This window comes from Haliotis asinina, chromosome 14 (genome assembly GCF_037392515.1).
Source record: "Haliotis asinina isolate JCU_RB_2024 chromosome 14, JCU_Hal_asi_v2, whole genome shotgun sequence".
NCBI lineage: Eukaryota > Metazoa > Mollusca > Gastropoda > Lepetellida > Haliotidae > Haliotis > Haliotis asinina.
The window spans coordinates 28028016-28172194 of NC_090293.1; the positions used below are offsets into that span (position 1 = coordinate 28028016).

The 144179-nt window shown below is 41.2% G+C and overlaps 3 protein-coding genes across 3 annotated transcripts; 1 reads left to right on the forward strand and 2 right to left on the reverse strand.

Moving 5' to 3' along the window:
- Window positions 1–17925: 17925 nt before the first annotated feature.
- On the reverse strand, window positions 17926–84417 carry LOC137261149 (uncharacterized). The gene is made up of 4 exons (XM_067798851.1): window positions 84215–84417; window positions 57366–57473; window positions 26911–27048; window positions 17926–19022 (listed from the first exon to the last, which is right to left on the reverse strand). The coding sequence occupies exons 2-4, from the start codon at window positions 57469–57471 to the stop codon at window positions 18928–18930; spliced, it is 339 nt and encodes a 112-aa protein (XP_067654952.1). The 5' UTR covers window positions 57472–57473; window positions 84215–84417; the 3' UTR covers window positions 17926–18927.
- A 20385-nt stretch (window positions 84418–104802) lies between these two features.
- On the reverse strand, window positions 104803–128957 carry LOC137261132 (uncharacterized bromodomain-containing protein 10-like). Its single transcript, XM_067798826.1, has 14 exons — window positions 128186–128957; window positions 124620–124788; window positions 123604–123674; window positions 123153–123367; window positions 122001–122161; window positions 120230–120338; window positions 119655–119700; window positions 118721–118812; window positions 117459–117659; window positions 116521–116622; window positions 115039–116181; window positions 114163–114285; window positions 113607–113777; window positions 104803–113194 (listed from the first exon to the last, which is right to left on the reverse strand). Exons 1-14 carry the CDS (start codon window positions 128586–128588, stop codon window positions 108575–108577), a joined length of 7626 nt encoding a protein of 2541 aa, XP_067654927.1. The 5' UTR covers window positions 128589–128957; the 3' UTR covers window positions 104803–108574.
- Window positions 128958–129340: 383 nt separating this feature from the next.
- Window positions 129341–141069, forward strand: LOC137261196 (transmembrane emp24 domain-containing protein 5-like). Its single transcript, XM_067798899.1, has 4 exons — window positions 129341–129517; window positions 132151–132248; window positions 132908–133082; window positions 139151–141069. Exons 1-4 carry the CDS (start codon window positions 129353–129355, stop codon window positions 139382–139384), a joined length of 672 nt encoding a protein of 223 aa, XP_067655000.1. The 5' UTR covers window positions 129341–129352; the 3' UTR covers window positions 139385–141069.
- The last annotated feature ends 3110 nt before the right edge of the window (window positions 141070–144179 follow it).

Below are 144179 nucleotides of genomic sequence, written 5' to 3' on the forward strand. Positions count from 1 at the left end.
GCAAAATTTATCAAAGGTCAAATGTCTCTAAACTTACCATCCCCCACCCCCTTCCAAAACAAAACCAAAAAAAACCCCCAAAAGACTATAAAATACAAAAACAAAATACGAGAGCACACCATTAGAGACCCATTAGAGTTTGTCTGAAGTGGATAGAGTACATCCCCTGTTTCGTACGTGCGGACGGACGTACGGGAAAGGAGGGTAACTCTATATGCCCCTAGACATATATGGCGGGGGCATAAATATGACGCATTAGTGGCAAATATGATCTCCAATGCAATGCCCTATTTTGACTTCTACTATACGTTCTCGAAGTATTTCGGGTGGGTGGGTATGAAACCGGTGGGGCACAACACTCTCAACGTTTTCGCAAACACGTGGTATCATCACTATTTCTTAGTGATTCATAAACACATGCTCTGCCATCGCATCGCCCAGTGACAATCAATGGATTGTCTGGCCCTGGTCATTTTGTTTTCAAACAAGATCGTGTACCAATAATACCGATGAAACAACTATATACATGTACTCATGATAAAGTCACAACTGTAAAATCGACTCTGCTTTCAGTAGAGATTTTTTTTATGTGGAAAGGGTTTTGTAGATTCTTTTTCATAAAATGAACAAGAAAGAGTTACATATTGATCTGTTCAATTCTCTTAATCCATTTATGTTTTGGACCGAACGTTTGTTACATTTCGGTGTGTTATATCAACCCAGTGACGGTTTTTGTAAGAATTTGCTTGAGTCCAAGTTTTAAACATATGCTTTCATTCCGCCCGGTAATTTACATACGTATTATGCGTGATGTACAACTACATACTTGGTACCTCTTGATCAGTATAGGGTGGTGGGGTAGCTGGGTGGTAAACGCCGAACGCCGAAGACCCGGATTCGATTTTCCACATGTGTATCTTTCGTTTATACGTACAATATGTAAAGTCCATTTTTAGTGTCCTCCGCCTTGATATTGCTGAAATGTTACTAAAGGCGGCGTAAAACCATACTCACTCACTCATTCACCCTCTCACTCACTCACTCACTCACTCACTCACTCAATCACTCAATCACTCACTCAATCACTCACTCACTCACTCACTCACTTGACAAATATCATGACACTGCACTAAGAGTCACAACCACATGTTTCTGAACCAGTGTTATATCAAAGCGCCAGACGCTTCTGCAGTTATACAGAGACATAGTGATACTAATTGAAATCCATCCTGAACCTAGTTTTCCTTGTCCCTACATCCGCTGTTTCCAACACACCATGTTTAAACTATTTGTATCAAATTAGGTGCAGTTGTCGGTCCTCACAGTCACGGACGAAGCCGTAGAATGCAGTGTCGACATTTTCCGTATCGCTCTGGAAATGTTGTGAGGACTATACTGAGGAGACAGCGTTTATTCCAGGATTAATTCCCTCTTGTTAGATTAGGACAGTAACGGCGGTCTGCTCTACTAACATTGATTCTAAACGTGAACACTTACTGCAGTCACAAATCATTGGGGAATCTTTCTTGGGGTAGTTTTATCATTTTCATGCTTGTACTTCAAACGATGAGTATGTCACCCAGCCGATCTATCACAGCAGTTCGATGGGGTAGATCACTGCGATCAATCGTTACCATTTAAAAGTGAGTGAGTTTAGAGTTATCCCGCTTTTGACTATATTCCAAGCGTGGGACTCCAGAAATGGGCTTCACACATTGCACCTTTAACCACAAGACTACCAAAGCGCCCCATAGTTTAAGACGCATTTTTGGCTGCTTAAAACAACATTCCTTCGGCCAGATCATCTGACAAAGTCTGGATCGAATGGAGTTATATACTAGAAACTGTATTGATCCTGCAATGAACAAATGTAAGCAGAATGTTATCACTTTGAAATCATCGGGGTGGTGGGGTGTCGCAGCGGTTAAAGCGTCCGCTCGTCGCGCTGAAGACCAAGGTTCGATTTCCCACATGGGTACAATGGGTGAATCCCATTTCTGGTGTCATCCGCAATGAATATTGCAGAAATGCGGCTTAAGACAATACTCACTCACTCACTCACTCACTGAAAAGACAAGTTGCAACACTGCAAACAGAAGATCGAAATGAACTGTGATTCACGTATCAAATATGACTGATGGAAGAACATTCATTCTTTTTTTTAAGTTTTTGCCACAATCAAACCCAGATGTATTATACCAACTATTACCTTTCAATTTATAAACACGTGATTGAATTAATTTGATTTACGTAAGTTAATTGGACTCTTTAATATCTGACAGAAATGTCACTAATGACACAACCCGTCGGTTTAATGGGGAGTAAGTGCGTGAGTGGGTGTTATTTTATTCCATTACATTCACGGGAAACGAGCCCGGGGCCTTCGGCATAATGAGCTATATGGCGGCGGTCTGTAAATAATCGAGTCTGGACCAGACAATCCAGTGCTCAGCAACATGAGCATCGATCTGCGCAATTGGGAACCGATGACATGTGTCAACCAAGTCAGTGAGCCTGACCACCCTTGCCTTTTATGGCAAGCATGGGTTGCTGAAGGCCTATTCTACCCCGGGACCTTCACGGGTCGCTTTGTTAGAGAGGAGGTGGGGCAGTCTAGTGGTTAAAGCGTTCGCTCATCAGGCTGATGACCAGGGTTCGATTTCCCACATGGGTACAATATGTGAAGCCCATTTCTGGTGTCCCACGCCATGATATTGCTGGAATATTGCAAAAATTCAACTCACTCACCCCTTGCTAGAGTTTCTTTAAGGTCAACGCAGCCTCCATAAACATTTTTCTCAAAGTTCCTTTGATGAGTCCCTTTTAAAGAAATTCTTTAAATCGACTTTTAAATTTTCAAACATTTCCATGCCTGTATTTGAGCGTATCGTCCTTCGGGGGAATCCTACCAGTGCTCGCCCCTATAATCAGCCCCCGATAGCCGCATTGCGTTTATTGTTGCAATGCGCGATCACAAACGCTCAAATCCCCAATCAATTTTTACCTAAGGCAGCTTCACCAGAGCTTAGTGATATTGCTCCGAGAATCTTGGGACGACGATAAATATCCCGTGATGGCTAGCAGCAGGTGTCACGTGACGTCAAACCGGCACGATCAAAGCGGGCTGTGATGTCGATGAGTTATGACACAGCGCGAGCTGACGTGACGTAATCAGGAGAGTTTCTTGGTTTGCAAACGGAACCGCTTATGGTCGACTGTTTACACTGGGTTGTTGGTTGAGGAATCGTTGGTCGCTCTGAGCCCGGCGCTGTTTGCAGACTTGAATATTTTATTCCCGTTCATAAAGATTTCTAAGAATAGATATTTACGCCACATTTAGTCTTTTGTCAATTCTGTGATGAAATCTGAGGCATAAGTTAAACAAACGCCATTTTCAGGTGTGTAGCAAGAGAGAGTGCGATAAGCGTTAAAGGGTGAATAAGTATCTCTTTACGCCGGTTTTAACAAAAAATACTCCCAATATCATGGCAGGGGAAACCTGAAAAACTTTACAAATTGTCTTCAGTTGGTTAACAGAACCCGGGTCTTCGGCTTGACGAGCGAGACACATGAAGGTCCCGGGGTAGAAAGGCCTTCAGCAACCCATGCTTGCCATAAAAGGCGACTATGCTTGTCGTAAGAGGCAACTAAACGGGAACGGGTGGTCACACTCGCTGACGTGGTTGCCACATGTCATCGGTTCCCAATTGCGCAGATCGATGATCATGTTGTTGATCACTGGATTGTCTGGTCCAGACTCGATTATTTACAGACCGCCGCCATATAGCTGTAATATTGCTGAGTGCGGCGTAAAACTAAACTCACTCACTCACTCACTCACTTGACGAGCGAACGCTTTAACCAGAACCCACATACCACCTCTTGCAACATATTAGGTAACACTTTACTTTACAAATATATTCCTCATTAAATATTTGGCAGCAGCAAATAGTTACGCTTAGTTTCCAGCTGTTACGTGGAACTAAGTAAGACCAAATTGAAAAGGGAGTTACAGAAAATTTCATTGTGGAGACGAGGGAAGCGCAAGGTTTCATTGACAACACTATCAATATTTTGATTTATGCAAGAATTGCATTGAAACTGTTGACTAATAGGCACAATCATCATAAAAGTGGTGAGTAAACATAAGATTGTATACAAATGATAAAAAAACCTTGAAGACCCGGGCTAGTCTTCAGTAGTGAGTGAGTGGTGTTAATAAATAGAGTGAGTGAGTTTAGTTCGATGGTCATGTTGATCACCGACTGTCTGTTCCAGACTCGATTATATACAAACCGCCGCCCTATAGCTGGAATATTGCTGAATGTGGCGTAAAGCTATAATCACTCAATCACTCACCATTGACAACTTTGCACCCAATTTGGTTATCAGTTTGGAACCGATGCGTCATCGGCTACAGCACAGCTGATTTCGTTACTGCGTGTGGCACAACGAAGCTTCAGCAGATGACAGCAGAAACATATTCCAGTAAATACGAAAAAGCCCTCATGGACTCGATGTAATATTTTTGCAACCAGGGAAAATACTCTTTGCAATTTTCTGTCATTCTAACTCAAGATCAGTTTGCATTAAGTATGCTCGGATATTTTAAATTTATGGAACTGCAACATTTTTTTCACTTTTCCCCAGGGACTCCACTTCAACAAGAGTGTTCATTTCTTGGAATGTGTGACAATACATGGAACTGTCAGTGGTGAAATCTATGCAACTCATGAATGCCAAGACGGACCAAACTGCAAATAACACATGTAGAGTGTATAACAATAACTGACTTCTGGGCTTAAGTTGAAACGCTCGTGGTCGGTTTTCTTTAAAGAAGGTAAAACCTTGAGATGAGAAATGTCATCTGCGGACGTTTTTTTTTTTAACCACATGAGACTTTTGCTTAATCTCACTAACAAGGACTGACATGGTATCACCACTAATTGATGTATAAACACATAATTGCAATATAGTACACCGTACTCTTTTCATTATCTTTTCGCATATAATTTCATTACGTTTATAGATTAGACCATAACACTCTTTCAACTCTTTCTTATGTCCCCTTCCTTAACAAAACGCACAAAGAAACCTGGAAACAAATTTAGTACCCCTTAGTGTAATATTTTTAAATGTTCATACAAAATTGGCATTTATATTAACCTCGCAATCTTAAATAATAAAAAATCTGAAAATAAATATGTATCTATGTACCAAATGACCCACTAACTTTGAAATACAGATACAAAACCCGGTATACATTGACATAAGGTCATTGACCTCAACTGGTGTGCAATATATTCTGTATACTCAGTATGATTCAATGCTAAACTAACTCTCTGAAATGAACATATTTTCCTGGATAATATAAACCTAACACAAAACAGTTAATAAATTTTAATAATAGGATATAATGAAAAGGAGCCCGGAGACATTCTTCATTTTAAGAAACTGTGGTAATCTAGACTTGCCACATTTTCTAGACTTGCATGGGCTTTCTTGGATATGTTTGTTTGACAGACTAGAATAAATGCATGTGATATACATGTATAGAGAAACAGGGACCGTAAGTAAGTCATGGCACTCCGCAAGACCCTAGTACTTTCTGTGACAAACAGCTTTACATCCTTTCCGAATGGTTGGCATTTGACAGCAAGAACCGATAATCTTTGCGGGAAAAACAAAATTCGCATCTAACCATCCTCAAATTAGCCGCTATTGCGACTGATTGTACACTTGGTCCGGTCTAATCAAGTCGTGTTTGGCGGTCGCGCAATTTGGAACCAGAACTAGTTCTTGAATATACGCTTGTCACCGGAAATCTGGTACCGGAAATAAGCTGGGCCCCGTCTCGCATATCGCACGTTGGCACGCACAAGCTGAGCTGGGAACGAGCTTGGTACCGGAAGTAGCGCCTCTCGAGACTTACATGCTCTTCAAGTGGCCTTGCGCCGACTGTGGAAAGTACGTAGTGGTACCCTGGACAGTTGTCCCAATGTGGTCAATGTCATGTGTCAAAAGTTCGGAATATACAAAATAAGGAATCCTCTTGGATTCACAGAAACGGAAACATCCATCGCAAAATGTTTCGTGTTGCGCCATGTTGGATAATGTATGATCATCACACAGTACACTGTTGTATTTTGTTTAGCGTCGTAATCAGCATTGTTCAGCCTATGTGACTTGGTCTGTAGGTAATCAAGACTGGAACAGACAAACCTGTGACTCACATCATAAGCGTTAATAAATGCAGCTCGAATATATAGCTACAATGATTACTAGACCGCTTCTTAAGACACAACTGGCTGCGGAAGGCCAGCTCCTACCCAGATCGGGTACCAACATACACAGTGGTTACCTATTGTGAAATCAGTGTTAATTGCCTGTGCTTAAGTTTCCCATATAAATACAATTCAGTTTATGTGTTGTTTAAATGATACGTAGATTATTTATTTCGGGATAACGGTCATTTTTTGAGGCGGTGAGATAGTTATGTGATATATTGCCAAAGCGACGCAAAACTAAACGCCCACACCCACAGACTGGTATTTTTTATGACGAATGTGCCAACGATTTGTTCATAATATCCCAGAAATACAGGTATCATAGCCAGAAATGTAGCCCTGATATAGCTGTGCAGAAGATAAATTCTTGTTGAATCATCAAATTCGTAAGTGTCTGTGACAGACAATTACACATCTACAGTTTCTACGCTATATCAAGGTGTTTGTGACATTTGAAGGAATTGAAGCATTAACGTAAATTGATTTCGGCTGGTTATTCTCTGGCGTTTCATATTTACTAAATTACAAAAAAATATTAGAAGCTGAAAGAACGCTGCACTTAGTAATATAATGGTAGAATGGTAGATTGTAAACAATCGAGTCTGAATCAGACAATCCAGTGATCAACAGTATGAGCACAACTCGAATACGATTACATGTGTCAACCAAAGTCACCCGATCCCTTTCGTCACCTCTTGCGTTTCATATTTACTGAATTCCAATAACACATTAGAAGCCGAAAGAACGCTGCACTTAGTAAATATAATGGTGGAATGCCCCTTCATTACAAGTAATTGGATGTTTAACGCAGCACTGTAAACAATCGAGTCTGGATCAGACAATCCAGAGATCAACAGCATGAGCATCGATTTGTTTCACTCGGATACGATAACATGTGTCAATCAGGTCGACGAACATGATCACCCGATGCCGTTTGTCACCTCTTACGACAAGCACTGGAGTTCCTGAAGACCAATCGTAACCGGGATCTTCACGGGATTCACAAGTATTTAGCCACATTGAAATAGACACAGAGATCAAATTGTCTGAGGATCAGTCTAAGTAAACTTAGTCTCAATGTATTTCGTTAGACTCCACCACTGGGTTTAACAAAACCTAGTATAGGGTCGCGTCAGGTAACCTTTGAGCAACCAATGACCGTCCAATCAAACGCGAGGCGGTTAAATATATAGATTTAACCAATCAAACAACGGCTACTATTTACGGATCGGAGGGACTTTCAAGATATTCAGGTCCCCGACACATTTCTCCACAAACAAAAGTCCGAATATGACACAGTTATTTGACCTGCAGTATATACGCTTTTAGGGTTCTGTTGACATGGTTACCATTAGCTAATATTTCCGCAAGATAACATCCTTGAATATTGCCAGTACACTATTTTCAGTGACTGTTTACTCACCGTTGTCATGGTTGTACGTACGCCGTGGGCATCACCTGGAAGCGATCGTACGCTGAATAGCATTCGGAATCGTTCGGGTACGAACATTTTCGAGATAAAAAGTTCTAAAGGTATGTGCACTTTCGCGATTTGGTAAGCTGTGTTCTTATTGGTCAATCTCAAAGGTTACCTGACGCGACCTCCCATAAGGTTTGTTAGACTCAGTAGTGGAGTGTAACGAAAAGTACTGAGGGTAAGTTTTCTTAAACTGTCTGAGGGTGTAAGTGTTACCATAATAATGCAGACTAACCGTGTGGGGTTAGGCCATCTTGCCATGTTTAGTACAAATGTTTCAATGTCTGTGTAACAGACATTGCCTGAATATGGATCCCAGTCAGAGGTATGACCACGAGAGACCCACGAGTCGCCGCGTGCTTTTGCCAGCATTACAAGAGTGGTCAAGGATGCTACAGACATAAACGTTTTACTAATTTTCATTTGCAAAAATTAATAATAATAGTAATAATAATCACTTCTCTTATATCTTGATATATATTCTTGTTGACACATCACATTCATGCTCTCCATCAAACATGAATATTTAATCATTTTGACATATAACTGTAATGGGAGAATGTCGGATAATTTTAGCAAATCACACCAACCATCGTTATTTCTCACGTTTCAACATGGTGTTTTATTTCGTCAAGCGAACAAAATCTTAATGGTGCATAATCTAAACTACTGTGTCTTTTCAAACTTTAGACTAATATGTGTTCGATGTTCTGTCAAGAGATTAAATGACATCTAACCAGTACATTGTTTTGCGACTTTATAATTTTTTTTCTTTCGTTATGAGCGAGAAGATAAGAAAAGACATAGAGATCACTTGTATCTTGGGGTTGTTTTTTTCTAGTGGTGAACAGTACATGAAACATACGTTGCAAAATGATGTCATACGAACGTCGTGTCATGACGTGTGTTACTTTGGACACACTGTTTCGCCATGTTTCTGCAGCGAACCACAAAGACTTCAATTAACCCTCAGTTTCCAATAACGTCTCCCGGTAAGCACACTGGCGGGGCCGGAACCGCCGTTGTTGAAGAGATTCACTCGCCTACGCTTCCTATCTCACACCCCAACGTGCACCTGTTGTGCGACGTTGACAACGCCCATGATTCCAACATCACTGTACCGGAAGCCATCGTGTAGGTTTTGTTGGTTCTTGTGTATCGTTTTCTCTCTTAACATTCAAGGCTGAGTTACGTACGATGATGGGTAAAAAAACACCAAGAAGTCACCTTTCTGTTTTTTTCGTAAATTGTGCGTAAAAGGTCAACGTCTTGTATGAGTGTTTTTTCGCATTTCCAGCTTGGAATACCAACTGCTGACGAGGTAAAGACTATGTACATTTCTCGCTGTTGCTATGGATGAACCTATCATGGGATCCTATTTCTACAGAACCGGGAAACACTTACATGTATGTCTTCGTTTTCTCAACCGTGATTTGCTTCTTTCTCATAAATATAAATAAGTGATATCGACTTTTTTCAGAGGTTATAACCGCAACGATAGACAAATGGCACATACATCGTACATGATCTCTTATGCTTGGAGTTCTGTTCGTCACGTCGCGTTCAGGGTTAGAACCCTCGTCGTCCTATGCTGGTTTTAATACACGACTCATTGGAGCATGTGCCTAAGATCGCTGACAGGTTGAATGTCATCGTAACCGAAATGCGTAGATTGATGTTCATGATGTCAATCACTGGTTCGTTTTGAACAGACCGCTGACATATTGCTGGGTGTGGAGTTACATAACCAAGAAAACCAGATAACGTCCATGTTAATTTCATAGGATGAGTTATATAGAGAGTGCCTTAATTGGCAGGACTTTCAGGAACTGTTTAGGGAACATAAAGTACTACTGTAGTCATTTGACCTTAAAAGAAAGCAATTTAACTTATACTTTGAAAAAAAATCTTCAAACTGACACCAAACTGACACATTTACCACCAAACTGCCAATTCCCCTCTTCAGACTTAACATTATCACTAAAAATATGACAGACATTAAAACCGCATCGTTGGTTTATACTTATACCTACCCATAAATACTAACAAAAGACATGACGGGTAATTAGTAGAATGGGTTTCAAGGAGTCATCTTTCCGTATTTGTTAGTCGATATTCCAGCAAACCCAGTCTTTGAAGTCTGCTCTTTGCCCTTTGTCAGGTGAATTCAAGCACTCTGTATCTACGAACATTGAAAAAAGCATTTTACGATTCCTGCTCATACTTTTTAATAATGTTGTTTAATTCAAGACCTTAAGCATTTTCTAAAATGTTTTATCGTAGACATGGAGGAGAATTCCCACATCAATGATCAAAATGATGCCCTATGTAGTTCGCTTTGTTTAACTTGTACCACAAGAAAATGCCTGACGAAGCTACGCCTTCGACAATTGCCACAGGTGGCGCTGCATATTATTTAACTAAATCGCAACTAAAACAACCTAATACTGTTGAGCTATAGCTAAAACTGACCCGCACCTGCGGCAAAAATTGTCAGTACATACAGATCAGCGATATACCATCCCGCGCGTGTCTAAATTAGATAAAGTCGTTTTAGAGCGTTTTAGAATTGGCCTTCAGTAATCCATGCTTGTCGTGAGAGGCGACTCACAGGATCGGGCAATCCGGCTTGCTGACTTCGTTATCACATGTCATCGAATGACAGTTGCATAGATCGATGTTCATGCTGTTGATCACTTGATTGCTTGTTCCAGACTCGATCGTTACATATCGTTCCTATACATCTAGAATATTTATGAGAGCTAAATTAAACAACAAACAAAGAACTGAAGACTTGTAATCAGTGAAAACAAGAAACAACTGAAGGTGTGTTAATCAGCACAAATTCTTCCATAAGCCATTACGTGTGATATCACAATCAGAATACTACATATACGTTGTCACGATTACGACAATCATACGATTACAAACCGTTATTTATTTTGTTGAGGTGTTTTTTTCTTTGTTCGTTTTTTTCGTTCAAACTACTTACTTTGTTATTTCTATTAAATGCGTTTGGGTTATTATGAACAAAATAGTGGTCCCTTGGACAGGGCTGTAACCGTGGGTGTATTAAAGTTACTCTATACTTTCCGACTCGAAGTTGCCACATTTAGAGTACTTGTAACCTCGAAGGTCGTGGAGGCACCACTACTAGAACCCCACGACCTTGTCTGGCAGTGTTAGAAACAGACAGTCCAGGTATCACTAAAAGTGGATCACAGAAGATAACGAGATAAAACGAAATATGATCTCACATAACGTAGGTGAAAAAGGAATTATATTTTTAACAGTCGGCCTGAGTATACATACTGAACAAAATAAGTTAGGGATATTGGTATTGTTATGACTGGTATTTCATCAGTATGTCAATGAATAAATACATCATTATTCATATTTTCAAAATGTACAAATATCAATAGCTATTTTTGTTCTGTATACAATGTAGTTAAATTACTGACCTGACGATTCCGTTGTTACAGTGTAAATTGTACTTATAACATGTAGTATAAGGTTTATAACACATAATAAAAAATGTTAAAGTGTCTTTAGTATAATGTCCTTTGAACAAAATAATGTATATATTTATCAGTTCGTATTTTTGAATCACAATGCAATAACAGGGGCGATTCTTCGGCGGAGAAAGGAACCTTTGTGAAGTGGTCAGTAAGATGTTTCTACCACTTTTAAAGAAAATTGAAAGACGTGTTCTCAATACAGAGACCCAGTAATGAACTTCCCACATCTATCCTGTTTGAAGTCGAACGAGGATCTGCAGTTCGAGAAGCGGGGATCTTCCCGTTAGGTTACATCAATATTGATAAAGAGATAGCCCGCATGGGACTCCTTTCACAAAGCACTAAGCTGATCATAAGTCACTAGGGTAACCTTAGTGCAGTGTTAAAGAATGAAAGTTAGGGTTAACCTTCGTAGAGGTTGCTTCGTGAAAGGAGTCCATGGCGTTGTAGGTAGAGTGTCTGCTCGAAGGAGGAAGGTGGGTGGTTCGGTCCCAAGTCGCGTCATACCACAAAACATTAAATGATGGTACTGATTGTCTTCTAGCCTAGCGCTAGGAAACACAGACCATCTTGATGCTGCCAGTTCACCAGCTGTGGAGATATTCTTGAAAATCTTGAAGAGAATGCGTATGAAAGGTAAATCTCTGAATCCAGCTAATGAAAACTGTTTTTTTTTCAAAACGTCATCAGTGGTAAGCACAATTGAACATGTATTTCGGAATCTCACTCGGAAATGATCGTAATCGTGTCAGTTTCACACAGTGTCGATTGCAGCGATTGAGAGTTCAACCTAGTGCTGTCAGGATCCAAATAGAGGATCCAAAAGTGTATTTCAGATATTAGTTTGCGTACTAATTGGAAACATCCGAGATATGCTGTTTTGTTTTGTCCCTTGTGTGTATAGCTCCGGAACTCTGTAATTATATTACAATATTCAATATTTTTATTTTATTTGTTTTAATTTGTTTATTGTGTATAAGGATTTGATAGTTTCTGCCCACCAGACTTTAGGCTGGGCTAAGGCTGCTGATACAGCTGAAATGAATTGGTAAACAATTCAGAACGCTAAAACGAAACTTTAGGCTGTCATTTTGTTATATCATTTTGTATTTTATCTACAGATGTATTTCTGTATGTGGGCCGGAGGCCTTAAGTACAATAAACTCTTTGACTTTTGACTTGACCTCATCCCTCAAAACCTTGCATAACTAAGAATGTAATCCTGATAAAACTTTCTGCGTTAGTTATGAATTACCGATTTGATTAATTTGTGATCGTATCGGTGTGCGTGCGTGCGTGCGTGCGTGTGCATGCGTGTGTTTTTCTGCTGGCCAGTCCGTAGCCAGGTCTATCAACACATAAAGTAGATAACTAGCTACACTTTCGGATGGTTGAGAATTTGAATTTGATAGAAAATTGTCATTTTGCAATACATATTTCTTTTTAACCTCTTTTTATGTAATGATTACATTTCCAATAAACATATAGGTCAGTGTTCGAATAACAGTCTTTCACAAAAAGGAATGGCGTCACTGGCATTATGTTTTCAGTGACACATACTGACGTCTTTCATTATGTGTAAATGTTAATATATCATGGAACTTACCAATTTTTAGGATTGACTAGTTCCGGCACAATTTCAAGAATAATTACGATCTAAGAAAATGCATATTAAGATGAGAAAATCATTGAAACTATAATTTTATTGTGCAAAACTGTAAAAAATTGTGAGATCAAACACAACGTAGGATGATGTTATTTTCCACTGACATTTAAAGGTTTTTTAATTTTCTAATGATCTGTATGTTTTTATAGTTTAATACATTTTAATCAACATATTTTTTTATTCAAATATACTATCCAAAAGTATACGAAATGCTGTATTTTCAAATATGTATAACTCGTCCACATAACAGACTTTAGTACGTGAAATGTTAGAAGAAGGTAATGTCTATACAACCAAGTGGATACTTTTAAACCCCGACTTCGGATTTCCTGGCTCTCAGACCAGTCTCTTTCAACCAGTTTGCCCGGATATTCTCTGAAGTCCAGGCACCCTGGCCACTGTGCTCCTACCCGTGGCAGTACGATCAAGCAACCGTAGTACCTGGATGTACCGATCTTTGGCTGCAGTAGTAACTCGAGGTTTGCCTGTAAGTTGACGGTCATTTGTTGTAATTGTTTGGTTGCAAGCCGTGGTATCTTGCACAGACTAACATTCAGACGCCTGGCAACCGAAGATTGGTAATCTCCAGTGTGCAGTTTTTCAATGGCGATGTTCAGGGTCGCAGAGTCAAGACGTGACGTAGTTATTTGACACTGAAACTCCTTCAAAATAATGCCAGTTTCTGAAAGTAATCTGGATTTTTATTGCTAGACACTGAATGCTCTTTGCTGCACAATTTCAACTGGAAGATGATTTATGTTGCATTGTGGCGATGCCTTCCTAATCCTTATAAGAAATCTCATAAAAATCAACATTTTCTGGTAAAATCGACTTTTTACTTTTGGAATTGTGTAAGGTCATGTTATTAACAGTTTTGTTACATATTTTGAAGTTTGTTTGAGCACAATAGGTAATTAATTCTGGATTATTTAAAATACAAATCGTCTATGCGTTTCTTTCTTGGGATAGTATAAAAAATATCCACATGTGGTCATATAGTAGAGACGTACGGTTAGCACACGTATATGCAATAGAGAAATAAGTAACAGCAATTCTACTTGAGCACATGCGTTAGGAGATTAAGATCCCCGTGTAAGTAGAATTAACTGAATTTCTTAAGCATTCCAGAAACCTGTGTTTGTTAGTTCGAATCCCGTTTTGTTCAGGGCAAGCCTCTAATACCTGCACTTCTGAGTCATTAATAGCGAGTGTGACCACCTTGGGCACCAATGCACGCAAGAACACGCCTCCGCATTGATGTCGTCAGGCGCCGGATGACGTCAGCAGGGATCCCGTTTCAAATGTTGATCAGAGCTTGTTCAAGTTCCTGTTGGTTACCTGGAGGTGGCACCAGCTGTCTCAAATGATGGTCAAGGTGATCCCAAAGGTGTTCAATAAGGTTCATGTCTGGAGAGTTGGCTGGCCATGGTAGGCTCTTGTAAGTCTGGCAACATGGGGTCTTGCATTGTCATGTTGCAATATCGATCCTCTTGGCTGTCGTTGGAGGAAAGGAACGACGACTGGTCTCAGTACCTCATCAATGTATCGCTGGGCAGTCAGATTACCTCGCAATACGATCAGCTGGGTCGTTGTTTGGCCACAGATCCCGCCCCAAACCATGATGCCTCCGCCTCCAAACGGATGAACCTCTCTAATGCAGTTTGACGCGAGACGTTCGCCTCTTCGTCGATAAACTCGAACTCGGCCATCATTCCTGAAGAGACAAAACCTGCTCTCGTCTGTGAACAGCACTCTCGACCAATCACGTCGCTGCTACTGACGTACTGTACGTGCCCATCGCACTCTGCGTTGACAGTGTAAAAGGGTCAGGGCCATTCCATGGAAGGGGCGGTAAGCTCGTAAACCGCTTCACGAAGTCGTCGAAGTGCACTTCGACTGATGACATGGCTGAGTGCCGTCGCCGCTGTTGACGTCGCCGTGACGAATCGGTTCCGGAGATGTATCTGCCGGATGTAGCGATCTTCAGCCGCAGTGGTAACCATCGGTCTTCCCGATCTTGGTCTGTCTTTTGTCTGGCCGGTCTGCTGGTACCGTAACAGCAACTTCCTGATGGTGGTTTAGCTGCAGTTGAAGGTTCTGGCAATTTGGCGTTGAGAAGCCCCCATAATGGACATACCGATGGCTTGGTCACGTTGCTCTTGTCTAAGTCTTGGCATACTGTTGGTGTTTTTTTGTCTACTGAATGTCTGCTCTTTCCAGCAGGAGTATTTATGGAACCTTACTGCACGTGCATCACGAGCAATGCCTCAAAAGGTCGTTTTGCACGTGCTTGCAAATGTATAATTCAGTTTGCTGCGTTTGAGGCAATGTTTTCTGTTTACGAAAGCTGTGCTATAGTCCAATAATTCCTGCTATGAATCAAACCCGGATCAGCCCTTATAACAATTTTTATGGAAAAATTAGGGTGAAAAATTTCTTTTGCCTGGCAGTTTATAAAATATGAAAATAATAACCGAACAATGCTGATGGGGTTTGGTTTGGTCCCCAGAATATAACTCGTTCTTTTGTCACTTAAAATGATTCGGAGGAGGAAGGCTCCCCCTACCCCTCTTGCCAGCTGCTGTGTCAAGAGTGATTGAGTATATTTTTAATGTGGGGAATCAAACCTGCATCTCCGGCGTGACGGGCGAACGCTTTAACCATATGGTAACCTACCATCCCTATGATACAGGCAAACTGTAAGGCAAAAGGAAAGTATCTATCCAAGTCTGATATTATAATAAAACAAAAAATTAAAATGAAACAAACAAGAAATGGCTACTCGATGAGGGCAAATTTTATACGAGTCCCTTAGATGTGCTTTACCTCCCGCTGTACGTCCTACATGTTTAGCATACTTTCTCCACGGTCATTATTTTGCGTATGATTTGATTTCAAAGTAAAACCTTCTTTACACCAATCTAGATCTTCTCCCATGGTTCTCCCGATGAAATTACCTACCCCTGAATTTTTATTAACCAATCAAAATTCATTTCCTACGGTACTCAAGCGGAACAATCAGGAGACAATCTACTATCCACCATCAGTGTTGGAAATTATCATAGTGACCAGGTACGCTCAATCCAAAATATTTACGACATTGAATACTTGGTTGAGTGCAAAGAATGCCTCTAAAAACCATGAAATGTGACTGAAATTCACGGCGGGTAATATGTACCACGGCTATAGCTGAAAGAGTAAATGTGGTTTATCCGAAATGCTACCTCTGGAGATGTCACTGTTATAAACATGTCACTGAAAGGAATACGTACAGGAATGTGTTCATCAGGAATGAAAACAGACACTATTTTGTGTACAGGTTAAGGTCCAATCACACGTTTGAAATAACCGAATATTTAACTCTTGGGTGATGCCAAGTGGTTAAAGCGTTCGCTTTACAATGAGTAATGCTTATTTCTGACGTCACCCTAAAAGCGGCGTAAAACTAAATTCGTTCGCACCTCTTATGCAAACCCCGAGGACGTGGGTAGGTTGCTCGTGCTGCAGTTGAAATCGTTATTATTTCTTTCTGCTATTGATGGATGTCATTGAGGAGTATACATCGTCAGTAAACACAAGGTATTCATCAAAGGGAATGTTAAACCAAACATATTCACTCCATCGAAACGCTGCCATATAGCTGGAATATTGCTGAGTGCGGCGTAAAACTAAGCTCACTCACTCCATCGACAAGCCCAAAACCTCATTGCATCATATTTCCGTTATACGTTTGTGCTACAGTTGTTACAAGTGTTACGCCACTTTGAAAAATTGCCAAATTATATCTTGTTTGAGAAAATAAAATAAATGCCATTTCATAAAGGGTATATATTTATACGATATATACACTGCTTTACCCTCGTGTATACTGAGAAGTCGACGAGTCACTTAAGGTTATTCAGCTAGTCACGACAAACCACTAAAAGGCCAGGAAAGTTATAATCGCGTAAAAATTGAACAACTAACTTGCAATTAATTCCTAGGCCTTTGCCTTGCCTATCAAGCAACGCTGTATGTTACCAACAACCGAAAAACAGTCACGTCATTAACGCATTGCTGGTTGATAGGACGGGATATCAAAACGAATCGAGCCTTACTTTATTCTCGATGTCCAATGTTTGTAAAGTTTACATTTTATTGTGAAGGGATCATTGGCAAAGTCATATCCAAAGTTTTAAACATGTGGGTAATGTGGTTCACGAGATATGAGTCATCAAACCACATTTGGGTGCAATATTTGTAAAATAATTGGAGAAAATGAAAACGATATGGCATTTGGAGCCTCTTGAATAAAGGTCAGATAATATCATATAAAATATGTTCAGAGTGGCATTGGATGAATTCCCGTCATAATCAACAGCCAAAGATTTGGATTTCTTGATTTAGACAGGAGCTGTTTTCCAAGGACACCCCCATTTTGATGGGATTTTTGGCATGGGGGATGGGTGAAGGAGGAGAGTCACTTTGACAAGCGGTTATAGCTTCAAATTGCTTTTTATGCACTTTAATATATAAGTGTGATTCAGAGTGTTTCTTGTACATTTTGTTTCCTGAAGTTTGTGATGCATTTATTGCAGATTTTGCGGTTTTAGAGGGTATCGAGACTGACAGTCAAACAAGATGGGGATCATTGCTGGGACATAGCAGACCAGTTTGCTTGATGTTGACAGTTATGTACAAATATATATCATAAAAACAGTTGCATTCATATCACCGGGCGTGTCTGTGACTATCGTTGTTGACGTCAATATGGTCTTGTATTTATGTTTATGGAGTTATGAAATTATAAACAAACGTGGAAACTGTGTAAACTGATTTGTTTACAGGTACGCACACCTTCATAATAGCAAAAATACACACTGAGACTAATTCTGATCCAACTGGCACTGAACTACACCAAATATCCTACATACGAAACAAAAGGACCGTGTGCAGCCCTTCTGGTTGGAGTCTTTCGAGACAAACATACATAGAAAACACATTTGATATCCTTTATTATCTTGACTCGCCGTTTAACACAAAGTCACATGACGAGTAACGGTCCAAGCAGGGGTGATTATAGCTGTATAATGTAAACTGGTTCCATGTCATTATCTCGACTAACACAGCAGATCATTCGCTTACTTGAAACAACCACTTGCAACCTCTTCCTTTCCCAGAACGAGTATCGGTTACCACGGCAACAGTGGTACCTCCTGATTTTTAACTCCAAACTTACTTGTGTCATCATTTGCATATTTAAACCCAACCTTCGTGCTTGTCGAGATAAAAACATTAAAAAATGGGTTTTTGAGTTCGATACGGATGTTTGTCCTCCGTTCGAGTAAAATACCAACCTTCGACTGGTTTAGTATTTCCCTCGCACTTAGGCTGCAATTACGTACCTAACTAACCCATGCAAGGTTACTTATATAATTAGCTACTCTTTTCCGACCTCTATCATATTTGGAGGCAGACGTCGTTGTCATGAGTTACCTCCCTTAACTATCTGCACGAAGGGAGACAACTCTCACACACACCAATATATTAGTCACTTGAATAGTTGTAACCCAACACGAAGTCCATGCCTCCAGCAACGGCGGGGCAATCCCGGGGAATGTTGCGTCGTAAACCACAAAGGGCCACGTGGAAATGATAAAGAAGCCGACGACTGCTCGGCGACGTCATGTGACGTCATGCACGTGCCGGCAGTCAACTGGACGGGAATGTGCACCAAGATGACGTCACACGGAGTCATGTGACAAGAGCCATTATACATGATAACGTTTGAGTTAACCATAGTGTCTAATTTCCGATCTTCACCAGCTGTATACTCCATTCGGGTACTCCTTAGTTTGTGAAATCTGATCACGCCAATTCTCACGAAGACTCGGCGAACGCGTGGAACACTGTAGTCGTCACTGCGCAAACTCCAACTGACCGGATGTCCTTTCTGGTAGAGCACACACAGGGGCAGGATAGGCCGGCAGTAGTCTGTAATCACCCGGAACCCCACGGGGTTTCGTACGTGTCTGGGAGGACTCCCATCATTAGCAAGACGTTCTTGAACTCCGCAAATTCGATCACATGGTTTTCTACAACAAAGATATCGCAATGTGAGTGAATGCAGAACACTTTATCTCAATGAAACGTTATCATCAGGATGAAACTGAGCAGGTACCTTGCGACTAATTCCTAGGCCTCTGGCTCGCTCATCAAGCCATGCATAATATTCCCATGAACCGAAAAATAGTCACGCTCACTGCCACAGTACTGTTTTTGATTGGTATAGAACTGAGGGGCTTGACTGTGACTTTGTTGTTCTTCTTCTTCTTGGTGTGTGTTTCAATGTGTGAAGTCCACTGGCGTCCTATGTCCTGCTGTCATTGCTTAACAGGCCTTAAGACTAAACTCACTCACTGACAAAACTCACTCACTGAGGCACTCATACACCGACGGACAAAAGTACACTCATTGTAAAACGGTAGTGTCTTGTAACTTCTTTTTGTACGGCTGTATACTTGGAATAATGGAGTAAAGTCAAGATTCAGTAACTAACGCTTGCAAATAGCATCATCTAATCACAGCCACCAAGTGCACTAATAAGTGGAAGTGCACTAATAGCACTGGGACTTGCAACCGGCCTAATGTGACCGGAAACGGAAGTTTTGATAATGTTATTGTTTTTCGAAACCTCTGATTGACCAATCAAATAGGAGCATTGACCAAAGCCACTGTTGAACGTTGCACTTGTTCTATATTGATAAGCATAATAATACTGAAAACGATATAATCACTGCATCACGCCATGAGTCGGGAGTCTATCCAGATAAACACCCCGATTATCCCATTTATCGTGTATATTTTGATTATAATAGACAAACTGGATTTATTCTTTATCACTGCTCCGTCTGAGACGAGCTGCCATATAAAACGCTTTTATCAATTACTCGCCACAGAATGTCTCTAGCGACGCAATATAATCAATATCATGGTCAGTAGCGCTGTAAGTGCTAAAGGTGATTTTGTTTTCAAAATGTAATCTACTTTTATCTTCGTGTCTGGAGCGCATGGAAGAAATGAAGGGTAGACGACCACAAATCGACAACTAAAGATCGAGCACACAGAGTTTATGTAGTTCCGAGCTGATGTTATACAATAAAGTAGAACATCAAAAAACCCATGGAATTAAAAGGAATAAACTTTACATCTCAGCGCCTAATCTCTCTTGGAACGTTGATAAACCAGGCCCTCATTGCCGGTACAACAAAGGCAATAAAAGGAACATTAAATATGTATCTAGATGATTCTATTCACACACAGATTTGCCCAAGGCTAAGGCTATCAGTTTCAATCATATGTTTTAGAGTATATAAAGAACATGAATAGGTTGTTGCTATAAAAGACTGGCGTTCCAAGACAGATCTCGTATCTAGTCAGGTCCGTTATGGGTAAACCAATGTAGTGCTAAGACTCAGGGTTATTAACTCAGTACAAACTTATAGAAAGGTTAAGTGATACACATAGTTTGCGGTAAATGAAATTTTATCAGTTGCATATACACTTGGCAATTGCAAGATGAGATGCATTTTGTCGCCGCACTCAGCAATATTCCGGCTTGAAGAGACTGCTCTTTCAAGAGGTTGGACATACGCGAAGATTTGGGCTAGAATTGGTCTTCAGCAATCTACATTTGTCGTAATAGGCGCCTAACGGTATCGGGTTGTCAGGTTTGCTGACTTTGTTGACACTTGTCATCGCATCCCTGTTACATAGATTTATGTTCATGCTGTTAATCACCGGATTATCTGGTCCAGACTAGATTATTTACAGACCGCCACCATATAGCTGGAATATTTCGGCGTGCGGCGTAAAACTAAACTCACTCACACTCAAGAGAACACAGAACACACGTACAGGACATGTAATATCACCTACGAATCCTGTCACCTCGTTCATTTAACAGTTCTCCAAGTTCAACATTGATGAAAAGATGATCAGGTATTAAAACAAACCTGGGTGAATGTTTCCTGAATATTACATTGATGCATTGGTGCCAAACTGCCTGCAAATGGCATGTAAACATAACCTCCTGATCGACGCGACATCGTGCGAGGTACTGCAAACGAGGACGCACCCTTATCGCAGTGAACCGGCTATTCCAGGAGAGTGTAATCTAATCTGATATCACTTAAAGTGCAGCCTCACAACTCATCCATAAGTTGTATTCTCTTACGACGGCCAGTTCCCTGCCACGTCTTACCGAGACACTGTTTCTTGCATGTTTGATAGGCTTGGTGTTGTGACTAGTGCTGAAACTGCACCCATCTATGAAGCGTTTCCACTGTTAAAGATCATATGACGTCACTGAGCAGTCCGACTTTTGTCCTTTTGGTATAATCAGTGTTATAATACGTTGCAGGAGGGCTAGGACTAGTCACGTGACCAATGGCGACAAGCGGTCACTTAATTATCAGAATATCTGAACAGACATCAAAGCAAGATTCAAGAAGAGTTCGTCGCTTTTAGCATTGTTCCAGCACCATCATGGCGGGAAACACCAGTAAAGGGTTTCATACATTGTTCACAGGTCGTGATTCGAAGCCGGAGCACTGGTGTGACGAGCGAACGTTTTCCTTTAGACCCCACTGCCCTTATTTACGAAAAGAAGACATATTTACAGATTGTGTCCATGAAACACCAGACACCCTCGGGAGAACGGGTGTTTACAACATGGAACACTTTAGTTTGGTGTTTTAAAACGGGGACGACCGGTAGGTTATCGGGTCTGAATCAGACAATCCAGTGAGTGATATCATGAGCCACGATCCATGTCGTTAAGACACGATGACATGACCGTGACGACGCATTCCATGTGATTATTCTTCACGATCAACACAGGCTGCTGGAAAACATCAAAAACAAAATGGACGACAATAAACCCCTCTAACACGGATTTACACGCGTACACGCGTACACGCGTACACGCGCACACGGGCACACACACACGCACACACACACACGCGCACACACACACACACACACACTCACAAACACATTGTATAAATAAGCTGTATAAAGCTGAGTATAAAAGTATATAAACGCTTAAACTTTTACAGTTCTCGGGGGCAATAGGGTAGCCTTGTGGTGAAAGAGTTCGTTCGTCACGTGAGACCCGGGTTCGACTGCCCACACGGGGTCAGTGTGTGAAGCCCATTTCTGGTGTGCCACGAGGTGATGTTGCTGGACTATAACTAAAAGCGGCGAAAAACCTAAAAGTCACTCACTCATGTTTGTGTATAAAACAGGCGATATTTTAGCAAGCATTATCAGTGACGCGAAAATACAAGATGTGAATCCAGTATCAACTGCAACACATTGATAAATATATTACAGGCACAGCCATTTCGAAGCCCTGGTTTGAACCTTACGTAAACAGAAGTAAGCCTATCGTAGTTGTCAAGGTTACCGGAAGTTATCGTATTTCCAAGGTTCGTCGGTGCAAGGTGATTTTTTTTCTTTTTCAGTTCAATACAAAACCTGACTTCCTGCAGATGTCAACATTTATATATTGTATGACAAAGATCAATGTTTCTTCCCAGTGGGTTATATTTTACGGTTAGTTCAGTACGTGACCGTCATGCACAGACGGGTGGGAAACTGTCGCTCTAATCTGTGTGTTAGCAAAGAAAACGTTTTTGAATTACGACTGTCAACTAGAATACAAATAATCACATTAAAAGTCCAAATTTTAAGGAGGTAACATCTTTTGTTACTTATGTAATATGCAGTTATACTGTGAGACAGGCTAAGTGAACCGCTGTTATTTAATCTGCCTCGCAATGTCAATCCAGTCGAAATGGTTGTGACTGAGTGACGACCTAACGTCGCACTGGAACGTCACCAAGGTTTGGTACGACATGACAGAATTTTAATTTACCCTGAATGTTTTGATTCTGAAGATTCATTGATTCAGTATTTCACACATTATTTTGAAATTTCAATACACTTTCGTTTACGGTGTAAAGAAGGGCGGTGGGGTAGCCAGGTGGTCTACGCGTTCGCTCGTAGGGCTGAAGACCCGGGTTCGTTTCCCCATATGGGTACAATGTGCGGAGTCCATTTCTGATGTCCTAATCCGTAATACTGATAAATTATTGTTAAGAGCGGTGTAAAACCAAACTCACTCATTCACTCACTACGGTATATAGAAAGAAAATATATTCATACTATCAACCACCAGTTTTCCTAGTCGTTATGATGTGCATCTATGGTAAAAGTTACCGTGAACTATTGATCCCTGGGGCGTTAAACAATGTTCATTTTGTCCCTCATTCAATGATTTCCGATAAGGGTTTACACTCTCGATGTGCTGTTAAATAATTTAAGCAAACGTTGACAAATCATGCAGCTTGTATCATCTGTAATTAGCCTTTTACAGGTTTGTCCTGTATTGCCGAGGACAGTGTGATTGATAATATGAACAACACCCAACTCGGAAGGTTGAGGGAGTGAGTGAGCTTGGTTTTACGCAGCTTTAAATACCCCAGCAATATCACGGCGTGGGACATCAGATATGGGCTTCACACATTGTACCCATGTTGGTAATCGAACCTATTTTTTCAGCGTGACGAGAGCACGCCTCAACCTCTAGGCTACCTCCGCAGCCCCGGCGCTCGGGCAGTGATTGCTTTGACGTATTCATGTGTTTTAGCAGCATTACATTTAAGATCTCTAGCTACACTATTCATTCAAGTAGGACGTCATGAAAATTGTCTAATGAATAAACTGTATGCTGATTCGTTTGAAAAATACACACACGCGTTTAAATGCACACAAGCATACAGTAGAAACACTTTTAAAAATGTCATTTTATAAAACACACAAAAGGTACGTTTCTGCACTGGAATATGACAAAATTGTGACACCATTCATGACTCTCATTAATAAATTCTGCATGCTAAATGTCACTATCGCATTATGTAAGGTTAATATCATTCATAAGGTACTCGCTGCTGTTTACGAAAGTATATTAGTTTTACGGCAAAATAATTGAATTTCTTGAGTATTTAATAGGGAAGACATGCCATAAATCCTATTTATTTAAGAGTGAGTGAGTTTACGCCGCACTCTGGACCAGATAATCCAGTGATCAACATCATGAGCATCGATCTGCGCAATTGGGAACCGATGACATGTATCAACCAAGTCAGCCAGTCTGACCATCCGATCCCATTAGTCGCCTCTTACGACAAGCATAGTGGCATTTTATGGCAAGCTTGGGTTGGTGAAGGCCTGTTCTACCCCGGACCCTCACGGGTCGACTTATGTATCAGTATGGTTTTACGAAGCCTTTAGCAATACCATGGCTGGGAACTCCAGAAATGGTCTTCACACACTGCGAACTCGGGTCTTCGAAGTGACACTAACCATTAGACTACCCAATCCCTCTGTTTAAAATAGCAACAATATTAGCAACCATAAGATTCTACTGACTTCATCGTCCATGGGTGCGAGGACAAAAGGGTAAGTGTGTACCAGTATCCCCTACAGAGATGAGCTCCTGGTGCAGTTGTGTTATCGGAGCCTGTTGACGTGGTAGATACTCCCGGGACTGGGCTCCAACTTTAAGTGTCGGCAACAGGTTATTCATATCAGTTGCGGGGGTTAATTAATGAAAGCGATGAAACGTTTTAACAGGCGCGACTCAGCTCGGTTCGTGAACCTGTGTGTATGAGTATGCTACAAACAACGTCACCATTCTTGAACGTCTACGTCTGGAACGACAAATCATCGTTCGCTACTAATTAACCTCACTATCATAAAAGCTATCAGTCGTCAAATAGGTTTAGTTTGATGAAAGAACACATGCCAGTATACCTTGTCAACGTAATTCATTGTTTGTTTAGGTTACGTACAATGCACGTATTGGCGTTACTGGGACATCCAGATCGCGTCTTGCAGCCATTTACAGACCCATGCAAAAAGTATTCAGAGACTTGACGTAATTCCCATAGACTTACACGTTAATTTAGTGTAGCATAACTGATTTTCATGAATTTAATTTTCGAAAGACCCAAGTCAAATTTTGCATTTTTGTGGGGAATCATCTTACCTACAAACTCCTAAAACATGGCGACCTATGGGATTGTGCATTGTGGAGTCATACGTAAGTTGATAACTGTGATGTCATTAGTTGAGTAGTGGTCAGAAAATTGAACTTACATTATGTGCGCAGAGCAGAGACGATTTCCAATTTACCAGTCACATTTTACAAAGATCCACCCTACACTCACATCATGAAACTTATTTATGCTGAATAACATCTAAGTTCATGGAAATTGTGCCATGTGTCTGAATGTTTTTTGCACGGGTCTGTATTCTGTAATATGGCTCGAAGGACTAACGAGTTATGACAAACATTAAAGTCATGGTGGCTTCGCTCCAACACTAATGATATAAACAATACTACGGCCAGTGTAATTGTTTCTACGCTCACTTCGGCTACTAGTAGTTCTATTGCTACGACAGCTACCATCAGTGGGGGCGGTGGGTTAGCCTTTTGATTAAAGCATTCGCTCGTCACGCCGAAGACCCGGGTTCATTGCCCACATGGGTACAGTGTGTGGAGCCCATTTTCTGGTTTCCCCCACTCTGATATTGCTGGAATATTGCTAAAAGCGACGTAAACCAACACTCACTCACCATCAGTGCTATCACTACCAGTATGATTACTAGTATTATCAGTGCTACTACTGCCAGGGCTACTATCTCTACTACTGTTGCTTTTGGACAGGATAGGATAGGATGTAGGATGTTTATATAGCGCACATATCCACGCACTAGTGCATGCTCAAGGCGCTGGTATTTTTCCCTCGATCACTGGATGTCAATCTCAACAGCACTTCGTATTTCAATCTCAACTCCCTGGGGAGTATACAGCTCTTGCTGCGCACCGAGTTTATTGAGGCTCTCTCATCCTAACGAGGGACCCATTCACAGCTGGGTGGACTGGGACACATAGTCACAGTACTTTGTCCAAGTTCACTGCACGTTGTTGTACCCGCAACTAGGTGTTAGCACGTATTCATGTGGCCACCATCTGGTCATATACCAACGGATTCGTGGGTTCTTTTAAGTGCACAGGGTTGTGTACTGTACACTAGGGGTTGTGACAACACTGAAACAGTCTGCACACAAAGTTGACTCCAAGGTTTTTACACCCGGTCACAGGTGGGCTCGATCCCGACACCTCAACCTCGCTGGATCACTAGCCTGGCGCCTTAGCCAGCTCGCCCACCATGCTACTACTACCCCTGCTATTAGTCCCACAACTACTCTTGCTTCTTCTGCTGCTGCTGCTACTACTACTACTACTACTACTACTACTACTGCCAGGGCTACTGCTGCTACTACTATTGCTGTTGCTACTATTACTCCTGCTATTAGTCCCAACTAGATTGGCTACTAATACTACCCTGCTACTACTGCTGCTATGACTACTCCTGCTACTACTCCCTTGGCTACTACTGTTGCTGCTAATACCCCTTGCAGCTACTTCTGCTACTTACTACTACCCATGTTACTACTACTACTACTACTACTACTGCTGCTGCTACTGCTGCTACTACTACTACTACTACTGCTGCTGCTGCTGCTGCTGCTACTGCTGCTGCTACTACTACTACTACTACTACAACACACCGAGTGATGTATGCGGCTTCTCCTAGCCAAGGCATATACACCATTTAAAAAACGTAGAGGATATTGATTTTACAAGACTGATAAAATGCAAATGATGAAGCTAAGGGAAAAACAGATAACGGGAAAATGTGACAATTTAATCAGTTCTTTTGCACGTTTTAACTGTATGAATAAATATTACATTTTTTCCATTGGTACTGGCTAGCGGTGTGCTCGCGAAATCGAACATCCCTACATTTTTTGAATGGCATATATTATCACTGACATACTGATACGTACCATTTACGTCAAGGCTTTGGAACATTCCTTTCACAAACGCTTGCCCGTCGTGGTGGGAATTTTTCTGCCGACACATCAGCAGTGTCAGAACGCAATATTCAGCTTCATGACGCTTGCATTTATGAAAGGAGCGATCCCCTGAAAAATAGAATACAGGTATAAGTTCATGCATTATTGCTGATCGAGAAACAGAGCGTTGATTATATATCATGCTATCTCATAACAAGGCTCTCATGTGCTGCCTCTTTGTAGCAGATAGAGAGAAGTGTAGTCAGGGTCACATTAGATTCTCCAGCCTTTGGAAGTCGCTCAGTTGCTTACATTGAATTGTTACGAAGAAGTGAGTGAGTGAGTTTGGGTTTGGTGTTTAGTAATATTCCATCAATATCGCAGCGGGACACCAGAAATTAGCTTCACACATTGTGCCCATGTGGGGAATCGACCAGACAACCCAGTGATTGATACTCTGAGCAGTCCACACAGTCGGGGTGATGAGTGACTGAGTCAGTTTCACTCCATTTTTGGCAATATTCCAAAAATATCAAGGTAGGGGACACCAAAAATGTTATTCATACTTTGAACCCACATGGGAAACCCGGCTCTACGGCGTGACGCTTTAACCATTAGGCTCCCCCAACCTGAAAGTATCGGATGATCAGGCTGGTTGACTTTATTGCATGAATGTCGCATTCCAGATGTTTCTGACGTCAGTCACTGGACTGACAGGTCCAAAACTGATTTTTCGCGATCGTCGCCAAAAGCTGAAATGTTACTATGCGCCACAACAAACAAACACAAACTAATAAAATAAACGTATAGCAGGCGTACAGGAGGCGTTCAGCATTTCTACTGAACAGGGGAACAAGTGAATGAGTTTAGCTTTACGTCGCACACAGCAATTTTCCAGATGTATATTAGCGGTCAGTAAATAATCGAGTCTGTAATAGTAATCTGTAGTCTAGTAATCAATAGCATCAGCATCGATCTACATAACTGCGATAAGATGACATGTGCCAACCAAGTCAACCAGCCTGACCACTAGAACCCGTTTCTGGGATACTTAAGACCATTTCTTCACGGTTTGAATAGAGGACAATGATATTGTCGGTGCACGTGGAATTCGTGCAAGGTCCACCAGTGACTGTTCCTGTCATGAATTGTATGCCTGAACATATATGCGGCTTCAAATGTCAAACCGGTCTTTTGTTTCTAAAATTCGCTTCAGTACGTATCTACAGAGCAAGTTGGTTCTGTTAGGAGGAAATCTTGCCACGCTGCACCAAAGGTGCCATTAGAAGTAAAGCTTGCTACTGATGCCATCGTTGGAAGATTTCGTAGACAAGGCAAGATGTCAGTTTCACAGGCCATATCTAGAAAAGTCAGTCCAGGACGTTGACGATAATAACGACGTTATCAAACTTTAGACGAATTCATCCGTCTTATCGGTAAGGTAGCCCCAACCGGCAGACAGGCGGGCAGTATTATACGCTGGAAAGTATTGGAGCTTTTCACAACCTAACTGCCAAGACAGAGATGGATAAAACGTATTCACAGACGCTGACTTCGTTTTCAGACATGTGTTCATAAACTGCATGTTTGGTGGTTGAAATAAACATTAAAGCACTATAAAACGTTCCAAACAAACTTTTTCAAGTCAGGCAATTGACAACTGAATGAAATGTATGTGTTGTCTGGTATTCAACTAAGGCACATGAGGGGTAAAGTCACAATAACATCTTCTTTATCTCCAAAGTATATACGATTATGTTAATGATGTTGACAATCATCATCATCATCATCATCATCAGAAAAAATTAGGACGGGGTTGATGGGGGTGGCTGTCAGACACGATCCTTCAAGTAAAGCAGAACCTGGATGCTTTGTCCAATCATAATTATTATTTTTGTTACTATTTCACCCCTTTAAATCAGGAGACGTGAAGATTTCATAACATCAGGAGGTAGATTTATACTTGCAAAGTATATTTTAGGACCTATATTTTATTCTACGGTGGAATCAGTGATCGTAAACGTGGCTACAACTAACGTCATCTGACAACGACGACGCAACATCATGTAAAATGCGTGATTGTCATTTGTAAATAGAGTGTCGAGCAGGAGGACCGATCGTTGATTGATAACTGATCGATTGATTGACTGAGTTGGGTTTTGCGTCGAAACAACAAAACGGCTGGTGACACCAGAAATGAGCTTCACACATTTGACCCATCTGGGGAATCGAACCCGGTGTTTTAAGCACAGGGCTAACCCAGTGCCTCTCAAGCGGACCAGTGATGGCTGAGTGGGTTTTCTATCTCAGGTATAATCAGCGCCCGGTCAACATTGCACTTGAAGAGCATTGTCAACAGTGTCTATATACTGAACATGGGAGTTAGGGTCGCTATGATGCCAACATCCCGTTGATAGATGGTTCTGGGTGCATTGTCATGCCTCGACGGCGGGGATCATGACTGATGATGACCTTCCCCAAAGCTGCAGCCACCCTTGATCCCTGGACCAGGCGTTAATGACGATTAATTGTTTTGTTGACCCGGGTTATATCCGGTAAGTCGCCTGCTAGGCTTCCTCCCACTCGACCATGTTGAGTCCTTCTCCGTAGTAGCGCCAGGCCGTGAACTATACCGCGTAGCTGTAGGACTTTACAGACCTTGAGAACAGATAACTCATCAACCCTTTCCGTATGATGATGCTTAGTAAGCCTTTGAACTGAACTGACAAGGCGTATGACAAAGATTCCTATGTCGTCACGTTTCCTCCCTCCCAGCTAGTCTTGATTGTCACGTTTACTGATTACGTGTGTGGTGCCTACGTTACGAGTCACGGGCTCTATGACATTCGTTTGTTTTCGCCGCTTAACCGAATTGTGTCATTACACAGTGACCTTGCAGGCACAGGAAATATGGGAAATCGATATGGAATCAAACTCTGATTTCTACGATGCACCGAGCTTACTATTCTATGTTTTGTTTTTCTTTACCGCACTTACAGTTCTCTAGCATTAAGGCGGTGGTCTGTAAATTGTCGCAAATACACAAGTAGTGACCAGACAACCCAGTGATTGACATAATGAGCATCGAATTAAGCATCTGGGATACGATGGTGTGTATATATCAAGTCAAACAAGCTTGACCACCTGATCCCTTAAACGACGCTCACGATAATAATGAGTTGCTGACGACCAATTCTAACCTGGATCTTCACGGGTCACTATCCTGTTCGCTACTATGAAGTTTCCACTCATTATATTGACATACGTTCGCCCCCGTGATTTATAGGTACGGCAATTATTGAGAATATACACCAGCTGATCACGACAGCGTTTTTTCTGGAAAACTCATATGACCACGACCAATAATTGACACAGGCGACGCAGACCGCCTGCAGCGGAAGATGCCTTCCTTAAATCTGACACCAAATGGTATAGATTACTGCTGCAGGTGTTTGAAGTCGCCTGTGTCAAGGACTCAGCTGAACTGGAGATGAAGGTCTTCTCTTATGTGTTATATATGCATTAGGTCACAATGACATTCATTTTTTGTAAAGATTGAAATAAACTGAAGTGAAGGGTACTTGGGTTTAATATAGCTTAAGTGTTTCGACACGTTCCGCGTTGATTTATAATGGTTGTCTTCACCTCTAAGTAAGGTGCGTTTGTACACCACTTTTAGCAATATCACGGTGGGGGACACCAGAAATGACGGCCTCGACACGAAAAGAATGAACCAAGTCTGATCAGCTAGACCCAAACGTGAAAATCTCAAACTATCAGAGATAAAGAGCTAGAGTTATGAACGAGAGATGGAACTGTCCACTAACGGAAAGATTTTAACCAAAATGCTTGACGCTAAGACCGGAAGTGTTGAGTGTGAATAATCTTATGAAACGTAGTTCTGATATCCCAAAATACCTAGCGTCAGTGAGGATGTGTAATTTGTGAAACAAAGACATGCACCTATGTATGAACTGGCATTTTGTGTGGGCCAAAACTGAAATGAAAACGTTACATGCCCTTCGCATCATTATTCTCCATAATAAGGATGTATGTCCAGAGTCCAGGTCACAAGTCCGATGAATTAAGCAACACTATGCGCGGAGAGTCACTGAATGGATGACTGTGTTTGGCAGTTTGACTCCTGAGACTTTCAAGAACTTTAGTTCTGCCACACAACGAAGCACATGTGATATATCGGGCCTCACCTTATGCAAGTGAGCTTGTTCAAAATTGCCCCTGTTCACCCAGTAGAAAATGGGTACCCGATGAAATAAATCGTGAGGCTATCATATTAAACTTCCAGCGTCTAACAGGTAGTTTGGGTTATCGGGGCTAAAAATGATCAGGTTGTGCACTTTGAGCAGGATATCTAGCCTGGTAAGGGTGTTATAAATATTCTCATTATTATTATTATTATTAATGACGGATGTGAGTGTGACAAGCGTAATGAACGTACGTATTGTATATACCGCTAACTGAAAATAAACATCTGCCAAAGCAATAAGGTATGTCCAAAGTGTGATCTGTCTGAACACATATGTATTGTAACACCCTTTTCGGAAACAGCTGATCCGGATGTTAGACAGGCGCATGACTCCTAGGCCAAATGTAGAGATATCATGAAAATCAGGTAATATGATACACCCAACCTTATCACCCATACTGGATATCTTAACCATGTTGAACGCCAGTGCTTGTCACCACACATTAGACAATGTGATCAATTCTCAAGCAGTTTTTTTTATGAACAGTATGTGGACACTGTTTCAACAATGGACTGAAGCCAGTTAGCTTTTAGTAACCTGGTACCTCCTGTAGCTAGTTCCACATCAACAAGAATTTTTGGCGGGTGGGAGGTGTCATACTAATTACTGAATAACACGTTTACTGCTGTTGAGAGATCCTAAAAGATAGGGACTTTTCTAGCATTTGGCCTAGGACTATGAACATTTTCAACTTTCAATGAATCGAGCCCGGGTCATATGTCACGTGATAGTATTACCCAACAACATTGAAGATGCCTTCAAGCTTCAGTCACTTGGATCGTCTTCTTGAACATATTATCTGATGTCTGGCTAGACATAAGAGAAGTGTGAAGATGTTTGTTCCCCATCTATTAATTTGCTCCAAATAAACAACCAGAACTCTGACATGAAATGCATTTTTTTACAGTGAATGCACTAATCTTTTTTTGTCTGAAATGTATGCAGCGAGAACGAGGCTACCATCAAAGTTCTGCCGGTGCCTCACTGCATGTACACAAAGCGATACCGCCTCGTCTGCTTCTATAGTTAAGCTGTCTTTGCAAAGAGCCGGGAAATGACGTTTGGTATAAAAACTTGGTAGCCGAGAATAATTGTTGATGTTTAAACAGCCACGGATTTCTTTTAAAGTTCCGGCTCATTATGAACAGGTGTATATGTGGCTGTGTGTATTCCTTTTCCATCACACTAAGACTCCTGTACCATATTCCCCACTTACTGTTCATCAGCCATATTTCCCACTTACTGTGGATCACACATCCAACATCCTCACCCGACATACCCAGAATCTAAGGACTATGGGCAACGCGGAGGTGAGACACATTCTCAAGGTCCCTGAATATAAAGCTTCTATCAAATACATGATAGGTGCCATCTCGTCCATCCACTATACCACTCGCTCCATTCCCCGGACACCAGAATTGAACACATTGTACCAATCTGGGGCATCGAACCCAGCCGCTCGGCGTGAGGGGCGAAACTTTAGCCACTAGACGACCCCATCGCCCCAGCGTAAGAGTCGTTTGCGAAGCTCGACACGTATAAACGCGTGGGACATCTGTGAGAGCTCTGAAACCTTAAGGGGCGGTGAGGTAGCCTAGTGGTTAAAGCGTTCGCCCGTCACGCCTAAGACTGGTTCCCTACCTGGGTATAATATGTGAAACCCATTTCAGCGCAGCGTAAACCTTCACTCACTCATTTTGAACCCTTAGGTCCCAACTCTACGCTAGCCCCCAGCCTGTTGATTTCCACCAATCATATATTCATTATAATAACTTTCCCGTATACCTACAGTACACATCTTTGGACCCAGTGACAAATGTCAGACACTGCAGACTCCTCACCCCCAGTTCCCCTTCACTGCGGGGGTGTGATTAAATTAGCAGTCTGTCAGTAGAGAGTATCTAGCTCCTTCCACTGGTACTATCTGCAGAACGTTTAAATCAATCTGATGACTGAGTAGGTTAGGTGGCTGTTGTGTGCACATCCATGCAATTTCGGCTCTTTTGGGCTTCCAATGCGCAGGTCCGAGACTCGTCCGACAGGGGGCGTCTCAGTTCAAAAGTGTTATCGACGGATAACGAGGCGTGGAGACAGGTGGGCCTACTTCGGAGGGCGTCGACGCCTCTCAATCAAATGTCTCACGTTGTAGGAAAATAATCTCATTTTCCTTCGACAGAATGACCTTAGGTTGATTATTATTTGCTTTTGTGGCATTTATGTAAAAAATGAAACCCATCACCAAAAAGGTTTTTTTTTCTCTTGATGAAAAAAAAAGCATGTGGACAAAAACGTCAGAAAATGATCTTCCCTAGAGAATAAACGTCGACATAATTGGTACAGTTTGACTATCAACATTTAACTTTATCACAGGCAATGCGTATTCAGGTCTTACGTTGCAGATATGGATTAATTTAGAAAACAAGAGGAGCTTGTTTTAAACTTTAGCAATTGCTTAGTAGAATGGGTTTTTATAACCTTTTGTACTCTGTTGCAGATAGTAAAGTAAGTGAATTGTAAGTGCAGAATGAACTTTTCACCAGAGTCTATTTTTGTACAAGGATCATTTATTTGTAATATGATCTCTTTCAAGTGAATTAGGTTGTGAAGTACATTTATTCCTAACTTCTTGATTCAGTCTGCTGGTCGTGGGTTGAATCCCAGATTCTTTCAAATCCTTATCTTTGCTTTGTCAGCGTCATCCCCTGCGAATCCGAGTGAGAGCTTTTCAGCGCCTGTGAATATTTGGGTTAGAATTGGTTTTCAGCAACCCATGCGCGTCATCCCCTTGAAGATCCGTTTTTTGAACTGTTCATATTAAGCAGCCACTGTGTGATTTTGCCTGTGGAGAGCATTCAGGTTTGAATTGGTTTTCATGCTTGTCCTCCAGTGTCAAGATTCGGGTTAGAACTGGCCTTACGCAGCCTATGCGCATCTAGTCCTGTAAAAGATTCTAGTCGTCAGAAAGGTTGTATTTATTTCTCATTTTCTCTGAAAATCCGGGTTAGAATTGCTTTACCAACCTATACTGGTCGCAAGAGGCGACAAACGAGGTTTATAATAAATGGCCTGATCACGTGAGATGACTGGTATCAAATCAAATTTAACGATGATCGATGTTCATGATATCAGTCACTGGAGTTTCTTTATTCAGACTCGACTATTTCCAGGTCGATGTCAAACAACGTTATCGTAATTCCGTCCATCAACATGTGACCAAGCTACTGTATAAATCTAAGGATCCCCCACATGGGTACTATGTGTGGAGCCTATTTCTGGTGTCCCCCGCCGTGATATTGCTGCAATATTTCTAAAAGCGGCATAAAACCAAACCCAAATCCACCACTTTTTAACGATCCTCACGCCGTGCGTGTATGTTCTGTGTACAGAAAGCAGTGTAACAATGTAGAGAAAAGTATTGCAATGAAATAATCGATAAATGCATAGATGAAGCTGCTTATTTAGCAAAAAAAGAAATTGCTACCCAAGCCCATATTCGTAACATCATGACAAATATTTCCATCAAAATGAACAGTAATGATTTTTGACACTAATTGTTGGTAGCTTCGATGCCAAAGCTTGGAGGACATCATGTGTTCAATTCCTAAGTGTATCCAACTCTATTCACTTCGCCTTCGTGGTCCTGTACACAGAGTGTGAGCCCGGAGGGTGGAAAGTCAGGGGTTCGATCCCCGGTCGCATCTCACCAAACTCTTCCAAAAACGCCTGACCCTCGTTAAGAAGGGTTTAATACAAGGGCTGGTCGGTTCAGAGTATACAGTGTCTGAGGTGAGTATCTATAATAGGCGGATCCCGGAATTTTCATACTGGGGGGGATGGGCCAGACCCACTGGGCGCCGCCACCCCCCACCCCCAACACAAACACCAAACACCCTATAAGTCAGGATTTCACTTCGCCACGTATATCTATGATCAATGTGCGAAAAAACCACTGGCCCACTAGTCCGTGGCTAATAAAAGTCCAGTCGGGCAGGTAAATCTGACCCGACTGCCTAGTGAATTTTCATGGGGTCATATTGTAAAAAATGTCACTCTCTCTGGCTTGTCATACGCTCAAATCATGCAAGATTATGGCCTGATAAAGTGTTCATGATATTAGCAGGTAAAGCCAGTATTGTGCCGACAATATCTTATTGTCATCTGTTTTCGGTAATCTTTTGTCTAGTTTCAACATTCGTAGTTCGGGTTATTGAATTACCTTCTGGGCTAGTAACATTAAGGCGTAGATAGCCCGACTGGCTAGCACAATTTGGAAACACACTATTTCGCACACTCCTATATTTAACTGGATTTTTAGAATCTCATATTCATCCAAGGAAAACAGAGTACATTTAGGGGTAACAGGCCATTTCTCCCGACTTAAAAAAGGGCAAAAAATCGGGGTTTATATTCTCTTGGTATCTGCATGATAATATGTTTCGACCAAATTACCCAGCTTATCGGGGAAGTTTATGTCCCGGGAAATAAAACTGTTGGCACTGCTAAATTCAGACGTCTCGATGCAGTAACACATGATTGGCACGTGCAGCACGTGGGGAACGTGCACTCGCAGCAGACGTTTTCCCAGCTCTCTTGTCAACAAATTTCAGTTTATCGACCGGTATGTCTATGCAACGACGTTATTATTACCAAAACCTCATTGAGATCATCATAGGGCATCAGCATGAATTCAAGGGTTATATTACCAGTTTTACAACAAGGATTGATGTTTGCAAAGCATTTATTCTTCTCCCCATAGTGAAATGATTTATTCCTGGATTGGCCATCTCACACCCTATATATTCGAAAGGTACATGGGTCTGGGGCTCGTTACACGAAGCAGCCCTTACAAAGGTTAAACTTAACTCCCATTCTTTAACATTGCTCTAAGGTTCCCTTAGTGACTTACAATCACCTTAGTGCTTTATAAAAGGAGGCCCTGAACAATAAAATGTGTGTAGGACATGCCGTTGCTTCCAGTGCGACTTTTGGCAGTTGAATGTTTTGAGACACCATGCTGGTATGTTTTGATTATCACCGTACTGGTTTGCGTGTAATTTCATCAGAATGCGGTCCAATAAAGTTCGTTGATATTTTGAAATGTCTGCCGCCCTGGAGATACGTGTTGTTCTATTATTTAAGTATTAAAAAATTAATAAGGTTTGTGGTGATACAGTGTAAATACATGTATAGGTCCCGGGCGCTAGCACTGGCGCGTGGTAGGGCAGGGAGATTCACTGCACTGCGTGTTTCTGTGTCCATACGGCGCGGTTGGATGTTCATGATGTCAAACACTGGGTCGTCTGGTGCAGGCTACGCTGTGTAAAGGCTGCCGTCATGTTCGGTTACAAGGATATTGTGCAGCGTTTATCAACAAATAATTAATGGTATGTCAAGACATAGACAGATTGATGTTTTACGCGCCCACTTTTTGTGGCTATCAGAACGAGTTGCTGGCATATATGCGCAGTGGCTGTGACGGTGGCTGTCTGTGTCTGTGGTTGTATCTGTGTCAGTTTATGTCTGTTGTGCCTGTGTCTGTGTTTATATCTGTGATGTTTGCGCCAGTGTCTTTATCTGGGACAGTGGAAATGAATTGCTGGTATAAACTGGCTGTGTTGGCGTTCGTATAAATGTAACCATGATTAAGACTAGGGGTTGGCGTTGTTCGTATAAATACCATGATTAAGACTGTGGGTTGGCATTGTTCGTATAAAAACCATGATTAAGACTGGGGGTTGGCGTTGTTCGTATAAATACCATGATTAAGACTGTGGGTGGGCGTTGTTCGTATAAATACCACGAGGCATACTGCTATGGTAGTAGTTATAAACTCATGGGGTTACATAACCTGAACGTCATTTCATGAAATGACACCAAACCGACAATTCAGACACTACTTTTTGATGACTTCAGTCACAGTAATACATTAAATGGGAACATAAAACTACGACGCATAATGAGAGCGACATTCTCCATCTGCTTTGTCGCTGTTAACGAAGTAATCTAGTTATGTCTCACGTTAATGCCTAGGGGCCGAACTTTTGAAATATACAATTGCAGAATTAGTCTGTTTCGATAAACAAGATCGAGCTGCCTCAGGCACGGGAGAGCACAAGATGGTGTTAAAGTCAGACACCGGTACTTTTTATTACTGTATGCCGTCTTTAGTCCGTCAGGTGATGCTTCTGTAGCTCAAAACTACATTCGTAATATGCGATATGAAATGCCACTACGTTGATTAATTATAAAACATGAATGCGAAAATATTAAAAGTCCACAGAGTTTGAGGTAATATATAAGTAGCAGTTGACATAACCTTAAAACATGAATATAAGTCTACCCATAAATGTGATAGGGAGATATTTAAACCATGGATAACATAGGACCAGACACAAAACGTCTTAATTAGAAATAATCCGATTTGATGAGGTAAAAATACTCCCCATAAATACCCGTGAAGGTCCCGGGGTAGAATAGGCCTTCAGCAACCCATGCTTGCCATAAAAGGTGACTGCTTGTCGTAAGAGGCGACTAACGGGATCGGGTGGTCAGACTAGCTGACTTGGTTGACACATGTCATCGGTTCCCCATTGCGCAGATCGATGCTCATGTTGTTGATCACTGGATTGTCTGGTCCAGACTCGATTATTTACAGACCGTCGCCATATAGCTGGAATATTGCTAAGTGCGACGTAAAACTAAACTCACTCACTCACTCCCCATAAATCTGTTTTGGGTTAATGAAAAAAGTGAATTCATCATGTGAAATTAAATTAATCGCGGCCATGACTGCTTTAGGGAGCTACTGCATCATAATGTAATCAACATAGCCGTGACGTCAGATCGTCTAGCGTCATTGTAACAAACAGACCGCACTTGACAGGACTTACATGGTTTTAAGAGCAGATTTGTTAACACTTCCGCTGACTGCATCGGGGTGGCCCTGTTTTCTGTACTCGAGACTCAAGCGACGTTCAAGTGCTGTGACGTGATTCGGTGATCATGAATTGCCAGCACACCGGCATCGGCGACGGTGACTACACTGACGGCAACACAAAACTAATGAATTTGAAGAATTTAAGGACGTTACCAGAAAGAGATGTGTGACCCAGCAACTTGGTAATGCCATAGATTCGCATTTCATTGCCAAATTTGTGTCGTACTTTAATGATAGTAGGGCTTAATGGAAGATAGGAACCGGATCCCCCATTAATGGAAGATGGAAACCGGATCCCCCATTAGAAGGAAACCGGATCATGATGGCAAAGTGACTTTTTGCAGCGAATTGTGGCCCTTTAGATGCCTGGACCTCCAGTTTACTATCCATGGACACGTGTGCGGTACCTTTACTCAGGTCGACCCGTGGAGATCCGGGTTAGACTTGATCTTACATAACCTATGTTTGTCGTAAGAGGTGACAAACGGTATCGGATGGTCAGACTCGCTGACTTTGTTGACATATGTCATCGTATCCCAGTTGCGTAGAATGATGCTCATGCTGTTGATCACTGGGTAGTTTGGTTTCGATTATTCCCAGACGGTCTCCATATAGCTGGAATACTACTGAATGCTGCGTAAAATTATACTCACTCTATGTATTCGGTCGAATTTTCAAACATGACCATAACAGCTGACATTTCTGCTCAGGATTCTGGCTTGAGACACAGCGATGCAAGTTTTTTAATGTAATTACGACCTGATAAACAAAGGATAACGTCCAGTACTGAGGGATAATCAGTACAATAAATACGACAAATCCAAACATTTGTTTATGGGTACAACGGGAATTATTTGACAGTTCACGACGAAGATGGGTCAGAAAGAGCCTGGTGGTGCTATAAGGAAGGTTAATATATTTCTGAACGCGCGTTTTGGTTATAAAAGCGGTGGATGAAGCTAAAAATGGACCAGGTGACGTGTAAACAGGTTTTTCATCTCGACTCATCAATGGAAGCAAGACGAAAGTAGAAACGACGGATGGATATAGAAGCCAAGGGTGAATGTTTGGCTTCGCGCACGCTTTGTCTTCCTCGAACTCCATGTGGTATCGTTAGTCGCCCTGGCGATCAAAAAGTCATATCATTTACGCTACACCAACGAGTCTATTCAAACATATAGAAATCGTGTTCCCTAACCATGATCGTTCGTTGGTGAAACTAGCGTTTCTGGAAAATCGATCAAGGATTGTTGAAAACCTTACTCCATCTGGAGCACAGCGAAACCTCATTCATGCAGACTGTAGGGCTATCAGTGTTCGTAACTCATGGCCGGATGAACGATCAGGGGCACCGTGTTCTTGCATAGATTTCCCAAACAGTGACCGAGAATGCGAGAGTTGGCTCTATTCACCCTGCAGAAAATGGATACCCGGTGGGATAGGTTGTGAGACATTTAACCTTCTTGAACCCGACAGGGATGATAATAAGCAGATTGTGCGCTTTGAGCATCCTTTGAGCACTTTGAGCAGGATATGAAGTCCGGAAATGCGGATTAATACATATTATTAATAACCATACCAAACCATGAGTCTCATTAACCTGTCCAGACAATGACCTACTTTTCAGCCGATTCGAATTTTCTCGTCTGAAAGTGAAAATAGACATTACAAACAACTCTGGTTATACTGAATTCCAATTCAATGTTTCACATGAAAAAGTATTTACCATTGAATTTTAATTTTAAACTTTAAAAATGTCGTATTTCTATATTTTATGGCGAAGTGTAATCAGCATGACCTGAACTAAGACGTCATAGATTGTCCCTTTTGGATGAGGTCGTAAAATGATTCACAATGCATCTGGCTCACTGGTTACACCTGTTATGTGTTGTGTGCGCTTATTAGGTATAGTTCTGTAACGCACAAAGATATTGATATATCACTTCCGTACCAGGCCGTTAAAGTTTATAGCGGCAGAGCCTCGTTTTGTGATTTCCACGATTTCCAGGTTTTCGTTTGTCAGAACTCGCTGCATGACAGAGCACCCTGTGCGACGTGTTTGCAAGGATTAAAAGGAAGGAGCGTAGTACTGCAATATACAAGTCTAGATGCATCAAATCGTACTGATTTATATTTATTTATCCAGTAACTGGAATTAGTCTAAACATTCTGGACTGAACCAAGTCAATAGAAAAGGAGACAGTTGTATAGTCAGTGTCTTCACTGCCATTCCGTTCGTCAACCACACGTTGAAGGATAAAAAGATTTAAATGTGACTGGCCTGTAAGCCATATATGCCGCCATACAGGTTGTTGCAATGAACTCATGAAGATCCAGGTTAGAACTGATCTTCAGCAACCCATGCTTGGAAGAGGTGACTAACGGGATCGGGTGATCAGACTTTGTTGACACATGTCATGATATATCCTAACTGTGTACACTGATGCTAATACTGTTGATCACTTGACTGTCTGGTCCAGAATCGATTATTTACAAACCGCCGCCATATAATCGTAGCTGGAATATTGCTGAGTGCGGCGTTAAACAAGAAAACAAGTGTTACATTGTATAACCTTGTTTATTGTAAGACGTCGCTCACTGAATGCGTTGGCTGGCACTATTACTATCAACCGCCAGTCCAGAACACACACTAACGGACCGTCGTGATATCGGTAGAATATTACCGACGGCATAAAACAGCGTTCAGTTACTCTTCGACTGTGTGGCATTCCCAATGCCTTGAGACATTACACCCATCCTAAGCATCATCATCACCCGTTATGACCCCACCCCCACGTAAGCACCCCATCCCCTTTCTATACTTAGTCCACGCACCCACATTACTTTATATCATTATCAACCCCACGAGGCTTTCATGTCTGGTTTTGGTAAGAAGTATTGGAAATGAACGCTGATTAGATAAACGGAGCGTTCTGTGGCTTTGCTTAGTTATCCAGATTATGACGATGCCGACGGTGACGTGAGGGGGTGAAGCGTCTTTTTGGGGATATGTGTCATATGCCTTCTTTGTAGAAAATACTGTTATGGATGGATCATGAAATTCATATTTCACCATACCGACTGTCTGTCCCAGACTCGCTGGCTAAGCACTAAGCACAGGGACTATTCTTGATCTGTGATTGTACATATATGTTCCTCATTGGTACCATGTCATAATGCCGCGATGGCTCACAGGAATCCCCAATAGATCCCCCACTAATGTTCCCACACAGACTCCCCAGCTCCATTATGGCTGGAAGTAAACTAATTCTTACTTCGGAGACATCATGAAACCCAGGCTTACAGTTACACATCTGTCTTCCAAACCCCTGAAATTTCGGTAAACCTCCGTAACAATGACCTGTTGTCATAAAGAAATGTGTCACAAATATGTTTCTTTATTCGAAATGACACTATGAAAGATGAAAAGGACAATCCCCCATTGTGAAATTTGTTCCATGAAAAGATATATAGGTATTGATATTATATAAAATAAACGAAGCTAATGTAGAGCATGAGCGTAGAGCTCTACTTCCTCGTCAACTGTGGGTTAATATTATCTTTGTAGGATATGATCCATCCGGTTTCTAATTGGGCAGAGTGATCCAATTTATGCCCAATATGAATTTGTGAAAACGTGTAGCTGTTATTCCACAACCGTGTTTTTCAACGTTCATTACGAAAATGAGTACTCATTATTTTATATTAACTATTAACAAACAGGTAGCTGTATCCAACTGGAAGAAAAATACTTTTTGTTAAAAAATAACGCTTGACTCTCCTATCCTCCACCTCTCCAGTACCAAACTGACGCTGGTTTACTACTTTAGAAACACTTTCGGTGCCGGTATGTCTCTATTGAAGGCACACATTAACTCTACCGTTAAGTAAGGCTAATGGTTTTCGGATGGGATGATCGGGAGATTAATCTTAAGAGAACATAATTGTTAAACGAAAAACGTCCTACCACGAGTGTGTGAACGTGAATTATTTTTATTTCTGTAATTGGTTATCTCGATAACATGGTTTTCATATCTCAGTTATTCACCCAACGTCTGGCACACGCTACTGCTGATGATGGGGGTCGGAACGTCTCTGCGCGCATGTTCACTGTAAACGCCCTTCTATGAAGTCCTTTGATTGTTCATCTTGTTCGTCTCAGTTCACGAATTCTCTTTGTGCTCATTCATCTGACAAAGTCCATCCATGACTGTTTATGATGTTTGTGCACGACAACTGTTTGTGTCCTCCTAGGCCTGTTCACTATATACACTATGTCCGTCCATGCATGTTTATGATTGTTTTTCCTGTTTACAATGTCCTTTATAATTTGCATAATGTCTTGTTTTTCCACTTCACAGTATCCGTCTATAACAGCATATGAGGTCTGAGTTTTCCTTGTTTACAACGCCCGTTTAAACCTGTTCACAATGTCCGTATATTCATTTTACGTCTTTTTCCCCTGTTTACAATGCTCGTCCCTAATTGCTTATGACGTCCGTATGTCAGTTCACAACATGTGCTTCTCTTCTTTGCAATGTCCGTAAACGCATCTCTATTATGTATGGCTTTGTCTGTCTCGTACGTCCGCATATGGATGCATATTATGTGAGTCTGTCCTGTTTACAATGTCTGTTTATGATGGCACCATCTGCCTGTTTACCAAGCCTGTCAATGAATGTTAATGTACATCACAGCTCGATGTCTTTTCGTTTCATAACAGTGCAGCTGACTGTCTGTCCTTTACCAGCCAGGGAGCCATGAAATTCAGAAATACATTGTTCCTCCACTGCACTTCAACCTGCCCCCTCTCGATACTCAAGGGGGTCTCAACAAACCCTGAAGCTGGGGATTGAAATCTGCTCCCCGGCAGCTAATTCCGGCGCAATTAATGGAAGTACGAGAGGAATGATCTGATTTGGTCTTATCACCGCTTAATTGGAATGCTTAATGAAAACATTTTAAAATAGCACCAATGTGCTTTTCATGACATTCCATCTCGCGCAAGACGTTTTTTCACACACCTCGTCTCGTATCCAACAGAAGAGAAGGCTCGTTTAACACGGAAGCTTCAAGTGGTTCTGTCAGACCCTTATATAACCAGAAGGACATATCTTGACTCCTACGTCACAAACAAAGCTCTTGTCAGCCTCATAAACAATTTATTTTCACAGTCACCATTATTCCGACCGCGCCACATGTGTCATGGGCCGATCTGTTGATTATAGACGAGGAGTTCAATGAATGAGGTTGTTGTGCTACAGACAGCGTGGGGCGGGGGTTGGGGGTTGCGAGTTGGGACCGATGCGGATTGGATGGTTAAGGAGAGACAACAAACCGGAAACTAGTATCAAATAGTCCATCCGCTCCATGACGGCTGACGTAAATCTGATCTGCGGTTGCCATATACAGGAAATTACAGATGCAGGTGATCTTAAGAATGTCTTGTGTGGTTAAGTAATACGTTCCTGATTACACTACGCCGCGTCATCAGAAAACGTTCCATGACGTACCAACGTTGTATTTCTTTGTACAATTGGTGGGGTGCACGGAAAAAAACAACCGTCATTGCTTTTGAAATATACTGGACAAAAATAGTTAGGTATGTATGTAACTTTTGCAATCATAAATAGTGACATATTTATTCATTGACACTCTGATAAGATATCAATCGTAAAATACCAATATCCCCAACTTATTTCGTCCAGTATATTACCTTGACGTTACAACGCACGTGCATATGGTAATAGTTCATAATATTCATCTTTGACAGAAAGGCATATAAAACACGCAAAATGTTTTTGTATTGAAATATCGCTACGACGTATCTGGTTTTCATACCATCACCTAAATGTCACAGTTAAAATAGTAATAATGACAGACAGCCATTCCATCGAATATTTTCTTCCGACAGCAATGATATATATATATATATATATATATATATATATATATATATATATATATATATATATATATATATATATATATATATATATATATATATATATATAATAGCACCAATGTATATATAGTCCGGGAACTTTCGTGGTAGAGTGGCTCACAGTCCCCGAACCACAATATTTCCCCTTCTGCCAAGCCTTTCTGCAATGCTAAAGCCCTAAGTTAAGCAAGTTAGATTTTCTCAGGTACTGAATCTCCCTTCTCACGGGGGCTCTTTTTCTTCTTAAAAGGAACTATTTGCTTCTATGAAAATTATATGTATTCAGGGCCTGCAGGTTGGGGGTGACGGGTGAAGCGTTCGCCCGTAACACCTATTCCCGAGTTCGAGTCATGATTCTGGTATTCCCCATGACATGATTTTTTGAGGGTGTAGTTGATATGAGTATCATTGGCGCTGTTACAGATACGGGTACGAAATGATCCTCAGTAGCCCATGCTTATGAGAGGTGACTAACGGGATCGGGTGGTCAGGCTCGCTGACTTGATTGCAGATGCCATCGGTTCCCGATTGCGTAGATCGATGCTCATGTCGTTGATCACTTTATTGTTTGGTCGAGAGTAGATTATTTACAGTAGCTGGCATATTTCTGAGTCGGGCGTAAAATGAAAGTCACTTATTCGCTCACGACAGATGACGTGTACATGACGCTTTACACAACAAAATACTGTATCGCGCGAACAGTTCATACTCCATGCGTTCCCTTTTCTGCACGGCAGTAGTTCTGACCAGTTTGTATGGTTACCGTCAAAACGCATATAACAAAAGAGCTAACGCCGTTTCAGTCTTTGTACACGAGAACAATAACTGCAGACAGTCGTATGAAAGTAGCATCAAGTCAAACTCGCATTTTGACCATTGTTCAAAGCTAGCGACATTACAAACGTTTTCATGGAATTGATGAAACTTGCACGAACACCCTGGAGGCAGTGGACAATCTGATTCCAACACTGAGTAAACTGGACAACAATGTCTCCATTAATGTCTGGCAGACTCCATAAATATTAGAACAGATAGGCTTAGCGAGAACACGCAACGCACTTTGGCGTAAAAAATATTGTAACCTTTTCCAGTCAACTTACAAAGAGTAAAGGGAATGGCCTTGGAGCGTCAAACGAAAGAAACGCCAGGTAAGATTACGTCTGAAGGACGTCTTTCTTGATAGGTAGTGTAAATGGCGAGTAAATATAGTCAATGTTGTTATGAACGGTTTCAAAACCTCTTATGATAAGTTCATCGTTGAACCAAATGTTGAATGAAAAAAGATGAAAACTGATTTAGTGAGTGAGTGGGATTGGGGTTTTGTTTCAGCACTATTACAGCAATGTCGCGGAGGGGTGCACCAAGCATTCGAAATAATCGCCTGCTCGGAGGCCAAGCGCCGTTCGTTATTGCATCGGAATCTTTCCCTCCTTAATTAACGTTCAATAACTTAGTTTCACTTACTGGTATTTCAGCGCTTTGCGCAAAAGAATGTCAACACCAGTCTTTAACAAACAAAAACGACTCTCTGCGCCATAGCCTTCGCCAACTGCTTTTGGTAAAACAGTGTGAAAGTGTACAGCATAGTCTATTTTGTATTTGTTGGTTTGACTTTTAAAAAATGGCCCTGCAGATTTCTTTCAGGGCCTTTAGTTTTTTTAAGCCTGCAAGCGTCAGCGGGCGGTGATGGCCAACTGGGCGCACCAGGAATATGCTTCACACATTATACCCATGTGAGCAATCGAACCCCATAGGGGTAGCTACCATTATGGAAAAAGCCCGGGCATACACATGATTTTGGCTGAAAAGCTTGAGCAAGGCCTCAGTAATTTCTAAATATAAGCTTTGCAACCTATCGGGCTTACACGAAAAAATATTGCTTGCTGCCCTTCTGAATACGAGTATGTGGCATGACGAATGAACGTTTAACCATTAAACCATGCTAGCCAAACGCCTTGACTAAGAGACTGAGTGTGCGTGCGTGTGCGTTTGTAAGCAATACGTCCGTTTCCAAACTCCATATTAGCGTTCGAGGCCTCAACAGAAGTGTTAAGCGTCTCATCACTGTATCATTTCGTGTTTTCATCGCACGTTAAGCTGATCCGTCCTGATATAACAGAATAGTGCTGTTCAAAATGAGGGTCTGGGGTAGAATAGGCCTTTAGCAACCCAAGCTTGCCATAAAATGCGACTATGCTTGTCGTAAGAGGCGACTAAGAGGATCGGATGGTCAGACTGGCTGACTTGGTTGATACATGTCATCGGTTCCCAATTGCGCAGATCGATGCTCATGATGTTGATCACTGGATTGTCTGGTCCAGACTCGATTATTTACAGACCGCCGCCATATAGCTGGAATAGTGCTGAGTGCGGCGTAAAACTAAACTCACTCAAAGTGGCGTTGAGCTGAATCCGTAGTGTAGTGGTTAGAGCGTCCAGAGAGGGGAAGGTCGCGGGTAAGATATCAATCGTAAAATACCAATATCCCCAACTTATTTCGTCCAGTATATTACCTTGACGTTACAACGCACGTGCATATGGTAATAGTTCATAATATTCATCTTTGACAGAAAGGCATATAAAACACGCAAAATGTTTTTGTATTGAAATATCGCTACGACGTATCTGGTTTTCATACCATCACCTAAATGTCACAGTTAAAATAGTAATAATGACAGACAGCCATTCCATCGAATATTTTCTTCCGACAGCAATGATATATATATATATATATATATATATATATATATATATATATATATATATATATATAATAGCACCAATGTATATATAGTCCGGGAACTTTCGTGGTAGAGTGGCTCACAGTCCCCGAACCACAATATTTCCCCTTCTGCCAAGCCTTTCTGCAATGCTAAAGCCCTAAGTTAAGCAAGTTAGATTTTCTCAGGTACTGAATCTCCCTTCTCACGGGGGCTCTTTTTCTTCTTAAAAGGAACTATTTGCTTCTATGAAAATTATATGTATTCAGGGCCTGCAGGTTGGGGGTGACGGGTGAAGCGTTCGCCCGTAACACCTATTCCCGAGTTCGAGTCATGATTCTGGTATTCCCCATGACATGATTTTTTGAGGGTGTAGTTGATATGAGTATCATTGGCGCTGTTACAGATACGGGTACGAAATGATCCTCAGTAGCCCATGCTTATGAGAGGTGACTAACGGGATCGGGTGGTCAGGCTCGCTGACTTGATTGCAGATGCCATCGGTTCCCGATTGCGTAGATCGATGCTCATGTCGTTGATCACTTTATTGTTTGGTCGAGAGTAGATTATTTACAGTAGCTGGCATATTTCTGAGTCGGGCGTAAAATGAAAGTCACTTATTCGCTCACGACAGATGACGTGTACATGACGCTTTACACAACAAAATACTGTATCGCGCGAACAGTTCATACTCCATGCGTTCCCTTTTCTGCACGGCAGTAGTTCTGACCAGTTTGTATGGTTACCGTCAAAACGCATATAACAAAAGAGCTAACGCCGTTTCAGTCTTTGTACACGAGAACAATAACTGCAGACAGTCGTATGAAAGTAGCATCAAGTCAAACTCGCATTTTGACCATTGTTCAAAGCTAGCGACATTACAAACGTTTTCATGGAATTGATGAAACTTGCACGAACACCCTGGAGGCAGTGGACAATCTGATTCCAACACTGAGTAAACTGGACAACAATGTCTCCATTAATGTCTGGCAGACTCCATAAATATTAGAACAGATAGGCTTAGCGAGAACACGCAACGCACTTTGGCGTAAAAAATATTGTAACCTTTTCCAGTCAACTTACAAAGAGTAAAGGGAATGGCCTTGGAGCGTCAAACGAAAGAAACGCCAGGTAAGATTACGTCTGAAGGACGTCTTTCTTGATAGGTAGTGTAAATGGCGAGTAAATATAGTCAATGTTGTTATGAACGGTTTCAAAACCTCTTATGATAAGTTCATCGTTGAACCAAATGTTGAATGAAAAAAGATGAAAACTGATTTAGTGAGTGAGTGGGATTGGGGTTTTGTTTCAGCACTATTACAGCAATGTCGCGGAGGGGTGCACCAAGCATTCGAAATAATCGCCTGCTCGGAGGCCAAGCGCCGTTCGTTATTGCATCGGAATCTTTCCCTCCTTAATTAACGTTCAATAACTTAGTTTCACTTACTGGTATTTCAGCGCTTTGCGCAAAAGAATGTCAACACCAGTCTTTAACAAACAAAAACGACTCTCTGCGCCATAGCCTTCGCCAACTGCTTTTGGTAAAACAGTGTGAAAGTGTACAGCATAGTCTATTTTGTATTTGTTGGTTTGACTTTTAAAAAATGGCCCTGCAGATTTCTTTCAGGGCCTTTAGTTTTTTTAAGCCTGCAAGCGTCAGCGGGCGGTGATGGCCAACTGGGCGCACCAGGAATATGCTTCACACATTATACCCATGTGAGCAATCGAACCCCATAGGGGTAGCTACCATTATGGAAAAAGCCCGGGCATACACATGATTTTGGCTGAAAAGCTTGAGCAAGGCCTCAGTAATTTCTAAATATAAGCTTTGCAACCTATCGGGCTTACACGAAAAAATATTGCTTGCTGCCCTTCTGAATACGAGTATGTGGCATGACGAATGAACGTTTAACCATTAAACCATGCTAGCCAAACGCCTTGACTAAGAGACTGAGTGTGCGTGCGTGTGCGTTTGTAAGCAATACGTCCGTTTCCAAACTCCATATTAGCGTTCGAGGCCTCAACAGAAGTGTTAAGCGTCTCATCACTGTATCATTTCGTGTTTTCATCGCACGTTAAGCTGATCCGTCCTGATATAACAGAATAGTGCTGTTCAAAATGAGGGTCTGGGGTAGAATAGGCCTTTAGCAACCCAAGCTTGCCATAAAATGCGACTATGCTTGTCGTAAGAGGCGACTAAGAGGATCGGATGGTCAGACTGGCTGACTTGGTTGATACATGTCATCGGTTCCCAATTGCGCAGATCGATGCTCATGATGTTGATCACTGGATTGTCTGGTCCAGACTCGATTATTTACAGACCGCCGCCATATAGCTGGAATAGTGCTGAGTGCGGCGTAAAACTAAACTCACTCAAAGTGGCGTTGAGCTGAATCCGTAGTGTAGTGGTTAGAGCGTCCAGAGAGGGGAAGGTCGCGGGTTCGATCCCCTGCCACGTCCTTTACCAAAAGACGCACAAATATGGGGCGTGCTGGTCCCTGTCTGGCGTTCCACATTAATGGATACAAGTACTTGGCGTCAGTACAATGTGTCCGTATGGGGTATTCGTGCTTAACTGTGCCATGGCATCTGGGTGAGCTAGCACTATAAAACCGGTCTGGGCTAGTACAAGCAGCCGTACGTCGTAAACGACGTTAAACCATGATTTCACATCACCATCTCAAAGTGGAGTCACTCACTCACTCAATGCAGATTTGCGGATGAAATGTATGCGATATCCATACACCAGATAACGGAGGGTGAGTGGGTTTAGTTTTACGCCACTTTTAGCAATATTTCAGTAATACTGGGGTACACTTCAAGTGGGCTTCACAGATTGCACCCATTTGGAGATCGAACCTGGGCACTCGGTGTGACGAGCGGTCACTTTAACCACTAGGCCACGCCAACACCCTCAAACGGAGGATGAACTAAGATGTGGTTACTGGGCTGTAGAGCAGAAGTCTACAAGAAAGACATTCCATTAAATACGAAGACGACAGAACTAACAGTTTATGCAGTATAAAATATGTCAGATTAAATGTTCTCCGTTTTCCTATAATAAGAATTATCCCACAGATAATATATATATATATATATATATATATATATATATATATATATATATATGTATATAGTTATTTATGTTTTGTGTAGAAATCCGTGTAAACGATCCAATTCCTTCTCCCGCTACTGCCTTGTACCATCGCTGTAAATTAGACGATCTAGACAAGAAGTAGACGCTGGGACTAGACGATCTAGACAAGAAGTAGACGCTGGGACTAAGACGAAGAAGTCACTGTCAAGTCATCAGTCATTTTAAAGCTCTCTGGCAGAAGCCATTCTAGTGAAATGAGTGGTAATAGCGGAAGCAATTAACACAGCCATATCTGTCGACCTAATACCGGTACGTCTGTTGACTTAAACCCCCGCAGCCTCGACAACGACCGCTGTTTTTCCTCTATAGGTCACAGTCCGTTCCGTTTGACCGCGTCACCCCCACCAGTGACATTGCTACGATGTACGTGACTAAGCAACGGCGTATTGGTGTACCCGACGATGCTGCCACAAATACCACCACCGGCATGACGTACGACCTCGCAGAGCTCTCCCTGTTTCTTATCACTTTTTAAGTGAGGTCTATCAAGTACTTGCATAATCACAATTTGTAATCTCTTTCAAACTGCGTTAATTTTGCCTTCAACCGGAAGTGTATCCCGGTCATCACGTCACTCCGCGTTATTGACGAGAACACGCGATATTTCGGGATGCTGACGTTGAATGAAAATGTAAAATAACTTTTAGCTCGAAAGAAGAGCCCTCGTTGCTATAATACAAGGCAATCCAAGCTTTGTGGTACCTTCTTGGGTAACAATATAACAATATTTCTCGGCATGTCGAACCGCGGGGGGTAGCTCTATAAACGGGCGGATTTGAACAAATCGGCAGGGGGTTGTCGGAGTATTCATAGAACGAAGCGTAGGAGGAAGCTGGTATGGGTGAAAAAGAACGTTTGTTGTAAGTTCTAGAGCGCCGAGTCCGGAAGAGGGCTAATGGTTGCTGGTGTTGAGATCGTATTGGTGATGTGTGAATAGGAGCTGATGTTGGTTTGGAGGAGAGAGATGTTCATGACAGAGAGGGTGGGTTAGGCAGTCAATACATGGGGTGCTGGTAAAAGTGTCATCAAGGGTGGGTCGTAAAACCAGGATTGTGGGGTACTGTTAGGTCTAATTCTGTTGGTCGTGTAATTCCATTGCGCAGTTGACAAACGAATGTCATCACGTTGCAAACGAAAGAAACAAGACAAACCGGTGACTGATATTAGGAGCGCCGCCCATAAATCATTTAGACAGTAGACTGAGTCACTGTCAGACCACCCAGACATAAACGGGAGGGGTAGAGGAACTGATAATACTAGAATGTTCGATATCCTTCTGGTCTGAAAGCCTGTTATATCGCCTGACTAAGTGATGAACGCCTGTTACTACATTCCAGCAATGTGACAGAGCCTGTGAACCCATGCTTGTAAGCGGCGACTAACGGGATCGGAGAGTCAGGCTCGCTAACTTGGCTGAAACATGTCATCGTATCCCAGTTGCGTAGGACGATGCTCATGCCGTTGATCACTATATTGTCTGGTCGAGATTCGATTAATTACTGACCGCCGCCATTCAGCTGGAATATTGCCGTGTGTGGCGTAAAACTGAACTCAATTGTATCTTTCACTGAGGCTCGCCAAATGTATGTGTGAAAAGACTAAAAACCAAACTGGTTGTACTTCGATTAAAGAAAACCGTGTATTTGTATATTTGTTTCATATTAGCACAGTATTAATCGTAATCGCTCATCATTCTTGATAGCATAGCCCTGTAAATGAATGGAACCACATTATCAATATGAACAGAGGAGACGCGCGAGTCGCCATTCCGGTTGTCCCGAAATAGACCGAGAAGTCGCCACTTAAATATGATTGGCAGTAAAAATTTCCCACAGTGTACAAAACAAGTGCACTGGCGACAGCGAATTTCCCCTAGAATTTGTCTGAACCCCAGAAACGTGTTGCCATTTCTGCAACTGGGTTCCGTCTAAACGCGCAAAACAGACAATGCTACAAGACCTGTCAAGTTATGGGATTATTTCCAGCATTTATTTCCCCAACTTTGTATAAAATTGCAGATACTATTTACAAACATCGCTGAAGTTAATATACAGTAAGACTGTACACTATTCATTTATCTTCCGTATAGTTTCATGAACAAGACGTTTGTAAAGTCTGAAAGACTTCCTGATGACGTGTATGGTCAAAGTGCTTGCAGGCATAAGCAAGCACATTCTGATTGGTTGGCCGCAATTTTTGGACACAAGGGCGAGTCACGGATAGGGCGAGTGGTAACGAATGCCCAATTTTCGACCATTGCCTGCCCAGCGTGTTGCAAGAACCAACTGCGAGAGCAGACGATACTATGTAGGATGTACTGGAAGGCGTTCCTGGCCTGTATTCACCTCTGGGCAACAAGTACAGACGGGTTTTTTTTTGTGTGTGTGTGTATAAGACTATGATTGACGAACACTTGGGTAAGGACATCCGCGTGTGTTTGTTTCTCGCTATCAGATAACAAAAAGTCGATTTCTAGATGGTAATTTGCCTTTAGCTTCGAGATCATCATCTCTATTAACGTGGCAATACATCATTTAACCGCCGACTGTCAAGATACATTGTTGAGACACGCTGTGAATGTACTCGCCCATTTACGCTGGGCTGTTTAATATTTTGGTGTGATTTTGAAAGACAGATAGATCCTTTTCTCACTGTGCCAATTCATCTAAAGGGTTGAAACGGGTAAAGAAAAAAATACTTGTCCAATATTTCTAGAACACATTATCTTGGTAGTGAAAAACAGAATGTAGCCTTAAACAACAGACAAACCAACCAACCAGTAAAGTATATTTCTACCCTAGAATACTAAATGGACGTCCCCTTAGCAACATTGACTCAAAACGCCTGTCAAACCAAACAGCTGGCTACGTGGTATAGCGTAATATGCCAAGTAAAGTAGATCCAGTTTTTGTATGGACAATGGTCAGAGGCACTAATTCAGTACCGGATATTGATTGACCCTGTAGTGCATTCACCGTCTTACGTTAGAAGATTCTTTCACACGAAAACTCCATTGTAGCGTCTTTTTCAACCAATGAGCTATGTAAAGATCTTCTCTTTATCTATACCCTATCGATACATCGAGTGACTATTTCCGGATGTTTATGAATGATATGTCGACGTCTTCTTTAGTCGACAGCAAATAGAGATGTAAAATAAGCGTTAACAAAGCATGAGATCAGCCACAGTTATACTGCCGACTTTCACAAGAGGATTCTATGGAGAATGTCAAACTGCCCCATTGGATTAGCTGCCAGAGTGTGGATCAGGAGGACACAATGGCTGCTGGGAATAGGTATTACGTGCTCATGATATTGTTCACTAGTCTTGTCCAGACACGATGCCGCCGTCAATGAACGGGCCATTCATGCAATAACCAAAATATGCGATACTAATCTGCTCGTGAATTGCTCATTTTTGTGGGAATCAAGCAGATATTTAATTACTTTAACCTACCGTTAAAATGACCTCAAACTTATCACTGTTTAGTTCGTGGCAAGTGGCAATGACCAATCAACATTTACATGTTTGTTCAGTTGGGTGAGTGAGTTTTTATGCCGCCTGTAGCAATATGCCAGTCTGGGGCGAACCCAGCAAAGAAATCAAGTGTAGGCACATCTGAGTGAGTGAGTGCGTGTTACGCACGAGACCTCTGGGTAGGGGTTGGGGTCATTTCTAGACAGCTATATTTTCCTGAAATTGATTATTTCAAACTTTTCATAAACACATATTTCAGCGATAAAGGGAAGTTACTGAAACTGAACTGACAAATGTAGTATTCTAACAAATATTATAGCACCTTTATGCAATGGCGGAATAGCCATTTACTATTTATTTGGCCATGACAAGTGATGCACCAACTGAAGAATAAGTGTAGGCATGTGCCTAATATGTCTAATGGCAGGTACGCTACTGCCAGCAATATCGCGGTGGGAACATAAAAAATAAGACTACGAATAATCGAACTCGGGTCATCGGCGTGTCGACAAACGCCTTAACCACTAGACTTCCCCACCTCTACTCACGTACGTTATAAACGTATTTCAATTCATATGAAAGGTTCTCTTTCCGACAATCCTCGGGATTCGAACCCGGTTAGAACCTTAATGTGGAGCACATTACATATCTACTTGGCGTCACTTTCCACATGACGCTGAAATGCCCTGATGTAAGTGTAATACTATCGAAACCCGCGTCAATACCAACTATTGAACAGCATTGTATTCCCACCAACCTAGCACTTTCTCCAATGCTAAAGACTTAAATAAAGCAAGATTAGATTTTCTCAGATTCCAAGTCTCCCATTTCATTGGTGCTCCTTTTCAAAATAAAAGGAATTATTTGTTTCGATCACAATTACAATATCTTTAGAGAATAAATCCAACTACCACTAGAATGTGTCGGTAAAAACGGATAAAATCGGGTGGTGAGGCAGTCTTGAGCTTCTAACGTTCGCTCTTCGTCACGGACCCGGGTTCTGTACACAATTGCGAGGTTAAAAGCGGAGCAAACCTCAAAACTAGCGAAAAAACCCAAACTCACTCACGCATAAAACGTATCCCGTGATGTATAGCAGTCTGTACCTTGCCTTGCCTCTGGCGGAAGTGAGCGGAAACATTTGCTTTACCTGCCACGTTCACTTCCGGTTTTCAAGGATGAGTGTCAGAGTGTGCCGGCATTGAAAGATGGCCTCAGATTGCTTTAGATACAGTTCACTTTCAGTGTTTTTATGTTTAGGCGGATGCCTTAAAGAGCTTCGTCAGGAAATTATGACCGAGAACTTTTTTTCTGGCTGTTGTAAAACTGATGTTTTAATGGGGCACCTAATGAAACCGTCTTCAGTCCGTGGTTACTGGGCGATTAAGTTTTGAGCGCGTGGTGGGTGTTCGCTCGTCGAACAAAGTGGAAAGGCAAGTCTAGCATGGTTTACTGGTGGGGATTGTGGAAGACGACTACCCAGGCAATTTTCCGAAAAAATATCGCCAACACGCTAAAGGTAAAAAACGGATTAGTGTGGGCGTGTTCCAAAAAAAAGTAGAAGCACGGGGCACTTATACGTGTTTGTTTAATTCGTTAATTCGTTGTTAGTCTCTTGAGGTACGTCCAGTCAAGAGTGAGTGAGTATGGTTTTACGCCGCTTTAGCAATATTCCAGCAATATTACGTGGGACACCAGAAATGGGCTTCACAGATTGGACCCATGTGGGGATTCGAACCCGGGTCTTTGGCGTGACGAGATAAGGCTTTAGCCACAAGGCTATCACAATCCCTTGTTCCATCAAGGTCCTCAGTTAATGACTTTTGACATTTTTAGGAAGGGTATGCTGTTGTGATTTATTTAAGTCACAGGTAAGTGTGCTAGCCTTTACTAGTCTGGCTCACAGTCCCTGAACCACATTATTTTCCCTATTTCCAAGCCCTCGCTGCATTGCTATTTCAATTTATATGGGTTAGTGGGTTAGTTTGTTACTATACATACATACATACATACATACATACATACATACATACATACATACATACATACATACATACATACATACATACATACATACATACACTTTTCAGTGTGTTACTTTGTTCAACAGAAGTGACAAAACTATTTCGAAAATTACAGCTCAAGAAAGCTCGCCTAAAAGCAGAATTCTTAGTTTGATTCGGAAAATACCACTATCATGTGTTTTTTATCATGGTATATTAGGGTTGATATAGACTGTCCGCGAAAAGCTGTCCCTCCCAAAGGAATGTCAAGCATTCACGTGAACGAACAATGGTAATGGTAAAGTCAAAACAGAGAATTGCATCGGACATAATGTTTGACACGGTTGTTGAAATGTTATGTTAAAAAGTCATCCATGTTTTGAATGTGTAGGACGTTTATTGCTTGAACCCCTTTATATGCTTGACTCTAATGACTTTCTTTGAAATCTCGATTCTAAGGTCAAGCATTATATACAGTTTGTTGTTTTCAGTTGCTTTCAATATTCCCAAATCGTCTTGAACCCCTGAAAATAGCAATCTTACACTATCTTTTTAGGACGGATGTAGTAACAAACGCCAGCAGATAAAGGAATAAAGTTTTTCAGTGAGTTTTGACAGCACTGAAGTTCGTGTTTTCCTGAAATTACCAAAATGCTTGTCAATCTTTTGAGGTTTCAGAGTGTTCGTGGAATTAATTCACTTGTCTCAAAATAATTCCTTCCTTTAGTCTTTCAAGGATTATGGTAAATCTTTGAGAAAGCGATTTGTTGGTCAAGTTGTTGATGCCAGCAATGTATCTCTCTTTAACTAGTATTTTATTGACCTTTGGAATTTAGTATAAATCGGGGAATGACAGTACGGGGGCGCTGACACATTTCTTTCTCGGCACAAATACTGGTCTTTTATGCAGTAGTCGTACGCATTATTTGATAAGTCGCTTACACCAAAGTTCTTTGATCAAAATGTATTTTGTTTGAAGGGGATACGTTAAGTTTATAGAAGACACAAATCTGAGTTGCTCCTCTAAATCCCTCGCAGAATCCATGACATTTAACGTAATTGAACCGGAAGTTGCATGTCTTGAAGTATTAGTATGTCCATTGAATATGCGCAACAATTCATTCTCGAAACGGATGTTTAAGTCGCTATGCTGTTATTAACCCAGTCTTAGAATCATTTTTCATTATCAGCTCCATGGGGATTGTGCAACCAACGGCCGTCTGTAAATAATCGAGTTTAGACCAGACAATCCAGTGATCAACAACGTGATCATCGATCTATCTTGGAGCAATATCACAGCAAGGAGGCCACAAGAAATGGACAGTACTGTTCTCTGTGAATCCGCCAGGATTTTATCTTTTTCAGAATCAATGGAAATAATGTCCTTCGTATGTATTGCGGACTCAGAAGCGGTCAGAAAGTATATTTTATATAATGACTCTACAGTTGACCGATGTCGTATGAACCCGGAAAATAGCTTTCAGCGGTAGGTGTCACGGTTTTTGTAAGATGAATATTTGACATGATAAGCACTCTATTTGGCAAAAATAAGTTAGCGTCACTATTTAAAAGTTATTTAAAAACATTCCTGTAATCGTAAAATGGGATGAGGGAGTAGTATATTTTTATCTTGCAGAATTTGTATAGAGGAATGAGAACGTATTTTTCCCATTTCAGAGATTCTACAGCGCTATCAGCAAATGATAGTAAACGAAGGCGTAATTGCAGATATATCATTGGCGTAATTGCAGATATATCATTGGCGTTGCTGGTCTTGTTAGCCTTGTCGGCGTTGTTGTCTTCTCCCAGGTGGTTTCAACATAATTACAGGTTATACCTCCAGGCTGTCCGGTCAGTCGCATAAAGATTTAGTGGACAAATATGAGAGCTAGATGCAGGGTTAATGAGTGGGCAATACGTGTCATCAAACAATGGCTTACCGTAAACTGGCCGCCTGGAATAGCGGGAAAAGGGAACGTAGAACCCGTATGTAGTGGTCAGCACGGCAAACAGGACACACAGACAACGCTGTATGCTCACCAGCATATCTGAAACAGACAAATGAAAACTGTGGAATGGACGCCCGTCTGAAGAAAGCGACAAAACAATAAAACCCACTGCAAACGTGACACAAGTGGGCGGGAATGAATTGTGTGCTCGTCTGATTTGTCTGTTGTTTAACGCAATATTCCAGCTGCATAGCGTCGGTCTGCATATACAGTGGAAGCTGTCAAAATCGGCAGCTGTCCCATCCGGCAAGCTGTCAACACCGGCATAAAATCACAGTCCCATCCGTGACATGTACGTTTATCATCAGCTCTACAATCCGACACACTTTCTATACTGGATTGTTTATTCAGTCCCAATGAGTGCCAGTTTAGACAGCTTCCACTGTGTGTGGACCAGTAATCAACCGCATGGACGTCGATATATATACAGCTATGATATGATGACGTATCAACCAAGCCAGCGATCCTGACGACCCGATCCTGTTTTCTCCTCAAACATGCATGGGTGCTCCTCACTGATGTATTTTTGCTTAAATAGGAAAGCTACAAAACTAAACAGGAAAGGCTAAAAAGACGATCGATTGAAACACAAAGCATGCACATCCGAGCAAAAGAAAGTACACCTTTGGAAATTTGATTTGACCAAAAATTATAAACGTTAACAAAACAATACTTCAGAAGCAAGAGTAACAACTGTCAACCTGCGGTTCCGGCTGAAGCTGAGGGTTCAGAGCCATGTCCTGTAACCTGTACCCAAATAAATCGTTGTGGGCCCACAGGCAAGTGTGTTTGAAGAGAGAGATCTATCTCAACCGTAAACAGCCCGCCCTGTTGCGTCACAGTTATATATACATTCAGTTAATTCACACATTCAATTTTCGTTTTGGGCTCTCATCATTCCATGATGGGGAAGCTACCCGTGGTCAGTTCAGTTGGTATCTTTGGCGAGGATTCATTCTCTGCATTGATCGTGTGAAATACCAGGGACAGTGTTGTAATGGGATAAATTGTTCCCTAAATCACAAACATAGATTTGAATGTATTGATCTTCAGAATATCGGAAACTACAGGCAAGAAAAATATACATACATTGCATATCCTTCCAAATAGTTATTTAATGATTGTGCAGAAAGAGTTGATGACCTTGCTTATGGACCTCTAAAACATCTTGGCACAACATGGCGGCAGCTTCACGTTGCAAAACCGCATCTACTCATTCCTAACCATGGTTCTGGATACATTTAAGGACAAGTTAAGGACCATGTTGTTTTCATACTGAACGTCCAGTATAACCACAAAATCAAATCCACAGTCGAAGGAGGTGCCTTGTATGCATCCCCAAGACGTATTGTTACTGAACAGCCAATATGACCGCCCAATCCACAATGAGGCTCCTAGTCGATGTGAAACATCGATTGGACAAAGATCACAAAGTTCTAGCCCTGCAGAACAGACCCCTAGTCGAGCGTGAAATATTGATTGGACAAAGATCACAAAGGTCTAGCCCTGCAGAACAGACGTTATAACAACCAGATCCCTAATCGAATATGAAACATTGACGGGACAAAGATCACAAAGTTCTAGCAGCTAGAACTGCCGTTACAGCCACACAATCCACAATCCGACCCCTAATCGAACATTAAACATTAAATGCACAAAAATCACAAAGTCCTAGCAGCTAGAACATCCAATGTGGCCACAGGATACACGATCATAACTGTGGTCCACGAAGTCACACAGCTACACACTACAGAGAAATATGGTTAATGGATCATTTCATTTCACTCATTTTCGCTGCCATGATGCTGGAATATTTCCAAGTGCGATTTTAAACAACAACAAAAACACGCTTATTTTCTTCCTAACAATGGTGCTTTTCATATGATCATTCTAATCACTATTATCTATATAGTTCTATGGCTCCATACTCCATTCCCTATCCGTTGTACCCCGTTCCTACCCCTATTCAACTCATCTCACATACCCGTTATTAGATCTTTCCCAATACGCTATTGCCTCGGGCAGACGAAGCTGTATTATTCTCACATAATTGACACAGCAAACTTGCTATTTTTTCCACTTCAAACAGAATTGAGTTTTGTTTTGAGTCCTAATTGAATAGAGGAAATTGTTTTATTGGTGAAGCGGCCCGCAATAGTCGCACGGAACTGGCCGGGAAGTTATTTTCAGAACGTCAATGAAGAGTATACAATCGTTTCGTCCGTTGCCGCTATATATAGATATAAATGCTGATGAATCTAAAATTTTCTTCATTCAGATAATATTTACCATCACTTGACCCATCTTTGCGGTTTATGTCGGTAATCAATGGTTTCTTATGCTTCTCTGACGTAAAAGTGCTTCGGGCAAGGAGTAATTGCCTTGACGTGTCGCTAGGTGTTGGTAAGAGACTGTGACGTCATAGCGCGAGGACGGACGGCGTCAGCACGCGCTCGTTCCGCCAGTAGTCGACAGCAAGCAGACGACAGGAAATGGTCGGTAATAGGCAATAAATGTATGGATTTCAAACATATACAAATTGAACTCAATAGAGTTTACCAATAGATAGGAATAGGGTGGGTCGATTGAGAGCTGAGAGATAGCCAATATTGACCATGAGAACGGAAATGTATGGAAGAGTGTACGGGTAAAACGGTTCTCTATTCTGAGAAGTCGATCGCTGAATAGCCGAACTTAACAACGATTGTGATTACTCGCAAAGACTTCCAAGTTCTCCAACGTCAATTCACCTTGTTATTGCAGTGTTTTCTTAAAGGAAGTTTGTTTTCTTTGAATATGCATTTTATTGGCATGAAAGTGGCAGTATTAAGTACGTTCAAGGATACAGTTAGACATGTACTCTAGTGTTTAGTTTTCAACTCAAGATACTTCAGTCTTGATTAACCTTGGAAGAAAATGGTTTCATTGATGGCGATATTAATAATGTTTGATGTAATTAATGGACCATATTTCAATGGTGATATTTCTCACCTACGTCTTCAAGTTGGCGTTGCCATTAACCAACGCTGCCGTTTCAAATGGCACATAAAAACGACTACATGAAGCTAGCGCAGGCATACTGTAATAAGTACATTAAAGCCTACGTGCATTAAACAGTAAAGCAAGTACTTTGACTTCCTAAAGAAATAATGATTAATGATGAATATACAAGGAAACATTGATTACAAAGGCACTTTAATGGCCTTTCACCTGAGAAACGTAATAACTCCTCAAAGAATTAAATAATCCCTTTCCACACAGTAAAAAAAAAAAATTCATTAATTGAAGAGGTGTATCAACTTCAAACTGGTTCATTAAGATCAATATTTTAACAGTTAAATGAACTGAAGGCGATGCACAAGTGTGTCCTTCATTGCGATCACGCTGACCATTCGGTTGGCGCGTCCTTGGACGACGAGGTGAAGGTCATCTGAATATCACACGTAAACGCGCCATAACGCCGTGCCATAGTTCCGTATTAAATATTGAATAAAGCTATTTTTTTCATTCAAATCACTGGGACGTTTCAGACAGACCTTGACCTGAAGCTTTTTTAACAGAAATAGCAATAATTAATTCATTGAAAGAGCGACTTACAAAGTTGACCTGATCCACGATAACTGTATTGTTATTCAGGGTGCTTGTCCAGAATATTCTAATAGACAAAGTTAAGGGTTTTTAACTTTTTCAAATGTACTCTTGTTTTTTTAAGTGAATGGCTTTAGTTTTACGCCGTTTTTATCAATATTCCAGGAATATCTAGGCGGGAAACACTAGAAATGGACTTCACACATTGTACCCATGTGGAGAATCGAACCCGTATCTTTGGCGCGACGAGCGAACACTTTAACCACTGGGCTACCCCACCGCCCTTGTTTTGGAGCTCTGTATACCCTGTTAAAACGTAAACTACCAAAAATGACCTCAAAGATGACTTGTTATATTTTACGAGAAATGTCTAAAAAGAACATCTTAAAATATAACAATCCATCACTCATGTCAACCAGGTCATTCAAATATTCCATGTTGTCTTTTTTTTCAAAACATCATGATCTGTGGCAATCTAACAGTTAATGGATATCCTAAGTTTATAGGGAGACAGCGTTACGTCGTCACGTGTTATTTTGCATTAATCTGTGTGGCTTGGAACACTTAACCTGTCTCACTTCCGGGGTCATCCTATATTTATCTGGCACGCGTGGCATATTGTTCAAATGGGTGTTAAACGTCCCTCACTCACACCCTCTTTATCCTGTCACACAAAACTGGCGAAGTCCCTTGTAACCGCTCTTGACGTCTTAAACCACGGGTTTGATTTCCCAGGTGGGCACGCCGTTTTTTTCTGGTGTGAACCTCCGTGTTATTGTTGAGAACGGGGTAAAACTGAACCTATTCATCCAATGACTCATTTCCTTTGAAGAAGCCAAAGTGTCCTCAACACGTTGTCAAGTACCGTATCTTAAGTACCGTATACCTTAATACCAAAATCTGCATCGCGTCACAATGGCGTGTATAGTTACAACGCTAGAAACTAGAACGATGCGCCGTCTGAAAAAGCCGAAAATACATGCACTTACCAAAAATATACAATAACCTATTTATTGCGATGTTTGATGTTCAGCAGGCAGGGGTAATTTCATACAGGTTGAGAATTATTCGAAAAAAAATTACCTCCATGTAGAAAAGAAAACAATGGGCATTTTTTTTAGCATTTTACATTGTAAACTAACGCTGAAAGTTCCAATGAATAAAGTCAAAGCCTATTAACGCTGGTAGACTAGACAGTGATGCTAGTTTCAGATGAACATTTTCTTCACAAGTCAAACAGTGTCATCTAAAAATCAAGCCACCCAAACATAAATGAGTTTCGTACTTCCGGGCCGATCGGCAGTATTTTCCGAAGTTGGACAACCTCGTTTTCTTCCGCCATACTTCCGCTCCTTGCCGGCGTTCAACGGAAACAGTCGATCGGAACACCGAGAAAACTTAATGGCTGAGCAAACGTGGCGTTGAGTGTTCTGTTTGCCAAAGGGAAGGGGTAATACGAAGGAGAACTAACACTGATAATAAAGAACTATCATCTGGCTATACATCACAAAAACATCCACGTTGTAAATATATACATTTCATTATTTTGCAAACACATACCCGACATACACACAAAAAGATACGCACTTTTTTATCATGTGGATTTTATGTAAAAGTATATGCGTAAGTGTCAGCGCTATTCAGTAATGCTAGCGCTGAAGCTGCTGTTTCAGAACCTCATGCAGGTAATAATAATTTGTCATAAGGATTTGTGACTAATTATATAATTAGCTGGTTCCTGAGAGCTGTGAGAACACACATGTCAAAAGCTGATTGATACATCGTTGTAGTGGTTATAACGCCAGATTTTCGCAAAATCAGATGTTGTTTTCATACACTGCTAACTTAACACTATAAAGTCATTTGCTAAACACAAGTCCTACGTGCACGTTCCTGTCTATTATGCCAATTTAATCTTAGGACAATTGTGGCGTTAATCCAATATTAAGCTGACATGTAAACTGGGTGAGTGAGTGAGTTTGGTTTTACGCCGCTTTTAGCAATATTCCAGCGATATCACGGCGTTGACACCAGAAAATGAGCCTTACTCATGGTACCCATGTGGGGAATCGAGCCCGGGTCTTCGGCGTGACGAGCGAACGCTTTAACCACTAGGCTACCCCACCGCCCACACGTAAACTGAATATAACTGTTGGAATGACTGTAATGCATATATAAGTAAGTTTAAACCCAACACATTCACTCACATGGGTTGTGAGTGAGTTTAGATTAACGCTGCTTTGAGCAATCTCCCAGCAATATCACGGCGGGGGACACCAGAAATGGGCTACTCACGTTGGGAAACGAACCGGGGCCTTCGGCTGCCACGCGTCTCCAAGAAATATTTAACTGTTTATAAATTTAGTTCCATTAAGTTATCTTTGTATATTCGGATAGGTATAAAACACGTAAATAGGACTGACAGGTATAAAATATATGGTAAAGAATGATTATTATAACTAATGTATAGTCGTTCATTAAAGCTGAGTGAAGCCCATTTTCTGGTGTCCCCCGCCGTGATTTGCTGGAATATTGCTAAAAAGCGGCGTAAAACTAAACTTACTCACTCATTAAAGATGACTGTGTCTGCGAGAGTACGCGTGTGCTAATAGAGGAGTAGATACACGCATGTTATGTATGTGTGTCCAACAATGCATCTTGAAGATCATAAGAAGGTTGAACGATGGTACAGCCTCTTTCACTCACGTAATCTTTTAACGAATCTAACATAGCAGTACTTTATTACCAGTGGCACTTTTGTACGGTTTAACGACACATATGCATGTCTAGTAATTCACAGCCAAACACCTTTAATGTTATTTACGTTGATTCTTTTTTTCAAATGGGGGAGGTGGGGGTAGTGGTTAAGGCATTTGCTCGACTCGGCTAAGACCCAGGTTCGGTTTCTCACATCGGTGCAATGTGTGAAACCCATTTCCGGTGTCCCCCACCGCGATATTGCTGGAATATTGTTAAAGCGGCGTAAAACTACACTCACTCACTCAAATAGCCCCTCAACCAAAGGTGTGTACTTTCTTTCATTCGTCAGTTTAGTTATTACTTTAACGTGAGTATGCGAGTGAGAAGAACATTATTCCAGTTTATCATGACATGGCAGTAAGAATCAGTAAAATATGGCCAACATTTACTCGGGTTGCAGATGAGTTTCCCTTGCGTGAAACTCGAGAGCCCAGCAATCGTGCTGAAAGTAAAAGGTTCATAATGAGGCCGAATGTGAGATTAAGACAATATCAGCGGATCTTGGCACTTAAAGGGAGGCAACTCAGGCAGCTGCTATTAATGGGTTTAATAAGCGCCGAGGTCCCTCAGTCCCACTCTATATCTTGTTTATATCACGTAAATCGGCACTGACCTCACGATACAGATATACAAACCATCACATATACCATTCAAAAGAAGTAGGGGATATTCAATTTTGCGAGGTTGCCACTAGCCAATATCAATGCATTTGAGAAACAGTGATATATATCCACAACATTTCCAAAGGCATGGAATAAATTGTTACATTTTCCCTTAATTTCCCTTCATCATCCGTATCCCTCTTGGATTAATCATTGCGTTTTATTAATTTTGTAAATCCAATATTAACTACATTTTTTCGAATGGTTGGTTGAGTGGTTCCTACAAAGTTGGAAAAGGTGGGTATATTGTCCTAAATGCTTTGTTCAATTATGGGTTTGGTTTTGTATGGGACGCCCAAGTAGTTGGCAGCGAGGAACAGTTTTAGAAAGATTTTCCCGTAAGAGCAGGTGATTGTCAACAGCAATTCATATTTTCAGAAATGCACTAATGTTCATCTCTTGTTGTTTACTCCAGTATCAAAACTTTATTTTGCAGTAAACCATATTTTATTATTGAAATCTAAAGGTGCGAGGCGAAGAATAACAATGTTACGAATCGGTTCACTAACAATATATAAAAAACATCCTGTAGATTTGATGACGTTCCAAGGTACCAAGACACTGTAATATTTGTAACGATAATTTTGTAGAAAATGAATTTCAGTTTTTATCTGAATGTAAAATTTATCATAATTTGCGCTGTAAGCATTTTATAGCATTACCAAATTACCCAGATCAGCAGTACCTTCTGATCTCATTATCACGTACCAATGTTTCAGTACCAATAAATTATTCTACATACATTAAGGGATCATTATCATTGCGTTATTTATAAATGTGACTGTCAGTTGCCATTATCTTTTAAGTATAAACTTGTTTCTTTTGCATTGTACGAGGGCATAAGGCCTTGTTACTAAATAAACGTGATTGATTGACTGAAGGAAGGTTTAGAAATCAGATCACGATTTATGAAACACACTCTTTGGTTATATGGATTCATCATTACCGCGACCAACCGCGAAGTTTCGGCAACCAATCCGGATCCGGATCAGATTCGAGGATGTTGTTGACTCAAGTCAGTTGAGGACAATCATTCCTGGTGATGTAAATCACTGGATTGTCTGTTTCTGACTTCATCATTTACGGACCGCCATCACAAAGCTAGGCACTTATTTACGAAACGGTCGTAGACCTACGAACTTCTTAAGTCCAGTCCTAACACATTGGCTACCATCAAAGTTAAGAATTCCTACGGCTACGAACGTTTCGAGAATGCGGGTCCTGGTATATTTCTATTCGGCATTAAACAACAACCAACCAAACGGGACATTGTCATTGTGCCTGGAAGTTTTATTTCGGAATTTCTCAATAACAAGCTTAAGTAATGAAAAGGTCTTCTTCCAAAACGACAGCTATGAATGGGAGACCAATCCGATACCTTCTCCTCTAAGTAACCCTAACTTAACACTATCTACAGCCGCAATCTCTGCCTTCAAGGTGTATTAGGGAAGTCCCAATCATTGGTAACAGCACTTGCATCGCACGAGAACAAAGGGTTTACTCATAAAGAATAATTATATACAAGGGTAGTCATAGAACTTGAACGTTGTCGGAGTTGTCCGCCCAAGATAATTTATGATTTTGGTGTTCTACGTCAGGTGTTGCAGCGGGTTTTAACGCCGACCACCAACAGGCAACGAGTCGCCAGGGAAATAGTATTTTGCTTCACGTGTAAAAAACATAGTATGGTTTTATTATTTATGACGACTGTGAATCCTTATCTTTCCGGGAGGTGGCTTTAAGGAAGGGATTTGTGTGAAATAGCCGCTGTTCTAAGCCAGGTGGTATTTCAATGAAGAAATTATTAAAAAGATGCTAGGAGGGGTGTCATAAGTGGTGTCTGTGCGACGGCACCGATGGCGCTTGGTTTGAGTATTCCGTTTCTGTACAAGTCAGACTGATGCAATTCATAGTGACGGAGTTCGATTTTGAGAGACTCTTGACAAAGCTCCTGCGATGCAGTAACGGGGAAAATACAAAAGTGACTTTATACACGATACACATGTGGAGAATCGAACCAGGATCGTCGGCGCGATGAGCGAACACTTTGACCACTAAGCCATTTCTGAAGTTGAACTATTGCCTCTCTGTGCCCTGTCATCATGTGGTTGTTGAAATTACATCTCCCGTGTTGTAACGTCAACGTGGGACCCACATACAAGTACCTAACCTGTCTCACAGTCCATGAAGCACATTGTCTCTCCTATTGTCTAGCCCTCCCTGCAATGCTAAAACACTCAATGAAGCGAGTCTAGATTTCACAAGGTTCTCTCAACTCACTCGGGCTCCTTTTCAGTTTATGGGTTTACCGATTCCTATCAAAATTATATACATTGAGGGACTAGTCTAACAATTATCCGACGCAGATCGTAAGTGGGCGACGAGCTTGTGAGTATGATGTTTACGCCGTTTTTCATGATATCACCGCGATATTACGTCTGGTAATGCCAGACATGAGCATACTGTATTCATTAAGGAATATATATATTATAGCGTTATATATAATTTAGCTTGTGTTAGGAAGTTATTCTTGTGTGTGTGTGTGTGTGGCGGGGAGTCTCTCTCTGGCATTAAACCTCTTCTTTGCTAATTCTATTCTGCACATACAAACCTAATATAGTTGAAATATAGTGAATGAGTATGTTTGTACGTCACTTTTTGAAATATTCCGGCAATATCACCAGAAATGGGCTTCACACTGTGTCTTGGCGTAACGACCGAACGCTTTACCGACTTGAATTACAGCCGGGTAATGCGTGAACAACACTCACTCATTCAACTGTCTCATGAACATCACTACCCTCCAACATCTCTCCCTCAGCATAACATCAGTATCAGTATTGATGTTAAATTCTTTTAACACGGTAAAATCTATGTTCGATCATCTCAGCATAACAAAGCCTACCTGCGTCTCGTCCTTGTGTAGACGCAATATCATTGGAAAATTGCTTACTTCGACTTAAAACAAAATTCATTTAAATCCTTTCTAAATACGTTTTGTCATCTCATCTTATCCATTTTATGTTCTCCGCGTATATCAAATTGTGAAGAAAAAAAATCACCTCTGCTAACGGGCTTATAAAACGCGAATGAGTGTTTTCTTAATGAACTCACAGGTGTAGGTTACTTGTTGAACAGAGTTTAGATCGAATGTTATAGTGAGCCCAAGTCTTTTTCTTTAAAGAGCCACTCTCCAAGCAACTACAGGATACTGGACCACCATTTAGAGCCTCATTTCGCAGAGCAATGATAATAACAGACCTTCACTTACAAATCGTCGGTCTTCCCTTGTCAGACTCTATCGTTTCTGATAGTGCACGAGATGCGACATTTCATTCACTTCCGGTTAGAAGAAAGCGCACGTGAATTACGAGTAGAAATATCCAAGTTGCCGGATCTATTTACACTACCTGTCACAAACGAACTTATCTGCTGATTTACATGAGAGAAGGGACTAAAGCACTGGCGCTGTTTCTAAGTAGTTAATTCTGCTGATTATGCGACTCGTAGAAATGACATTTTATATCTGTGAAATTAAAGACACGATAAGCTGGCCAAAGACGTTATTCACCTTGACTGTTTATGTTCACGTAAATCTAGGAAGAAAACTATCCATGCAAGGTTTAGACTCAACTAAAACATTCACTCTATGTCATGGACTCACTGTATATTATGTTAAGTTATATCGAAGATGACTTTCGCCGCAAACCTGAACCAACTGCAAGCCTTTTTCAGATAAACTGCATGAGGACCATGCATTAACGGAAATGTAGTGCATGTTGAAGTTGCTTTTTAATGTACAGCTGTGTTACGAATTCTCCAATTTTTCATCAGTTTATATGTTAAACCTATGACACTAACGTTTTCAACATTGCGAATTTGTTTGACAATAAGTCAGTTCATGTGAAACAGTACCTTTAAACAGAATGGAATATTTTGCAAAATCTAGTTCAGAACAGTTGAGGGAAGTAAGTGGCTACATTTACACTAGTCAGTCTAACTTTTGATGGGTAGCATATATTTGAATTCTAGCGTTCTAAATAACGAACACAACTGGCAACGCTCGCAAAGTTGCAGTAATGGATATCACGTCAAGATACTGAGCTGAAGATAAGTTATTACCAACAAGCGAGTGATCTTGTCAACAGCGTCATAAAGATGTGATACCCGACGTCGAGCGTCCGACAGCCATGATTCATCATTTAGCTTCCTCTGCCATATGCTTTCTCTAATAAGAGACTGAAGCAAAGAAGGTGTTTTAAAAAATCTAGGAATGAATATGCTCTTTGCCGAATTTGCACGCCACAAGAACAAATAAACTTTCGGGCAAAAGAAAGTAGACACGGTGTTTGTTTCACGGTGGTAACAGTGAAAGAAAAAAATGGTTATTCAATGATGATGCATTTTGATGCGTATCTTGACATATTACATGCATCGTCAATAAGAAGCTCAGGCAACTGGGTCCTGATTAGTAAATGTGTGGTATTCTCTGTGTGGTATTCTCTGTGTGGTATTGGAACTAACAGTGCAGTGGTAAGGCGTCAGCCTATGATGCTGAAGGTCCGGGTTGGATCTCCGGTGGAGGCACCTAGGTTCGCATCCCGTGACGCGTCGTATCTTTGGACAAGATACTTAAATCCATATTGTCTGAGTTCACCCAGCTGTAAAATGTGCACTAGTAACGGATTGCTGGCGATGTCTGCGTTCATTCCGCCTAACATGCAGCATTCCTGTATGACCCCCAAGGAGTTGAAAACGTATCGGAAAGGCGTTAATGCCCTATGAGCGGGCATAGTAATGTACGTAGCGCTTGAATATAAGCACCATGTACGCGGACTATTATTCTGGCTTATTACTACTGACGTGGTTCAGTCACTAACAAAGCACGCCAATACTAAAAGAAATGTGCCGTTACAGTAATAGTCAAGTCAAAACACTGATTACGGAACAGTCTCGTTTCCGGTTTACTGAGTTCCATCTTATTGCGCAGCTTTGTTCGATAACCAGTGTCAGAAAGTAATTGTGTGAATTTCGAATTTTATTTAGAAGCCTAATCCATTTCGTGTTAGACAATTCGATAATTCCATCCACCCGCCACAAGCACCCAATTTCGGTTTGTTTGTTTTTTTTTTCCTGCTCTTGCAATTTTTGTTTTGGGGATAACCACATTCTGTCCGTGTGTGAGGGAGCATGCCAGTTGCCTAAAGTCGCACATGCACATGCAAGTAATCTTTACATGAAGAACCAACTCTTCGTGTTCTTTTCAACTAGTCCAGAATTTGTAGACTAATGCATTTAACTGGATACATAAATATTAATTAGTATGATGTGACACGTCTAATACAAGCGTATTGCAACACTACGCTCCTTCTAATCCTTGCAAACACGTCGTAACGCGGGCTGTATCGTACAGCGAGCTCTGACAAACGGAAACCTGGACGTGATGAAGCTCTCAAAACGAGGCTCTGCCGCTAGAAAACTGTGGCGGTCTGGTACGGAATTGATATTATATCAGTTTCAGTGAGCTTTTCGGAACTGCACTGAAGAAGCGCAAAAAAACACATAACAGGTGTAACCAGTGAGCCAGATGCATTGTGAATCATTTTACGATCTCATCAAACAGGGATAGTCTGCGGTTTCTTACTTAAGGTATGCGGCCTAAACCTCAACATGCAATATAGAAATACGGGATTATTAAACTTTACAATTAAAAGTCTTTGTAAATACATTTTTCTTATGAAAGAAGGAATCGGGATTCAGTCTAACCGGAGTTGTGTGTGGTGTCTATTTCACTTTCACACGAGAAAATTCGGATCGTCTGGAAAGTAGACCATTGTCTGAATAGGTTCATGGGGTTCGTACTTCGGTATGTGAGTCACGACAATAATAGCTGAGTCACTACAACAATGGTTGTCACTAAATATAGATAGGTTACTACAAAAACAGACAGTCTACTACTGAAATGGTTAAGGAACTGCTATAACCGTCACGTCACCACAAGTGAGTATGTTTTTTTCTATAGCGTTCGTCAAATATATCACCAGAAATGGGCTTCGAACATTGTACACATGCTTGGAATCGTACCCGGGTCTCCGGCGCGGCAGGCGAACGCTCCAACCATTAGGCTACCCCTAATTGCCATCGGCCATTAATGCAATAGCCGAGCAACAATTTCAATAGTACACTTGGTGTAGCTTAGTGGTTAATGCGTTCGGCCAAAGGCGCGAGTTCGATTCCCCAAATGGGCACAATATGTGAAGCCCATTTCTGGTGTGTCCTGTCGTCATATTGCTGGAATATTGCTGAAATCTAAACTCGCTCATTATTTCACTAGTTAATTCACGATTGAAATGGTTGAGTCACAATGCAAACGGCAGATTACAGTAATAATAACATGCCCAAAGGCGTCAACGGTTATGGCCAGACAATTGGAATGTTTTCACTAAGTAGATCCACTCGTGTGTGCGTTCAGTGAGTGGGTCGATGTATTTATAACAAACTACATTTGTACCTGTATACAGTTAACGAAAACATTAAAATCCGCTTGTCATCTAACTTCTGCCTTGATGAGTCAGTTTAATGCCTCTATTTAGAGGCAATGTCTGAGGCAGTGTACCTAAACTGAAATAAATCAAATATCATAGATCATATACTTATTTTTTATAGATCATATACAACCAATTCTTTCAGGATGTTGTCTGGTATGAGAATAAATATGAGCATCAAAGTTGTTAACGTTCAGAACTTCTGTGTGTGAGTGATTGGCGTTTGTTTTACGCCGCTTTTAACATTCCATCACTCTCACAATATACCCACTTGTAGCACACATGTGACAGCCGGGATACCAGAAAAGGACTTCACACATTGTAACAATATGGGGAATCAAACCGTGATTAGCGAATGCGTTAACCACTGCATTTTTCCTACCGTGTCTCAGTACTTTAGAGTTAAATGTTAAACCGATGCATTAGTCTCTTGAATCAGTTCAGACAAAAAACTACTTTTCAGCCGATCCGATATTTCTGTTAAAAAAGGTTAACTATGGTTACTCGAAATTCCAGTTCCTTGTGTCATACGGAAAATAGTATTTACAAGTGAATATTAATTCTAAACAGCTAAAGTATATATGTATTACAACGGTGAGTGGGGCTTTAAGCCACGACGTAGCGCAAATACGCATGTGTAAGCGAGAATCAGTTTAAGCCGTTGTAACGGTATTCCGAGCAAGAATTCAATGTCTGATGAATAGAGGAAATGGACGAAATTCATAAATCCATCTGTAAAAGATCCTACAATACATGCAAATTGAAACAAACGACAAATTTCAGGTTGGCGGGTGAGAACATTTTCATATTATCAGGAGAAAATATATCCATATCAAAGGGCATGAAAAATAGATAATGTGCACAAAGAACATAGAACCAGAAGGTTTGGTAGTGCTATAAAACCGAATCGAACCTCTGGCCAACAAACGGCATGCTAGCATGAAGCGGGGTGGGGTTGTGGTGCACATCCCCCAATAATCATAAGCGGAAACACACAGATTATCCGATCAAATAAGACGGAACCTTCCGGAGGTAGATATTCTCAAAGGTGACCAAAGCTCCTCGACACTTTACATAATGTTTGCCAAGGTCAGTACATCCACGAGTCTCTTCATCACCAATAGAGCCTTATGAGACCTTACTAATGACCGCACTGCAATCGATACACGACGATGCCTGACTATCCCCACAGGCAAGATATGTTATACGAGAGGTCGCTTTCATTAATAGTCCCAACTGTTAGTACTGATCGGGCCGTACCTTGGCTGACAATATATAAATCAGAACTGTGGAAGGATATCGTTGCTCCGGGAGCCGTGACGTTGACGTTGACGTTGACGTTGACGTCGACGTATACCTTACCAATTACCGTCGTCTTTGCAGGTGACGTTTGCGGTCACTGGGCGGGTGACGTCGCCAGCAGACAGCTAATTGTTAAGACGTGCGCAGTATTAGAGACAGCGAATGCATCGGGAGAAATAATACCCTTGATCTTGTTATAGCAATAAATATTATCACTGCCAAGTCATTTTTATCGCGTTTTTCAGTAGGCACTGTGCGGACTTCCAATCCTGATTGAACTTGTATATTGTCAGATAAAATTAAACAGACACTTATTGATACTGACATAGGAAAAGATGTCAGAAACATTAAATCTAGATATGTACTGGCGGTGAAAAATAAGGAAACACGTATTCTTCTTGTTGCCTTTTGTATCGTACACGCAAAGGGGTTTTTGTTTCTGGCATATTTCTGTTTATAAACCTTCCGTGTACCTGCACTGGTGATGATTCAACGCAATGCGTCTTTCATGAAAGAATGAGTGAGTTTAATTTAGTCCCAGTCGTTTAGTTTCTTAATCAAAATACAAATTAATAGATGTGCCCGTGAAATTATCATGTTCAATTTCATCCTTTCGGAGGTGATGAAGACACAAAAGAAGTGGCTACATTTTATATCGTTGACTTGTATGTTTGTCTACGGAGACTTCAGTGGAGTCACTGACAAACAGACGATGAAGCACATCAAACTGCCTTGAAGATCCTGGTTAGAACTGATCTTCAGCAACCCATGCTTGTCGTAAAAGTCCACTTACGGGATCGGCTGTTCGGACTCGCTGACTTGGCTGACATAGGTCATCGTATCCAGTTGCGTAGACTGAGGCTCATGCTCTTGATCACTGGATTATCTGGTCCGATTATATACAGACTGTCGCCATATAGCTGGACTATTGCTGACAGCGGCATAAAACAACAAACACTTGCTCAAATTAACGAGAAAAACGGCGTAAAATCACACTCATTCAAACAGTCGGTGTTATAGCATATTCGTCACGAGACGCGTGTTTGTTTACCGTATAACCCCTGCGCAATAATATTCGAGTGAACAATGCGAAATCATTGACTGGCGGTATTAAATCTACATTCAACTGACTGACATTGTCATAAATCCGGATTCATATCAGACATATACCAATAATAATCCGCACTATAATCCCATATTTCCTGTTCTATTTCAAGCGGAATATCCGTTACCATTACACGGGAATTAATGGGCACTGTCTGCTGTACGTATTACCTGTAAACATGCCGGCGCTTTTTCAACACGCGCATAATCACTGTTTAAGCTCAGTGCAAATCAATTATCTAATATCTTCACAACCTGAGTTAATGAGTCGTTGCAACCGATAATTGGTAGCATCGTTTTCCGTTGGCCACGTCATGGCCGGTTATCACATCACAACTACAACGGCTCCCGTGAGGTTAGCCCTCTGACGTGTGCGTTCTATTTAACCAAGGGGACCGCGGGAGCTAAAGCAGTATTGAATTATACGGGATATGGGCACGCTTGTGCTAACCACAGCAGACTGCTGTGATCCGTACCAGTCAGATTGAAAATATACTTTAAGGTATCGTACACGATGGCAATACAAAAATCAACCCCTCCACCCCGCGCACCTTAATCCTTTGTGATTTGATTGTACATAGGTGAGGTGATGTATGAAAATGGTAGTATAAATCTGCTAAATGTCATAGGGACGCTGAGTTGATTGATTTGATAAATTTACGTTATCAGCAGATCAAGAGCAATTGAGGCAAGCTGATCAGTATCGGGAGTTGACAAATAGACAATGATTAGATGAGCTCAACAGCCCGGTCAAGATTACGCGAGAGCTGGCCATCACGCGAGATCGCCTTGTTAATCACGTACCGGTCCTATTGCTGAGTCACGGTAGGTGACTTCTGGTGCGAGAACCGTCTAGTCACCAGGCATATAACGAAAAAACATAAACATAAACAAAAACAGTCCGCAAATGATTGACATCACAAAGCTGTGGCATAGCAACGACCATCTTTGCGTCATTAGGTAGTCATAGAAACACAACATGCCCTACCCCTGGCACAAATGCTATTCATTCAACTTCAGCTTAGGTATACGACAAAAGTTATCGATATGCGTCAATGCACGATTGTTGCAACTTAGAGAGCTATGTCCAAGTGTAAAGCAAATCGTTGCGTAACAATTGTTAAGCATATCATCATGATTAATTGAAAATACCAACGGTTGCCACCAAACCGCGTTCAGGAATAGTTACAAATAATGCTATGAAAATAGTCACAAAACCAGTTGAAGCCAAACACTAATGCCGCCCAGATCGTTACTGCATTAAGTACTAACCACAGACATTGTCTGACTCCACAGAAATAGTACACGGTCCTTACAACCATACAATCAGAAACAACCCGAAACGTAGTGTATTCCTAACAACAATAAACATGTTCGTAAACGTCGCAAAATTACATAAAAATGTGAGCAATTTCACTGTGTTACGAGCTAACAATAGAACTACCATATTCCGTCGAGAATGATCTTTTATCCACCCGCGGGCAGTGGTATAGAGCTGGCGTACTATCGGTAGGTATAACAGTTTATCTCGACGGGTCTGTCTATAACATTTGTAACAAATCCTCCTTCACCGAAAAGGACGAAAAGCCTTCTCCATCAAAGGAGGATGACAGACGCGCGAGAGACTATTTGGCTTGTACAAGCAGTTGAAATTGTGCCTATAAGTCTGTAATGATGGAAAAACGCGCCGACATTGAGGAGTGAGTGAGTGACGGCCGTCACGTTGAGCCATTCTACAGCAAGGTGTTGATGGCAGCTTGACATCATAGAAAACCTAGAGAATGGGCTCGGACGAAGACACACAACACCTCCTCCCTGCACCCCCTCACTCTTCTCCCCTCTCAGCAAACTCCTCAAACTGCCAGTAAAAAAATTGTTAACCTCGTCCATATTCACAAGAAATCAGTACTGCAGCCCGTGACGAGCGAAAATGTCAGCCACGGGCAGCTCTAGCGCCTTAATGTTACCTGCATGACGTTAAGGTCAAGGTTGCAAGGGTTTCAGTAAATGACGTTCACAAACAAGAGCATGGTGTTGACAGATACAGGATCATATGGAGCTTGGATCTAGGATTCGAACTAGATAAAAAACGACTCGTCGCTAAGCACAGCAAGCGTGAGTGAGTATTGTTGTACGCCGCTTCAACAATATTCCAGCAATATCACGACGGGGAACACAAGAAATGAGCCACAACGAATTGTACCCACGTATGGATTCGAACCCGGGTCTTCAGGCTACCTCACCACCCCTGCGATAGAAGAGCAACTGTAAGGATGAATTAATGAAATGCGTTAACCTCCAACTACCCGTGAAGGTCTGTGTTAGGACTGATCCTCGGTTAACCCATGCTTCTCGTAAAAGGCAAGCAACGTAATCAAGTGGTCAGGTTCTCTGGTTTGGTGACCCGTGAAGGTCCCGGGGTAGAATAGGCCTTCAGCAACCCATGCTTGCCATAAAAGGTGACTGTGCTTGTCGTAAGAGGCGACTAACGGGATCGGGTGGTCAGGCTCGCTGACTTGGTTGACACATGTCATCGGTTCCCAATTGCGCAGATCGATGCTCATGTTGTTGATCACTGGATTGTCTGGTCCAGACTCGATTATTTACAGACCGCCTCCATATAGCTGTAATATTGCTGAGTGCGGCGTAAAACTAAACTCACTCACTCACTCTGGCTTGGTTGACATGTGTCGTTGTGTCCCAATTACGTAGATTCTATGGTCATGGGATTGACTGAGCCACACTCGATGTATTTACAGCCCGCAGACATAAGTCTGGAATACGGCTGAGTACGCGTTAACAAACAAATGATAATACCGTCCCTATAACTCATTTAGCGTGATGAACAGTGCTTTCCTCACAATATATGGTTATTCCGTATGTCTGGATTCAAATGTACGAGTGTTGCGAACAATGTTGGTAAATAAACTAAAAAACTGTCCAGTGTACGATTTCCGAGACTACTTCACCCGTAACAATAAAGGAAGTGTTACGATTACATACACTACCTTACTCGAACAATGAGAGAAGTGTTACTATTACGATCACTGCTTTACTCACAACAATAAAGGAAGTGTTACGATTATATACACTACCTTACTCTAACAATGAGAGAAGTGTTACTATTACGATCACTGCTTTACTCACAACAATAAAGGAAGTGTTACGATTATATACACTACCTTACTCTAACAATGAGAGAAGTGTTACTATTACGATCACTGCTTTACTCACAACAATAAAGGAAGTGTTACGATTATATACACTACCTTACTCTAACAATGAGAGAAGTGTTACTATTACGATCACTGCTTTACTCACAACAATAAAGGAAGTGTTACTATTATAAACACTACTTTATTAACAAGAGCAAAGGATGTGTCACTATCACGAGTAAAGCTTTTCTTACAGTAAAGGTGGTGGATAATGCTTTACCAAGCGTGAAGAAGGCATTATTGTTAGTAACAATATTGCACTATGTTTAACAATGGCATTGTTCCCTTTTTGAAGAACGTTTTATTCAGAATAAAGGGGTTATAATATAAACAATCAATGCTTTATTGTTAACGGAAAATCGATTGTAATGAATGTGACAAAAGAAGCTGAACTAACAGCGTTACTCCCGTTCTTCTCGTCCTGAATGAAGTTGCATTAGCAACTGAAAACATTATGTTGTTGTTGTTTAAACGTTAAGTACCAACAAAAATGAAAATTATGCTGGTATTATGAAAAATCCTAACTAACCATGTCACTATGGTATCGTTGCTATAACCAACAACGATACACCCACAGTAGTAAAGACACCGCCACTACTGTAGCACTCGGATATGGCACCGGTATTGATCGTATTTAATAGTACCTAGTGGCAACTGTTTGATGAACAGTTTTCGTGTAACATTTTCTTCTAAAGGTCACAAGTACTGTATGTTCGCGATCTGAGTTAAAGTGATATATGTAACGAAGACGATTTAATATACAGTCCATTCTCTACTTCGAATTTGAAAGTGTCAGTGATACCAGTTTGTCGCGTGACTGAATAATTATACCCAGCCCACGTCGGGATGAACGACTAGCGAATAACGGTATTTGTAACCAAAATGGTATTGCTTAGATTATTGGGGATAACAACACTCTTTGAGCGTATGCAGACTCTTTTATTCCTCCATAAGAGATTACAAGAACATCAGGAAAAACGATTAAATTAGATCGTGGATAAGTTGTTACTCGCGTGGTTTTAGAGTCACTCTTTGGGCGTATATATACTCTTATTCCTCCCTTAGAGATTACAAGAACATCAGGAAAAACGATTAAATTAGATCGTGGATAAGTTGTTACGCGCGTGGTTTTAGAGTCACTCTTTGGGCGTATATATACTCTTATTCCTCCCTTAGAGATTACAAGAACATCAGGAAAAACGATTAAATTAGACCGTGGATAAGTTGTTACTCGCGTGGTTTAAGAGTCACTCTTTGGGCGTATATATACTCTTATTCCTCCCTTAGAGATTACAAGAACATCAGGAAAAACGATTAAATTAGATCGTGGATAAGTTGTTACTCGCATGGTTTTAGAGTCACTCTTTGGGCGTATATATACTCTTATTCCTCCCTTAGAGATTACAAGAACATCAGGAAAAAACGATGAAATTAGATCATGGATAAGTTGTTACTCGCGTGGTTTAAGAGTCACTCTTTGGGAGTATATATACTCTCATTCCTCCCTTAGAGATTACAAGAACATCAGGAAAAAACGATGAAATTGGATCATGGATAAGTTGTTACGCGCGTGGTTTAAGAGTCACTCTTTGGGAGTATATATACTCTCATTCCTCCCTTAGAGATTACAAGAACATCAGGAAAAAACGATGAAATTAGATCATGGATAAGTTGTTACGCGCGTGGTTTAAGAGTCACTCTTTGGGCGTATATATACTCTTATTCCTCCCTTAGAGATTACAAGAACATCAGGAAAAACGATTAAATTAGACCGTGGATAAGTTGTTACGCGCGTGGTTTTAGAGTCACTCTTTGGGCGTATATATACTCTTATTCCTCCCTTAGAGATTACAAGAACATCAGGAAAAACGATGAAATTAGGTCATGGATAAGTTGTTACTCGCGTGGTTTAAGAGTTAGTAGAGAGGCGGGCGTGGTAGGACCCCTCACTGAACACAGACAGGTACCACTGGAGGCAACCTTCCCGCAGGATGGCTTGCGGCTGGCAGGACAGGACGCAGGATGACTTGGGGCTTCCAGGACAGGATGCAGGATGACTTGGGGCTTCCAAGACAGGATGCAGGATGCTAAGTCTGCGTCAGATCTGGTGTAGAGACTGACACTCAGCACATTTGGGTGGATACTGGCGGTGTTGCACCATAGAGTGTCTCTCGCAGACTCGTTAGTACCATAACAACAAACAACATGCGTAAACCGGTCGTTGGGATCACAGCCTCAGTCAGAGCAGGCACTAGGAACTTTGTCTGCGCCATGCAGAGCACATCTGCATAGGGAATGTGCACTTCTTCATTCTTGGCAAGGTCTTTGAAAATCCTCCAGAATGGACGAGGTTCGATGGAAGAATGAAGAATCTGAACGTATTTCAAACCTGGATCTGACGACATTGCTAATGTTCCGTCCAGTCGACCATAAAACCTCAACGCCCAGTGGGCGAACAAAGGCACATTACCTGGTCGACCCTTCCGGCCACAATGACCTTCACCAGGGTCACACGTTGCTCTTGTTCCACCCTGTTTGATGTTACGGCAAGCAATGGGTACTGGTATCCCATTCGTACCCTGATCCACGGTTCTACACATTACATGTGTTCTTGCCAACAACAGATGACACTGAATACATCAAGAGTGTGTTATCCGGATCTTTTCATACCTTAAATTAAGTTCCTGCAGGGAAATGGTGTACTTGCGATAATGATTCTATTTGAATCTTAACTATGCACCATATTTGAAATAACGATGCCAATCTTGTTTAAACACATTACGTACAACTCCTTTACGTTTTACAGCACAGGTACACGGTAGTGCAGCCTCACAAATACTTCCGCGGTTTCCGTTTATGAGGTATTATTTCTGCCATTACCCAAACGGGATATCACATCTACTCAACAGGAAAAGAAACGCAAGTTTCGAAAAAATGAAATCTCATAGAAGTAAACGTTCATGTTTACGTCTTCTATTTAATAACTTGGCAAAGAGCCAAAATTGCGTTTCTTTTGCTGTTCAGTATAGATGATCACGGTCACTGCACAACTAAAACAAAATGTACGGTCACAGATACAAGTTCCTCACATGTGTAACAAGTAATGAAGACAATTCTTTGTAAACACCAAATAAAGCTCTTTCCAGGATATCCTCTACACAGAACATGCTCCCTATTGTGGACACTACATCACTGATGTGTTGGTCTAAATTGGTTCAGTCAAGGACGGATTTGGGTTTTCAAGGCAATCCAAGTTTCACACCGTTTATAATATGTTACAGGCGAAATTCATTGACAGTTGTTTAAAATCAGTGTTAGAGTGTGTATTTACTATCTTGCCGTGCCATTGAAATACGATAGGGAATGGAACGCCAGTCGACGTTGCTTTTCACCTTGGTCAGACGTGAATATTCCCGGGGCGGTGGGGTAGCCTAATGGTTAAAGCGTCTGCTGGCTGGTCACGCTGAAGACCAGGTTTGATTCCCCACATAGGTACAATGTGTAAACTCCGTTTCCGGTTTCAGCCAACGTGATATAGAACCATACTTGCTCGCTGAATATTTCCTCGTGGACATGTCGGTTGTCAGGCCAAGTGACCTGGATGCATCATTGTACCCGATGTAATTGTTCATCATTTCAATCATTAGATTGTCTGGTCGATTATTTACAGAGCAGAGCCCCATTTCCCAAAGCTATCGTCGCGTTACGACTGTCACAAATCTATCTTACAGTATAAGAGGTACGACTGTCACAAGTCTATGTTACAGTATAGGGGGCACGCAAAGTCAAAGCGCTTCGATCGCTATGTGAAACGGGGCCCGGGTAGTTGCTGTGCAAAGCGATCTTAGCGCTAAGGTAACCGTAAATCTAATACCTTAACACAGACTTACCATTATGGTAAGGTTGTTTTGTACAATGGCCCCCAAGGTAGTCATATTAAAGCGTGTGACGTTAACAAACAAAATGTGTGAGTTTCCTACTGCACCCATTGCTTCCGTTCATTTCTAAATAATGCACATTTTGCAAAGCCTTGCATAACTCTACATATAACAGACAATCATTACTGCACTGCATTTCAATTCAAATATGTAAAATATGTCAATTAGAGTACCACAGAGTACCTTATGTCAGTAAAAACTTCACTTAACGCTCGCCAACTACTTACATTAATGTTATATAACCTCTCCACGGAGTAGCTCGATCTTGTCACGTTATTTTTATGAATTGTGTCTATTTTTAATATTTTTTTTATCACGATATCTTATATCTATTAACAATTTACACTGAAGTAACAATTTTGTTTTCGTTTCAGTAAATGTTTGGTTTTAAGTGCTTAGAAAAGTATGGACGTATAAAAATAAATATGTCTTCTCTTAAACGCTTCCGGTTTTTTAAGAGTACGCAAATTCCAAGCTCGTGACGTCACGCCTGCATGTCAAATATGGAAAATGGCATTGAAGGTGAGTGTGTTCACTCATTTATCCATGTCTTGTTTCGTGACTGTACATCAACAGAAAACATGTAACTCATCAGTTATTCCGTCAAATGTAATTCACACATTTTTTTCAATAGAAGTATAGAATATTTGCAACAGTTTCTACTGGGCTTTACTAATATATATTTACACAGACGTCAAACGATGTTATACATGTAGGTTCATCCTTGATCTAAGTTGCATATTGACGGTGGCATTTGAGACGCATTGTAGATTTGCTTGGGGCCTCGATTTTGCAGTGTCTCCGATTCGTATAGTCTTGGTAAGAAATTTTCAGCCGTTTACTTTCTTTAGCCCGGGGGTTATGAAACACAAATCAATGTTTGCGCTATTAAAAGTGTCTGCCATAGCAACGAAAACCAACGTATTATAATCCGATGAAAACAAATTAGAAAACAGCGATGAAGATGAGCGCGATGAATTCACTGGTTGGATAAATATGATGACTGATTCGGTAGACACAACGCAGTATATATTTGATATACTTCAGAATCTTTGATCACACAATACAGCGATGTATCATTTGAAATGGTATACACGGCACTGAGATCACCACAAGTGCTTCTCCTAATGACATAGTACTGTAATGTACAGCCTTGACCATATAGGTTAACGATTGTGTTGTATAAGGCTATGTTGTTGTGCAATGACTGTCGGGGGAGGGGGGGGACGATAAGCAGTCATGATATGACTGGACGGTGTTCGGAATTGCTCTCTCTCTCTCTCTCTCTCTCACACACACACACACACACACACACACACACTTTCTTTCGCTCTCTGTCATACACTCATTCCCTGTCTCCCCCGCCTCCTCTCTTTATCACACACTCTCTCTCTCCCCCTTCCTCTCTCTCTCTCTCTCCATCTCACATCTGCATGCGTTGGACCTATCTCTATCTGTCTCTCTTTCTATCTTTGGAATTGATATATCATATCTGAATGTGTTGCAGCTATCTATCTCTCTATCTATCTATCTATCTATCTATCTATCTAAGCACTCCATCCCTACTCACACACCACTTCCATGTCACATACTGCATGTAGTGTTAATCCCGGTTACAGTACTGCATCCTATTCTGTGACTAGTATGCACCTACGTTCATTTCCGGAGACCCTATTTGAGAATTCCTCCTTGCGGATCCCCCTGTGGATCCGACACCGAGCAGGCACTCTATGGTCAGCGGCGTGGTGTCACAATACCGAGACGATAGTGTGTCATATTCCGTCTCGCGTGTTTATTATCAGTGCTTCACCGACATCGCTTGATGGCAACATGTTTTATCGACTCACCAGTGTTATTTTAAAATCGCCACTCAATTTCATACTTTTACCACACAAGCTATATCGCTTTGCTACACAGACATCGCTGCTACCGTAATTAAGTTTAAATAAGTACAAGGGGCACCAATAGAAATATTGTTAGAGTGCAGCATATCGATTTCCATGCCTGACCCCATACTATAGTCTTATGGAGACGTAGGATGACCCCTTCGTTCACCCAATGATTCAAGATGAAAGTGAGTGAGTATCCTTATACGGCGCTTTTATCAATATACATGTATAATCTCAACAGAATAGTGAGTGAGTGAGTGAGTTTGGTTTTACGCCGTTTTTAGCAATATTCCAGCAATATCACGGCGGGGGACACCAGAAAATGGGCCTCACACATTGTACCCATGTGGGGAATCGAACCCGGGTCTTCGGCGTGACAAGCGAACGCTTTAACCACTAGGCTACCTCACCGCCCCTCTCAACAGAAGTTTGATATATTAACGGTGTAAGCATATAACACCAGCCTGACGAGTGAACTCTAGACCGACCTCAACATAAAATACACTCGGATTTTAACAATATGTGACGAATGTTTGTCATCGCATCCTCTCAACCTGTATCGAGGTTCATGCTGTCACCCATGTGCCTTGATATGAATTGACTACGTACAGCCAGAGTTTTAATATACTGACTGCGGTCTAAACTAACCTTCACTCAGACGGCAAACCCTGCATATCATATTATCTTAACCCAAGGCAGGATGCTGTATTGAACATCGCTCACTTCAAACACAGGTGCCATATCATACATCTTCCAAAGGTACCTTTCTATAGTATATGCTGTAATATTATATACAGTCAAGCATTCATATTCTACAACCACACAATAAACTTCCGAAATTCCTTGAATTCGTGATATACCATTCATGAATAAACTCATTAATAATCTAGCTCAATGTAGAGTGCTTCTGCATGGACCATAGCTCCAGTGTTTCTTCAGGTGCAGTATAAGTGTGCATTTGACTTCGGTTAAGTCAGCATTTTTCATATGTTAAATGATCTGCTCAAACCATAATTACAAGTCATTTTGTATTCATAAAACCATGCATATGTTAGTTCCCACTCAAATTTCTACGTTCATATTACACACGGGCTGATTAAAGGTGCACAATTTAAACTGCTATCACCTATCGAGAAGATTCTTTATCAACAGAGGGTGTTATAACGGTAATTTGAAGGCATATCTCGTTTGAACCCAAAGAACGTACCAAGGCGGCCTTGGTCTCTTCGTTCGCCAAACCTCTGACAACTTTATAATGTTGTAAACACATTACATAAAAACAGGCGTTTATACAGAATGACGCTTCGTGCACGCGGACTGATTATTGAAATCATGAGGTGGTCACGTTTAGAAAGACAGTACTTTTAAATGACGGTTATTAATTGTCCTAATATAATAAATTATCGACTCCAGCCTGTTTATCGATGACTGTTCGGAGCCCGTGGCTTCAAGCTCTGAACAAATATAGTTCGGACAGATAACAGGGCAAATTAAGGCCTACGTTTACTTGTTATGGAGACCATCAGGCCTGCCAAACTTATGTATGTATACTCTATACTGGGAACGTACAGTTATGAATGTAACTAATATATGAGGTTGTTTTATGTACAGTATTGTTAATGCACAACTTCAAACAGACATGAGATAAACGAAAAAGTAAAATTTTACCAAGTTTTAATTGGCCAGGAGTTTGGATGTGGAGAAATCGATATCTGTCAGAACTGTTTAATTGAAGTGTATATTTATTGGCAGACTAATCTTACATAACCCTACTTACCTCGGTTGCGGGAGATCTAGAACACGGGCGATCGGTTACCAGTGTGCAGGAAATAAAAACCTCGATTTTCACTGTCTCGTAAATACATTTCTCACAAGGCGTCGTCGTATTGTCCGTAGTTTGTAAGTTTACAACATCTCCCGACTTTAGCACTGTCCAAACGTTGAATGCGAGTGTACCTCCAGAGACAAGCCTGAAATACAACGATCCCGCCCCATCACGCGCGTGTCTGCTATCAGCACGCTTTCCACGGAGGTGGGAGAACCGTCGTACATTGGTTGTGAAGAGAATGGTGTGGGGGTGGAGGGGCACGCCAACTGCTGCCGTGGGGGAGGGAGGCATCAGCTGGTCAGAGGTGACGGACAGCAACTATAAGTACAGGGAATGGAAGTAAATGCGTTAGTCTCTGTCTCACCTGGTAGGGAGATGGTCATGTCGTGGTCAGCTAGGGGCCAGGAAGAGTAATGCCGTCGCTAGTTAGATCTCGTTATACCGTCGACCGGTATGGGTCGTTATGCTGTCACCAGGTAGATGTCGATATACTGTCACCAGGTAGGGGTCGTTATACAGTCGCCAGGTAGGGGTCGTTCTACCGTCGCCAGGTAGGGGTCGTTATGTGTCACCAAGTAGGGGTCGTTGTACGGTCACCAGGTAGGGATCGTTATACTGTCATCAGGTAGGGATCGTTATACTGTCACCAGGTAGAGGTCGTTATACTGTCATCAGGAAGAGATCGTTATACTGTCACCAGGTAGTGATCGTTATACTGTCACCAGGTAGGGGTCGTTATACTGTCACCAGGTAGGGATCGTTATACTCTCACCAGGTAGGGATCGTTATACTCTCACCAGGTAGGGGTCGTTATACTGTCACCAGGTAGTGATCGTTATACTGTCACCATGTAGGGATCGTTATACTCTCACCAGGTAGGGGTCGTTATACTGTCACCAGGTAGGGATCGTTATACTCTCACCAGGTAGTGATCGTTATACTCTCACCAGGTAGGGATCGTTATACTCTCACCAGGTAGCGGTCGTTATACTCTCACCAGGTAGGGGTCGTTGTACGGTCACCAGGTAGGGATCGTTATACTGTCATCAGGTAGGGATCGTTATACTGTCACCAGGTAGGGGTCGTTATACTCTCACCAGGTAGGGATCGTTATACTCTCACCAGGTAGTGATCGTTATACTCTCACCAGGTAGGGGTCGTTATACTCTCACCAGGTAGGGATCGTTATACTCTCACCAGGTAGTGATCGTTATACTGTCACCAGGTAGGGATCGTTATACTCTCACCAGGTAGGGGTCGTTATACTCTCACCAGGTAGGGGTCGTTATACTCTCACCAGGTAGGGGTCGTTATACTGTCACCAGGTAGGGGTCGTTATACTGTCACCAGGTAGGGGTCGTTATACTGTCACCAGGTAGTGATCGTTATACTGTCACCAGGTAGGGGTCGTTATACTGTCACCAGGTAGGCATCGTTATACTGTCACCAGGTAGGGGTCGTTATACTGTCACCAGGTAGGGGTCGTTATACTGTCACCATGTAAGGGTCGTTATACTGGCACCATGTAGGGGTCGTTATACTGTCACCATGTAAGGGTCGTTATACTGGCACCATGTAGGGGTCGTTATACTGGCACCATGTAGGGGTCGTTATACTGTCACCAGGTAGGGGTCGTTATACTGTCACCAGGTAGGGATCGTTATACTGTCACCAGGTAGGCATCGTTATACTGTCACCAGGTAGGGGTCGTTATACTGTCACCAGGTAGGCATCGTTATACTGTCACCAGGTAGGGGTCGTTATACTGTCACCAGGTAGGGGTCGTTATACTGTCACCATGTAGGGGTCGTTATACTGGCACCATGTAGGGGTCGTTATACTGTCACCATGTAAGGGTCGTTATACTGGCACCATGTAGGGGTCGTTATACTGTCACCATGTAAGGGTCGTTATACTGGCACCATGTAGGGGTCTCTATATTGTCACCAGGTAGGGGTCGTTATGCTGTCACCAGGTAGGGGTCGTTATGCTGTCACCAGGTAGGGGTCGTTATGCTGTCACCAGGTAGGGATCGTTATACTGTCACCAGGTAGGGGTCGTTATGCTGTCACCAGGTAGGTATCGTATACTGGCACCATGTAGGGGTCTCTATATTGTCACCAGGTAGGGGTCGTTGTGCTATTGCCAGGTTGTTGTGCTGGTTGTGGGTCACTAGACGCTTCATGAGTAATACGTGGGCATGAATAGCCCGGTCGGCAGAGGTACATGAATTTGCTGCACAGAGTTCCTGAAAATCTATGTGTGTGGGTTCGACTCCTGGTTTGTTCACAATGTTGTCTCTAGGTTTGTCAGAGAAATATCTATGTCTGCAGGTTTTACCGAAGTGACGAGCGCCTTGGGCCTACATTATTCGATATAGTTAATGGGTACAGAAGATGACTACATCTTCCAATTAATTCCGAGACGAAACGTTATTTCAACTTTGTAGATCAATGTAAGGGCACTCCGCAATTGCGCTTGTGGTGTGGCTGAGCAGAGATCTCTACCTAGTCAAGAATTATGGGATATCATCCGGGTAATATCGGGAGGAAAACAATAACAAAAACAAGAACGATTCCAAGGAAATTGCTTTGGACCAGTACCCGTTAAACTGTCACGGCACGACACTGGATTCCCCCGGAATAATGATCAGAAGTGTTAAACCAAACTAAAACCCTAGAATGAAAGGAAACAGGTTTATGAGTATAGATGAATGTGGATAGTTATAGCCAACACCATGACGTACTGGAATAACCACGAGTGGTACTTGGAAGCACTGGTCTTTTTGATGGAGAGAGTGAATTGGGTTTTACGGCTCTTTTAGCAATATCCTAGCAAAATCACAGAGACACCTAATGCAAATGAGAGTGGGTATAGTTTTACGCCGCTTTCAGAAATGTCAAGGCGAGGAGATGACAGAAATGGGTTTCACACGTTCTGCGGAATCGAACCCAGGTCTTCGGTGTGACGAGCGAAAGCTTTAAATTCAAAGCAACCCCAACGCCCCCCTTTTTAAGAGGACATTTCAAAACTACAGATACCTCTTTTTGCAGAGGTGTTCAGTTTTGCAACGTATTCCAGCGGTATTCGCAGCTGGGGATCCTGGACATGAGCTTACATATTTTATCCAAGTGGGGAATCGGACTCGGCGGTCGGTGTCACTTGCGAATGCTTTAAGCACTAAGCTACCTCCACTGCTCCGTAACAAGCGTCACGACCTGTTCATAGGGTGATATCAGTAACATTATCTGTGATCCAAAAGACGTATTGTGTATTTTTATTGTTGTTGCTTTCAGGTTGTTTTAAATTTTTTTTATTGTTTTGGGGTTATTTAACCTGGCATCGTCAGGTTGTTTATGAGACAGACCGTTGCAACATCGTTCATGACACACTCCATGGCATCGCCACATACTTCATGACACAACCCATGGCATCACCACATACTTCATGACACAGCCTATGGCATCACCACATACTTCATTTCACAATACATGGCACCGCCACTCACTTCATGACACAGCTCATGGCATCGCCACATAATTCATGGCACAGTTTACAACACCGCCAGATATTTCATGACATGGCTCACGTCATAGCCACATACGTCATGACACAGCTCATGGGATCGCCACAAACGTCATCAGCCCATGACATCGCCATATACTACATGACACAGCTCATGGGATCGCCACATACTTCATGAAACAGTCCATGGCACTGCCACAAACTTCACATACCACCATCCTGTATCGCACATCACATTGTTTATACCACCATCCTATATCGCACAAACATGAAGCTTCTCATCGAGCACTACATCGTTCATAGCACCATCCTACATCGCGCATCCCATCAAGCTTCTCATCGTACACCACCTCGTTCATACCACCATCCTACACCGCACAAACGTCAAGCTCCTCATCGTACACATAGTTCATACCACCATCCTACATCGCTCATCACATCAAGCTTCTCATCGCCTACTACATCGTTCATACCACCATCCTATATCGCTCATCACATCAAGCTCCTCATCGCCTACTACATCGTTCATACCACCATCCTACATCGCTCATCACATCAAGCTTCTCATCACCTACTACATCGTTCATACCACCATCCTACATCGCTCATCACATCAAGCTTCTCATCACCTACTACATCGTTCATACCACCATCCTACATCGCTCATCACATCAAGCTTCTCATCACCTACTACATCGTTCATACCACCATCCTACATCGCTCATCACATCAAGCTTCTCATCGAGCACTACATCGTTCATACCACCATCCTACATCGCTCATCACATCAAGCTTCTCATCGAGCACTACATCGTTCATACCACCATCCTACATCGCTCATCACATCAAGCTTCTCACCACCTACTACATCGTTCATACCACCATCCTACATCGCTCATCCATCAAGCTTCTCATCACCTACTACATCGTTCATACCACCATCCTACATCGCTCATCACATCAAGCCTTTCATCTTGCACTACATCGTTCATACCACCACCCTGTATCGCTCATCACATCAAGCTCCTCATCGCCTACTACATCGTTCATACCACCATCCTACATCGCTCATCACATCAAGCTTCTCATCACCTACTACATCGTTCATACCACCATCCTACATCGCTCATCACATCAAGCTTCTCATCGAGCACTACATCGTTCATACCACCATCCTATATCGCTCATCACATCAAGCTTCTCATCACCTACTACATCGTTCATACCACCATCCTACATCGCTCATCACATCAAGCTTCTCATCACCAACTACATCGTTCATACCACCATCCTACATCGCTCATCACATCAAGCTTCTCATCACCAACTACATCGTTCATACCACCATCCTACATCGCTCATCACATCAAGCTTCTCATCGAGCACTACATCGTTCATACCACCATCCTACATCGCTCATCACATCAAGCTCCTCATCGCCTACTACATCGTTCATACCACCATCCTATATCGCTCATCACATCAAGCTTCTCATCGAGCACTACATCGTTCATACCACCATCCTACATCGCTCATCACATCAAGCTTCTCATCGAGCACTACATCGTTCATACCACCATCCTATATTGCTCATCACATCAAGCCTTTCATCTAGCACTACATCGTTCATACCACCATCCTATATCGCTCATCACATCAAGCCTTTCATCTAGCACTACATCGTTCATACCACCATCCTACATCTCATACCACATCAAACCATGGGATTGTAGTAACGCGATCCACGCCTTCGTCAATCCTCATATAAGTCCATCAGCGCACAGTCCCGACACTAATCGCATCTGAACAATCACATGAAGTAAACCTTTCTTCGGCAATACATGTCCACTGTTATTACAATGGTTTGACAACATAGAAACATCAGCACACGATACATGCTTGAGGGGCATGTTCCAAAGCGAAGAAAATAATTCAAACAATTTACAGCAAACATAAATATCCCTTTTACAGAAATTAAAAAGCAACATAATTATGTTCCTTTTCTATCACTATCGTCGGCCTAATATATATAAAAATAGTCCAATCCCAGGGCATATGGAGATGCATCTCGTCTTCACTTAGACACCTAAGAGTAGATTTGCCAAATATGTTTATAGCTGTGGAGCTCAACACCGTCGACAGTACGACTCGAAATACGCTAACCGAATCAGCTTCTGTTTCCTAGCCCATTTACCGATTCCCGTGCTGCCACTTGTCCGTCTTTGTTCCCGTTACAAATCACTCGTGGTTGTCAAGAACAGTTTACAAATGTTTTCGTCTTTACTTACAATCGTTGAGCATGATTTGAATGAGGATGCCATTCGGCTTGGCTCATCCAAGGATCTTGATAACGCTTGGCATCGTGGGGCGTCTCGGCTGGTGTAGGTATATCGCTTAAATATGTGGATTTTGTGTAGTAGACGCCGAGAATAATGTTGAGTATGCTCATAATGTTCACCTGGATAGCTAGGATGCTCAGAGGTGGAGCAACTCCGTGATGATTGCTTGTAAGAAACTGGATCCAGACAAAAGGTCACGAATTGGGTACTGAGCATTTGTGAAGTACGTCACTCGCATAAGGTAATGGAGACTCATAGGATACTTCACACACACAAGGTTCAGGACACGTATCAGACGCTTTACACAATCACACACACACACACACACACACACACACACACACACACAACGTTCTGGACACGCATCATACACTTTACATACACACATACACACAACGTACTGGACACGCATCAGACACTTCACACGCAAAAGGTTCTGGATATGCATCAGACACTTTACACACACAAGGTAGTGTACACGCATCAGCCACTTCACACAAGGTACAGGACACGTATCAGACACTTCACACACAAAAGGTTCTGCATATGCATCAGACACTTCACACACACAAGGTACTGTACACGCATCAGACACTTCACTCACACACGGTACACAACACGCATCAGACACTTCACACACAAGGTACTGTATACGCATCAGACACTTCACACACAAGGTACTGTACACGTATCAGACACTTCACACAAGGTACTGTACACGTATCTGACACTTCACACACAAGGCACTGTACACGTATCAGACACTTCACACAGGGTACAGGACACGTATCAGACACTTCACACACATAAGGATGATGCATGTCAATGCATCTCGATGACGTAGATCGAACGTCGTGTAGTCACTTTTCTGTCTGATCCAGGCTCGATTATTCATAGACCGCCGATATATAGCTAGAATATTGCCTCATTCAGAGATATTCTAACAACACTATGCTGATCTGCTCGCATCTGGATCAAGCAAATCAGTGGTTGACAGAATGAGCACCAATCTACGCCATCGGGGCTCGACGACACAAATTGAACAATGAGATGCATTTTAACCATCGGATCCTCTTTAACAAGCTGATGCGACACTTGTCTGCACTTTATCTGTTTTTATCTGTAACAATATCCAAACGAAATGTTCGCCCATCCCTCTTCATTACATATCAGTAAAGACCCGTGAAGGTCCCGGGGTAGCATAGGCCTTCAGCAACCCATACTTGCCATAAGAGGCGACTCAGCTTGTCGTAAGAGGCGACTAACGGGATCGGTTGGTCAGGCTCGCTGACACATGTCATCGGTTCTCAATTGCGCTGATCGATGCTCATGTTGTTGATCACTGGATTGTCTGGTCCAGACTCTATTATTTACAGACCGCCGCCATATAGTTGGAATATTGCTGAGTGCGGCGTAAAACTAAACTCACTCACTCACATATCAGTAAGCCTCAAATCCCCGTTGACTTATGAAACCCACCGCTAGCAGTTATGCCACACCAGCTTATAGGTGCAATCCAAAATAAACCTCTACTGAATTCGATAACAGGATCATCGTGATCCGTACGACATCACACCCGATGATCGTCTCTGCAGACATTAGCAAATCACTTCTAATGAACAGGACCGGTGTCTCCTCTGCAGCGAGCACGTTTGAAGTCACGTGACGGCGCGAACCCCAGGAGCACGATGTGAAGCCACTTTGCTGTTTTCGTTATTGTCAATATGTGATTTGCATTATTAGCTCGCTGTGTGTGTTCCGTGTTCGACTTGCCATGCACGTGGCTATGCTAACCATGTTATGGGTTTGTAGTACAAGAGAGACATCAGCCACATCTACTCGGCTTTCCCCTTAACCACAACGGTAGAACAACTCCGTGATGACTGCTTGTAAGAAACTGGATCCAGACAAAAGGTCACGAATTGGGTACTGAGCATTTGTGAAGTACGTCACTCGCATAAGGTAATGGAGACTCATAGGATACTTCACACACACAAGGTACTGGACTCTCATCAGACACTTCACACACATGTATCAGACACTTTACACACACGCGCACACACACACACGCACGCACACACACACGCACGCACACACACACGCGCACACAGGGACAGGACACGCATCAGACACTTCACAAACACAAAGTACTGGACTCTCATCAGACACTTCACACACAAGGTTTAGGACACGTATCAGACACTTCACACACAAAAGGTTCTGGATATGCATCAGACACTTGACACACAAGGTACACAACACGTATAAGGCTCTTCGGCTTTCCTTTTAACCACAGCCATTACACATCAGCATAGCCTGATACTAATACAACATTAGAATTGGGCTTTATGCCACTTTTAGCAAAATTCCAGCAATATAATGGTGGGGGAACACCAGAAGTGGTCTTGACACATTCCACCCATTGGAGGAATCGAACCTGAGCCTTTGGCTTGCGCGCGACCGCTTTGACCAGGAAACTAACTGCCTATCTAAACGTCCCGTTTGTAGGTGTGTGAGTGAGTTTGTAATAACGTCGTTTGGTGCTGTGTTTCGACCATACCATTTCAGTTTGATGTTTACAGGCCTTTTCATGAGCCCAAGACATCGTACTAACGGAAAATAGTGTCAAACAAAATCAGTGTCCAAGGTCCCTTTTCAGATTCTCCACCTGGACGAGTTGGAAGCAAGCACGATCTGATGATGCCGGCTTCTGACGTTCAACGTGTTGGAGAAACAAGAACGTGTATGGAGCAGACAAACCCTGAAGCATACTCAAGACGAATCTGAACTCGGATCAACGAACACTGGACCCTGGCTCCCCTAAAGAGCGTAACTCTGTACATGGCGGTGCTTTCGATACGGATATACCACTTAAACTAAACACTTATGAGTGAGTGAGTGAGTGGGTTTAGTTTTACGCCGCACTCAGCAATATTCCAGCCATATGGCGGCGGTCTGTAAATAATCGAGTCCGGACTCGTGACAATCGAACAGTGACCAACAACATGAGCATCGATCTGTGCGATTGGGAACCGATGACATGTGTCAACCAAGTCAGCGAGCCTGACCAACCGATCCCGCTAGTCGCCTCTTACGACAAGCTGAGTCGCCTTTTATAGCTAAACACTTCAAGGAACTGATTACTTATTATGAGGCCCGTGGGGAGACTTCGTGGTTAAAGCGTCCGCTCATGACGCTGAAGACCGGGTTCGATTCCCCACATGGGCACAATGTGTCAAGTCCACTTCTAGTGTTCCCGACCGTGATATTGCTAGGATCAAATAATGCTAAAAGCGGCGTAAAACCACATTCACCCATCACTAATTACGGTTACATAATTCCCTGTCTCACAGAGGATGAACATTGATCCACCCACTCCTTATTAACATATACTACTGAAGCAGAGTAAAAGGGTAAAACGACTAGTAAAGAAATTGAAAATGCTTTTCTTCGGTAAAAAATATTGGTCAACCCAGCTTGATCAGTATTTAAAGTAATCATAAATAATAGTTCGTGATCACAATAGTTCGATTACTTCAATTGCTTACAAACAGAACTCCTTGAAGATTTCTTTTCCTTGATTGCTTAGGATTTTTTAAGCCGACATTTTTACGCTATTGGCGACCTGGACGCCGATGTCGAATGGTACTTCAACGCTATTTTCAAATCTTCCAGTTACGTGTTTTTGAAAGAACCACAAAACCAAAAAGGCGTAAGGCCTGGATGTTTTTTCGAATAAATCTAGCACTTGTGGTTTACTCTGCGATCATAGAAATAATCTCATCCGTGAAGCTGTATCACGCGCTGCAGAATAAATGTCAAAAGTGCATGCTCTTTTTTATAGTTGTGCAATTATGTGTTTTAGAAAAAAATACCCTCGCGTTTGACTTCAATGTTGGTGGAAAGGAACATCACTATAACAGTTCAAAAACTCAAACAAAACCTTAATATTTCTCTTTCGAAATAAAATAATTCTGGGTTATGTTTGGGGTTTTGTAACCGGAGTGGAGTAACTTTGCTATTCCATTTTAAAAATATAATGATTCTAGGTTATGTTAACGAATTTTAAACGGAAACATTATATATTAAGCACTAATTAATAAATGCTACAGACGTGTACGACATACTTTGGATGTTGCTAAATGAACGTTAAATAACCTTCTTTTACTAAACTTAAACCGATGGTAGTCCAGAGATAATAAAGTTGCGATGATCGTAGGTTCGAATCTCCCATTTGGCCTGATCACGTTTCTGGGTTCAAACGGACACGTCGTATCTTAGCTCAAACATTATTTATAATGATGGGAAAAAAGTAAGACTGCCAGACTTTCCCCCCAAAGTCATATAATATTTGAACCACACATGACATCATCACATGTGATAGTTACGAAATTTGTACCTGTTTCTGTGACGTAATGCCCGTCCCGTGTAGTTGGTTGGTTGGTATGTTGTTTAAAGCCGCACTCGATATTCCAGCATTATGGCGACGGTCTGTAAATAATCGAGTCTAGACCAGTTGATAAAGTGATCAATAGCATGAGCATCGACCTACACATTTTTGATACTATGACATGTGTCACCCATGTCAGCGAGCCTGACTGCCCGATCCCGTTAGCCGCCTCTTACGACAAACATGGGTTGATGGATAACAATTCTAACAAGGATTTTCAAAAAGTGTGGGTTGATTATGACAATTCTAACAAGGATCTTCAGCAGGAATGAGTTGACGAAGGACAATTCTAACAAGGATCTTTAACAAGCATGGGTTCATGAAGGACAATTCTACCAAGGATCTTCAACAAGGACAATTCTAACAAGGGTCTTCAACAAGGACAGTTCTAACAAGGATCTTCAACAAGGTCAATTCTAACAAGGATCTTTAACAAAGACAATTCTAACAAGGATCTTCAACTAGGACAATTCTAACAAGGATCTTCAACAAGCATGGGCTGATGAGGGACATTCTAACAAGGATCTTCAACAAGGACAATTCTAACAAGGATCTTCAAGGGTTTACAAGTGTAGCTGGGGACAAATGAGCATGTCTCAACTGTGAACATGATATGGACCAAGTAGGATTCCCCATGTCTTAGGACTCCTGGTGCGAGCTATAGGCATGAGACTGTCGGGATCAGCCACCACTGTAGCGACAATTTTGTGTCGGTGCTACAAACATTATGCAAGCGAGTGAGTCTAGTTTTACGCCGCTCTTTGCAGTACCATGGCGGGGACACCAGAAATAGGCTTCACTCATTATACCCACGTGAGGAATCGAACCTGGAGCTTCGGCGTGACGAGCGAACGCTTAAACCGCTAGGCTATCCCACCGCCACCTTGATGCAAGGGTCAGACAGATCAGACACCATCCATCAAATGAATGGGTACTCGAGTGTCTCACCCCATAACGACTTACCAACATGGACGGGCCCTCCAGGGAGAAGCCAAACCTTCTGTATATAGTTTTGAGTAAAACGTTACGTTTTCTTTAAGGTGTGCATCTTACAGTCAGATTGTGAAATCAGTCATTTTGTGAAATGACTAAGATGGTCAGCCATTCCGCGTCATTTGTGTAACGACAATCAATATACTTCTGTCAGTTCATGAAATTTCACTCAATAACTTAATCTACAATCTACTTAATGTCACTAACACTTAGAACTGCTGTGGCAGCGACTGTTGCACTTCAGCTTGGCTTTGAAGCATTTACACCTGCTTGTATGACACTTGCTGTGTCCAGAGTAGCCTCACCCCTGCCCACCACATACAGATGAAATGTAATTACATGAAATGACTGAAGAATATTGATTGTTGTTACTCAAAATGACGCGAAATGGATGACCCTCTTAGTAATTTCATGAAATGACTGATTTCACAGTCTGACTATGACATATACACATGTCGTCGGTTCCCAATCATGCGGATCGATGTTCACGATGTTGATCACTGGATTGTCTGGTCCACACTCGATTATTTACAAACCGCCGCCATATAGCTGAAATACTACAGCGTAAGACTAGACTCACTCACTAAGATATATACATGCCCGTGTACAAATTGCGATCGGAGTCTCCAGTGGTAGAGACTAGGATCATACAGTACGTGGTGCAACGGTTCATCAGGGAGTATTTCAGATAACAACTGTGGAGGAACCAGACTCCAGCTGGAGGTAACCCAACTGATGTACTTTCTGTTGGTCAGTTCATCGTTTGGGACATAACTCAAGCAGCTCTACCAGACACACCACATAGCACAGGTACGGAACATTACAACGGACGACTGTCTGAAGGCAGCCAACAGGCAGCAAGTCATGACGCCAAGTTGAAAACTTCTTCTTTCAATGAAGGGACACTGTTGGAATACGCGTGACGTGGATCCCATAAGCACCGACCCTCGACTTCTACTGGCAAACAAGGATAAGTTGAGCACCGACCTGACAATTGACCCGTATTATGATGCATGAGTGCCGCCCACTGGTACTTGCTATTGTGAGCGAAGGGACTCCGGGTTGTACGCGATCAAGTGTAGTGCGATAGGTGATGCGCGAGGCCTGTCTCAGCAAACTCCTACGCGCGGAATCAATTTCATCGTCATGTAGTGTACGTGCACTAGCCTACATCTACATCTCTACCTTCCATAACCAAATGGGTTTGTTCATTGTCGTGTACCGCAGGCTGAACAGCAAGCCAAAAGACGCACTAAGACACAAGCGTATCTTCTTGCAAGGGCACCAGTGTAACTAACTGAAATACTAAAAACCAAGAAACAAAATGTTCAGCAAAGCGCTACCCACCAGCAACAGTTACTGACGTGTGTCAAAATAATATTTAATCCTTTTGTTGATGCAACTGATCTTCAGTGTACTGTTTGATGTGTAAATATTGTGATTCAATCTCAAGTCACATTTGTATTTTAGCCCATGTATCTCTTGAACTGGAAACAGTCTAGTGACATACCTAAATAAAATGCATATTATTGTTCTGCAAAAAGTGGCTTTGTTGTTTGCCACAGTACAACTAGAGTGTCCACCAGCTGACTTGAAACTGTCAAAGTCCGACTGCAATCTTTACTAGTAGGACCGGCGAGTCTATCAGAAGAGATTGTGATCGCAATCTCTACTGGTAGAGACTCAGATAGCTATCTGCTGGTAGAGACTGAGATCGCAATCTCTACCCAGACATACGTATTAGTTCTACAAATATGTTCTACGAGATTTGAAAATACGTACATTAGTATACATTAGTGAGACATGTAACTAAATGGCAACGAGAATCCACTATATATCTAACACATCTCCCCGTACACTGTGAATGGTGTTGACACGATAAAAGAGTTCATCTTCGATCTGTTTCATGTTTATCCTGCCAAAACTTAACCCAACGACGAAAATAGTCTGTGAAATATTCGTGTACTGTTTCAAAGAACCAATAAACGGTTGATATACAGGAACTACTTTTTATACTTGAAGGTTCCTGAATGTGCTATGCCGGAAGTTCTTCTTCATGCGCAGGGTCGGGTCGCGTGCCATAGCTGAACCAAACCTGGTTGGCGAAATTTAGAAGTATTGCGTAAGACTTTCCCGTTATGCTCTAAGAAAATAAGTTATTGGAACCCGTTACGTTTGCATGTTAGACGTAATTTGATTAGCAGAACACATTCGGAACAGTCGGTTGTACGAAATGAATACACGAGTATTAATATGTTTAATCACTAGACGAACCGGGATGGTTCTGTATTCAAATTCAGAAGAGGCTAACTAGGCATAACGTCTAATGGTTGGTATCGCTTAACTGCATACACTGGATTCTATTGTAATGAGTGAGTTTCGTTTCACGTCGCTTTTTTTCAGTATCCCATGGTAACAGAAACGCTTATCATACGTTGTACCTATGTGGGGTTGTAAAAGTAAGGATTTCTGATATGTTGTGGAGACGGGTGAACGGACATTTCGTTTGGATTCTGTAACGGATAAGTCCGACGAGCTTGTAAATGAGGATCCGATGGTTAAAAATTATTTTATGGTTCATTTTCTGTCATCGTTGCTCATTTTGTCTAGCACTTGTTCACTCACTCACCCACTCACTCATATCTTGTCGTATCTTATAGGGTGATTTTAACAAAGGGGGACCATTTGCAGTGTATCACTTACAAACACGTGCTCTGTACGTATCTAAAGGCGAAAATTACTGTCAGCAATTTTCAACCATTTCCATGAAAGTACATGCAGGTTCTAACAATTTGGAAGCTGGAAGCCGGATGCTACCGGGTGTAGTCTGACACTCAGGCTGTAACTGCCGTAACTCCTACACAGAAAGCCATGGGGCACTCTATTGGTTAAAGCGTTCGCTCGTCACGCCGAAGAACTGCGTTCGATTCCCTATATGGATACAGTGTGTGAAGCCCATCCCTGTTGACCCCGCGGTGATATTGCTGAAATATTGCTGAAAGAGGCGTAAAACTTACTGATTCTTCGTAGATAGATCACATGCTTACAGTTTGCTCAACGAAGCAGATACATTCACGGAGACGCCATGGACAAACGGTGACGAATTCGTGTGGGAATGGAGGGACTTTGTTCGTGGTACGTGTCCTCGCTCTTTGAAAATAACATGGACCTCACTGTGTGAGAACATACCTCCCTCAACAACCCTAAGACTGAAGATTAGTTCGCGGTGTGTAAAACATCTCGGCCAGTCATCACTACCGAAAAAGAACATGTCTTCGTGTCCCAGTTGCGTAGATCCATAGTCATGATGTTGATCACCGGATTGTGTGGCCCAGACATTTAGAGACCACGGCATATACCATGATCAGTGCTGAGTACGACATTTAGCAACAAGAAAACAAGCCACACACGTCTAAATATGTTGAGCCAATTCATTTTCTTATCCGTCGTCGTGATGGTATTGAATGTGAGATTTTAGGTACGCTTCAAGCAATAATGGCTTTGGGATAAATAAAAAGTTCCAGAGAGTCACTGTCAAATATTTGATGTAATATGAGCATTGGTTAAATAACACATGAATCAAAGACCAATGGGGTTTTGTCAATTTTTATCAGTACTAAAAATTGCTTTTCTTGAAATGGCCAGTTACAGGAAGTTACATGAACGTACAGAAAATACACGATGACAAGTTACTGACATGTCCTGTCGCTACATCGGTGTCAACTTGAACGTTAACAAGTATGCCATTAACCAACTTGTGAGGAAGCTCGTGTCTTCCGGAAGAAGTAAAACACCGGCCAACACCTGCGAGTGCGAGTGTGAGTATGCTTTTACGCCGCTATTCACAATATTGGTCAGGGGACACCAGAAATGGGTGTCACACATTGCACACGTGAGGTGAATCGAACCCGGATCCTCGGTTTGGCGAGCGAACACTATAACCACTGGGCTACCCCCCGCCTATTCAAAGATCTAAGGAAGATCAAATGAGCGAGTCTTAGTTCGTCTGGCAAATTGCCATGACTCGTGGCGAAAGACTGTGGCAATCAGAATCTTGGCCAGTTCCATAATAAAGACTGCGTGTGTCGCTGTGAAAAAACCCGTTCGATCATGCGTCTCTTCCTCACAGATAGTTGCATACGGGAACCTTGGCGTAGTGCAGGACCCGGGGAAACCGCAACTTGAGGACATGGCGTAGTGGCCTTTATTCTGATGACATTATTGGGACAATCCGTATTCAGGGCTTTGAAACAGGAAGTACTGGGTATAGTAGTCGTACCTTATTTTGATGCCAGCCCTCCGATATTTGAGGATACCAAGGATCGACCTCACCTTTCTCTCGACGCCATCGGGCAGAGCAACTCCATCGAAACACTACCTTGGTCTGACGTGAACCCCGTCGATCTTGGGAAGTATCTTAGACGACAACTTCGAGCTGGAGGTCATCTTGTTCAAAATCTGCAGACATTGTCGAAGTCACTCAAGAGTCACAGGATTCCCGTGCTACGAATGTCGACTTTCTTTTACCAGTATGAAGAGGTAACTGACAGGTGTCATTCGTACGAGGGTTGGCTACACCATGTAGTAATGAACTATCACCAACCTCGTCCCCTACAACCCACATCATTGCTCTCCGTCCGCTGTGTCTTATAACCTGCAAAACCTACAATAGTAACGCATCGTTTGATTCGTGTGCTTAGGCGTGTACCGCGCTAAGAGTAGGTGAGTGAGCTTAGTTTTACGCCGAAATCACCAATATTCCAGCGGTTTGTAAATACTCAGAGTCTGGATCTATCACGCTGAGACAAGGTTTGATAGTCAACATTTGCAAAATCAGAATCGCATTTTCTACAGTGTACCTCCACTGAGATGTACGAGTCCCAACCATTGAGTGAGTGGATGTTGGCCTCGGCCACGGTATTATAGCGATCTGTAAATCATCTGTTTGACAGCACGAACATCGTTCCATGGTGGTCCACGGAGACATGCACTGAGAAAGTCAACGTTTTAAAACTCAAGATATCGACACAGTAGTCAAGTACCGCGAAGACTAAACTGAACAAGAGGCTCTGCATGAGCTGCAAATGTACCAATCCAGGACCTCCAGATTTCACCCAGTGGGAATTAACGAGAATATACAAGCTGCATCTCGCCTCACTGCCTTGACAAACCATTCAACACTTTGCCAACAACCAGCTGCCCCACAGAGCGTCTGGCATGTGCACACAGCAGTATGCCAGCAATATGGTAGAGATTCTTACATTGTTGACGAATTAAAAAAAACAGAGTACTAACTTGAAGCAGCAAATATGTCCTAATGCCATCAGCTATGTTGATGACAATTTGATATAGCCATTGGGTCTGGACAGAACTAACTTACTTCGTTACAGGAATGGGTAGCCTGTGTTACAGTCCCTGAACCACATTCGTCTCCCTTCCCAAGTCTAGACTTCCCTTGGGTTTGGGCGTCAGGTTCTGATTCTTCCACCTCACTGAGGATCCTTTCCAATTCAAATGGGATTGTGTGTTTCTAGCAAAATAATATATTTTCGGAGACAGCCTTAGTCTAGGGAGTTTGGGTTGGTCGGTAGCCTAGTGGTTAAAGCAATTACTCTTCACGTCGGAGACCTGGGTTCGATTCCCAAAAGAGATACGGTTTGTGAAGACCATTTCTGGTGTCCACCACCGCGATATTGCCTGAATAAAAGCGCCTTTAAACTATACCCTCACCCTCACCCTCACCCTCACCCTCACCCTCACGCACACCCACACCATCATCCACACCCACATCCACACCCTCACCCTCACCCTCACCCTCACCCTCACCCTCACCCTCACCCTAGTCCAGGAAGTAGGTACTGCATATAGGCATGGCCTTCTTCCTTGATACAGACCTTGAAATTAAGCCTTCGTTATAACGAAAGAAATGGTTAAGCCGGGTAATGCCAGTGTGTATCACCGTCATCAATCCGAGACGTCTGGACGCAATGGCAGATTAACGCTAAATATCATTAGACTGAACGAAAAACAAAAGTACAGAGATGCGATTTGAGAGACACGGAAAGAAATGAGAATCTCCTTTGCACCTGAAGACATTTCTTGATTAGGCTATGGTTGTTTTTATTCGGTACACGCATGCATTTAAGCAGTGATTCGATTTACCGTCAATAACATATTAATGTCGTTTCATTCATATTGGCTATCTTGGGAGTTCGTTGTCGGGAATATAACCCTGACGACTCGCCCTTGTCAAGCATGCCTTATATTGCCCATATAGGCTGTAGATTATGTCGATAATTGGGTTGTTTACGATGTTAGTGTATATGTGGAGGGGGTGGAGGGGGTGGGAGAGAGAAACGACAGAGACACACACAGAGAGACGGGGAGATGAACGAGACATAGAGATGGGAAGACGAGTGAGTGAGGCCACACATAGAGAGGAAGAGAGAGGGAGAATCTCCTCTCGCAAGTCTTTCGGATTCAACACTGGCAAATTGAAGTTAAAAATCTTTAACTTACCGAAGAGTTTTAAAACATCGTTGACGAGTGAGAACATATCTGACCACAAAACCAAAATTGTAATATTCTGTTTATCATGAATAAGAGATGGTGTAGTAGCCTGGTGGTTGAACAATCGCTCGTCATGTCGTCCCGGCCTTATCCTGGGGTTTGCTAAAAGAGGCGTAAAACTCACTATAAAGAAGAACAATCCTTCCTCTTTTGTAGTTTGTAATCAGTACAAAAGTATGTAGTATCTGATGCCTACACAAAGAGATGTGGGTGCCTGAAGAACTTTGCACGACCATCAGTTGTGGGTCATTTCAAATACCGTTTACAACGATGTGGGTTTTTTTCATCTCATGACTGTCAAGAGCTGTGATGTAAGCCATACCATTACAATACCAACTTTAAATCCACGCTGTCTTAGTAAAGCTAACATGTTTAAAGCTTTCTCCTGAAGACCCATTAGATATTTCTGGTTGGACACGTGTGAGCTGTAGACGGACATGGAAACAAAAATGAGCTTATTGCCGGACTTCCGGGCTGGATGTTACCCTCAAATGGTTGTGAGCCTGGTTCCCTAAGTATGCTGCGCTGACGCTTCTCTGACCCACGCAATGACTGCACAAAAGTAGTCCAGCATGTAACTAGACGACTTAGCACTATACCAAGGTGTGCTCGATGTAGGCCTTGGCTGGAATAAGAGTTTATTCATATGAACTAGCACAATGGCAGCCTCTGCTGGTCAAAAACCGCGGTGAAACACCAGTACATACCCAGGGAATTTGGCTGATGTGTTTGTGTGGTGCTGCTAAAGTGGAGTTTTAGCCACTTCTTACAACAGCATATATCAGTGGCGAGATTTTCTGCAAGTGTACGTTATTCTCCTTTTTAATGTAAATGTCGTATTACAACTACACGGTATCATAACCATCACCTCCCGGGTGTGTAAATCTGGAACGACCAAACTTAACAAAATAACGTTCCCCAAGGTGAAAGCAGTTTGAGACATTTAGGTAATTGAGGTGTCCATGTGCAAACCACCAAGATCATGAGTGAGCAAGGTCTTATGCCGCATTTAGCAATATTCCAGCAATTTCATGGCTGGGGACATCAGAAATGGGCTTCACATGTTGTGCCAGTTTGGGGAATCAAACCCAGGTCTTTGGCGTGAGGAGCGTACGCCTTCAGCACTTGGCTACCCCACCATCCCTCCAGCATCATGAAAGGTAGCACCCCCTGCTATTGTTTACCCAAGTATGAAACCACTACACGTTGTTCTGTATGCTTTGATAACTGCGTAATACACTGGTAAATATTGTGTTTCTCGTATCACAGAAGTTGATGTCCATAAATTCCCCCATTTTTTGTGTACTACATTAAACGCCCTTCAAAAACTTCCCCAGTTGCGTGAACGGTAGTTTAATGATGTCACAGCCTGTCAGCTTGATGTGGGACGAAGGCCTGAAGCAGAGCAGATATTGGACACTTTTGATGAACCTCACTCTAGAATTGGTCTCCAGTAACCCATGCTTGTCATAAGAGTGGGTGAGTGAGTTTAGTTTTATGCCGCTCTCAGCAATATTCCAGTTATATGGCCACTGTCTGTGAATGATCGAGTCTGGACCAAACAATCAAGTGACCAACAACATGAGCATCGATCTGCACGACTGGGAACCAATGACAAGTGTCAACCAAGTCAGCAAGTCTGACCACCTGATCCTGTTAGTCGCCTTTTATGGGCAGCATGGGTTGCTGAAGGCCTATTCTACCCTGGAACCTTAACAGGTCATGTCCTTAGAGGTGACTAACCTGTCATCTATCGATGTTCAGGATGGGTCCAAGGTTTCAGCCTGAGTACCCCAACCCTTACTACCCTATTCTGATCCCAGTTATATTAATTCCTGACATCAAATTTGTAATAAATGGCAACATATTCTTCACCTCAGAAGTTAAATTTCAAGTTTTTTAAAATCTTAACTGGTAACTGTACACTACGTCTAAATCTTCAAAGACAATACAACCTTTCAATTATGAAAGAATAAAACGCTACAGTGTTCAGTCTGTTATGATAGGATCATAATGGGTAGAACTCGTTACCCACCCATCCCAATTTTCTGGGATACCCATCCCAGCCCTGATTGTGTCCCAGTGATTGTGGCTCATGATGTTTGTCACTGAGCTGCCTGGTTCATATACTCTTCAAAAAAAAGTAGGGGAACCTGAACTTTCAAGTCTGGTAGAAAGAAAACCCACTGAGGAACATTACATTGACATTCATCTTGTGTATGCAGCTTAATTTCATGTTACCACTATACACATACACAATGCATGGAAAGCATGTGCACAACATGGGAGCCTCCTACACGTGCATGTAAATCACTGCAGACCATTTTTTCCGATAATTTTCTTGCATCTCTGCATGGTCTGGGTTTTCAGGGTCAAATCACACACAACTGATTGAAAATTGTTAACCTGAACTTTTCATGTCATACTCCAGTCACCTAACAAGGGGGATAACTGAACAAACAGATCTGCTTTGAATGAAATCCATGTGGTGATGCATTCTCAAAACATCCATTATTATTTTATCAACATTGATTCAATCCCAAATATCTCCCAATTTCGACAATTGTACCTCGAAAGTACAGTTCCCCTACTTTTTCTTGAAGAGTATATTAACAGGCCATCGCTGACAGACATCCAAACAAAATAACAAACACACAATAGTTTTATAGAAGATTGCATTTCAATCATTCCAAAATATCAAAGATGGTTCACAATATGACTGCAGTGGAAAGTGGTAAAATACACTCTGCTATCTTGCAGATGAAGTAAAAATATATCAACAGAAAACTTAAAATAATCAAAATGGGTAATCAGCTAGCAAATAAGTTAACTATGACTGCACATCATCATGACAATTTCAGACATGTAGTGTATGAATAAATACTATGTACAGTCTTGGTGCCTTGCAAACGTATTGACAATCAATTACAACAATCTGTCTTGTATTAAGGCGCAACAATTTCCTCTCAAGCTAACACACACACAGTAATGTCAAAGTACAAGCAGGGCTGCAAGTTATTTATTGCTTCATATGTTCTATGTGCATCGTCAATACTTTGAGGATCATGGTAAGAAAGGTATCCTGTTATTAGTGTTGATAATGTCCATGTGATCAGTTTAGTTGTTACCAAAAATCACTACCCATATATCTACTCCAGTGCGTAAGACACTGGTTAAATTAATTTTTAGTCTAGTTTTTTTTCAAGATTGTTGGGGAGAATTTTATAAAGAAGACATCAACTGACACAAATTCAATATTTTAAAATCAGACTTGCCTGTTCACATTCTTACATATCCTGAAACATCAGGCATACTTTAAATATTAACTGAACCTGTACTGAAATTTGAAAAGGAAAATCTTGATGTTTGACTTTCTTCTGAAACCCAATACACAAAATGTCATCCAGCTACTGTTATTTTTGCCTTTGAGTATATATGAAAAACTGCCTGTCTCCCTACCCGACTGCATGGGACATGTTATTTTCAACACAGACTGCCAGAATCTCATATTCACCTGGCGACCATCAGGTTAAAATTAAGACTTGTGTAAAAAATATGTTCATCATATTTCAGAATAGGAAATCATTATCAATTCACTCATAAAGAAAAGTAAGTAAGTAAATTAGTACTATTTGAGAGCAGCTAAATTTTGGTCAGGGCTGGCAAGTTTTACATCTAAACCACCCTGTGGTCTGGCTGAAATTTTGGGGAGTTTCATACCCTGGTAAGACTCCTACCTTGTACTGATAATGAGTTGGAGGATGGCTCCATAATTTAATTTCTTGTATATATCTACAGAAACCTAGCATTTTTTTAACGCTTACAAGTTACTTCATAAAACCAACATTGGTACTCATGTAGTGACAAGAGAGAATAGTATAAATATTAGGTCTCAAATACTAGTATCTCTGTATATGGCTAACAATCTGGTAACATCAAATAGAACTGAATAGACAAACTTTATGGATAATGACTTATTTATTTTGTTGTTGTTTTCCGTAAAGTTTGCAGTTTGAAGCTTCTAAAACTCAAAGAAAAAACAAAACTGTTCCAGTTCTTCTTTATATGAACAGGTTCATTACCTGGTTTTGAAGAATAGTGTCATCTGTTATGTCACTAGTCCAACATTGTGAATACTTCATGGGTTTGTATACACCACGTCTCTTTAACATCAACAGTACACAGTATTACACATCGATTTCAAGTCACTGTGTGAAGGAGCTGTGTCAAACAAGCCCAATATGCTAGAATTTTGACGCTGACACGGAGAGAGTGAGCATGGGTCTATTCCTCTTTTCGCAAAATTCCAGCAATATGATGTCAAGGAACCCGAGAAATCGGCTTCAAACATTGTACCCATGTGGGGAATCAAACCAGGGTCTTTGGCGTGATTGGCCACTGCCTTAACCACTAAGCAGCCCCGTCCTCCCTAACATGCAGTTTGGTTTTCGGTGCTTTTCGCAATATTCCAGCAATACGTTGGGGTGACACCAACAATGGGCTTAACACATTGTACCCATATGGGGAGTCGAACCTGGGTCTTTGGCATGTCGAGCTAACGCTTTAACCACAAGTCTAGCCCACTGCATCACCCTGCCTCACACGAAGCTGTGAATAGAGAACATGACTGCAAGGCTGTGGCTGTGACATGAAGAATGGTTGATTTGAAGCTAAAAATAGTGACCACTGTATCTAAGAATTCATATTTAGTCACAAGCGATGATGGAACCAGGTGTATTGAAACAAATGATGTATAGGCAATGAGCATCCTAGAATAAGTTATTATATTCATGACTACAATGACTACAAAGTCACTATCACCGAGGTATATTTTTACCCATCATTTGTGATCATTATGAGTCTTAAATTCCTGTGTTCTTATCGTGACCTGCATGACAGCTGGTGAAACTAAGGCTGAATGATTTCATCAGTCTACAGACGTTTCTACGCCACAATATATCTCATTTCATTAAACAGTAGGCTACCCTGTGATTCATATAAAAATATTAATGGTCAGGTAAGAATTCATGGAAGTTGCTTACAGGTTTTGTCCACAGGGGATTCCTCAACAGTTTCAGCTGGGTTTAATGCTGCTTTGAAAAATACTTCAGTTACAGTAGAGTGTGTCAGCTTAATACTGGCTGAAAGCATGAATCAGTTCATATTTATCGTCACATCGGCAATATTTCAGCCAGATCGGGACACTGAGAACATGAAGAGGTGCAGGTCATAGACATATCATAGGATCCTTGCAATTTAAGGGATGCAACTGTGAAAAGTGTTTTGTTTGGTTTCTTGTTTAAATTTTGTTGCACTAATGTTTCAGTGAGACACTGTATGAAAGATTGCCGAGTTTCCCCAAACATTTTCAGGGATCCTTTCAGGCATACATTGTACATACTTCCTTAATCATAACACAGTAACTTAGCACCTGACCTCAATACACTTAACAATGAACTAAATACATCACATAATTAAAAAGAATGAAATATATTTTACAATTTTCATAATTCATTGCTCAGTTATCATGACTGACATCAAAATTAACAGAGAACACATCTCTCACATCGGTCTCAAGCCTGCTTTGTTGACCCTATTAGTTCCAAGCACAGATCACAGGGCATAGTTCAGCTAGCAATGTTCTGGGCTCTGTTCAACAAATGATCACAGTGCTACAACCACTGTGTTAAAGTAATGGAGTTATGATGATCTTAGCACTGCAAATATCTTTGTTGTACAGGCCGGGTTAGGGAAAACTATAGGACAATGGCTTGATAAATTATCAGCCATTATCCAACACAATTTTTATCCACAATCAAACAGTGTCAGGTTTTGTTGGCGAAGGACACAGTCATGTCCATCATAAAATCTCTAACAATAAACTCCAACTCCAAACAGATCTCAGTTACACTTAACCACTGAATCAAATGAAGCATTGATTCCCAAGCATAATTGAAATTTGACATTCTCTGTACTCTGAACAAACTCTAAATTATGTCTTGTATATACATGAATGTGCAAAACATGTAATTATCAAAGGTGCAAATGGACAATGCTTGCATACATTATGGAATGGTGATGCTCCCTTAGTTGAGTATATAGACAATGGAATGATGTCACCCCTTGTCCTATGGTCTGTGATGCGTGTTATACAAGGTGAAGGTCAAGGTCAAGAAAGTCCTGATTATGCCGCCTGAGACAACTGAGACACAAGTAGACCCATGACTGACCAGTCATACTTGCTACATAATCCATATGTATGTGCAACTGTTTGAGAAAACGATTACCTGGTACACATTTTGCAAAACAATACAGCAGCTAGTGTTGCCCAAAAATCACCAACAGAGTTCATGTCTTTTTATATCAACCTATCAACATCCAGTAACAAAGGCCACAGTTTTCAACATTTCATAATTTGCCATTCATACACATTTATCTGTCCGACATGTTTGCAAGACTCAACAGATTAAGAGCAGCTTCCTCTCTACTGCCTGTTTTTTGGAGAACAGGTTTTGTCTTGCTGCCACTGGAAGAGGTCACAAGATGTGCCTGCGGCTCATCTACCACACTGGACATCAACTGCCGGGTCTGTGGTTCACCAGAAACTGGACAACGTATTGTGACAGTATTATTTGAAACAGTTTGTCCAACTACAGTCTGTGTCATTTGTAGTCTAGTCTGAATATTATTTGCTGTTGCATATCCTTCTTGCTTATTGTCAGCTCCATAGAGCAAATCACCACTATCAAGGCTTCCTGGAAATGCTTGCTGACTTTGGGCTGTGAGCTGGTCAGCTGTAGCCAGTGTACAAACTGGTGACAAGGTACTTGTTCGGGAGTGATTACTTGGCAAAGATTTACCATCAGAATGAATGCTTGGACTAATGACATTACTCGGGCCAATGCCTGCACTTGCTATATTAGCCTGAACCAAAACATTGGTATTGGTGCCCGGTTGCACTGATGCTGGTTGTGTTGGCTTTAAAGATGTTTTTGGTCCACTATCATTATGAGGAGGAGCTCCTGGTGGACTTTCAACCATGGCCGAGGACGGAGATCGGATTGTGAGCATCTGGTTGCCTATCTGGATTGTGGCCTGTGGCAGTACTTTGAGAACACCTTGTTCCACAGTAACGGGGACTCCCTGTGCAGTCATCAACTGGCCCCCAATGTTGTACAACAGAAGTTTCTGCTGCTTGCTGCCTGTTCCATCTGCTTCTCCTTCATCTTGTGAAGGTGATACTATCTTAGCTGGGGAAACCTTGCTCCCTTCTGTAGTAACCTGGGCAGCTTGTATTATGTTGTTGACCACTGTAGAAGCTGGGAACTTGGCCTCAGTTGCTTGAAGAACATGCGAGACAACACTGGCATTTGACGAAACCAGACTGGTGGCAGATGATTTAGCCACAGCTTTCAACTTTTCATGGCCCAGCATGGAAGAAAGTGTGGCTGTTCCTGTTTTAGCTGCTGAGACGTTGGTTGCAGCCTTGGTTTGACTGAGATGAGCCTGGAGTGCAGCCTTAGTGGAAGCCTGAGCTGCCTGGATGGAGACTCTGTTGGTGCCAGGATTGGGGACTAAAGGACTTGAGGGTGTACTTATGGGTTCGGCTGCCAAAGTGGATGTATTACCTGTTGCTGAGTACACAAACTGGACTCCAGGATTTTGCTGAATGTTGGAGAGAGGCATTTTAAACGACGGTTGCAGCTTGGATGTTTGAACTGAAGGGGATGAAATAGGTTGTTGTGGGAGAGATTTGCTGATATGCATTTGATGCTGACCAACCTGAAGAACCTTTCCAGTATGACCTGCAGCTGGGGCTGGATGTGGCCTAAGCAGAACAGGTGCTTTACCATCTTGCTGTCCTGGGGTTGCAGCAACTTGTATTGTAGCCATTTTCTGTTGCATGAACTGAGGAGTTTTGTTAATCAGTGCAGTTATGCCAGCACCTACTGATGGCTGAGCCACCATCTTGACACCTGGTGTCATGGCAACATTGCCCAGTTGCTGGGGTGACAGTATGATTTGTTTTGAGGGTATTGTTTGACCGGATCCACTGACTGAGATCTGTTGCTGCTGCTGCTGTTGTTGCTGGATAACCTGCACCCCTGAAAGAGCTTGCTGTGGGGAGATCTGCAGGGCAGAGGATAACTGTTGTGGTGTCAGCTTCAGAAGTTGTTGATTGACCTGCACTGACTGAACTGGTAGTTGCAAGGTTGCAACACTTTGTGGTACTGCAGTTTGTTTGCTATATGTCTGAGGTGCAGCCATCTGGAGTGTTGCATTCTGTATGTGACTAGCTGGCTGACTAGATGTTTCTTTCTGTGGGGAGAGAATAACATTTTGAAGACCACCGCCAAGCGACAACACAAAGGGTGACTGGCCTTTTCCCGTAAGCTGTACAGAGTTAGATTGCTTATTTGTCACTTCAGATGAACTTATATTCACTGACTTGCCATACTGTACAGGAGTTCCACCAATTTGTTGTGCTGGAACAATCAGTCTAGGTGTGATAGGAGTATTGGCTACAGCTGGCTGCCCAACCATCAATGCTGGTATGACAGCTGGCGTTTGCTGCCCAGACACAGGCACTTTCCCACCAACATTCGTCATCACTGTGTTTTTTCCTTGAGTAGTTGCTGCTGCAGGGACCACCATTCTAGTACCTTGGATCATGGTGCTTTGTCCTGCAGCAATCTGCTTAACAAGTTCAGCTGCTGGAGTAGCAACCTTGGATAACAGAGGCGTATTTTTGACAGTCTTGATCACATTTGATGCAGACACTAAAGTTGGTTGATTCTGAACTGTTATTTGCAGAGGATTACCATCTCCTGCAACTTGTTTACCCATCATGTTCAAGCTAACTGCTGAGAGTCCTGGAACAGAAGCAGGAGAAACTGTTTGCTTCCCTGGAGAAAAGCTCAACTGTAAGTGTTTTCCAGGATCTTGCACTGCTTTGACTGCAGCTAGTTGAGCAGTCTGAGTCACTGTGTCTTTGCCTGGACTGCTGATAGCAACATTTATCTGGTTTGTCTTGGGGGTTGATACTGCCCCACCAACATTCACAGAAGACGCTATCTGCACACCTCCAGACAACACGGTCTGCTTGTTCTGTGGTATCACCAAGCCCTGCGGAGTCAGGTAGCCTTGTACTAGACCCTGAGAAGTGATGAAATTTTGAGGCACAACTTTCAGCAACATGTTCTTTTGAGAAGAGTTTGTTGCAGTTGGGTTCTGTATAACATACTCTGTCTTAAGTGGTGACTTGGTAACTTGTGAGAGACTGGTGATGGACTCTGAGGCACTTTGGTTAACACTGGAGGGACAGGTTATTGTAATGGGCGAGTAAGTAGATTCAACTCTATGGGCAGCAGGGATCGGTACCTTCATGCTCTGAATGGTCTTAGTGACATTACGACGAGGCTGTATAGAGGGTAAGGTAACTGGCGATGGCACTTTGATGTGGGCTGTTGGTAATGATGTGCGGACTGATGTCACAACAGATTGTAGGGCAGAATCAAGGGCTTCCTGTGTGGGGAGTTTCACAACCCGGGGTTTCAGCTGTCCTCCAGAGGCAGGCAGTACAACCTTGCACAGGTTGATGTTGGTCTTAGTGGTATGTGCTGGAGTCTCAGTTGACCTGATGCTGGATACCAGGCCTTCACCAGCTTCACTTTTGTTGATGATACTTTGTAAATCGGGGCCCTTCAAGGAGGCCCTGTTTTCCAACAAGGCTTTCACAGTAACATTGCTAGCATACTTCTGTTTAGATGGAGATGCAATATTAGTGGTGATGTATGCTTTTGTATTACTTTGGTCCACTGGATCAGGTGTTAAAGCTGGATTTGGGGATATCTGACTGGGACTAGTCTGTTGTGCCATTATCACAGGTTTAGGTGACGATGCAACAGAGGCAGTTCCCACCAACAACTGTGGTTTAGTAGCCACTCCCGCTCCACTGATGATATTTGGATTCAGTAAAGGAACTACATTAGGTGAGGCAGCCACAGACTGGCTGATCACTGTGAACTGGTTTACTTGCTGACCTGATGACTCAGAAGGATTGGACACATCTGCTTGCAATCCCGTGAGACTGGTGAACACTGCTTGAGTTGGTGGTGGCTGACATGAAGCTATTGCCTGCTGTGGTTGGACTGCCATTTGTTGTGGTTGTGACGTAGCACTGCGCTGAGATGATGAGGTTGGTACAGCGGAGGTCAGGAACAAAGTTGTCCCACCTGGTCCTGTGGTTTGAATCTTGATGGCCTTGTGTCGGAGCAGCTGCTGTATAACACTGGCAGGCAGGGAGTTAAGGATCTTCTGAGTACTTGCTGGGGTATTACCCCCTGCCACCTCTAAAGTCTGTTTCACGGGGGATGGATTGGGAGATACCTGGGGTACTCCTGGTTTTGCTGCTGCGTACTGGGGTCTTATTGCCTGTGTGACTGATGTTTTGGGTCGAACTTGTAAAGGTGATGTGGCTGCTTGCTGTTGCCGAGTTGTGAGAAGGCTCTGAATAACTGGATGAGAAGATTGAGTAACTGACACACCGCTTGTCAAAGATGTCAGTCTGATATTCCCAGCAGATGGTCCTGGTGTAAGTAGACTAGTCTTGCCTTGAGTCTGATTCAGAATGGACATACGGAGTATCTTACTGGCCGAGAGACCCTGGACAGATGATGAAGCTCCAGCCTGTGATAGCACTGCTGAAGATGTCATTGGTTTCATCTGTTTCTGGAGAATGTTCGGCATGTGGGCTGGAGAATTGGGCTCTTCTCCAGGCTTAACAACTTTCTTCTTCTTGATTCCCTGGTCCTCAATATTATTGGGTATAACTCTCCTTTTGCGTAGACGCCCACGAGAACTAACATCCAATTCATATTCCTCATCAGCATTGCCAGCCATGCTGTCTCGGCTGTCCGTTGAAACTGGTGTTGGGGCAGAGATTGATTTTTTTACCTTCACCTCCACCTGGTCTTCCTTCCCAGCATCCTCAGCATCTGTGTCTTCACTGGATGAGACAGAGGACTCCTCAGTATTCCAACTTTCCACATCCTACAAAAACAAGGTCCATGTCATCAAACTATTTAGTTTTAAACAGATACACCTTGAAAAAAGGTTAGCACCACTCATGTATATTTCTTATTTCAGAATTTTCCAGGCATTTTTGAGAAGCATTCAAACACTGAAGTTCATTCTGCATGAGATCATTGCACAACAAGGGACACACATTATATATATGCCCTCGTGAGTTGTGATTGCTACTTCTCAATACTTTATATCAATATATTATAACTCAAAAGATGTGTACACATGTCATCTTGACAACTGTGTATCATATCGATCAGGTGTAAAAGGTTTCAGAAAAAGGTGGCAAGCACTGTACCTAAGGAGATGCTGGTAACATGCATTAGATTAGGTAGTGCAGGAAGATCGCTTGGTGGTAAATTAAAATTATTTAGCCCACCTGTTTCTTGACCTCCTCTTCTTTAAATTCATCCAGTTCTTTCCTAATCTTGACCCGAGCTTTCCGTCTGGCCTGGAGCAGTTTGGTTTCCCAGGGTTCCAGTTCCTTCAGCAGGTACATGAGTCGAGCATGGAGGTCTACTTCACATCGCTTTCTGGGAGGGGGCTTGGACTGCAACACAAAACATTGTCACAGTCAGTCAGCGATTTGTACATCAAGGGTTTAAATGAAGAGCAATTACTATCATTACATTTCTTTAAGTGGCACTTAGAAGCTGGTATCATGAAGAGGAACACTTATGGACAGACAACTTCTTTATCGCAGTGGAATCAATGTTTCTGTGTTGATAAAGCAAAAATGACTGATAGGATCTACACCAAAACATTACAAAAAAGTGTTCCTCTACTTTCATGTCAGTTGAAAAAAAGTCAGCATATTATTCCAGGAAGTTTCTATCTTTACAATGGACAGTTGATGAGTCTTCTGTTCAGGAGATGCCAATAGTGTACTACTGCTAGGAGGAGACCCTTTCTGTATATTTTAAACTCCACTATACCTTCTGCTTCTTTCCCCGTGTGCCAACAATAGGTGGCTCAGGCTGCTCTGCAAACTTCTCCGCCAGAACACGCAGATCTTCAACACTGTCTGCCATTAACTCAAAAGATCCAACATCGGGCAGCTGCAAGACAAATGAAAATGATCCATTACTAATCCCCTTAAAACAAAAACATTGAAGGTCCATCCTATAACTGGTCTCCCCGCCTGTCATAAGAAGCAACTAACAAGATCAGGTGGTCAGACTTGCTGACTTAGTTAATACATGTCATAGTATCCCTCAACTGTGCCACGCTTGTGTAAACAGGTCAATTATACAATAACAATACTTTTTCATATAAACACGTCCATAAATGATTCTTCATTGGCTACTGACCGTTGGTATGGTGCGTATCTGCTACATTGTCTCAACTATTTCATACCGTATGGTGCATATTTTTATCCGTACATACACTGATACGGCCCTTGTCTGGAGGCCTATATTAGTATTAGTACCAGCTCAGCTGGACAACATGTCTGTTCTCTTTCATCTCAGTGTTACAAATTCGTTTAAATGTAACATGAACAATACAACAAATATATGACATTTCCATTAACTAGGTTTCACTGTGATTCTTCAAAGGCATTCAGAAGTTGGCGTAGTAATACAGGATGAATTTTATGAACTTCTTGGGTTTATTTTACGACGTTTATCCTAGCTAACTCATCAGGTTGAGCTGAACTGAACAGTCAGCAAAACTCAAGAAGATGCAATCCATAAAATTTGTCCTGTAGGTTTCACTAGTTAATATGCTTTTACTAAATTCCTGAAATCAAACTGATGAAATTCCTGTTCACTGGTTTTAGCTGATCAGAGTGCTACTTCAAAATTCCTTACTATTTCTTCTTCTTCCTCCTCTTCCTCATCCACATTTGCTTTATCAGCATCAACAGTTTTCTCTGATGGCTTGGCCTCTTCTTTCACAGATCCTTCATCTTTCTTGTCCTCCTGTGCTGATTCTGTATTCACCACTGAGCTGCTCTCCATCTTGGCCTCAGAATCCTTTACAAGCTTGTCACCATCTTTGAAAGTCTCTGAGGAACAGTCCTTGCTATTCTCTCCTACGTCATTCTCAGATTTCACTGCATCGATGTTACATTTAATATCACTTTTAGAATCTGTACAGTCATCAGCACCATGAACATTTTGAGCACTAGAGTCAGATTTCTGAATGTCCAATAGGACTTTCTCGTCTTCGTGAATTTTTGTTTTGACCTCTCCCTTTACTCCCTTTCCCTGAGAACCACCATGCCCTTCCAGATGTTCCGCTACAGCAGTTCCATCCTTGGAACCACCATCACTAGGAATATCACCATTGACTATTGCACTCTTGCTGTCGTCTGACATGTCACATGTCCGTCCATTACACTGCATGCCACCATCACTGTCTGTTACATCAGTCTCACATTTCTCTGTCTTAACATCCACACTATTTACATCACACACCTCATTCTCATATTTCATTATGTTTTTATTATCACCGTTTTGCTTCGATTCACAAATGAAACTTGGAGAATCAGTTCGAGATGCTCCACTACTTCCCCTTTCTACAGAACTGCCTTTACTCCGGTCTCCAGATGGGGCACAGTCTAATGAATCTTGTTCATCTGGCTGACTCACACAATTGTTATTGTTATGATTACTATCAGTACCACCAACATCATCTCGTTCTGAATCACTTGCGACACTCTCCTCTCTTTCTTCACTCCCTCTGTCTTCGACTTTGCTTCGTCCAATTTTGCGTAGGGCCCGTTCAAGCTCTCTTGTGATCCCATTCCGATAAAGGCTTTTCCGGGAACTTCTTCCCGAACGTGTCCTTCGTGAATAAAGATATTCATCCTCCATTTCTTCAATTTCTGGTGTGGCAGTCAGTGACCTTGACCCTGGCTCAGTGCTGATCTCGCTTGGCGTGTTGTCTGGCTCTGTGTCATCAGTGTCTGGTAACCTTGCTGATCTCCTACTTGGACGTCCGACACCAGTCTATATTAACAAAAGAGGAATATTTTAGACGTTTCAGAAAAACAGCCATGTGGTCTCTTAACTGTATGTCATATAACCATTCTAATTCCACACTAACAAGCATATGCCAACAAAAACAAAACTATAACCTTGAATCAAAGATGTGGTCCACATAAAATCTGAATAGTACATTGCAAAGACCTATGCTGACAATAATGAAAACATAGGTGTTAGTGACATAACACTCTGCAAGGACAAAAACTTCATATGCACTTTGATTCAGAGGACATCAAACCATCAAAGTAAAGAACAAACTACTGCAAAATGTGTATCGTGTGGCACTTCCAGGAGCCAACGTACCTTTCTAGCACTTCCTCTACCAGCACTCCTGTTGCCATCTACTCGCCTCTTCTTTACAGGTGGTGTCTCCGTTTCTTCCTCCTCACTCTGTTGAGAGGCACACTGAAATTGACAGATGTCACCATCAACAAACTGCACTAGACTGACCAAAACTGCAAAACTGACTTCAAATTGAAATGTCATTTCATCCAAAGTGATCTAAAGATTTTGTTAAACTTTGACACTGATAAAGACAAATGTTCTACCTGAAGTTAATAAAAACATAATAATGTCCTAAAGCCAGTGTTCTCTTGCATATTTAATGAATAATTAGTACTTTACACAACATCAGCAATATTAATATATTAAACAATGTTTCTTTACATCACTTTTGTACATTTACATGGTACAGGAACATTAAACTAGGAAATCTTGCATTTGATTCATAAGTTAATACAAAAAGTCTCATCCAACCCTTACGCAGTAGAGGTTCTTATATTACAGTGAGCGAGTGGCTGTAATGACACACTGAGAAACATGCTTGATATGTCATTGCTACTTGAAAATAAAACAGACCACCAAATTGATAGTTGAAGCATTACATGGATCTATGAACACAAGATCAGACATGTAACAAGCTTTTACCACTAAGTGACCTCAGCACCACCCTAATCACAAATGAAACTTAAGGCATGGAACTTGCAATCATCAGACTGGGAAACAAGGCTATCATCCTTGTTGTTTGTTTTTTTTAATAAACATTGGCTATTAGCGACAATTATTTCCAAACTACAAACAGACCCCTTTAAAGTTCTATTTTTCCCTGTGAAGCTTATTTCTGGTGTCCCCTACCATGATATTGCGGGGCTGTTGCTAGAAGTGGTGTAAATCCATTCTCGCTCACTCTATTTTTCACTTTGAATCATTTGTTAATCACATGCAATTAAACCACATCTGACCTTGGATTCCTCCCCATCTTCCTCATCACTTTCCATCTCCGGTTCAGGGAACGGGTCTTGTCGGTACACACGCAGGTCCGCCCCACAGAACTGAGGGAAGTGGATATACGTGTTACCCTTGGCATCCTCGCCCAGAGTGTAGCTCCGCTGCTCCTCAACAGGCTGGGCCTCAATGGCATCACGAAGAGATTCTTGTGTCTCCTGCTCAGAGACAAATAGTTTATATGTGAAGTAAGTATATGGTTTGTTTGTGTTCGCATGTGCATGTAGGGGAGTTGGAAATTTTTTTCAGATGTACTAAGGCGGAGGTCAGTAATTTTGGACATGTAAATATTCAATGTATGTTTACAAATTTTGGGAAGGGGAGAGGGTCACTGATTTTGTACATGACATGCAGGAGGTCAGCTACTTTGTACATAAATCTTAGAGGGGGGTGTCATTCACATTGGACATGTTACTCCTTAAAATTCATCATCAACCTTCCCCCAGCCATAAATTATGAACGGTCCCGAAGACATGAACTTGATCTGCTGAAAGCTGTTATTCAAACTAGGATATTTTACCACACATTTGCTAAATGACAATTTCTAAATCCAGTCAATTATGCTCCACTGCACTTCACATAGCACTAATGGTCCAAGGGAAACAACACTATTCATCTGATGATTGTTAGGTGATTATCTCCCCTTATATCATGTAAAATTGTTTCATTATCACACAAAACCATTTTCTGAATTCATTCCTGCCTTCCAAGTGTGCATATATTGTGACAAGGATTCCTAGCTGACAGCCTGAACCGAGTTATTACTGTTGTTATTTGGCAGTGATGTCCTTTGGCAAAATCACATAGCAAACACTGGAATTTACAATGTACCTAGATGTGCAAGGCCTGCTTGCGTCCAGAGACAGATCAGATACTTAAGAAGGAAATATCAAACTGGAAATATTCCATTTGGACATATACCAGAACTCTTTGAGTGTGATAAAGGTTCTGACTTTAGACAATGCTAGTGAAGCAAACAAGTGCAACTGACTGCTGTAGTTCTACATTTTGGTGACCAAAGGGGTGCACATTTCAATATTATACCTTGGCCTTGAATATGACAGTTCTCTGTAACACTTTATTTACCATGCATGATTAAGCACTAAAGAACTTTCCTTCCTGTTCATTGCCTCTTACAACAAGATCAATACCAATTCTAATCTGTACCTTCATGGATACAGAGATAGATACAAGATATGAACGGGTACACCACACTCACCATACAGTTGTCACACAAGCTTTTCACAATCCACACTTTCCGATAAAACGACAGTTTGTGGAAACTCTTTTTTACTAGAGGGTCTTTCTTTCCTGAAAAATAGACAGAAATGATTATAGCAATGCATGACACTGAATGAACAGAAAAGGGATTGTTTGAACATTGCTTCAAACTGTATTCCCACAATGTCGGGTTGGAGTATCAGCAACTGTCTCAGGGGTTAAGGAAACCAGTGGGCTGACATAAGCAGAATTCCATGAATGATCATTGATGAGTGATGAATGATTAGATGACTCGACACAGGGATACGAGTACAACACATATATAAGACACTAGGTCCCGAAACGTTTGGACCCAGCAGGATCTGAAATCTGACACTTCGTGGCCAATCATGGAAATAGTTGTCTATCATGCAACATTGTTCTATTTTCACTCTTCACACCAAGGAGTGACAAACGGCTGGTGGAACAGCGCTGTCACGGACTCCAGGTGCATCTCAGCACAGCTCACTAACAGTCAAACAGCCGGGTCTGTTCCACCAGCCGATTGTCACCCCTCTGTGTGAAGCATGAAAATAGAACAATGTTACTTGATAGTTTCTTAAACATCTTTTCCTGTGATTGATCATAAACTGTCAAGATTTCAAATCTTGTCAGGTACAGAGGTTTCAGGACCATGTGTCTCAGTTATGTTTTTGCACATTTATCCCTATTTAGAGTTTTTCAATCATTCCTCGTTCTTTTTTGAACCCTGAGGGACTGTAAGTGAGTATTGTTTGCATGATTTTAGAAATGTTCCAGCAAAATGATGGCAGTGTAAGCAGAAACAGACTTCACATGTGATTAATCAAACCCAGGTCTTCCACAAGACAAGTGCTTTAACCATTAGGTTCCCCCACTGCCTCTCAAAGGTCCTTTCACTGATCTATACTTACCTGCCACATTAAAAAAGTGAACATCTAGGCCCAGCTTGTAGGCAGCCTGCAAAGTAAATGATTGTTTCATAAAAATGTGTATCCAGTCATGTTACGCCTAGTCTGACAGTTCCATTAAGTTGCTTATCTCATCTAGCTTAGGTTGTGAGGATCTAAACTGAAAACTAAATTCCAAAGGCGCCTCTTTGAGGATTGCTTTGACAATGGATTGATGGGGACATTTTCTAAACGAATTCCTACAGGGAAACACAATATTGAACCATGACTATAAACACATGAATGGTTGACATGTAAGTTAATGACCCTGAGTCCAGAAGTATGTACAATCAATACCTAAAATCTCAACAGTTCAAGTAATCCTAACAAGCAGTAACAGAAATATTCCAACATCTGTACAGGGACTAATGACTAACAAAGTCTGGTTTCTAATGATGATCTTACGCAGGCAATACTTCATACATCTGGAGAAGACACGATTTGCCTTCATACACTGTTCCACTATCAAGCATCCTACTGAAAATCACCAGCATGGAGGATTCTGGACATGCCTCTGTTCCCTGACACCAAGAACTTACTTTATAAGCATTTCCATGATTGTCATCAAGCACCTTGTACCAAGAAGCCACTCTCTTCCGGAGTTTCTCCTCCCAGACACAGTAGGGCATCATGGTCCTCTTGTCCAGTCTGGAACAGGCAGGCCAAATAGCAAGGATTAAATAGTGGAGTATGTGCATTCATATCACGGAAATAGTTATTCATCATCAGGGATGGAAATAATTCTTGAACTGCCAGTGTAACCCGCTATAGTGGCACTTGTAAAATCACTTGCCCTGATAATTTTTCCACTATACTGGCCGATTTTCTTGTTGATTATTTAACTAAACAACATAATTAACAACGAAAAGTCCACTGGACACTAGTACAGCATGAATACAAAATAGCTTGCCCGCCAGAAAAAAAACACTAGACTGGGGCATCGGGCAATGGGTTATTTCCACCCCTGATCACATAACATTGTTCTTTTCCAACTCTTCACACCGAGAGGTTACAAATGGCTAGTGGAACAGTGCTTCCAAATTAGATGCCCTATGCAGGCAAAGTGATAATGCTTAAAAGTATGTTGCTTTAATTAAAAGGCATTTTATATTTCTTTTCAGTGGAATTATGCAACACGACTGAGCAAACCCATGTCCTATCCTGATGCCAGTGAACTGAAGTTATTTCTAACCAGTGAGAAAGGTGTTCAACTGCTTTCAGCAATATTCTAGCAATATCACAGCAGGGGGACATCAGAAATGGGTTTCACACATTGTACCCATGTGGAGAATCAAACCCAGGCCTTCAGCGTGATGAGCAAATGCTTTTACCAATAAGCTAATCCACTGCCCTTCAGTTATGACTAGTCATAATATTACATATAACAGCAACAACTTGGACAAAGTCAGGACATTGCACTTGGGTTTACTACCCTCCACATGAAGCATTCGGGACACCAAACCCAGTCAGAGCAGGTAGGTGAGCACTCAGGTGTAACACAGGCTTTCAGGTGTGTGTATATAGACATGTTGGGTTTTGTAAATACATACATAGTTTTTCTGCATTTGCATTCAATCCAGTCAACAAATACTGAAATGGTGAACTACTGCATGGCTGGAACTGTCGTTCATCCAAGTACAAGATAGGACTTTGGAACTGACAATCTGAGACAAGATTTGCATTCTTGATAATTCGTTCATACCTAATGGTATCAGAATCACAGTTGTGTTTTGGATGTGAGCTTTAACCTGTTGCCCATCATGTCCAATTAACCTTAAAGTGACACTCTGGTGTTTTTACGCCACAATCAGCATTATTCCACCTATATGGTGCCAGTCTATAAATAATCGAGTCTGGACCAGACAATACAGTGATCAACAGCATGAGCATCGATCTCTGCAATTGGGAACCGATGACGTGTCAGCGAACTTGCCAACCCAATCCCGTAAGTCGCCTCGTATGACATGCATTGTCGCCTTTTGTTGCAAGAATGGGTTTCTGAAGTGAGTGAGTTTAGTTTTACGCCGCACTCAATATTCCAGCTATATGGCAGCGACCTGTGAATAATCACATCTGGACCAGACAATCCAGTGACCAACAGCATGAGCATCAATCTCTGCAATTGGGAACCAATGATGTGTCAACCAAGTCAGCAGGCTTGCCAACCCAATCCCATAAATCGCCTCTTATGACAAGCATAGTCACCTTTTGTTGCAAGAATGGGTTTCTGAAGACCTATTCTACCCCAGATCTTCACAGGTCCTACAGTGTTAGACCTCTGGAAGGTACTGAGAAAAATGACACACTTACTTGGTCCTCTGGAAGGGTGTAGAGAGCAGAGAGGACATGATCCTCTGCATAGTGGAGCTCTGTCTGGGCATGAGAAAGCTGCATTCCAGCTCATAGTGGGCCACCTCCTCTAGATTCAGTGGTTCTTGACACAGGAACAGGAAGTGGCCAATAGCAGGAATCTAAGACCAGAACATGGTGTTAAAGCTTTTTATAGGGGTGGAAACAACTTTAAAATTGATAGTGTACTCCAGTACAGTGGCACACATAAAAACACTTGCCTTGATAATTTTTTCCATTCCACCACTCTGATTGTTCAAGCAAACAACATAATCAACATTGGAAAGTCAGCTGGTCATGGCACAGTACGACATACAAATCTGCTTGTCCGGCATAAAAAATCACTGGGTCATAAGGCAATGTGTTTGTTCCACCTCTGCTTCTATAATCTACATAAGATTCCCATTGGCCCTTGACACCAGAACAAAACATGGTGTTGAAGTCTTCTACATAATCCAGAGACAAACACCAGTAATAAGAGGGAATCAGGTTAGAATTAGAAAAAAATGATTTCAAGACACGTCAACCCTAGAAATACAGAAACCTCAGGTGGTCCTGAAAAGAATATGTGCTCAATAAAAAATTTATAACCTCTTCGCCCCCTTTCTCTCTTCCACCCCCACCCCACTTCAACAATTATACTGATAGAAACAAATAAGGGAACACATTAAAGTACAATGATCCTATATATATTTCCAGCTTTCTTGGCATACTTTGTATTACACTGTGGGTGAAAATCTGTAAATACATAATGGAACAGTTGTAGTTTTATATGTTCCCATATCTGTTTTAATCAGCATGTAATATGACCCACCGAAGGTATTATTTGCGATTGTTATCATTATTGTGAGTGCTAAAGAAAGTATGATAGTTTGGTATACAACTGATCAGGAATTGATTGTTTTTTATGTCAACCAAATGAGTGAGAGTGAATTTTGTTTTATGCCACTTTCAGCAATATTCCAGCAATATCACGGTGAGGGACACCAGAAAAGGGCCTTTCACATTGTATCAATCATATGGGGAGTCGAACCCGGGTCTTCGGCATGACAAGCGAATGCTTTAACCACATGGCCACCCCTCTGACCCTAACCAAGGGAGAGAACTACTGACCTCCCACATGGCCTTCATCTGTGACCTGAGTGGCTCCTGCATCAGTTGATCCTCCCACTCCTGGAGGTTGTGGAGGTACGCCTCCTGTGCTGCCTTGCGGTCAGCAATCTGCTGTCGACGTTGTTCCCTCTGCTGTTTCACTTCCTCCTCACGCAGGTGGTTCAACAGCGCTGATGAGTCATGTGGCACGATGGTTTTGATACGGCGGCGGAGACCTAGACAACAGTGATTGAATGACTGAGTATCGATTTACACCACTGTCAGTAGTATTCAGCAATATCACTGCAGGGGACACCAGAAATAGGCTTCACACATCATACCATTTTGGGAAATTGAACCCATATCTTTGATATAACAAGCAAACACTTAAACTATGAGGCTGCCTCCCCAATATGGCGTTAATCAGAATTAAGGAACAGGTAATGATTAAGGTATGAGAATGTCCATGTACCTGATGCTGAGAAGGACTCTTCAGAGGCTCCCCCAGAGGTGGCTGCTATACTGGTCTTCTCTCTCAGATCACTGGTGAAAGGAAAGTTATACATGAAATAGTCAGATTAAAGATGACTGAATGAACAGTACTGAAGCTATTTAGTTGCAGGAACTGTATGTACTCCAGTAATTCAGACCTGATTCCATCAATGCTATGTTCCAGTTTTACCAACAAATCAAACTGTTTGTGTGAAAAGATTGTCTGGCAAACAAAGATGTGGCTTTTCGATAGTACATCTTACTGTCAGTTTACAGTTTGAGAAACATCTTTGAATCATGGCTTACTGATTGACTGATTTGGTTTAACCTGCTTCAGAAATACATGTATTCCAACAATAACACAGCAGGGTACACAAGAAATGGGCATCACACACTGTACCCAGGTGGGTAAATGAATGTGGGTCTTCAGTGTGAAGAACATATGCTTTGAATAACTAGTCTAACCCACTGCATTTTTTCCAGCTGGAATGACAACTTTACAAAGCATGCCACCCTTCAAGACAGTGTTTGCAAAACTTCAATTTGCCAGTTGGCCATCGGGGCCTGCTGCCACCTGCAGACTTTAAAATCTACAGCCCTCTAGGAAATCTGCAGGCCCAGTTTGTCAAACCATTCAAAACAAAAGAAACTACACTGTACAGTTTTACAATTCAATTAGCGAAACCTATGGGACCAAGAACAGTTTTTATTTGTCATAGACTGGTGTTGACACAAAGCACTGAGATGCCAGGAAGTGAAACTGTAAGTTATTGTAACTTGATGGATCGTGTATGATTCCTGAACATTAAAAAAGAAAAAAAACAAACACAAACAAGGGAAAGATTCCAGCAAAAAATAAAAGCAAATAATTTACTGAAGGACACAAGGACCTGCAGAAACTGGAAACTGGCAGCCTGGCACAATAACAACTGGGGCTTGACTTCCTGGTGGGTGATTATTTCGAATGCTGCTTCCAGACCAAAACCATTTACTCACCGTGACAACAGTGCCAACTTCTGTTCCAACATCGTCTCCAGCCGCTGTCCACGTTTAGAAACATAATGGTCAGGGCCATTGTAGCGGAAACAATTCTCCAACATCAGACGAAAGTCAGCAACAAACTCGGTGATGGTTTCATACTGATGCTGACGAAACTTCTCATCCACTGCATAAAGATGAAAAAACATTAACTTAACCAAAGGCGGAAGATTCACCTATTGATGTTCAAATCCTAAATAACAATTACTGTATTTTAGCAATAGATATTCATGAAACATTCTTACAGTCAGTTATGCTTAGTGCTGCAGACCATTATGGTTATAAATACTAAAAGAACACTCTATGACACAAAAATTCATCCTGAAAGTCCATTTGTATTTTTTGTGAAACAAATGTTGTACCAATGTTCCAAATAACATGTTAAAACAAACATGAATGTCTTAATGAGCATTCTCATGCTGTGCCAAAGCCTCATCCTAAGGCATGTGAAAAGTTTGACATGGCCTCACTGATCAGTGTACACTCATTTTCATTTCCAGATCTCATAGGAAAATACAAACCAAGTACTTGGTAACCTGATAGTGAGCCCTGATTGATTTATAGAAATCTACATGTCCCTGGCCCTCCAAATTTGCCTTAACAACAAATAATAGTCAAGTCTGGATCAGACAATCCAGAGATCAATATCATGAGCACTGATCTACCAGTTGGGATATGATGACATGTCAAGCAAGTCAGCAAGCCTGACCACCCCATCCTGTTAGTTGCCCAGCATGGGCAAAACAATAATATGCCCTAATATTGTTTTGTTTTCTATTTATAGCATTTGTATTATGCATGAGAAAATAACATTCCAGGGCACTAATAAAAATAGGTTTCAAAATTGGCTTATTGATGCTGGCCACTTAATCATCAATACAGCCAACAGTGTACATCAATCAGAGATAGCCTTGAACAGTAAGCTATCACAGTGTAAAATGACTGATGTTGTGCATCAAGCAGCATAAAACACCACTCTCATGCATTAATATTTCATCAGCTCTTGTACTGTTTCTGTCTAAATGAAATACTATGGTATTTCAAAGAAATGGCAATATCAATATTATGAACATGGGCAAGCAAACTGGGAAAAACTTATTTTTCATATAGCAGTTTTGAATTCAGTTTTAAGCCGTTATTTCTATAATTTTCACCTTCACTAGAACAATAACATAATGCCACATTTTTTTACTACTTGCTATACAGATTCAGTGACTATTTTTTGCTAAAGTGAAAAAAAATATCATATTTTTAAGTATGGATAATAAATAAAATCCAAATAAATAATTTTAAAATATGCTTCTTTGAAATGGGCTTTCTGTTACAAACTCGGCATCACTGAAAACATTGATTTAAATATTGAAACAAAAATTAACATGTCTGAGTGACAATGCTGAAATGATACAATGCGAGAAGGACACGTAAAAATGCACACTGCTTAAAATATTTTTTAACATTCAACCATGAACCAAGCAAACCAAACCCTATTACCATGGTTACCATTATTATACTCCATGATATACAGTGACAGTTACCATCATTACGTTTTTTGGATAAATGTTACATAAATATCATTTAATATTGTGTGTGAAATTAGAAAAAAGTCATTTGGAATTCAGCTTCAAGTTATTACTATATATCACATGAACATATGCATGTATATGTCAGGGTAGAGATTCTACCAGTAGAGATTGCGATCAGAGTCTCTACTGGTAGAGACTCTGATTATATAAAATAACCCATACAATCACAATCCACACCAGTAGATGCTCAAATCTGTCCGGGTTGAGATTGCAATCCCCCTGAAGATTTCATTGTGAGGTTACAATGGCGAGGTTTTCAGTTCTGTGATCATGATGTCACCAAAGGGCTAATCCATGGGGCTATTTATAGGTTACCATACAAAATATTGGGCATAAAATTTTATGTTGGAGGTTGAAAAACTGAAATCATTCACCATCTATTTTACATACTAGTGTATGAAAAACAAACATGTATGTCCATGACTGATTGGTATATTTGTTCCGACATATATTTGATCTTTCCATCATTGCTTAGAGTGAGTGAGTGAGTTTTGTTTTACGCCGTACTCAGCAATATTCCAGCTATATGGTGGCGGTCTGTAAATAATCAAGTCTGGACCAGACAATCCAATGACCAACAACTTGAGCATCGATCTGCGCAATTTGGAACCGATGACATGTGTCAACCAAGTCAGCGGGTCTGGCCACTCGACCCCTTGTGTCGCCTCTTGCTGCAAGCAAAGTCGACTTTTGTAGCAAGAATGGGTTTCTGAAGACCTATTCTACCCCCGGACCTTCACGGGTGTCATTGCTTAGACAATGGTGATAAAATCTTGGAGTCTGTTTTCATTCTCATTATTGCTACCCAGGGTCAGACAAAAAATGTTCTTGTAAAAGTTTGGGGGTTATTTTCTCATTTCATTTCAAATTTCAAATTGGTAAGTGTAAACTAACTAACTGAATAAGGCCTTTCTTACCAACTGCATAGTGAGTAATAAGCCTCTATGCAATAATCAAAATATGACACAGAAAACAGTAGGAAATAGCAATCAACTGTATCCTTTTATACAAAACTGGACATATTTGACAATCAGTCAGTTATTTGAGGTTGCAGTCTTTATCATCCAATCAATCAAATAAACTGACATGATGATCGTTTTTAGTTCATCTGTGGACACAAGTCATTCTGAATTAGAAATTTAACCGACTCCTTCATTTCTTCTATAGTATTTGAATTCACGGACCCACTAAATCTTTTATATTTAACATGTGAGGTATGTACAGGAACCACTATACTTTGGCTTGAGTGACACTAATATCTAATCTTCTTCTTACAACATGGAAAATATTCCATATTACCATATAAAAAGGAAGCTCACAGACAGTTTGTATGTTTGCTTTGTTGACATGTCAAAGATAGACATGATAGCGGACCACCTATATCATCATAACTTACAAAGTTGAAACTACAAAGGTTTCAAGTTCTTATTTTTTTGCCAAAGTAAGTTATCATACTTACAATGTTAACAGTATTTTTTGTAAAGACCTCTGAAAATTTGAACAGTGCAACTTTAAACATGATTATGGTATGCACGCAAACATTACTTGTCAGTATTAATTGAAATTCATGATTTATTATGGTTTAAAATACTGTCACTTTAAGTAAACACTGAGTTGGTTACATTCACTTTACAAGAACATAGTAAGTTTGTTGTGATTTATAAGTGCTGTCCACTTGAAACAAACCAGTTTCACATATAATCACCTTCTTGACATCCATGACCAAAACATCAATAACATCACTTCAAACTTTGCTACACAACCCTTTATGGAAACATTTAAGTCACAAATATATATATGTGAACGTTATTGGGAAATGACAAAAATAGAATCAGGGGTTTTCCCAAAATTTGAGGGAATTCCTCTAGAAATCAGTGCCGTATTAATCATTGACAATCAACTGACAGCACAACTAACCATCATATAATTTGAGTTACTTACTTTTCTTTAGCCACATTGGAGACTTAATTCTGTCATAATAGTCGTGGGTTTCGGGGAAAGAATCGTCGACTGAATCTAAGAAGTGCCAGTTGACCGACTTGTTTGCATCTGCCATAAGTTCACGTAAAATTCTGAAGCCTTGTTGAAGTTCGAAACTCAAAGGTTCCATATCCTCCTCTTCTTCTTCCTCCTCCTCCTCATTCTCTTGCTCTTCTGAAGATTCGTCTACTTCGTTTTCTATTTCACCGACTGAAGAATTTTCTTCATTTGTCACGAAAGAAACTGTTCCCTCAACAAGCTCGGAGTGTCCCAAGTCAGTATTCCAGTAGAATGTACCTCCACTTTCCACTGTACAAATTTCGTTGTCTTCAACTGACACGTATTCACCCTCCTCCGTTTCCATTCTAGAGATATGATGTTATCATCTTAAATGGTGTTTGCACGAAAGATAGTTCTCGGGTGTCATCAGTCACAGTAAATAAAAATAAACATATTATTCTTCTTACACATGTCGTGTAAAATTTACTATTTCCTAAAAATTCTATAACAACAATACGGGAGATTCCACACAGGGTCCATTTTAAGGCGTTTGTCTATAAACGGATGACCTAATGTCATGTCTGTAAGTTGAATTTACAATGTCTGTGATTTTTTTAAACATCTAAAACAACAAACAGTGTGATTGGGAAATAATTTTCGTAACATCACACCTGCACAACAAACCAATTTCTAGAAAGCCACTCCACCTTGCACGCGCGGAAGAATATACGGCGACATGTTTTGTTGAGGGGGACAAACATGTAGAGAGACATATTTGATCCATATTTTATGGAAGCAAACTTATCATATCTATCTCAATAGCTTCTTCCTATCATACATCCAGTAGAATGTTACAAATACCACCAATCAATGAGGAATTTGTGGACTATTTCATGCACGGCACAATATATGCAAAATAGAAGTGCTAAAATGGGCCTCGTTCTGAAGACATGCCGAAATATTTGCATAAATTTAATTACACCATCGTTTTTACCTTTTGTGAAAAGACCAGATTTTATAATTCATTAATTTGAAACTATATATACTCTTTTATAATTTTGAAGGTATATTTCATTTCACGTCATCCGGTCAAAGGTCACATACAAAAATAGCGCACCTGTTACCAAGATGGAGGCGTGCATGAGGGTACTCAGTCTCCAGCTCGTCGCTATTGCATTTTTACCGATAGCGGTTTGCATCGATTCTGATTTTACCATTGAAGTTAAGCCGGGGGTACAAGAATGTTTCTTCCAGAATATAAAAGTGGACACAACAATAGAAGTTGAATATCAGGTAAGTGAATCAACTTGTAACTTCCGTCACTGTCCGTCAGATTCACTGTACGCGTACTGCTATGACTGGTCAGTTGCGATTTCTATAGACTTCTGTTGTCAATATTCTCGCCACGGCGCTTCATTCTTTAACTGTCAACTTCAGCATTTGGGCCCAGCATTTTGATGGTTTCTGAGAGATGGACTCACAGTGTCTACATACAGCAATCTAAAGATCTGACAATCAGTGTAACAATTCACACAAACTATGGGTGTAAAGTCGATCACATGTACTGTCACATCGAAAGAGACTGTACTCTTTAGATTCATCTTTCTATTTTGCATTTTATTCAAAGCCTTGACTTGTGTGGAACAGTATGTAGAAGACTTAGGTTTCTACAATGTTTGGGTAAGAGTTCCTCCTGTCCCCCATCCCAAATTAAATTTATATTAATATACATACTAAAATTATTAACAAAACCTTACACAACAATTACAAGAGAGTTCACAATAATCACTAAAAACCCAAAAATTAATTACAATATATAGGATGGAACCATGCTGCGTTACCTCTGTTAATCTGGTGAAGAAAGTGGTTGGCAATCATATGGGGGAACGGAAGGAACTCTTTCTGAATGATTAAAAAAATATATAAGGGTTAGCCCAACTTAACCAAACCATTTTTAAGTATTTTATCAAATTCCGCCAGCGTTTTTCATTGTTTATTCAGAAATAAGATAGTTAAGTTCATACAAGGACTTAGTGAATGTTGATAAAATGCGAGCGCAATGTTTAATACAGTTCCTGACACAAGAATTTCCAAGAAACTTATGAAGGGAAAATAAGTGTCCATATTCTTTAATCATCAAACAAAAGTATGTCTTTCTGGACAGATATCGCCATCAGAAATGCTCTAAGTCAGACATCAATGTATATTTTTTGCCCATTTGAAGTATGTTATCAGGATATATGACAGTGTAAAACTTTGTGTCAATTCAAGATATCCGCAGTCCATGGATCGAGACATATTGATGAATTGTCACACCACTAATGTTAAGTCAATTCAACAGTTTGTGATAATGTGCTTAATCATGCATACCATGAGTGAAGAAACAATTTAAGATTTTTAATGTTAGGTTACATTATTAAATGAGAGTAGAGTGTATGTTTTGACTATCACTGTACATTTCCTAGTGTAGGACACAAAAAGCAAACATTATTGTGGCATATTCCCAGACCATAGCTTGTGTGAGGCAGATGTTACCTTCACAGTTGGATGTCTCCATGGCTACTACTACCACTGGGGTATCTCAGTGAGACAACTAATTATACTGACAAACATTATTGTCATAAAACTGTGTCATTTAAGTTCCAAGCAGATTATACGGTTATCTTACTTTTTCTCCAATATTGGCCATATGATGCTAAATATTAACTCACTCACCCACTTATTGTTTCTTCCCCATGTTTTAACTGTAAAGCAAGTAACGCAATGTATTATACCCAACTGTTGTTGGACATGTAGCATTTTCGTGTAAATTTATTAACTCAATAGACATAACAAAAAATAACCTACAGGACAATGTTGTCATTTGAACATTTGTAGAAGGAAACCTGCAGTCACAGATAGACTTATCAGGGCAGGTCTAGTATAGTCCATGAATTGATCATTCAGACCAAATCAGTGACTGATGATGACATCCTGATTGGTTACCAAAACAAGCCATGAGTTGCTCATTATGTATATATATCAGAAAAACACTGTGTTGATGTATGAGCACAGTGTAACCATTAACCATTCTGCCATGACTTCAGTTAATACTGGATTGTGATTGGTTAATTTAGTCATTCAGAAGCATATAATCATATTATATACCTCTCATTTTCCAACAAAATATGTATTTTATTTTATGTTACTGTAAGTTAGTTTTAAATCAAATTTAGAGCTATTATCATTTCACTGTATTGTACTGATTTTCCAACGTAGGTTGTTTATCGTCTAATTATTCTCTTTGCAAGCACCAACTCTAGTTCAGTGTATGTACAGAAAATAATGTTTATAACAAGGTTGCTTACACTGCCAGATATAACAAACTGTTCTTTTTGTTTTGTATATTAGCATATAACAGACTATGGTTATAACAAAGTGAAGTTTGATTATTACCAGAGTTTAGTGTATTTGATATTGTTGATACAGTAAAAAATGCACATTTCTCATAGAGTTCCTGTATAATTAGAAGTGTTCAAACTAAGTGAGATCTTGGAGATGCTGCTTCATTTTAGTTAAAATCTGATTACCATATAAATGTTTACCTTCCATATCTTATTGTCATAACAAGAACCTTTTAATGTTTTTGCATACATTTGAACACTGATTAGGGTAGTATGAAAGATAAGTATTTGTTGAAGAAGGTTATAAGCAATTGTGGTCATATATGTGTGAATATTCAAATGACTGACTGGTAGGCAAGTCTGTTGTACTAGTATTTGTATTCCTTTAAAATGTCTTTGTATTTTACTTTTGTTTGATGAAGGGACATAATCATGAGGTGGCAGAAAATGTCAACTTTTCAGAAATGTTGCCCCCTCAAAATTATCTTCCACACGACATGTTTATAATGATCGCCAGCATTATGGTGAGAATTATGGTTTCAGGTGATTGATGGTGGAGACTTGGATATTGGGTTTGCTGCTTACACTCCAGAGGGACAGTTACTGGCAGCAGATGGTCGCAAAACTGAGAATGTGCATAGGTATTACCACTTCATCATTACATTTTGACATGTAGCACAGCCAACTGTTTCATCTAACGCACTGTAGTTTGCTGTGCCAAGTCCAAATAGCCAGTACCCATGCTTGTCATAAGAAGTGACTAACAGGATCAGATGGTCAGACTCGCCAACTTGGTTGACACATCATTCTGTCCCATTTTTGTAGATCGCTGCCCATGCTGTTAATCACAGGGTTGTGTGGTTGAGACTAAGCTGTTATGCTTTAAAAATTTAAACATTATGTATTAAAATCTTGTGTGTTGTCTTGGAGATGTCTACGATAACCAACCCTGCAGCCAGGATTCACTGATTGAGGGTTTTAATCCAAGAATTGGCCAGCATATGAGCTCAGTAATCAAGCTGGATTTTGTTGTATACATGAACATCCTTTTATTTCTTCCTCCATCTTAAAAAGGCAGTAGGGTAGCTTAGTGGTTACAGTGTTTGCTCATCATTCCAAAGACCTGGATACGATTCCCCACATAGGATGGGCACAGTGTGTGAAGCTGAGGTTTGGTATCCCCAGTTGTGAAATTACAGGAATATTGCTAAAAGCAGTGTAAACATGAACTCACTCATTAAGTTGGATATACATCAAAGAAGTTCAGCTTTAACCATAGCTATGTTCCTTCTTCTGTCAGGTTTGATGTGAAAGGCACAGGAGACTTCAAGTTCTGTCTGGATAATACATTCAGTCGGATATCCAAGAAAGTTGTATATTTTGAATTAATGACTGATGAGGAAGAGGAGGACGACTGGAAGCCAGACAAAGATGAACTTGCCGAACTTGTGGACATGACCATGGAGGACTTCAAGGTAATCAAAGTCTGTTGGTTAAGGCTGTGCTCACATTGTTAAAAGCAATATAAGAACATACTTACCAGCTCATCATTATTACTGAGGTCCAGTTGAGTTATTAGCTGCCTCAATCCGTGCAGACTGGGGTTAAAATTGGTCCTCAGCAGCCCATGCTTGTCGTAAGAGGCAACTAACGGAATCGAGAGGCCAGGCACACTGACTTGGTTTACGCATGTCACATATCTCAGACATGTAGAACGATGCTCATGATGTTAATCTCTGGATTGTAGTAAGAGGCAATCAACTGACACATCATTATATCCTAAGTGCGTAGATCAATACACGTGTTGTAAGTTGCTATTTTTTTTTACAATGGAGGACCATTTTCTGATACACCAGCCAGGTGTGCGCGTTGCACATGTAAAACTGAAATTTCGTTGCACACGCTTGTTGATCACTGGCTGTTTTACCAGCAAGTTTTACACCTGCGTTAAAACTAGCCTAAAGTGACTCCAAAGCAATGATCATTTGTTAAACAACCTTTCTATTCGGGTGTCCTAAATTATAATACAAATCATCAGAGTTGGTCTGTCGATTTCATGTGACTGCAAAATTTGTTTTGTGAGCAGTGAGCAATTCGTCACTCTTAACCGAATCAGATGGATTGTAATACAGTGTCCTACAGTGGCTGAAGCTTTTATATTCAGCAATGAGGGAAGAGTGCAAAAGGCACTGGAAACAGATGCTGAGGCATACCATATGAAAATTACATTTGATACTACCTTACCTCATACATATATGTCGCTTTCTGATTGGCTGAGCACTCTTCTGTTATTTTCAGTGTACCCAGCTGATAAGCGAGGTTCATTGCAATGCAACCGGTTGCCAATGGCAGCTCATTCGGTACTTCATGGTTGTACTTCTTTATCTCAAATAACAGACTCGGGTATGATGTACGGAAATTACCGATGTTTTGAGAATTCAAGTCAATGAAAATGCAGTAACTCTAAATCGTTTTATTCTTGTGTCGTCTGCAAAATCTAGTAATGGCTATGAAAATATTTGTCTCGCATTCCAATTAATAAATTTTGACTAAATATTCTAATTTATTCTGTGTGAATACTAAGGAGAGAAATTACACAACAGCAATTTTACTAAGATTAGTAAGACAATACCTTCCGGAAGAACAGTAAGATGAAAGATTCGAATCGTTTTATTCACACAGGTTCACTGAAGTGTACGATCCGATACCCATGCTTAAGACAGTTCAAAATTAACATTGAGGTGTTCAGTAAGGTAAACACTCACTGGTCCAACAGAGCCAAGGGGTTGATGTACCCCTCACCCTTCAAGCTCAGGGAACATAAACAAACATGGAGGTTACATCAACCCATGGTCCCCTCGCGACCAGTGAACAACTTATTGTTCTGCAGTAGCATTGTAATAGGTTATGTTGTGATGAAATTTATGAATTTGAAATTTTTGTGGCAGTGGGGAAGACAAGAGGTTAAAGTGTTTTGTCATTAGGCCAATGATGTCCTGCTTGTGTCACGCCCACTTTTGGTATCGCTTGTTATGATGTTGTATCTCCAAAACCACTCACTCACTGCCTCGCTCACTCACTCACTCCACCTTATCGATTAGAGGATACTTTATGCATTCACTATTAGAGCTACCTGAAAAGAGTATGGATTAGTTTGTAAGTGAGCTATTTAAGGATCAATATGATTGTTGCTCCAGCTGTTGGATGTGGCCCTGATGAGGTGTACAGTTGTAAAACAAACTTAAAACACTATTGTAAATGTTAGATGAATCAAGTTATTTTTAATCTTCCTTTTGATTGATTTTAATTTTTTTTTCTTTTTTCTTTTTTTTTCTTCAATCATCAAAACACAACTATTTACTGTGTTGAAAAAAAACATGTTTCCAAATTTTCGAATATGAACATGTTATTCCATGTGATACCCCAACTCCATTATGAGCCTCTAGGATAAAGTACAGTCATCTTACTCAAAATTCATGTTGAACAGAATTCCCAATATTTAGTAAATCATGCTTGTGGTAAGAGGCAACAACCCAGATCGAGTGATCAGACTTACTGGGTTGGTGGATTCATCATATCCCAACTGTGTAACTCAATGCTCATGCTCTTGATCACTTAATTGTCTGGTCCAGACTTGATTATTTACAGACCGTTGCCATATGGCTTGAATATTGCTGAGTGCGGCACAAAAGTTTACTCACTGTCATTTATTTGGATAGCACAATGTTGTGCTCGTGCAATTTGCGTTTACAATCTGGATGTTTCCATGGTTACCTAATCCTGAAATCTGCACATCTGATTCTAGAACATCTTTGTACTGATGAAACACGTATACAAGATAGATTTGCCTCACCCTCTAATCAACAATTCATGCTGTCCAGTACTCTGGTTGCAGCTGTATTATGATGTCATTAAGACCTCCTTGCAGGTCTATTTACACAATGGCAGCCACAATAGTCGTATGTATTGATTTTAAGCTCACATGGACTTCTGTAAAAATGCTGCAATGATGAAGTTAGCCTGCATGTTCCTTAGGAGCAGGGCTAGATTTAAGAGATGTTATCTTACTTGCACAAGGTGCAAGCTAAGATAAAAAAAAAACAAGTTGCACCAGCCAAATTCTAGTTTCACAGCTTTTATTGTGATATGTAAGGTACAAGTAAGACTAATTTCTTGGTCGCACTGCTTAATGTTGAGTGGCATCAGTGCAAGTAACAAAGCACTAAATCAAACCTTGAGTGGGGATGTAGTATGTGTTAATTACACTTCATTTGTTGATTTTGACACAAGTTCCAGTTTCATAACAGTCAGAACCCTCAACCCACAAATTGTCACAAGTTCCAGTTTCATAACAGTCAGAACTCTCAACCAGTCTAAACTTCAGTACTTTTCGTTACATTCAACTACCAAGTGTAACAAAACCTTATGGGAGGTCGCGTCAGGTAACCTTTGAAATTGACCAATCAGAAAACAGCTTACCAAATCGTGAAAGTGGACATTCGCACATACCTTTTGAACTTTTTTATCTTGAAAAGGTTCGTATCCAAACGATTCCGAATGCTATTTAGCACACTTGCTTCCGGGTGATGCACACAGCGTATGTACAACCATGACAACAGTGAGTAAACAGTCGATGAAAATAGTGTTGTTTTTTTTCAACATTCAAGTTTGTTATCGTGCAGAAATATTAGCTAATGGTAACCATGTCAACAGAAACCCAAAAGCGTATATACTGCAGGTCAAATAACTGTGTTATATGTGGATTTTTGTTTGTGGAGAGATCTGTGTCGGTGACCTGAATATTTTGAAAGTCCCTCCAATCCTTAGATAGTGATTGGTTAAATCTATTTAACCGTCTCATGTTTGATTGGACGGTCATTGGTAGCTCAAAGGTTACCTGATGCGACCTTCTACTAGGGTTTTTTAAGACTCAGTGGTGGAGTGTAACGAAATACACTGAGACTAAGTTTACTTAGACTCAACCCTCGTATTGTCACAAGTTCCAGTTACATAACAATCAGAACATGCAGCCATGATATTGCTGAAGTGACGTTAGACTCAGTCAGTCACTTACTGTATCAAGAAAATGAATGTTATCATTGATTTTCAACTCAGTGCATGAATTTGGTCAAACCTTCCTTCGAAGCAATGTGAAGAGTAGGTAGATAGGCAGAAGTATAAGACTCTTGTTCCATGAGGAATATTGGTCAGAACACTTGCTGTAGCATCTTGTCAGAATCAGACTGTTCTAATTGGTCAGTTGAAAAAGTGAGTGAGGGATTGAATGAGTGTGTGAGTTTAGTTTTACGCAGCACTCAGCAATATTCCAGCTATATGGCGGCAGTCTGTAAATAATTGAGTCTGGACCAGACAATCCAGTGCTCAACAACATGAGCATCGATCTGCGCAATTGGGAACCGATGACATATGTCAACCAAGTCAGCGAGCCTGACCACCCGATCCCGTTAGTTGCCTCTTACGACAAGCAGAGTCACCAGGCATGGGTTTCTGAAGGCCTGTTCCATCCTGGGACCTCTGTTGAAAAAGGATGAAGCCTACTTTTAATTCATGGATGATAATGAAGCATTGATACAGTATGCAAACCACTTATCAAACTCTAGCAACCTATCTCGCAGCATTCAGTTTGAGGAAATGAACTTTATTTCTTATATCATAATGATTTTGTTTCATTGGCTGTATATTTGATCTATCATGTATGATATATAATGATTAAGAACAGCATTAGAACAATGCTATTTTCAGTCTGTTAAGATCATTTCATTTTACCTAATCTTACTTCAGCAGTGAGACTGGGTGATCAGACTCAATGACTTGGTTGACAAGTCATATTGCCCCTGTTGAGTAGATTAATGCTGATGCTGTTGATCACTGGATTGTCTGGTCCTGACTCAATTATTTACATAGCGGGAATATTCCTGAGTGCAGCTTAAAATTTAACTCATTCGTCTCACTTCATGAAATTTTGTGACATAAAAAGTAAGAAGAATGAATAGACATATTTTGCAAATTTAATGTCAGGAATCAACATAATGGGTATCTGGGTGGGGTAGGTTAATAGTGGTTGGGGTACTCGGGGTAGAAATTTTGACCCATCTCAGCCCTAGTAGATATGGGGTTGCACTTTGCAGGTTCAGGTGGCACAAGTGCAACATCTGAAAGATGTGGCACAAGTGCAACATCTGAAAGAGGTGGCACAAGTGCAACAACTAAAAGCTTAAATCGAACCCTATGTGAAGACCATGATCTGGTCCACACTTGATCATTAGCAGTCTTAAGTTCCATGGGTGGAGTAATGGTGATTGTTGGGTAAAGTAGTGTTCACTCACCCGCTGAAAAAGACTGTGACAGAAATCCTGAAATTGTCCTGAAAGAGAAATAAACATGGTTGGTTCGGAAAATGCTTTGTACACAAATGAACGGGGACACCTGCAACTGAACATATGTAGTACACATATTTAGTACAGGAAATCAATATGACCTGTTGACATGCAAAACAAATTACCTTAACAAAGCTATACAAAGTATTAAGGGTTCACAGAAATTTGTGTATTACAGTACATGTAATACATTTCCTGTATTGAATATGTATGGTGTTTCACTGGATTCTGTTTACATGGTCATTTTAAAATGAGTTGATTGGACATTGCTATAGTAACGGGAAGTTTCGCTGCATTTATTGACATTCTTAGCTGACATTGGAATGTGATCTCTCTCTGTCATTGTGTAAAAGTCTATCAATTATGTTGTTGGGTTGCACATTTTCAGTTTAGGTCTTGTTATGAGTAATCAGTGTGAAAATTAGTGACACTGTCTCACTATTGCTTAGTCATTTACTCATGAAGATCCAGGATAGAATTGATCCTCAGTAACCCATGCATGTTGTAAGAAGCAACTAATGCTATCAGGTGTTCAGGCTCGCTGACTTGGTTCACATATCGTATCACAATTGTGTGGATTGATACTCATGTTGTTGATCACTGGATTGTCTGGTCCACACTTGACTATTCACAGATTATTTACAGAACGCTGCCATATAGCTGGAACATTGATGACTGCAGAATTTTACAACAACCAAAAAGAAATATAATGTGTTACCATGCTAAAAATAATTCAATGACACATTTTCAATAAGTATAGTTTTTTACAAAAATTTGACAAATGTGTTGTTAATGATAAAAGCTATTTGTGTTCATTTTCTTTAGATTCTAAGTGCACATATTTTTCAAAATGTATACAGTGGAATCTGTCAAAACCGGCATCTGTCTAATCCCGCAAGTTGTAAGGCCAGCATAAAATTTGAGTCCCTTCCCTGGTTTGTACATTTATCATCAACTTTACACTCCAACTCATTGTCTAAAACCGATGAGTTCTTCAGTCCCAGTGAGTGCCGGATTATACAGGTTCCACTGTATGCTTGCTTATTTTCATTGTTTTGATAATCCTGTCTACCTCTTTTTATTTATTATTCATGTGATCATGAAGCATTTTCATTTGATGTAATGATTTTTTCTTGTATTTTCAGTCCATCATGACCAATGTGAAAACAAACCTGGAGAAATCACAACAGCTTCAAACGTTGCTGAAAACCTTTGAAGCTAGGGATCGAAACATCCAGGAAAACAACTTCACACGGGTCAACTTTTTGTCAGGGTTCCAACTCATCGTGATGATATCAGTAGGGCTCACCCAAGTCATCATGATCAGAAACCTCTTCTCAGACCCCAAGTCAGCTCAAACAATGAGAGCACGTACATGACACCTACAACAGAATCAGTCAGTCAACTATGCATTTTATACCATGTTGAACATGTTGAATGCCCTCTGTGCTGAATTTGTTGAATGCCCTCTGTGTTGAACATGTTCAATGCCCTGTGTTGAATATATTGAATGGTGTGCACTAAATAGGCCACTGTAGTTTTCTCTTTTCAAGAAAATATCTCAGGAACCCATAATCGTCAAATTTATGGTCCTCAAAGAAGTTATGCTTAAAACATTTTGTTTTTCAGAATCTATTCATAGACACTTGTACAAATGACTATCATTCTCAGTGGTACATAGGTACATTTCCTTGAAGCAACCATACTGGTGGTATCGTAGTCAGTATCTTAGGAGCCACCCATTAGGTGTAGTATTGAAAGGGGAGGCTAGCAAGATTTTTTGGCACAGTAATGTAGCCCACTGTTGAAAAAACTTTAATAATTGGCCTGGAAACTATCTTTGACCTGTGGTTTGTGCAACAAACTAGGTTTGTCACTTGTGATAGTATAAACTTTCATTTCAATGTCCTTGTATGTGTTCAACAACCAAAGTCTGTTTGTGTCTTGCCTGTTATGAGTGTTCAAGATGAAATACACTGTTGATTGAGTGTATGAGACAGTACTGGTGTGTACATGATTTGTTCAGATTATGACTTATGTAAATTTGTTCATGTAGAGTGGCCCTGTAGGGAACATTTCTCAATATAGACTGACATGTAGTTACTATTTCATTGTTGATGTTTCTGGTCAGGGTTTTTTCATCTAAGTTATTTTCAGATTTGATTTCTTATAATGGCATTTAGAACTATTTTTGTCTACCTGACGGGCACCTTTCTCTGTTATACAACAAAATGAATACTTGTGTCCCTTGTATGTGTTATATTCAACTTAGTATCCTTGTCTTGATTACAGTATATACTAGGGGTGTCACGATACAAGTGTTTCACCATACGATATGCATCTCAATAATGAAATCACGCTAGAGTATGTATTGCATTGTGGCATTGTCGACATTTTGTGCATAACAAGCAGCCATTACATTAGTGAGAAGTAATGTGATGTTGAAACCAGAGTTCACTGAAAACATCTTAACAATAATCCAAGTCATATCTGTTACAGGTACAGATTAATAGATGATGAATGACTACCCATCAGTGAAGTACCCATCACTTACTCTCAACAAGTCATGTTTGCTGTTTTTGTGTAAAAAAGTATAAGAGACAGATGTGTTAGATTCAAAAAAGTAATCAATATGCGTATAAAAACCCAAATCGATATGATATATGTATTGTGTATCATATTGTGCAAAACTTGTTGACGGTGCACCAGTGCACCGGCGAATCATTACATCCTTAGCATATGCAGTATGTATATTCCAGCATCCCTTGTAGTTGTTTCATCCCAGCAATAGGGTAGATGGTATAAATGAAAATGTCATCATTCAGGAGCTCCCGATCTTATTCTTTCTTTGTACTCGCAAAGACAATTTAGCTTTCATATTGATGATGTAGAGCATCATATCAAATTTATTCCGAGTGTCATCAAATAATTTGATCTCACTTCAAAAAATTTTGCTGTACAAACATCAACAGTCATTCAGTCAGTGTCTGGGTAGTCTTTGGAGTCACTGTACTGAGCCAGTTTCTTGCTTGGCTTTCTGTTGTCCAGTTGTGGTCTTTGAAAATCAAAATATGAATATGTACTGGTGATTACTTACTGCTTATTTATCCGTGTTGTGCGCTTCTGCCAAAAGATTGCCACTCTTGTCAGTGGGCAATCTGGGATAAATATGAGATTGACGTTTCAGGTTGCACCAGTGCAAGCTTTAAATTCTGTAATAGATTTGGCTGGTTATGGTTCAATAGTTTGTCATGATGTGAGTGTCTTGAATGATTGTGTTTGTTGTTGATATTCCAGGATAAAGTGTTATGTATTGTCTGCCTCACACAATTGACATGCGCTCTTCTGTTCTCCAAGAACATAATTTGTCACAGTGAAACCCTGTCGGTCAGATTATGCAGTTTCATCTTGTTGTTAGATTTGATTCTAGTAAGTAAGGATTGATACTGCACACCTCAGTGTTGAGCTCCATTCTGAGACAACACCATTTGGCATAAACATAGACTGTATGAATTCTAACAAATCAATATTGTGTTTTTCATGAGGGTATGGTATCTAAATACTGACAATTGTTTAATCATGCATTCTAGCTTTCTGAAGTGTTCAAGGGGAGGTGGGGTAGCGTAGTGGTCCATGTGCCGAAGAACCGGGTTTGATTCCCCACTTGGGTACAGTGTGTGAAGCCGATTTCAGGCATTCCTTGCCTTGATACTGCTGGAATATTGCTAAAAGCTGGCTAATTCACTCATTCACTCTGAAGTGTTCAAGGACATCGTTAAATCTGGAAAATCTGTTGTCTTTTGAGTGATATCTCTGAGAGGAGTTCTTAAGGATCTACTTAGTTCCATGTGTGTTGCTGAGCATAATGTAAATACACAACTGGGTGTGTGAGTCAGGTTTATGAACAAATTGTTTTCATATGTATGATGAGATTGCTGCACACTATACTCCTATGTTATATATTTTGTCTTCAAAACCTGAGAATTTGTCCAATGAAAGAGAAACATTTCATTCAGTGTGCTGTTTGATGTATACAAGCATCAAAATATCTTGTTGGTACAGCAGTGTTGTGCTTTAGTACAAATCAGACCCAGATTGAATCTGTACCTTTCTCAGTATTGTGTATCATGTATATAGCAGGATATATAATGTGTATCATACTAGAACGTCTGAACTGTGTATTGTATTCCATAGTACAATCACTCCGCAAAACTGTTTTGAGATTGTGATTGGTTGGAGTGTTATAAAGGGGAGTAAGCTGCCATGACAAGATCTCCTTGGAAGCAACTTATGAAAAGATTGTCAAGAAAACTATCTTGTGCCAACATCGAAACTGTAGTAGTTTTGTTGCATGTTAATTCAGTGTGCTTATATATTTTGAGAACATAAGATCAAATGACAAGCTGCTATTTTTTGTGGTTATAACATTATGTGAATGGTCATGGTGCCAGTTAAATGTATTGAACTCCAAATTGTATCTGCGATAACCTCAAGATGGTCCCAATTTTGCCAATGGAACGTTTATGATTAGTGCTAATACCCAGTGAAACCCATTTGACTCGTGTCATCTTGAAGAGCGATTGATGAGAGGATGTAGACAGAGTAGTATGCCAGTGTGAGAATATTGAATGAGAGAAAGAGAAGGGGAGGGTGGTCTGTAAATTATCAAGTCTGAGGATTATGTCTTTTAGAGGCATTCAGAAGTTGTTTATATATGACCAAGATCTTGTATGGATAAATCTTCTTGTAATTCTTTGACACACAATGTTTCAGGGTCATTTTAAACCCCTTCAACTGTCATCAACATAGCATCAAGTGTCTTTAGATGAAGGGGTCTGAAACAGTGACCCAAAACATTGTGTGTCAAAGAATTAAAAGAAGATTTATCCACGAAACATCTTGAGTATGAGGGTTGGTCTATGCAATTGAGATACAATGACGTGTCAACCAAGTCAGCAAGCCTGACCACCTGATGCCGTTAGTCACCTTTTTATGACAAGCAGGGGTTACTGAGGATCAGTTCTAACCCGGATCTTCACAGGTATATTGAATTAGAAACCAAAACTACTTAAGATAGCAATGTTTCTTTCTTGACGATAATAGTACAGGGCTCTAGATAAAAAGATTTATCTGTTTTCATAATCAAGATATTTATTACCATCTCTGGTCCTGTAAGTTACTATAAGTCATTTGTATTAGTCAGATCGGGCAGATGATTTCAGCACGGGATCAGATAATGACGATTTGTTTGTTTGTACACAACTTGAAGACAATTAGTTTTGCTGTAGTTTAAGACTGTTTCCTTTCTTCATGAATGTTTGTATGTGAATTTTGACCTATTGTATGCGTGTTCTACAAATACACACCTGCTCCGGAGCTCTGATATTATTCACACATTAAGATAGTTACTCTTAGTTTGTGATATAGGTGCTACTTAAGTACTCATAATGTTCAAAGTGGTATAATTTCAAGATCATCATAGATCATACATTTTATACTGATACAGCGGAATCTGTCTAAACCGGCAGTCATTGGGACTGAAGAAAAAATCCGGTTTAGACAGAGTGCTGGATTGTAGAGCTGATGGTAAATGTTCAGCCATGGATGGGACCGAGATTGTATTCCGGTGTTGGCAACTTGCCGGATTGGACAGATGGCGGTTATGACAGCTTCCACTATATATGCGTCAACTACTCCTCAACACCACCTATGTCATTGTTAGTGGCAATTTAATGTCATGGCTTGCCGTCAAAATCATTACTTAACAGTGAACCAAGTTTCTGTGTAAGATGAAACAGCCATCATGCACTTTGATTGCTAAAATATCCTTTCTGAAAAATATTTATTAACAGGTTATTGTACTTTGATAAAAAAAAAAGGGAAAATATTGATTTGATTTCTGTAATGATAATAAACTACAGTGAAGTCAGGGTCAGTCATTTATTTAAGTATAAGTTATTTTCAATGTGTGAAAGACAGGGCTCCAGATAAGGGCCATATTGGCGTATGTACGGATGAAAAATATGCATGATACGTTAGGAAAAAAAATCAGAAAACATGGCAGATATGCACCACGGTGTACAATGGTGTACAGACTTAGAATCATTTAGTTATGTATTTATCTGAAAAAGTATTGCTTTATTGTTTATTGACCTGTTTACACAAGAATGTTGT

Excerpts from the sequence above, each read along its gene's own strand:
- LOC137261149 (XM_067798851.1), bottom strand. The coding sequence starts at position 57,471 with ATGCTGGTGAGCATACAGCGTTGTCTGTGTGTCCTGTTTGCCGTGCTG. Across the intron at positions 27,049-57,365 it reads TTCCAGGCGGCCAGTTTACG|GGGATCGCTCCTTTCATAAA; the intron begins GTAAGCCATTGT and ends TCTATTTTTCAG. Across the intron at positions 19,023-26,910 it reads CCAAAGCCTTGACGTAAATG|AAAACCATGTGATCGAATTT; the intron begins GTACGTATCAGT and ends TCTTTGTTGTAG.
- LOC137261132 (XM_067798826.1), bottom strand. The coding sequence starts at position 128,588 with ATGGAAACGGAGGAGGGTGAATACGTGTCAGTTGAAGACAACGAAATT. Across the intron at positions 124,789-128,185 it reads TCCAATGTGGCTAAAGAAAA|TGGATGAGAAGTTTCGTCAG; the intron begins GTAAGTAACTCA and ends ATCTTTATGCAG. Across the intron at positions 123,368-123,603 it reads AGAGTCCTTCTCAGCATCAG|GTCTCCGCCGCCGTATCAAA; the intron begins GTACATGGACAT and ends ACTGTTGTCTAG.
- LOC137261196 (XM_067798899.1), top strand. The coding sequence starts at position 129,353 with ATGGAGGCGTGCATGAGGGTACTCAGTCTCCAGCTCGTCGCTATTGCA. Across the intron at positions 129,518-132,150 it reads CAATAGAAGTTGAATATCAG|GTGATTGATGGTGGAGACTT; the intron begins GTAAGTGAATCA and ends TTATGGTTTCAG. Across the intron at positions 133,083-139,150 it reads TGACCATGGAGGACTTCAAG|TCCATCATGACCAATGTGAA; the intron begins GTAATCAAAGTC and ends TTGTATTTTCAG.